At 41.5% G+C, this 144,179-nt stretch overlaps 2 protein-coding genes and 2 pseudogenes across 27 annotated transcripts in view; 1 reads left to right on the plus strand and 3 right to left on the minus strand.

Annotated features, from left to right (window-relative positions):
* The first annotated feature begins 698 nt into the window (after window positions 1-698).
* Window positions 699-36,587, plus strand: LOC100975388 (large ribosomal subunit protein mL45-like; annotated as a pseudogene).
* On the minus strand, window positions 5,325-92,598 carry EFCAB13 (EF-hand calcium binding domain 13). Of its 25 annotated transcripts, XM_055100928.2 has the most exons (18): window positions 91,970-92,598; window positions 91,317-91,386; window positions 89,468-89,629; window positions 87,476-87,590; window positions 80,512-80,672; window positions 73,808-73,919; window positions 71,548-71,678; window positions 70,742-70,824; window positions 67,893-68,036; window positions 66,052-66,126; window positions 54,720-54,863; window positions 45,739-45,810; window positions 41,306-41,800; window positions 38,370-38,507; window positions 37,020-37,091; window positions 24,670-24,813; window positions 22,166-22,240; window positions 14,793-15,602 (listed from the first exon to the last, which is right to left on the minus strand). In XM_055100928.2, coding segments are annotated over exons 4-18 (1,878 nt in total). In that variant the 5' UTR covers window positions 87,506-87,590; window positions 89,468-89,629; window positions 91,317-91,386; window positions 91,970-92,598; the 3' UTR covers window positions 14,793-15,600. The 25 variants fall into 25 exon arrangements, 24 of the variants coding, with proteins under 24 accessions (XP_054956903.1, XP_054956894.1, XP_054956893.1 ...); XM_055100919.2 differs by lacking the exon at window positions 14,793-15,602 and having other exon boundaries at window positions 21,940-22,240; XM_055100920.2 differs by lacking the exon at window positions 14,793-15,602 and having other exon boundaries at window positions 22,010-22,240; window positions 91,772-92,598.
* LOC100974823 (UDP-N-acetylhexosamine pyrophosphorylase-like) lies at window positions 47,136-48,649 on the minus strand (annotated as a pseudogene).
* A 6,477-nt stretch (window positions 92,599-99,075) lies between the features above and the next one.
* Window positions 99,076-144,179, minus strand: part of ITGB3 (integrin subunit beta 3) — a 62,883-nt gene continuing 17,779 nt past the window's right edge. The window contains exons 2-15 of one of the 2 annotated variants that reach the window (XM_034941547.4): window positions 141,252-141,337; window positions 132,214-132,409; window positions 131,068-131,320; window positions 129,341-129,503; window positions 128,532-128,693; window positions 126,000-126,095; window positions 125,502-125,591; window positions 124,688-124,822; window positions 123,208-123,637; window positions 116,255-116,477; window positions 115,191-115,291; window positions 112,930-113,049; window positions 108,118-108,284; window positions 99,076-105,631 (exon numbers count right to left, since the gene is read on the minus strand). In XM_034941547.4, the coding sequence (XP_034797438.1) occupies window positions 105,566-105,631; window positions 108,118-108,284; window positions 112,930-113,049; window positions 115,191-115,291; window positions 116,255-116,477; window positions 123,208-123,637; window positions 124,688-124,822; window positions 125,502-125,591; window positions 126,000-126,095; window positions 128,532-128,693; window positions 129,341-129,503; window positions 131,068-131,320; window positions 132,214-132,409; window positions 141,252-141,337 (2,288 nt within the window). In that variant the 3' untranslated portion in view covers window positions 99,076-105,565. Of the gene's footprint in view, window positions 105,632-108,117; window positions 108,285-112,929; window positions 113,050-115,190; window positions 115,292-116,254; window positions 116,478-123,207; window positions 123,638-124,682; window positions 124,823-125,501; window positions 125,592-125,999; window positions 126,096-128,531; window positions 128,694-129,340; window positions 129,504-131,067; window positions 131,321-132,213; window positions 132,410-141,251; window positions 141,338-144,179 lie in introns of both variants that reach the window. The other variant, XM_063598969.1, reaches the window with a different exon arrangement.

Below are 144,179 nucleotides of genomic sequence, written 5' to 3' on the forward strand. Positions count from 1 at the left end.
GTCTCGAACTCCTGGGCTCAAGGGATCTAACCCACTTCCGCCTCTCCAAGTGCTGGGATTACAAGTGTGAGCCACCCCACACGACCCCACATACTCTTCAACACATACATACAGCACTAATTTCATGACACTATTAATGTGTCGTGCTATAGGTTCAATACTGTGGCTGGAACTTTTAGGGAAATACCACAGAAGAATGTACGATATAGCTGCGAAGTCAAGCTTTAAAAAACGCCTGTAATCCTTGCACTTTGGGGGGCCGAGGTGGGCGGATTGCCGGAGCTCAGGAGTTGGAGACCAGCCTGGGCAACACGGTGAAACCTCGTCTCTACTAAACTAGAAAAAATTAGCCGGGCATGGCAGCGTGCACCTGTAATCCCAGTTACTCTGGAGGCTGAGGCAGGAGAATCGCTTGAACCTGGGAGGCAGAGGTTGCAGTGAGCCGAGATTGTGCCACCGCACTCCAGCCTGGGTGACAGAGTGAGACTCCGTCTCCAAAAACAACAACAACAACACGTGATCTCCAAACCCAAAAGTAATCTTTCAGTTCCTCTGATAGTCCCCAGCACTTTGCTTCGACCTTTGTAGCAATTCCACTTCAGCCTGAAATTTCTTGTATGTACAGCCTGTAGCTCCTAACTTATTGCAAAATATTGTAGATAAGAACTCTGTAAGCTGTAATTGGCAGAATAATAACCAACGGCTAAGTGTGGAAAGTGTCTGCCTTTCAGCAACGTTTACACTACTGAATTTACCAGGGTGATCCCAACATCACGAATCCTTTAACAACTCAACATGAAGCAGCACGTAGCAGTTACCTGCATGGGTTCTGGAATTAGGCTGCTTAGATTCGAATCTCGGTTCTGCCAGTTATCACCTATCTAACCTTAAGTAAATTACGTAATTGCTCTGTGACTCTTTTCCGAAATGACAAATCACAAATGTTTTTGTCAATTCACGTGTCTTCTGCTTTAGTAAACATAGTAGAAGATAGTAGTCAATCTCTTTTTTTTTTTTTGAGACAAAGTCTTTCTCTGTCACCGAGGCTGGAGTGCAGTGGCGGGATCTCGGATCACTGCAGCCTCCGCCTCCTGTGTTCGAGGGATTCTCCTGCCTTAGCCTCCCAAGTAGCTCAGACTACAGCCGCCTGCCACCAAGCCCGGCGCTCTCTTGCTGGCGCATGACAACCGTGCGTTCCACCCTACGACTAATTTTTTTTTTTTTAGACGGAGTCTAGCTCTGGCTGGAGTCAGTGGCGCGATCTCGGCTCACTGCAACCTCTGCCTCCTGGGTTCAAGCGATTCTCCTGCCTCAGCCTTACAAGCAGCTGGGACTACAGGCGCGTGCCACCACGCCCAGCTAATTTTTGTATTTTCGTCATTTTGGCCAGGCTGGTCTCGAACTCCTGACTTCAGGTGATCCACCAGTCTCGGCCTCCCAAAGTGCTGGGATTACAGGCGTGAGCCACCGTGCCCGGCCTCCTTTTCCTTTTTTAACTAATGGAATAAACGGCAATGTGCCAAGCATACAGCAATGCCCATTCCCCGGCCTTCAGAAAGCCTCGGGCGCAGGCGCAGCTCGCGTTCAAGCGCTCTCTCGCTGGCGCGTGACAACAGTTGGTTCCACCCTACGCCCAACGTTGTCTCCCTGCGCACGCGCGGCCGTACTCCGCCCTCCTTACTCCACCCTCCCCCACTCCCGCGAGCACGTGCGCGTCCTCGCTGCTCACATTTCGGCGGAGGGCGCGCTCCCTGGAAAATTCCACTCCTGTGCTAGCTCCACCCTATGCGGCTTTTCTCCTACCCGACGCTCTTCACTCTCAGCTCCCTTCCCGGCGGCCTTTGCGGGAACAAGATGGCAGCCCCCATACCTCAAGGGTTCTCGTTTATCGAGGGTTTTGGGCCGGTGGTCTCGGCAGGTGGGTAGGGACGGGGCCGATAGGACCCTAGGGGCTACAGGAGGAGGACAGAGTCGAGGGAAATACTCTCTGTGCAATTGTCCTTGGTGAGCTGGGACAATACGAGTCATACCTAGGCCGGGGAAGAGGCTTAGGTGGACAGGACCTAGCTGCGGAGCTCAGTGGTCGAATGGGGATAGCCTAGACAGGGCCATGAGAGCGAGTGAATTAACGGGTATTAAGTTTTTCCGGATTGGTTTGGGTCTGTCTGGCGAGGAGATATTAAAGGAGAGACAAATAATGGGTTGGAAGGTGGACTCCCTAATCTTCGATTCTTATAAGTGAACTACGTTGAAGAGTAGCCGAAAATGAGGGCGTCCCATATTGTCACTGCCCCGTCTGAGCAAACCTCATGATCAGAGAGAAAAGGTCTCCTGGTCTTTCGAGGGTTTATTGGTCAGTTGGGTGCTAAAACGACAGAATAAAGTTTACAGCGAGACTCCCGATAGGATGAGCAAAATATCACAAGTACATATGGAGCAGATGCCTACAAGAGGACTTTGCTTATGCTTTAAGAATAGCATTCAGGGCCAGGCGCGGTGGTTCACACTTGTAATCCCAACACTTTGAAAGTCCGAGGCGGAAGGATGGCTTGAGCCCAGGAGTTCGAAATGAGCCTGGGCAACATATAAGACCTGGTCTTTACAAAAAAATTTTAAAATTAGCCGGATGCGATGGCGCACTCCTTAGTCCCAGCTACTTGGGAGGCTGCGGTGGGAGGATAGCTAGAGCCCAGGAGGTCAAGGCTGCAGTGAACCGTAATCGTGCCACTGCACTCCAGGCTAGCGATCTGCCTCAAAAAATAATAAAGAATAGTATTCTGCCCATTTCAGTATTGAGTTGGTGTTTCCCCATCACCATCAGTTTTTGAAACTTGCTTTGGTCAACTCAGTATCCGTAGGAGTTAGCATAGTCCTGTACTGTGGGAAGTTCTAAAGGAAAGCCTTTAGTAAATGTGATGTTAATAAAGGTTGATAACTGTCTTCTATTTAGAGACACCCATAAGTATTAAGGTCCTAATGCATTTTTTCCCTGTGATATTGTTTTATAATTGTTCCTGAAGCATTCTTTGGATATTCCCTCTCTATAGTGCTTTGCTTAGAGTTTGTAAAAGATAGTAGATCTTTTTTCTAGGTTCCTAACCTTTCCTTTACCTTCCAGCCAGTTCTGGTGACTCAGTCCACAGCTATAGTTCCAGTAAGAACTAAAAAACGTTTCACACCTCCTATTTATCAACCTAAATTTAAAACAGAAAAGGAGTTTATGCAACATGCCCGGAAAGCAGGATTGGTTATTCCTCCAGAAAAATCGGACCGTTCCATACATCTGGCCTGTACAGGTGAGGTATTTCTGGGACCCTGACCTGGGATCCTTCTGTCAGAGATCTTCTGGAACTTGGGATGACTTGGACTATGATTGATAATATTTAATTAAGCACGAAGTCAGTTCAACCTCAATAATGATTAACCTTATATACACTATATATCATGAAGTTGTTCTTTGAACTTACTTTCACACTGTCCCTAGAAGGCAAGAGTGAAATTTCTCCATTTTGTGGAAGTAGAAACTGAGGCTCTGAGAGACTTAAATCTTTCTGGCTTTTTTTGTTTTGTTTTGTTTTGTTTTTTGAGACAGAGTCTCGTTCTGTCGCCCAGTGGCACAATCTGGGCTCACTGCAACCTCTGCCCTCCTGGGTTCAAGCGATTCTTCTACCTCAGCCTTCCAAGTAGCTGGGATTACAGGCACCTGCCACCATGCCCGGCTAATTTTTGTATTTTTAGTAGAGATGGGGTTTCACCATCTTGGCCAGGCCGGTCTTGAATTCCTGACTTTGTGATCCGCCCGCCTCGGCCTCCCAAAGTGCTGGGATTACAGGTGTGAGCCACTGTGCCCGGCCTTGTTTTGTTTTTTTCTGGTGTAACATAGTTCTCTCTACATGGAAGTCTGTTTCATTAGTCTACTTCATATCCACAATCCTTCCCAATTTTACATTACTTCAATTTTATGAGTTTTTCTCAATCTTTCAACACTTTCTTAATGTTTTTTCTTCCCTTATTACAGCTGGTATATTTGATGCCTATGTTCCTCCTGAGGGTGATGCACGCATATCATCTCTTTCAAAGGAGGGACTGATAGAACTGAACGAATGAAGAAGACTATGGCATCACAAGTGTCGTAGGTGTCTGAGACAATTGGGTATTGGTATTAGAATAACAATTTTTTGTTGCTACTTTATCCCAAAGAGACCTTTTTGGGTTAATTGGGTTGGGTGTCATTCTCTTAATAACATGATGGTATTTTCTCCTTTGTACTAGAGTCTGTATTTAATGCAGAATAATGTGGGCTTCCTGATTCTCAGCATCCCTGCCTTTATTGGTAATTTTTGTTATATCAGTTAGGGAGTTGACTTTGGAGTGTATAGGATCCTTTTTTAATCATATATTTAATTTTTTTTTTTTTTTTGAGATGGAGTTTTGCTCTTGTTGCCCAGACTAGAATGCAATGGCACAATCTTGGCTCACCGCAACCTCCGCCTCCCGGGTTCAAATGATTCTCCTGCCTCAGCCTCCTGAGTAGCTGGGATTACAGGCATGTGCCACCATGCCCGGCTAATTTTGTATTTTTAGTAGAGATGTGGTTTCTCCATGTTAGTCTCTTGGTCAGGCTGGTCTTGAACTCCTGACCTCAGGAGGCCCGCCTTGGCCTCCCAAAGTGCTGGGATTACAGGCGAGAGCCACCACGCCCAGCCCTTTATTTATTTATTTATTTATTTATTTTGAGACGGAGTTTCACTCTTAACTCACCGCAACCTCTGCCTCCCGGGTTCAAGAGATTCTCCTGCCTCAGCCTCCCGAGTAGCTGGACTACAGACGCATGCCACCACGCCCAGCTAATTTTTGTATTTTTAGTAAAGACGGGGTTTCACCATGTTGGCCAAGATGGTCTCGATCTCTTGACCTCGTGATCCACCCACCTCGGCCTCCTGAAGTGCTGGGATTACAGGCTTGAGCCACTGCGCCCAGCCGACCTGGCTAATTTTTAAAAGAAATTTTTGTAGAGACGGGGTATCACTATGTTGCCCAGGCTGGTCTCGAACTCCTGGGCTCAAGCAGTCCTCCCACCTCAGCCTCCCAAAATTCTGGGATTACAGGTGTGACCCGTCACACCCAGCCAGTCTAGCTCTGACTGTATCTATCTTTTTTTTTAAATTTGTACTGTTCATTGCAGAGCAGGGCTACCCCATAGGCCAGTGTGCCCAGAGTAGCCGCTGTCACTATATGTAAATCATGTATAGGTTTATGTGCATAAGTATATTGAGTCAGTATGAATTCTTCACATGGCCATGACTTATTTCTCTACATATAGATTTTATTGGCTGGGTGCGGTGGCTCACGTCTGTAATCCTAGCACTTTGGGAGGCTGAGGTGGGCAGATCACCTGAGGTCAGGAATCGAAAACCAGCCTGACCAACATGGAGAAACCTCGTCTCTACTAAAAATGCAAAATTAGCCGGGCGTGGTGGCACATGCCTGTAATCCCAGCTACTCAGGAGGCTGAGGCAGGAGAATCGCTTGAACCTGGGAGGCGGAGGTTGCGGTGAGCTGAGATCGTGCCATTGCACTCCAGCCTGGGCAACAAGGGCGAAACTCTGTCTCAAAAAATAATAATAATAAAAAAGATTTTATCATATCACCTCCCTGCTTAGAACTCTTTTATGGCTTCCTGTTAACCAAAGAATAAAATCCAGATATCTTCAGTGGTATACAAAGCTTTTATAATCTGGTCCTTGCCTTTTTCTCCACCATCATTCTTTGTCCTTATTCCATTTTTCTCATCCTAAATTTTAGCATTTCCAAATTGCCAATTCCTTGCCAGTACTGTACCATTCCTCTTTGTCTTTGCACATCCTTTCCTTTGCCTGAAATGTCTTTTTCCCCTCCTACTTTTTTTTTTCTTCTTTTTTTGAGATGGAGTTTTACTCTTGTTGCCCAGGCTGGAGTGCAATGGTGCAATCTCGGCTCACCACAACCTCTGCCTTCTGGGTTCAAGCGATTCTCCTGTCTCAGCTCCCGAGTAGCTGGGATTACAGGCATGTGCCACCACGCCTGGCTAATTTTGTATTTTTAATAGAGACGGGGTTTCTCCATGTTGGTCAGGCTGGTCTTGAACTCCCGACCTCAGGTGAGCCGCCAGCCTCAGGCCTCCCAAAGTGCTGGGATTACAGGCGTGAGCCACCACGCCGGGCTATCATGTTTGTTTCTAAGGCCTCCATGACTATTTTTGGTGCTGCCTTTGCTGTGATTATAATTGCACACTTGTATTTATTTCTCCTAATACTCTGTACTGCAATGTTTCCTCTCATGTATTTCTCTCCTGGACTGTGAGCAGGGTCCATGGTGATGATGAACAAAGCACATACGGTTTTACCATGCAGTTCTCTTCTAGGGGAGGAAAACAGTCATTAAATACTGATCGCACACAAATAATTATAGGTGTAGTGAAGTAGGAGTGCCGTGGGAGCATATGACAGGGAAAGATAATGGCTGGGCGCGGTGGCTCACGCCTGTAATCCCAGCGCTTTGGGATGACGAGGCGGGTGGATCACGAGGTCAGGAGATCGAGACCATCCTGGCTAACACAGGGAAACCCCGTCTCTACTAAAAATACAAAAAATTAGCCAGGCGCGGTGGCGGGCGCCTGTAGTCCCAGCTACTCAGGAGGCTGAGGCCGGAGAATGGTGTGAACTCAGGAGGCAGAGCTTGCAGTGAGCCAAGATTGCACCACTGCACTCCAGCCTGGGCGACAGAGCAAGACTCCGTCTCAAAAAAAAAAAAAAAGATAACTTGGTCTGGGAGATCAGAGAAGACTTGCCTGAGGAAATGATATTTAAAGTTGGGATTGTGGCTGGATGCGGTGGCTCACAACTGTAATCCCAGCACTTTGGGAAGCCAAGGCTGGCGGATCACCTGAGGTCGGGAGTTCGAGACCAGCCTGGCCAACATGGTGAGATCCCATCTCTACTAAAGGTACAAAATTTAGCCAAGCATGGTGGCACATACCTGTAATCTCAGCTACTCGGAAGGCGGAGGCAGGAGAATCGCTTGAACCCAGGAGGTGGAGGTTGCAGTGAGCCCAGATTGCACCACTGCATTCCAGCCTGGGCAACAGAGTGAGACTCCATCTCAAAAAAAAAAAAAAAAAAAGTTTTTTTTTTTTTTTTTTTTTTAAGAGTTAGCCAGGTGGAGAAGTGTGGTGAGGAATAGATAGCATTCTAGGGAAACAGAACAGTACAAGCAAGGCTTTGAGGTTAAAAGAGTATAAAGGGGTGTCAGATTTTGTCAAATGCTTTTTTGTGTCTATTGAGATGATCATGTGATATTTGTTCTTTATTCTGTTGAAATGATGACATAATAATTGATTTTCTTTTCTTTTCTTCTTTTTTTTTGAGATGGAGTCTTGCTCTGTTACCCAGGCTGGAGTGCAGTGGCTCCATCTCGGCCCACTGCAGCCTCTGCCTCCCAGGTTCAAGTGATTCTCCTGCCTCAGCCTCCAGAGTAGCTGAGACTACAGGTGTGCACCACCATGCCCCACTGATTTTTGTATTTTTAGTAGAGACAGGGTTTCACCATGTTAGCCAGCCTGGACTCCTGACCTCAGGTGATCCACCTTCCTGACCTCCCAAAGTGCTGGCATTACAGGCGTGAGGCACCGTGCCCAGCCTTATTAATTGATTTTCAAATATTAAACCAACCTCACATCCCTGGGATAAATTCCTTTAACACACTTAAATTAATACTTTGATTAAATCAAATTCTCTATATTGTTATAACTTGGAAAATGCTGTTGACAGCTGAGTTATATAGTACATTATGAACACTTTTTCTTTCCTGCATAATATATATTTTTTTTCTGAAGTGTAGTGTCTTAATTTGCTCATTTGCTTATGGAACTATGGGTTATGTAATTTCCTCTCTGTGCATTCAAAACATTAAATTTTTTTTTTTTTTTTTTTTTTTTTTTTGAGAGGGAGTCTCACTCTGTTGCCCAGGCTGGAGTGCAATGGTGTGATCTTGGCTCACTGCAACCTCTGCCTCCCGGGTTCAAGCAATTCTTCTGCGTTAGCCTCCCCAGTAGGTGGGACTACAGGTGTGTGCCACCACACCTGGCTGTTTTGTATTTTTAGTACAGACGGGGTTTCACCAATATTGGCCAGGCTGGTCTCGAACTCCTGACCTCATTATCTACCTGCCTCAGCCTCCCAAAGTGCTAGGATTACAGGTGTGAGCCACCATGCCCTGCAACATTAAACATTTTATTAATTTCATCTTTTTCAAGAAATCCCTCCTGGAGTCTTCTTACCTGTTTTAATCTGGACTAGTTGCTCTTAAGGCCAACTGTACGTCTTAGGATCTAAGATTCCTCTTGCCTCCGTTTTCTTTTCTTTTTTTTTTGAGACTGAGTCTTGCTCTGTTGCCCAGGCTGGAGTGCAGTGGCGCGATCTCAGCTCACCGCAACCTCCGCCTCCCAGGTTCAAGCGATTCTCCTGCCTCAGCCTCCTGAGTAGCTGGGATTACAGGCGTGCGCCACCACGCCCAGCTAATTTTTGTATTTTTAGTAGAAATGGGGTTTCACCATGTTGGTCAGGCTGATTGCCTCCCTCTTGCGTTGTATTCTCTGTTGCTTGGATCCTATGTCTTTATGTTTTCATAGTCTATTTCATTACTTTGGTGGAGCACATTTTCTAGCAGCTGCCTGAGAAAGGCTGCATGGTGGATAAATAAGATCTTGCAAGTCTAAAAAGAAATCTTTCTTTTATTCTCCCACTTCATTTATAATTTGCCCAGGTATTTAATTCTGTGATAGAAATAATTTTTTCCTCAATTAAAAGTACTGCTCAAAGTCTGGGCGTGGTGGGTCATGCCTGTAATCTCAACACTTTGGGAGGCTGAGGCAGGAGGATCACTTGAGCAGGAGTTGAATACCAGCTGGGCAACACAGTGAGACCTTCTCTCTACAAAAACTAAAAAAAAGTGAAAATTAGCCAAGCGTGGTAGTGCACACCTGCAGTTCCAGTTACTTGGGAGTCTGAAGTGGGAGAATTGCATGAGTCCCAGAGGTCAAGGCTGCAGTGAGCCCTGATGGCGTCACTGTACTCTAGCCTGGGTGACAGAGTGAGACCCTGTCTCAGTGAATGAATGAATGAATGAATGAGTGAATGAATAATAAAAGCACTGCTCTGTTGTCTTTGTAATTACTTTTTATTTTATTTTTTTTTTGAGACGGAGTCTCACTCTTTCGCCCAGGCTGGATTGCAGTGGCGCGATCTTGACTCACTACAACCTCTGCCTCTTGGGTTCAAACAATTCCCCTGCCTCAGTCTCCTGAGTAGCTGGGACTACGGGCGCCCGTCACCACACCCAGCTAATTTTTGTATTTTTAGTAAAGACAGGGTTTCACCATATTGGCCAGGCCGGTCTCGAACTCCTGACCTTGTGATCTGCCCACCTTGGCCTCCCAAAGTGCTGGGATTACAGACCTGAGTCACTGCGCCCGGCCGTAACTTCTTTTTTTTTTTGAGACGAAGTCTCGCTCTGTCACCCAGGCTGGAGTGCAGTGGCAGGATCTCAGCTCACTGCAACCTCTGCCTCCTGGGTTCAAGTGATTCTTCTGCCCCAGTCTCCCGAGTAGCTGGAACTACAGGCACGTGCCATCACGCTTGGCTAATTTTTTGTATTGTAGTGGAGACGGGGTTTCACCATGTTGGCCAGGATGGTCTCGAGCTCCTGACCTCATGATCTGTCTGCTTCGGCCTCCCAAAGTGCTGGGATTACAGGCGTGAGCCACTGCACCCAGCCTGTCTTTGTAACTTCTAATGTTGCTGTTAGGAAGCCCAGTGTTGCCAGGTGCCATGGCTCAGGCCTGTAATCCCAGCACTTTGGGAGGCCGAGGCAGGCAGATCACAAGGTCAGGAGTTCGAGACCAGCCTGGTCAGCATGGTGAAACCCCATCTCTACTAAAAATACAAAAATTAGGCGGGCGGGGTGATGTGTGCCTGTAATCCCAGCTACTCGGGAGGCTGAGGCAGGAGAATTGCTTGAACCCAGGAGGCAGAGGTTGCAGTGAGCCGAGATTGCGCCACTGTACTCCAGCCTGTGTGACGGAGTGCGAGACTCTGTCTCAAAAAAAAAAAAAAAAAAAAAAAAGAAGCCCAGTGTTATTCTGACTCTTTTTTTTGAGATGGAGTCTCGCTCTGTTTCCCAGGCTGGAGTGCAGTGGCGCGATCACTACCTCTGCCTCCTAAGTTCAAGTATTCTCCTGCCTCAGCCTCCCAAGTAGCTGGGATTACAGACAGCACCACCATGCCCAGCTTTTTTTTTTTTGAGATGGAGTCTCGCTCTGTGACCCAGGCTGGAATGCGGTGGTGCGATCTCTGCTCACTGCAACCTCCGCCTCCTGGGTTCAAGCGATTCTTGTGCCTCAGCCTCCGGAGTAGCTGGGATTACAGGTGCGCACCACCATGCCCAGCTTATTTTTGGATTTTTAGTAGAGATGGGGTTTCACCCTGTTGGCTAGGCTGGTCTCAAACTCCTGACCTCAAGTGATCTACCTGCCTCGGCCTCCCAAAGTGCTGGGATTACAGACGTGAGCCACCGCGCCTGGCCTATTTTGACTCTTGAGCATTTGTATGAAACCCGTTTTTTCTGTTTTTAGTGCATATAAGATGTTATCTTTGATTCTAGAATTCTGAAATTTCACTTTGAGAAGTCTTAGTCTTTCTTTAGAGTGCTTAATTTAAGAGGGAGAAGGTTGAATTTCCAGGACTTGACACATTAAAAAATCAATTATTGGCCGGGCATGGTAGCTCACGCCTGTAATCCCAGGACTTTGGGAGGCCGAGGCGGGTGGATCCTGAGGTCAGGAGATCGAGACCATCCTGGCTAACACGGTGAAACCCCGTCTCTACTAAAAATACAAAAATTTAGCCGCGTGTGGCCGCGGGCGCCTGTAGTACCAGCTACTCAGGAGGCTGAGGCAGGAGAATGGCGTGAACCTGGGAGGCAGAGCTTGCAGTGAGCCGAGATCATGCCACTGCACTCCAGCCTGGGTGACAGAGCGAGACTCAAAAAAAGAAAAAAAAAAAGCTAAACAATTATTGAGTAAGTGGATGGACATGAATGGAGGTCAGTGTAGGCTGTGAATTATGGAATTGTAAGACCTTTAGAAGTAATACTCAGGCTTAATTTTACAGAATCCGGAGGATAAAAGACTATGATGCCAACTTTAAAATAAAGGACTTCCCTGAAAAAGCTAAGGATATCTTTATTGAAGCTCACCTTTGTCTAAATAAGTAAGTGAACTCCCTATCTTTACCCATTCTGTTCTCAGCAGTTAGCTATTATTTTAGGCACAGTTTTTTGTTTGTTTGTTTTTGTTTTGCACAAATTTGTTTTCTGCCTTCAGGTAAGAGATCTAGAGTGAGAGAACTTCCTATATTGTAAGTAATTAGTGACTGACGCTGTCTTTCACTCCCCTCTCTGCTTCTGGGAATTTCTACCATTTGGTCTGTCTCAGTTCCACCTGCAAGTGTTGGGACCTTGTGCCAGAATAGCTGCCTTTTTCACCCCATCTGATCCCTGAATTCATCCTGATCTTTTTTGTGTGTTTGTCTTATGTATCTTCATTTCCCTTTCCTTGGTTATTTTGAATATATTTCTTGTGAAAATTTCCAGCTCTCCCTCCACTTTTATTTTTTATTTTTATTTTTTATTTTGAGATGGAGTCTCGCTCTGTCACCCAGGCTGGAGTGCAATGGCGCAATCTTGGCTCTCCGCAACCTCCACCTCCCTGGTTCAAGCAACTCCCCTGCCTCAGCCTCCCAAGTAGCTGGGATTACAGGCGCACGCCACCACATCCAGCTAATTTTTTTGTATTTTTAGTAGAGACGGGGTTTCATCATGTTGGCCAGACTGGTCCCGAACTCCTGACCTCAGGCAATCTGCGCGCCTCGGCCTCCCAAAGTGCTAGGATTACAGGCATGAGCCACCACGCCCGGCCCCCTTTTTTTTTTTGAGATGGAGTCTCACTGTTGCACAGTCTGGAATGCAGTGGCATGATCATGGCTCACTGCAGCCTTGACCTCCTGGACCCAAGTGGTTCTCTCAAGGGATCTACTTAGTCCGTCAAGTAGAGCTGGGACCACCAGCATCTGCCACCACACCCAGCTAATTAAAATAAACTTTTTTTTGTAGAGACAAGGTTTTGCTGTGTTGCCTAGACTGGTCTCAAATTCCTGGGCTCAAGCAATCCTCCTGTCTTGGCCTCCCAAAGTGAAGAAATTATAGGCATGAGCCACCATACCTGGCCACCCAGCTTTTTCTTGATTCATCCAAGTTAGGGCTGCTAGGAAGATGAAGAATCAACATTAGGAGGCTGGAATATCTTAAGTACTAGCCGTGGACTGTTGCTGGCATTCTTTGATCTGTGGCTGCTGTGGCTAGGCTTCAGGTGGGACCCAAAACCTGTAGTCTAAAATCCATTATTTAATTTTATTTTTATTTCTTTAAAAAAATTTTATTTATTTTGAATAGAGATGGGATGTCGCAATGTTGCCCAGGCTGTTCTTGTTTTTGTTTTTTGTTTTGAGACGGTCTTGTTCTGTTGCCCAGGCTGGAGGGCAGTGGTGCAATCACAGCTCATTGCAGCCTCAGCTCCGGGGCTCAAGCGATCCTCCCATCTCAGCCCCCTGAGTAGCTGGAACCTCTAGGGGTATACCACCACACCCTGCTAGTTTTCATATTTTTTGTAGAGATGGGATTTCACCATGTTGCCCAGGCTATGCAAGCCAGTCATTTTTTTTTTCCCCTTTTTGAGACGGAGTCTAGCTCTGTCATCCAGGCTGGAGTGCAGTGGTGCAGCCTGTGCCTCCTGGGTTCAAGCAATTCTCCTGCCTTAGCCTCCCAAGTAACTGCATGCCACCACACCCAGCTAATTTTTGTATGTTTAGTACAGATGGGTTTTTACCATGTTGGCCAGGTAGTCTAAAACTCCTGACCTCAGGTGATCTGCCTACCTCAGCCTCCCAAAGTGCTGGGATTACAGATGTGAGCCACTATGCTCAGCCTTGTTTTATTTCTCAAAACATTGTTTTTTTGTTTGTTTGTTTGTTTGTTTTGAGATAGACTCTTGCTCTGTTGCCCAGGCTGGAGTGCAGTGACGTGATCTTGGCTCACTGCAACCTCTGCCTCCCAGATTCAAGCAATTCTCCTGCCTTAACCTCCCAAGTAACTGGGATTACAGGCACGCACCACCACACCTGACGATTTTCTGTATTTTTAATAGAGACGGATTTCACCATGTTGGCCAGGCTGGTCTTGAACTCCTGACCTCAAGTGATCCGCCCACCTCAGCCTCCCAAAGTGCTGGGATTACAGGCGTGAGCCAACGCGCCCGGCCTAATTTTTGTATTTTTAGTAGAGATGGGGTTTTGCCATGTTGGCTAGGCTGGTCTCAAACTCCTGACCTCAGGTGATCCGCCCTCCTCAGCGTTACTGTTGTTTCTGTTGAGAAATTAACTTTTTTTTTTTCATTTTGTTAAAGTTTATTTTTACTTTGTGTGCTTTTATTTATCTTTTTTTTTTTGAGACAGAGTCTCACTCTGTTGCCAGGCTGGAGTGCAGTAGCGCAATCTCGACTCACTGCAACCTCCACCTCCCAGTTTGAAACGATTCTGCTGCCTCAGCCTCTTGAGTAGCTGGAACTACAGGTGCCTGCCACCACGCCCAGCTAATTTTTGTATTTTTAGTAGAGACAGGGTTTCACCATATTGGCCAGGCTGGTCTCGAACTGCTGACCTTGTGATCTGCCCACCTTGGCCTCCCAAAGTGCTGGGATTACAGGTGTGAGCCACCGTGCCCAGCTGACTTTGTGTGCTTTGAAGATTTTCTCTCAGGCTGGGTGTGGTGGCTCTCGCTTGTAATCTCAGCGCTTTGGGAGGCCAAGACCGGTGGATCACAAGGTCAGGAGTTCGAAACCAGCCTGGCCAATGTGGTGAAACCCTGTCTCTACTAAAAATACAAAAAAAAAATTAGCCACGTGTGGTGGTGCATGCGTGTAATCTCAGCTACTTGGGAGGGGCTGAGGCAGGAGAATCGCTTGAACCCAGGAGTCAGAGGTTGCTTTGAGCTGAGATCGTGCAGCTGCACTCAAGCCACGACAACAGAGCAAAACTCCGTCTCAGGAAAAAAAAAAAAAAAAGATTTTTTTTCTTTCTTTTTAGTATTCAGCAATTTACTATGATTTATCTATGGGTATCTGTCTTCTTAAATTTTTATTTTTTTTTTAGTTTTTTTTGTAGAGACAGGGTCTGGCCTTGTTGCCCAGGCTGGTCTTGAATCCCTGGCTTCAAGCAATCCTTCCACCTCAGACTCCCAAAATGCTGGGATTATAGGCATGTGCCACCACACTGGGCCATGTGTGTGTCTTTTATCCTGCTCTGGGTTCATATTGCTTCTTAAATCTTTAGGTGCTTTTTTTGTCAGTGTTGGAAAATTCTCAGTCAGAACTCATCTCTTCAGATGTTGCTTCTGCTCCACTTTCTCGTCTCCTTGTGTAGTTCTGAATACACATATGTTAGATCTTTCACTGTGTGCCAAATGTGTCTTCAGCTCTTTTCTATATTTTTCCAACCTTTTTCTTACCCCTCCAGCTTTAGTCTGGGTATTCTATGATCTATCTTCCTGTCCTCTTTTCAGTTGTAGCTAATCTGCTGTTAACCTACCTATCGAGTTCTTAATTTTATATTTATTTATTTATTTTCTGTTTTTTGCTTTTAGAATTTTCATTTTTTGTTTTTTTTTTTTTTTTTTTTTTTTTTAGCGTGTCCAGATCTCTGGTAAAATTCTCCATTCTGTCATCTAATTTCTTGAACATACTAATCACAGTTATTTTAAAACCTGTGTCTGATAACTTCAAAATCTGTGTCTTCAATAGGTCCATTTTCTCTTGTCTTATTTGTTTCTTTTGGGTTTTGGTTAGTTCTTGTCATTTTTGTTTTTGTTTTTGTTTTTTTTTTTGAGATGGAGTCTTGCTCTGTCACCCTGGCTAGAGTGCAGTGGTGTGATCTCTGCTCACTGCATACTCCACCTCCCGGATTCAAGGAATTCTCCCTTCTCAGTCCCTGGAGTAGCTGAGACTACAGGTGCACGCCATGACGCCCAGCTAATTTTTGTATTTTTAGTAGAGATGGCATTTCACCATATTGGTCAGGCTGGTCTCGAACTCCTGACTTCAGGTGATTCACCTGCCTCAGCCTCCCAAAGTGCTGGGATTACAGGCATGAGCCACTGCACCTGGCCTTGTTTTTGGTTTTTGAGACAGGCTCTTGCGCTGTCACTCAGGCTAGAGTACAGTGGCTCGATCACGGCTCACTGCTGCCTTGACCTCCCAGGCTCAAGTGATCCTCCCACTTCAGCCTCCAAAGTAGCTGGGACTTAGTACATGCCACCATACCTGGCTAATTTTTAAATTTTTTGTAGAGACAGGGTCTTGCTATGTTGCCCAGGCTGGTCTCAAACTCTGGCCTCAAGCAGTCCTCTCACCTCAGCCTCCCAAAGTGTTGGTACAGTTTTCTTGCCATTTTGTATTCCTGCATTTTTTTTTAAACAAATAGATATTTTAGAAAAATCTAAGACAATCATTTATTTTAAAAATCGTAAGATTAATAATAGCTTTTATATATTTATGGTAAAATACACATAATATACAATTTACCATTTTAATCATTTTGAAGTATATAATTCAGTGGAATTAAGTACATTCACAGTGTTGTACAATTCTTACCACTATCCATTTCCAGATTTTGTTCATCTCAGACAGGAATTTTATACCCATTAAGCAGTAATTCCCCATTGCCCTCTTCCCTTATCACCTGGTAACCTCCATTCTACTTTATTTCTCTATGAATTTACCCATCCTGATGCTATGGTCTGAATGTTAGTGTCTCCTGAAAATTCATTTGTCGAAATCCTAACCCCCAAGGTGATGGTATAGGCTGTGGGGGGACCCCTGGGAGGTGATGAGGTCATGAGAGTGGAGCCCTCATGAATGGGAATAGTGCCCTTATAAAAGAGACCCGGGGATCCAGGTGTGGTGGTTCACGCCTATAATCCCAGCACTTTGGGAGGCTGAGGCAGGCAGATCACGAGGTCAAGAGATCGAGACCATCCTGGCCAACATGGTGAAACCCCGTCTCTACTAAAAATACAAAAATTAGCTAGGCGTGGTGGCATGCACCTGTAGTCCCAGTTACTTGGGAGGCTGAGGCAAGAGAATTGCTTGAACCCAGGAGGTGGAGGTTGCAGTGAGCCGAGATCGCGCCACTGCACTCCAGCCTGGTGACAGAGCGAGACTCCGTCTCAAAAAAAAAAAAAAAAAGAGAGAGACCTGAGGGAGCTTGTGCACCCCTTCCACCCACTGACGACACAGCAAGAAGTCAACATCTATGAGGAACGGGCTCTCACCAGACACCAAATTTGCCAGTGTCTTGATCTTGGACTTCCCAGCCTCTAGAACTGTGAGAAATAAATGTTGTTTATAAGCCACCTGATTTATGATATTTTTGTTATAGCATCCTGAACAGATGAAGGCATCTAGGTACCTCACATAAGTGGAATCTTACAGTTTTTGACCTTTTGTGATTGGCTTAGTTCACTTAGCATGATGTCTTCAATGTTCATATATATTGTAGCATGTGTCTCCTTAATTTTATTTTTATTTTTTTATCTTTTTTTTTTTTTGAGATGGAGTTTCACTCTTGTCACCCAGGCTGGAGTGTAATGGCTCGATCTCCAGTCACTGCAACCTTTGCCTCCTGGGTTCAAGCGATTCTCCAGCCTCAGCCTCCCAAGTAGCTGGGATTACAGACGCCCACCATCACACCTGGCAAATTTTTGTATTTTTAGTAGAGACGGGGTTCACCATGTTGGCCAGGCTGGTCTCGAACTCCTGACCTCAGGTGATCGCCTGCCTCGGCCTCCGTAAGTACGGGGATTACAGGTGTGAGCCACCGTGCCCAGCCACATATGTCTCCTTATTAAGGCTGAATAATATTTCATTGTATGTATATACAACACATTTTGTTTATCCATTCATCTAGTGATGGACATTCAGGTTGTTTCCACCTTTTATTGTGGCATAATGCTCCTGTGATTGTTGGTGTACAAGTATCTGTTTGAGCTCATGCTTTCAATTCATTTGGGCATATACTCAGAACTGAAGTTGTTGGATCACATAACTCTATGTTTAACTTTTTGAGGGGCCGGGTGGTGGCTCATACCCATAATCCAGCACTTTTGGAGGCCGAAGTGGGAGGATTGTTTCTGGGCAGCAGAGTAAGATCCCATCTCTATAAAAAATTTAAAAAATCATCCGGGCATGGTGGTGCATGCCTGTAGTCCCAGCTATTTGAGGTGCTAAGGCAGAAGGATTGCTTGAGCTCAGGGATTTTTGAGGCTGTGGTGAGCTATGATTGTGTCACTACACTCCAGCCTCAATGACAGAGTGAGACTGTCTTGAAAAAAAAACCCTAACTTTTTGAGGAACCACCATATGGTTTTCCTTAGCAGCTACACTGTTTTACATTCCTACGACCAATGTACAAGGATTCCAGTTTCTCTACATCCTCACTGATACCTATTACTTTCCTTTTTATTGTTTTTTTTTTTTTTGAGATGGAGTCTCGCTCTGTTGCCCAGGCTGGAGTGCAGTGGCACAATCTCGGCTCACTGCAAGCTCCGCCTGCCGGGTTCAAGCCATTCTCCTGCCTCAGCCTCCCAGGTAGCTGGAACTACAGGCACCTGCCACTACGCCCGGCTAATTTTTTGTATTTTTAGTAGAGATGGGGTTTCATGTGTTAGCCAGGATGGTCTCAATCTCCTGACCTCATGATCCACCCACCTTGGCCTCCCAAAGTGCTGGGATTACAGGCGTGAGCTATCACGCCCAGCCACTTTCCTTTTTATTAAAAAAAAAAAAAAAAATATATATATATATATATATATATATATATATATATATATATATATATATATATGAGAGATGGGGTCTCACTGTATTGCCCAAGCTGGTCTCAAACTCCTGGGCTTAAGCAATCCTCTTGCCTTGGCCTCCCAAAATGCTAGGACTACAGGTGTGAGCCACCACGCCCAGCCTTTTTCTTTTTATAATAGGCATCCTCATGGGTGTGAAGTGTAGTATCTCATTATGGTTTTGCTTTGTATTTCCCTAATAGCTAGTGACATTGAGCATCTTTTCATGTGCTATTGGCCTTTTGTACATCTTCTCTGAAGAAAGGTCTTTTTTTTTTTTTTTTGAGTTGAAGTCTTGCTCTGTCGCCCAGACAGGACTGCAGTGGCACGATCTCGGCTCCTAGCAACCTCCACCTCCTGGGTTCAAGCGATTCTCCTGCCTCAGCCTCCTGAGTAGCTGGGATTACAGGCATGCACCACCATGCCCAGCTAATTTTTGTATTTTTAGTAGAGATGGGGTTTCACCATGTTGGCCAGGCTGGTCTCGAACTCCTGACCTCAGATGATCCACCCACCTCAGCCTTCCAAAGTGGTGGGATTACAGGCGTGAGCCACTGCACCCAGCCCAGAAAGGTCTATTTTTAAATTAGGCGGTTATTTTGTTGTTGAGTTATAGGAGTTCTTTATATATTTTGGATATTAATCCTTTATCAGATATATGGTGTGCTAATATTTCCCCCCATTTTATGGTTTGTCTTTTCACTCTTTTATTATTATTATTTTTTGTGATGGAGTTTTGCTCTTGAAGCCCAGGCTGGAGTGCAATGGCACGATCTCGGCTCACCACAACCTCTGCCTCCTGGGTTCAAGCAATTCTCCTGCCTCAGCCTCCTGAGTAGCTCAGATTACAGGCATGTGCCACCATGCCTGGCTAATTTTGTATTTTTAGTAGAGACAGGGTTTCACCATGTTGTCCAGGCTGGTCTTGAACTCCCGACCTCGGGTGATCCACCTGCCTCGGCCTCCCAAAGTACTGGGATTACAGGCGTGAGCCACTGCACCTGCCGTCTTTTCACTCTTGATAGTATCCTTTGATGCAAAAAAGTTTTAAATTTTGATGAAATCCAGTTTTTCAAGTTTTTTTCTTTTGTTACCATATCGAGTTTTTTCTTTTGGTGTCATATTCAAGAAATCATTGCCAAATCCAGTGTCATGAAGTATTTCCCCTTCCTTTTTCTCTAAGATTTTTATAGTTTTAGCTCTCACATTTAGGTCTTTGCTCCATTTTGAGTTAGTTTTTGTATATAGTGAAAACTATGTGATGTTTTTGCTTTTTTTTTGCATGAGAATATTCATTTTTCTAGCACCATTTATTGAAGAGACTGTCCTTTCCCATTAAGTGGCCAGGCTGGTCTCAAACTCCTGACCTCAGATGATCCACCCGCCTCGACCTCCCAAAGCATTGGGATTACAGGCATGAGCCACCGCCTGTCCTCAACAGTGGTTTTTGCAGAAATAGAGAAACACAGCCAGGCGCGGTAGCTAGTTCAACCTAGTTTGAATAATATCAACTTAGTTTCAATAATATACAAACGCTCTGCTCCTATATGTCTCTCCCTCCCACTTCATTATGGCATGAGCCACCGCATCCAACCTTATGATGCATAATTTTAGAGATTGCTTTTTTAGACAAATATTGAACTCATGTATTAAACAGTTTAATGAAAACTCAGACTCTATCTGAATATGATCTCTTTTTTTTTACTTTTATTCTTAAGTTATACGTGTTTATTATAAAAATATTCAAATTAGTAGGGAATTTTTAAAAATGTAAAATTATCTTGTTCATCCTAAATCCTATTTTTCAGTAGTAACTACTGTGAACACTTTTTGGGAGGGGGGAGGGGACAGGGTCTCACTCTGTCACCCAAGCTAGAATGCAGTGGCACGGTCTTGGTTCACTGCAGCCTCCGCCTCCTGGGTTCAAGAGGTTCTTGTACTTCAGCCTCCCAAGTAGCTGGGACTATAGGCGTGTGCTACCATGCCCGGCTGATTTTTTTTTTTTTTTTGTATTTTTTTGTAGAGACAGGATTTCGCAGTGTTGGCTAGGCTGGTCTCAAACTCCTGACCTCAAGCAATCCACCCACCTTGCCTCCCAAAGTGCTGGGATTATAGGCGTGAGCCACTGTGCCTGGCCTGTTAACAGTTATGTTGTTACCTTCCATATCTTTATCTATGTGTATACAAACTGTCCTCTGTAACCCATTTTGTACATATTTTTTATTATATAATTTATTTTTTAAAAAATTCTTTTATAGAATACTTTTTCACACTAAAGATTCTCACAGTAGGAAAATAACAATTTATTACTTATAGTTTTATATTTGTGGACAGATTGTTTTAGAACAAGTAAAACACATTTGAGAATTAAGTCTCAGTTTGGAATTTGTAATATTTTGATGCATCTACAAGGAGGACCTAGTCCTTAAATGGAACTTCTGTATATTCAGAAGCTCTTTAAGCTTTTCTTCACAGGATTTAGAAATTCATAATGTGAGAAATCAGCATTTCCTAATTTTAAACTTTCCCTAGTATATGTAGTCATCAGTAGCTGGTATCTACTGAACAGAGGGAAGTTTTGGAAAATTAAACACTGGCTAATTTTCTGCAAAGTTTTTATTCATCAATTAACAGTATTTCCCTTTGTCCATTTTTCCCAGGGCAAATATAGAAGCAGTTTGGTCATGTACTGGCAGTAATAAAGCTGGATTCTCTTTAAGAGATTGATCAGGTCGGGCACGGTGGCTCACGCCTGTAATCCCAGCACTTTGGGAGGCCAAGGCAGGCAGATCACTTGAGGCCAGGAGTTAAGAGACCAGCCTGGCCAACATGGTGGAATCTCGTCTACTAAAAATACATAAATTAGCCGGGTGTGGTGGCAGTTGCCTGTAATCCCAGCTACTCGGGAGGCTGAGGCAGGAGAATTGCTTGAAGGTGGGAGGAAGATGTTACAGTGAGCCGAGATCGCGCCACTGCACTCCAGCCTGGGTGACAGAGCGAGACTCAGTCTCAAAAAAAAAAAAAAAAAAAAAAAAAGGACGGGGGGGAAATCATACGTTTGCATCTGTAATGTTGATGTATCATGGACCCTAGACAGTTTAGGGTATTAGGTATATATAGATAAGATAATTTAAACTAAATAAGGAAGAAAAGTGAAAACAGGAGACTGATGGATTAGGAGAAAGCGGAGGGGTAAAGGGATATAAGGTCCCAATGAGGTATATGGAACCAATAAAGAAGACATGCTTTGAGCAGTCTAATGAAGAAAAAAGAAAAAGAAGTAAACATAAACATGCAATATTAACAATGAGATATAAAATACAATGACAGAGACAGATTAGGTAATATACTATATAACTCTGTGCTAATAAAATTTTAAACTCCATAAAAGTGAATTTCCTAGGAAAAATGAAGTAACTGACAATCTCTTTCTCTGTATGATATACCCCTGTATAGGAGACAAATTAAATCTTATATTGTAAGGTAAAAAGAGCTGCTACTTAAAATCTACTGTTACCTAACATGTAAGAACAAAATAATACGATGTTACTTTCAGCCCCAATTTTTAGAATGCATACTAACTTCACTCCATTAAAAATATACATATGTGACCTTACACTTCTTTATGGTGAACTTCTGAGTGGCAAAACTATCTTTTCCATATTACCACACTTACAGCTTAACATAAAGCCTAGTACATATTAATGGTTCATAAATGTTACTGAATACATTGGAAGATAGAAAGAAATGGGGACAGATGTAACCAGAAATTCTCATATTAGTACTCAGGCACTAGAAGGCATCATTTTTCCTAAGTTGAAAGACATTTTAAATCTGTTCCCCAAAACGAATGCTATACATGGTTCTAGCCCTCTATAAGTGCGCTAATGAAAAATAAAATTATGATAGCTTTTAATTCACTTGCATGTAGAAGACATTCTAGAATTAGGGGTCATTAGAGGAGATTAAAGCCAAATATAGCAGCAGGAAGCCAGGCATTTATTTGTCGGAGGACCTGCAGGATAACCAGCTCTATAAGAGACTAAAAGAGTGTTTACGCTCTTCTAAAATCTGTCAAACTATTTGGTCCACAAAAAGCAGAAGACATGATATTCTTACATACATAATTTTTCAGAGAAGCATTCCGTGTTGCTCATCATAGTATCAATGAATTCTTTAAAATTCACTTTTTTTGTTTCTACAGGAAAAAGAAACACTTTTTTTGGCATCTTTTAAGTGTTAAATTATTATGAAAAATATTGAATTATATAAAATAAGTTATATATTCAGAAATATATAATTATATCCATCAGGTAATACTAACCAATAAAAATATATGGGTATAAAGGGGAAAAGCAAATCAATTTACAGTAGAGAAGTAAAGGCTGAAAAACACCAAGAAAACGGGTCAAAATTCTTCCAGTCCCTCTCAAGCATACATAATATTTTTAACTTTTATTTATTTTTATTTTTATTTATTTATTTATTTATTTCTGAGACAGAGTCTCACTCTGTCGCCCACGCTAGAGTGCAGTGGTGCAATCTCAGCTCACTGCAACCTCCACCTCCCAGGTTCAAGCGATTCTCCCACCTCAGCCTCCCAAGCAGCTGGGATTACAGGCACGTCACCATGCCCAGTTAATTTTCGTATTTTTAGGAGAGACGGGGTTTCCATTATATGAATACACAATGGTGTATACCACAATTTATGAATACATTCTGTGGATGAATATCATGCTGCTTTCTTTCTCCTTTTTTGCCATTAAGATCAGTGCTGCCATGTACATTCTTGAACATGCTTCCTGGTACCTAAGTCCAAGAGATTTTCCAGGATTTATAGCTAAGAATAGTATTTCTAAACCATGGGATATGCAAACTTTACAAGATACTACGTATTATTTTCCAAAGTGGTTTTACCACTTTCACCATATTTACCAATACTTAGAATAACATATTTCTTACTTTTTCCCAATTTTAGTGGATATAAAAATGTATGTCATGAGCCAGGCATGGTGGCTTGTGCCTTTAGTCCCAGCTACTCAGGAAGATGAGGTGGGAGGATTGCTTGAGCCCAGGAGTTTCAGGCCAACAGGTCCCTCTTTTTTTTAAGTATCTCATTATGACCTAAACTTTGCACTTCCCTAATTACTAAGGATGTTGAGAACCTTTTCATGTGATTATTAGCAACTTGTGTCTTCATGTGGAAAACTTTTATAATTTCTGTTGAGTTGTTAGTTTGTAAAAGTTGCCTATATATTCTCTACGATAATCATCACTGTTGTAAGTGTTGCAGATAACCAGTGTGTGGCTTGTATTTCATTCTCTTTGTTGTATCTTTTAACAAAGAGAAGTTCTTAATGTATGCAAATTTATCAATCTTTTCTAGTTTCTTATTTCATATCTTAAAAAATCCTACGTCAGAAAATTTTTCTTCCATTTGTTTTTTCTAAACCTTAGTTCTCACACCTGGAAATTATTGAATACGGAGTGAGACAGGGATCTAACTATTCTTTCCATTTGAATAAGTACTTTTTTCAGTACCATTTATTAAATGGTCCTTCTTTCCCCAGTTATCCACCACTTTATCATATATGTTGCCATGTATGTTTGTGGATATGTTTGGAAGTTCCTTATCTTGTCCTATTGGTAAATTTCTCTATCCCTTTGCCATTCTCACACTCTTTTAGTCACTACGGCTTTATAAGGAGATTTGATATCCAGGAGAGCAAGTTCCTCCCAACCCCCACCCCCCAACACACACGTATCTCCACAAATGTTCTTCTTCAAGAGTGCTTTAGCTATTCTTAGCCTTTAGTCATTCATATAAATATTAGAATTAGCTTACAAAAAAGTCAGGGTTTTATTAGAATTGCTTTGAATAAATAAGTTAATTAGAGAATTGACAGTCTTGGGTCTCTGAATCTACAGACATGGGATACATTCTTATTTATCTAGATTTTAACGTCTTCACATAGTCTTATTTTCTCTATACACGTATCATACAACTTAGACATATTCCTTTTTTTACTTTTTATTATGGAAAATGTTAAATATACACAAAATAGAATAGTGTAATATGTTCATATACTATCTCTAGCGTCAACAATTATCAACTCATAGACAATATTATTTCACCTATAACCCCAGTCTCCTGTCGAGCCACTCTCACCCTTTCCTTTAGAAGAGCTGCTGCTAGGTTATATGGGCACAGATACTCAAAAATGGTATAACTTTATTGTGAATTGTAGGTTTTGACATAATAATGAATCCCTATTTGCCCCAATTTAATGCCTTTTGTCCTGACTTCTACCTTGCCAGACAGCAATACCACAAATTCTGCTTTCTTTTTGTTTGCATTTTTGCCTAGGAAAAAAAATCTTGAAAAGACTATTTAAAGAATAAATAAATAAAAATTTTTTTTAATTAAAAAGACTATTAATACTGGTTATTCCTAAATAACAGGCTTTTGAGTGTTTTCTTGTACTTTTGAGTATTTCCATACTTTTTGTATTAGTTTAATTTTAACTTTTTATAATAAAAAATTAGTCATTTTTCTAAGAAAAAAATAACAAATTGACCCTCCTTCCAGATGTGTCAATGCAGTTTGCCTGAAAATGTATCACTCACCACCAGCTTCAGTCAGTTCTGTGATCTTCTTAAATTCTGGCTTAGAAAGGTAAATACAAAAATTTTGAAGACAAGTATTTAGATCCTCATAATCCACATTTTTATCTTTAATTTTATCAATGGCTTTAATGACACCAGGCAACGCTAAAAATAAAGGAGTATGCTAATAAGTATTAAATATAAGTCAAAAATAAAACACCACTAATAAGATGAATTTTAGTTCTAACACTAAATTAACAAAAATATAAATCACTTCAGCAGTGTTATATACTAAAAGCATATCTAGAATCTTTAATAAAAAAAGTATCAAAATCAAAGTCAAGAATATATTATTCTAGGCCACACACAGTAGCTCACACCTGTAATTCAAACACTTTGAGAGGCCAGGCGGAAGAATCACTTGAGGCCAGGGATTTGAAAGCAGCTTGGGCAACAAAGCAAGACCCCTGTCTCCACAAAAAAATAAAAAATTAGCTGGGCATAGTGGTGTGCACCTGTATTCCTAGCTACTGGGGAGGCTGAGGTAGGAGAATTGCTTGAGCCCAGAAGATGAAGGCTGAGGTGAGCTATGATAGTACCACTGTGCTTCAACCTAGGCAACAGAGCAAGACCATCTCAAAAAATATATGATAGATAGATAGATAGACAGACACACATACACATATATATTATTCTACTATACTATAGTCTCTGAACCTAAGGAAGCACCAATTTAATTGCACTGATAGTACCATAACTAAAATACATAGGAACAAAATATTATATAATTTCTCCATTTAATTCAACAATTTAAAATTCTTTGTACTCTGCTTCTCAGTAGCAGAAATACAAGCAGAAAATTTTCAATCCAAAATGATAAACTTGGATAATTTTGTGGCAATACATGGCTCAGTCTTTGGTAAATTCACCTTAGTTTATCTTTCTAAATATACATATTATTACTTAGGAATAACTATTCTACATCTCTTCTTATAATAAGTTGGAATTTACTCTTCATAAATTTGGTCAGTATTTTCTCCATAAAATTTAAACTGATAAATTTTTACTGCAATTAAAGCATTCTTAAAGGAAATTACTTACAAATATACTGAACTCTTAAGAAGGTTGGCTAACTGGAATTCATCTGGTTTAATCAGAAAATTTCAAAGTAGAGGTGGCACCTTAAATCACTTGAAGAAAAAGATGAAAAAACAGAGAGAGAGAGAAAGTATGTGTGTGTGTGTATGAAAAAAAGAGGTTGTGTATGTGTGTATATTGTGTGTGAATATTGTTTGTGTATATTGTGTTTGTATATTCTACCCCTCTCAATAAGTTTTATAATATACAAACACACACAATATACACACATACACACATATACACACACAAACTCTAGAACAAATTAAATAGGTTTTCTCTAATTGATTAAGATAGGTAAAGTAGGAAGCTGGGCAGCAGAGGGCATTAAAGCCATTACCAGGTATAAACTTTAAGTAGTCACTGGAAATCATTATGGCTTTCTAAACAAACATGTGATGATCAAACTGATGTCTGAACTTGATGATTCTTAAAATGATTATTTAAAAGATGATTCTTTTAAAGAAGATGTGTAAATAGTACAGCAAGATACATGTCCCTATCTTGTGAAAGAAATTTTTAAGTGAACAAAATTCCCATTTAAAAATTAAAAGCTCTTTTTTAATTTTACAGGTAGAAACAGCAAGTCACCTTAAGCAAATTTGAGATAAAATGGAAAATCATTTGCAGCCACTGTAGGGGTAGAATAACAGAAACATTTTTCTTTCATCAGCTTCTATACATCCAATACCACATGGAATGCAGAAATCTGGGGAAAGGGTGGACCATTTATACAAAAAGCCCAGGTAAAAGAAGAGAATGAGTTTCCAACTATTATTCTTGAGATTCAAAGTTAGCATAATCTGTCAGAGAGGGATAGGGTAAAAAAAAAAAAAAAAAAAAAAAAGATGAAATGAGGGGCCTGGTCACTGTATTGAGTCGGCAAGGGGAAAGATGGTTCTAAATTCATGAGGTGGCTGATAAGAACTCTATTCTTACCTAACCCTCTAAGACTTGGGATTGTAAAGTGGCTGCTGAGTGAATATAAAGAGCTGTACCTTTGAGAATCTTGTTTAGTTTGTCATGGGGCTTTCTTGCTTGAACTCACACAATGCTTCCTTGATGCAGGTCCATATAAAGAGCTATACGCTTGGGAGTACAGTGGCTCACACCTGCCATCTCAGCATTTTCAGAGGCCAAGCGGGGAATTGCTTGATACCAGGAGTTCAAGACCAGCCTGAGCAACACAGGGAGACCACATCTCTACAAAAGATTATTTTTAAAAATTAGCTGGGCTGAGTGGCATGTGCCTGTGATCCCAGCTACTTGGGAAGCTGAGGTGGAAGGATTATTTGAGCCCAGGAGGTCTAGGCTGCAGTGTGCAATGATTCAGCCATTGCACTCCAGCCTAGATGACAGAGCAAGACCCAGTCTCAAAAAAAAGATTATGAATGGCTAGTAAGCATGTGAAAATATGCTTGACATCATTACTCATTAAGGAAATGCAAAACTAAAACCACAGTGAAATACCATTTCACACCTATTATAATAGTTATAATAAAAAAATATCAAGTGTTGAGAAGATGTGAAGAAACTAGAATCCTCATACATTGTTGGTGAAAAATGAAAATGTTATAAACACTTTGGAAAACAGTTTTGACAGTTTAAGAGTTAAACATAAATTCACCATACAGACTAAAATTCTTCTCTTAGGAATCTCCCCAAGAGAAATAAAAGTGTATGTCCAGAGGAAGACATGTATACAAATGTTAATTTCAGTATTATTCATAACAGCCCCAAACTGGAAATAATCAAATGTCCATGAGCCAATGGGCCACCAACAAAGTAAAGAATATCCATACAATATAATATAGATTTATTTAGCCTTAAAAGGGGATGAACTACCAATACATACTACATAAATTAACCTTAGAAACCAGAAGTGTTATGTCACCAAAATGGCAGAACAGAAGCAATCTGGCTTCATTCTCCCCTACTGAAAACCAAAAACAAATATCCAGTGCCAAGATTAACACCAGTAATATCCCAGAACTCACATCTGAAGCTGAAATGACTCCTGGGGACACAGAGAAGTGAAAATCTCCAAGCAGATGGTAAGAAAAAAGGACTTCTATATCCACAACACCCCTCCCCCAAACTGCCAGGTACCATGAGGAAAAGTCCCCCTGAAATCTTCATTTCTACAGTGGAAAAAGTGAGACCATGGCAGTCAGCCAGCTTCCCCACCATCTTGGGTTCCTTTACAGGAAAACCATTCCTGAATCAACCCAAAGGAAGTATTATGAGTGCCTATAGGCAATAAACCCCCTGAGGGCAGCTAGAAACTAAAAGAGAGGTGGGACCAGCAACCCCAGGCCACAAAATTCTGCTCTTTATCTCAGCCAAAGGAGACACCAAATCAGAGTGGCTGTTCAGCAGTACCACACTGTAGGAAGGCACATGCCATGGCTCCACTCAGCATGAACCTATAGACAGCCTTCCCACACAGCTAGAGTATCGCTTTTGAGACCTCCCCATTTGAGACATGCAGGACTCTGAACAGTTGTGAAGCCAAGGCAAATCTGGGTTTAAAATACAATCTAGTAACAAAAAGATGCAGTGATCTAGGGTTAAGGTGACTCAACAGGCAAAGTGCAAAAATCCTCTAAGCATATATACCCTGGGAAGACCAAAACAAGCTAGACAGCAAAGACTGGAATAAATAATTAATGGTTCAATGACAAGATATAGACATATGTCCACAAGGAAGAACAGCAAACTACGAACCATGACCTCCTCAGATGGACAGAGTAAAGAACTAGTAACTGACCTTAATAAGACAGCAATGTGTGAGCGAGAGTCTCAGATAAAGAATCCAAAATAGTGGTTTTAAGGAAATCTCATCAAAGACTGTAGAGACAAAGAAGGTCACCAAGTAATAATAAAGGGGCTGATCCAGTAAGAGGATATAACAATTATAAATATATATGTACACATCAACAGAGGACCCAAATATATAAAGCAAACATTAATAGACCTACAGGGAGAGAGAGACTGCAATGCAATCCTAGTAGAGGACTTCAACACACCATTCTCAGTAATGGACAGATGATCCAGAAAGAAAATCAACAAAGAAACATCAAAGTTTCTTTGATCATTCTAGATCAAATGAACCTGACATTTGCAGAACATTTCATCCAACTGCTGCAAATACACATTATTCTCATCAGCACATCGAACATTCTCCAGGATAGGCCACACGTCAGGCCACAAAAGAAGTCTCAACAAATTTTAAAAAGTCAAAATCATATAAAGTACTTTTCTGATCCCGATATAATAAAACTAAAAATCAATAACTAAGGAATTTTGGAAACTATGCAAACACTGAGACTGCTGGCAAGATGGCTGAACAGGAACAGCTCCGGTCTGCAGCTCCCAGCAAGACCAACACAGAAGGCCGGTGATTTCTGCATTTCCAACTGACGTACCCTGCTCATCTCATTGGGACTGGTTGGGCAGTGGGTGCAGCCCACGGAGGGCGAGCAGAAGCAGGGTTGGGCATCGCCTCACCCAGGAAGTGCAAGGAGCAGACAGCGGCGGGGAGGGGGTGGGAGGGCTCCCTCCCCCAGCCAAGGGAAGCCTTGAGAGACTGTGCTATCTGGGCCAGATACTATGCTTTCCCCACGGTTTTTGCAATCCACAGACCAGGAGATTCCTTCGCGTGCCTACACCACCAGGGCCCTGGGTTTCAAGCATAAAACTGGGCGGCTGTTTGGGCTGACACCAAGCTAGCTGCAGGATTTTTTTTTTGTACCCCAGAGGCACCTGGAATCCCAGCAAGACAGAACTGTTCACTCCCCTGGAAAGGGGCTGAAGCCAGGGAGCCAAGTGGTCTCGCTCAGCGGGACCCACTCCCATGGAGCCCAGCAAGCTAAGAACCACTGGGTTAAAATTCTCGCTACCAGCACAGCAGTCTGAAGTCGAACTAGGAGGATCAAGCTTGGTGTGGGGAAGGGCGTCCGCCATTACTGAGGCTTGTTTTCCCCTGACAGCGCTAAAAAGGCCTGAAGTTCGGACTGGGTGGAGCTCAACACAGTGTGGCAAAGTGGCTGCAGCCAGACTGCCTCTCTAGATTCCTCTTCACTGGGAAGGGCATCTCTGAAAGAAAGGCACCAGCCCCAGTCAAGGGGTTATAGATAAAACTCCCATCTCACTGGAACAGCGTACCTGGGGGAAGGGGCGGCTGTGGGCACAACTTCAGCGGACTTTAAACGTTCCTGCCTGCTGACTCTGAAGAGAGCAGCGGATCCTGACAAGGAGGGCTCTCTCAGCACAGCGCTTGAGCTCTGCTAAGGGACAGACTGCCTCCTCAACTGGGTCCCTGACCTCCATACCTCCTGACGGGGAGAGACCTCCCAACAGCGATTGTCAGACACCTCATGCAGGAGAGCTCCGGCTGGCATCAGCCTGGTGCCCCTCTGGGACAAAGCTTCCAGAAGAAGGAGCAACAGCAATCTTTGCTGTTCTGCAGCCTACACTAGTAATACCCAGGCACATAAGGTCTGGAATGGACCTCCAGCAAACTGCAGCAGACCTGCAGAAGACGGGCATGACTGTTAGAAGAAAAAGTAACAAACAGAAAGCAGTAACATCATCAACATAAGGAACCCCCATACAGAAACACCATCCAAAGATCAAAGGTAGGTAAATCCATAAAGATGAGGACAAACCAGCACAAAAACGCTGAAAATTCCAAAAACCAGAATGCCTCTTCTCCTCCAAATGATTGCAACTCCTCTCTAGCAAGGGCACAAAACTAGACAGAGAATGAGTTTGACAATTTGACAGACATAGGCTTCAGAAGGTGGGTAATAATAAACTCCTCTGAGCTAAAGGAGCATGTTCTAACCCAATGCAAAGAAGCTAAGAACCCTGACAAAAGGTTACAGGAACTGCTAATAGAACAACCAATTTAGAGAAGAACATAAATGACCTGATGGGGCTGAAAAACACGGCACAAGAACTTCATGAAGCATACACAAGTATCAATAGCTGAATCAATCAAGCAGAAGAAAGGATATCAGAGATTGAAGTTCAACTTACTGAAATAAGACGTGAAGACAGGATTAGAGACAAAAGATTGAAAAGGAATGAACGAAGCCTCCAAGACATATGGGACTATGTGAAAAGACCAAACCTACGATTGGTTAGGGTCCCTGAAAGTGACAGGGGAGAATGGAACCAAATTGGAAAACACACTTCAGGATATTATCTGGGAGAACTTCCCCAATCTAGCAAGACAGGGCAACATTCAAATTCAGGAAATACAGAGAATACCACTAAGATACTCCTTGAGAAGAGCAACCCTAAGGCACAAAATCATCAGACTCTCCACGGTTGAAATGGAGGAATAAAAGTTGGCCGAGCGTGGTGGCTCACGCCTGTAATTCCAGCACTTTGGGAGCCCGAGGCGGGCGGATCATGAGGTCAGGAGATCGAGACCATCCTGGCTAACACGGTGAAACCCCATCTCTACTAAAAAAATACAAAAAATTGGCCAGGCGTGGTGGTGGATGCCTGTAGTCCCAGCTATGTGGGAGGCTGAGGCAGGAGAATGGCATGAACCCGGGAGGCGGAGCTTGCAGTGAGCGGAGATGTGCCACTGCACTCCAGCCTAGGCAACAGAGCGAGACTCCTTCTCAATAAAAAAAAAAAAAGTTAAGGGCAGCCAGAGAGAGAGGTCAGGTTACCTACAAAGGGAAGCCGATCAGACTAACAGCAGATCTCTCTGCAGAAAACCTACAAGCCAAAAGAGAGTGGGGGCCAATATTCAACATTCTTAAAGAAAAGAATTTTCTAACTGGAATTTCATATCCAGCCAAACTAAGTTTTATAAGTGAAGGAGAAATAAAATCCTTACATACAAGCAAACGCTGAGGGATTTTGTCAACACCAGGCCTGCCTTGCAAGAGCTCCTGAAGGAAGCACTAAATATTAAGAAAGGAAAAACTTTCTTAATACCAGCCACTGCAAAAAAAAAAAAAAACACTCGTATATAAAGACCAATCACACTATGAAGAAACTGCATCAACTAATGTTCAAAATAACCAGCTAGCATCATGATGACAGGATGAAATTAACATAGAACAATATTAACCTTAAATGTGAAGGGGCTAAATGCCCCAATTAAAAGACACAGACTGGCAAATTAAATGTATTCAGGAGACCCATCTCACATGCAAAGACACACACAGGCTCAAAATAAAGGGATGGGGAACTATTCACCAAGCAAATGGAAAGCAAAAAAAAAAAACAAAAAAAAACAAAAAAAAAAAAACCGGGGGTTGCAATCCTAGTCTGTGATAAAACAGCCCTTAAACCAACAAAGATCAAAAAAGACAAAGAAGGGATTAATGCAACAAGAAGAGCTAACTATCCTAAATATATATGCACCCAATGCAGGAGCACCCCGATTCATAAAACAAGTTCTTTGAGACGTACAAAGATACTTAGACTCCCACACAATGAAAGTGAGAGACTTTAACACCCCACTATCAATAGTAGACAGCTCAAGGAGACAAAAAGTTAATAAGGATTTTCAGGACTTGAACTCAGCTCTACATTAAGCAGACCTAATAGACACCTACAGAACTCTCCACCCCCAATCAACAATATACATTCTTCTCAGCACTTCATCGCACTTATTCTAAAATTGACCACCCCCAATCAACAGAATATGCACTCTTCTCAGCACTACATCGCAGTTATTCTAAAATTGATCACCCCCAATCAACAGAATATGCACTCTTCTCAGCACTACATCGCACTTATTCTAAAATTGACCACATAATTGGAAGCAAAATACTCCTCAGCAAATGCAAAAGAATGGAAATCACAACAGTCTCTCAGACCACAGTGCAATCAAATTAGAACTCAGGATTAAGAAACTCACTCAAAACCAAACAGCTACATGGAAACTGAACAATCTGCTCCTGAATGACTACTGGGTAAATAATGAAATGAAGGCAGAAATAAATAAGTTACTTGAAACCAATGAGAACAAAGACACAATGTACCAGAATCTCTGGGATGCAGCTAAAGCAGTGTTTAGAGGGAAATTTATAGCACTAAATGCCCACAGGAGAAGGCAGGAAAGATCTAAAATCGACACCCTAACATCACAATTAAAAGAACTAGAGAAGCAAGAGCAAACAAATTCAAATGCTATCAGAAGACAAGAAATAACTAAGATCAGAGAAAAAAGGAAAGAGATAGAGACATGAAGAGTACTTCAAAAAATCAATGAATCCGGAAGCTGGTTTTTTGAAATGATTAACAAAATAGACTGCTAGCAAGACTAATAAAGAAGAAAAGAGAAAAGAATCAAATAGACACAATAAAAAAGGATAAAGGGGATATCAGCACTGATGCCATAGAAATACAAACTACCATCAGAGAATACTAAAAGCACCTCTACACAAATAAACTAGAAAATCTAGAAGAAATGGATAAATTCCTGGACACATACACCCTCCCAAGGCTAAACCAGGAAGAAGTCAAATCCCTGAATAGACCAATAACAGGTTCTGAAATTGAGACAGTAATTAATAACCTACCAACCAAAAAAAGCCCAGGACCAGATGGATTCAGAGTTAAATTCTACCAGAGGTACAAGGAGGGGCTGGTAGCATTCCTTCTGAAACTATTCCAAACGACAGAAAAAGGGGGACTCCACTCTAACTCATTTTATGAGGCCAGCATCACCCTGATACCAAAACCAGGCAGAAACACAACAAAAAAAGAAAATTTGGGGCCAATATTTCTTATGAACATTGATGTGAAAATCCTCAATAAAATACTGGCAAATTGAATCCAGCCACACATCAAAAAGCTTATCATCACATAAACAGAACCAATGACAAAAACCACATGATTATCTCAATAGATGCAGAAAAAGCCTTCAATAAAATTAAGCACCCCTTCATGCTAAAAACTCTCAATAAACTAGGTATTGATGGAACACATATCAAAATAATAAGAGCTATTTATGACAAACCCATAGCCAATATCATACTGAATGGGCACAAGCTGGAAGGATTCCTTTTGACAACCGGCACAAGACAAGGATGCCCTCTCTCACCACTCCTATTCAACATAGTATTGGAAGTTCTCCCCACAGCAATCAGGCAAGAGAAAGAAATAAAGCGTATTCACATAGGAAGAGAGGAAGTCCAATTGCCTCTGTTTGCAGATGACATGATTGTATATCTAGAAAACCCCATCGTCTCAGCCCAAAATCTCCTTAAGCTGATAAACAACTTCAGCAAGGTCTCAGAATACAAAATCAATGTGCAAAAATCACAAGCATTCCTACACATCAAAAACGGGCAGGCAGAGAGTCAAATCATGAGTGAACTCCCATTTACAGTTGCTACAAAGAGGATAAAATACCTAGGAATACAACTTACAAGGGATGTGAAGGACCTCTTCAAGGAGAACTGCAAACCACTGCTCAAGAAAATAAGAGAGGACACAAACAAATGGAAAAAAATTCCATGCTCATGGATAGGAATGATCAATATCATGAAAATGGCCATCTTGCCCAAAGTAATTTATAGATTCAGTGCTATCCCCATCAAGCTACCATTGACTTTCTTCACAGAATTAAAAAACTACTTTAAATTTCATATGGAACCAAAAAAGAGCCTGTATAGCCAAGACAATCCTAAGCAAAAAGAAGAAAGCTAGAGGTATCACGCTACCTGACTTAAAACTATACTAAAAGGCTACAGTAATCAAAACAGCAAACAGCATGGTACTGGTACCAGAACAGATATATAGACCCATGGAACAGAACAGAGGTCTCAAATAGCACCACACAGCTACAACCATCTGATCTCTGGCAAACCTGACAGAAACAAGCAATGGGGAAATGATTCCCTATTTAATAAATGGTGTTGGGAAAACTGGCTACCCATATGCAGAAAACTGAAATTGGAACCCTTCCTTACACCTAATAGAAAATATAACTCAAGATGGATTAAATACTTAAATGTAAGATCTAAAACCATAAAAACCCTAGAAGAAAACCTAGGCAATACCATTCAGGACATAGGCATGGGCAAAGACTTTATGACTAAAACACCAAAAGCAATGGCAACAAAAGCCAAAATTGACAAATGGGATCTAATTAAACTAAAGAACTTCTGCACGCAAAAGAAACTATCATCAGAGTGAACAGGAAACCTACAGAATGGGAGAAAATTTTTGCAACCTATCCATCTGACAAAGGGCTGATATTCAGAATCTACAAAGCACTTAAACAAATTTACAAGAAAAAAAAACCCATCAAAAAGTGGGTGAAGGATATGAACAGACGCTTCTCAAAAGAAGACATTTAACTTTGGGAGGCTGATGTGGGCAGATCACAAGGTCAGGAGATCAAGACTATCCTGGCAAACATGGTGAAAACCTGTCTCTACTAAAAATACAAAAAATTAGCCAGGCATGGTGGTACGTACCTGTAGTCCCAGCTACTCAAGAGGCTGAGGCAGGAAAATCACTTGAACCCAGGAGGCAAAGGTTGCAGTGAGCCAAGACCGTGCCACTGCACTCCAGCCTAGGTGACAGAGTGAGACTTTGTCTCAAAAAAAAAAAAAAAAAGAAGAAGAAATTTATGCGGCCAACAAAGATGAAAAAGAAAGCTCATCATCACTGGTCATTAGAGAAATGCAAATCAAAACCACAATGAGATACCATCTCATGCCAGTTAGAATGGCGATCATTAAAAAGTCAGGAAACAACAGATGCTGAAGAGGATGTGGAGAAATAGGAACGCTTTTACACTGTTGGTGGGAATGTAAATTAATTCAACCATTGTGGAAGAAGTGTGGCGATTCCTCAAGGATTTAGAACCAGAAATACCATTTGACCCAACAATCCCATTACTGGGTATATACCCAAAGGATTATAAATCATTCTACTATAAAGACACATGCACACGTATGTTTATTGCAGTGCTGTTCACAATAGCAAAGACTTGGAACCAACCCAAATGCCCATCAATGATAGACTGGATAAAGAAAATGTGGCACATATACACCATGGAATACTATGCAGCCATAACAAAGAATGAGTTCCTGTCCTTTGCAGGGACATGGATGAAGCTGGAAACCATCATCCTCAGCAAACTAACGCAGGAACAGAAAACCAAACACCACATGTTCTCACTCATAAGTGGGAGTTGAACAATGAGAACACATGGACACAGGGAGGGGAACATCACACACTGGGGCCTGTCAGGAGGTGGGGGGCTAGTAGGGAGATAGCATTAGGAGAAATACCTAATGTAGATGATGGGTTGAAGGGTGCAGCAAACCACCATAGCATGTGTATACCTATGTAACAAACCTGCACGTTCTGCACATGTATCCTAGAACTTAAAGTATAATAAAATAGTCTATTTGCTTACAAACTGAACATAAAGGAACACTTTTTAAAAGAAATCGACTTGCTAATATTGTCTTCAATAAATCCAGACACTTCACCACTTACATCCATCAGAAATGACAAATGATAATGTAGCTTTTAACATAAGTCTCTTCATGTAAGTATAAAAGGCAATCTCTTGCTTTGGACTAATCTTTCCTTATCTGGGGAATTTTTTGGAAAGAGACAAAAAGCTTATCTTTCTTTTTTAGCATATGTATAAACAGAACAAAATAAAAACAGCAAGCCTTAATATCTTTCATTTCTCATTTTAATCTTGCTAAAAAATATTTAATCATTTGTATAAAAATATTGCAAGCAAAAAAGCGTATTGTGGTAATAGTTCTGCAACTCAATAAATTTAATAAAAATCAGTGGATGAGTGAATTTTATATACATAAATTGTACCTTGATAAAGCTGTTTTTAAAAGTTCTAAATCAAAGGTGAACCAAACCAGTATTTCATTCAAACAAGTCCATGGGGAAAAAAAAAAAAAAAACCATATCACCCATCAATTCCTAATCAATGTTGCTAATTACCTATTTGATCTCCACATTATCATTATTACCATACATTTATGGCTCACTTTTCAGTTTGCAAAATTCACGTGACAACTCTGTGAGGTAAACAAGTTAGCTATTATTACTCTGATATAGCAAGTTTTTAAAAACTGGCAACTGACTTGCCTAAGAGTCACAGGACTATTAAGTATCCATCCAAAAGCAAGCCCAGTTCTGTTGAACCTAATTCTTCTCAACACACTGCTCTTCCCTCTAAATCATTTTAAAACAAATTTCCTACCTACCATTGCATTCAGGAAAACTTCGCTCCTTGGAGAGAGCACTTATAAAGTCATCTAACTCCACCATTCCATTCTCTGTTTTTAAAAAGAGTTTAGATTATACATTCTGGTGTATTTTTGCATAAAGGCAAATTTACATTTTAACACAACTATTTTTAAAATTTACTTGATCCTTCATTTCATCATCCTATTTCTCCTTCATATCATGTCTCATAATTCTTTCTAGATTAAGTCAGTTCATTTGAACAATTATTGAGAGCATATTAGTGCCAAGAACCATGCTAGGCACCGAGAATACAAAAATAAGAAAGACACAGTCCTTGCTTTCTCAATATCTATTACATGCAAAGGACTGAGTTAGATACTAATTTCTTAACAGATCTAGGAAAAAAGAAAGATGTCCATATAGATAGACCATGAGAGAGTTAAGGAGTCTATTTCATACCATCTTGAAAACCCACTCAATATACTATCCATTAAGACATCTTAACAATACTAACCAGCCCTGATAAAACCAAGGATCCCCATCTCTATCTCCCTAGTATCCATGTGGTCCAATGTTTTACCTATTTTTAGATATAAACCCTCACAGTGATCATGTCAATCCTGATAAGCAGCAAAAAGGGCTCAATAATTTTAGTGCCACCCACTCTTTATATAATTTTTAATTGAATCTTCTTTCAGATTTGCCTTAGCTAAAAAATTGTGCCCAGATTCTGAGGATTCACTTCTAATGTTATTCTCCAATCAGTCTTTCCCCAAAATGTCACCTCTTTCCTCTCCTCAATTGAACTTCTGTTGTGGAAAATGCTTAGTTACTGATAAAAATAACTTCCCTAGTATAAAAACCCTTCCTAGAAACTTAAACTCTGCCTTTAACTTAGGCTAGTGACTGGGATATGCCACTCAACATCTAAATGTTAACTGCTAAGCATACCTGGCTCTAAATTCCCCCGTATTTTGTAATCTCCAATTATTAATCTTTGGATCCTTGGGCTATTTGTGCAGATATATCCATACCCCTTAGATATTGTGGTCTTACCGTCTGAACCTCGCTACAACTGGATCAGTCTCCCCAGCACCACCCTACTATTAATAGGCACAGATAGGGATAGTGATGAAGAGCTTTACTGAAATGATCTGGAAATATGAAAGGCTCCAAACCAATCCATTTGGTCAGAACTTAAAGGAATTTTTTTTTACTATTTTCCATTTTTATATCTGAATTTTCTTTAGAATGACCCATTCTGTCCCATTCCTAATTTCTAATTGAGAGGAATTCCTCCAATATTTAATACTATCCGATAAAAATATCTAACTTTCTCAGAAACTTCAGTGTTATCAGTCTCTCACCATTTCTACTAGTGTCTGTCACAATCTTCTGGAATTCTTCATCTAATAAATTAATTCCTGTTGAAGGCAAAATAGACTGAAGTTCTTCTGCTGCAATGTAATTTTCTTGAAGTTTACTGATAGCTTCACAGAAGTTTTCTAAATACACAAAATGTAGAGAACTATTAGGCAACAGAATTTATGTGTCAAAAGCAATAATACTCAAAATCTTTAGAAATTAGAGAACAAGTTTTATCTATTTTATATTACCTTATAGATTTTATAAGACTGCTTTTCTCTCCATATCTGTTTATATTACATTATATTTAATCTTTCTCTTACAGGTCAAACACAGAACTGTCCTAACATTCTATAAACATTTATAATCTACTTGTTTGGGGGAACAGCCTGTTCCAGTGGCCCAGCCAATGCTGCTTGCTTCTGATTAAAATAAAATTAATGGGGCCAGGTATGGTGGCTCCTGCCTATAATCACAGCACTTCGGGAAGCCAAGGCAGGTGGGTCATTGGAGGTCAAGAGTTTGAGACCGGCCTGGCCAACATGGTGAAACCCTCTCTCTACTAAAAATACAAAAATTAGCTGGGTGTGATGGTGCATGTGTGTAGTCCCAGCTACTCAACAGGCTGAGGCAGAAGGATCACTTGAACCCGGGAGGCAGAGGTCGCAGTGCACTGAGATCGCACCACTGCACTCCAGCCTGAGTGTGTGTGTGTGTGTTTGTATGTGTGTGTGTAAAATTAATGAGTCCAAGAAATAAAAACACCGAAGTGTTTTGTTTAAATTGAAGAATTCCAAGCAAAAATGTAGAGTTCTTCACCCTCCCATTAATTTACTCTACCATGTTTTTAGTTCATAACCTTCAAAAAATAAAATCTTAGAAGCAAATACACATAGACATCATGTGCTTCTTACTGATGCACTGAGATGGGTACAATATCACTTCTGAGGTAATCTGACCAAAAATGCATAACCTGAATTTATTTGTGAAGGAATAAAAGAAAAATCCAAAATGAAGAGTATTATACAAGACAACTAGTCAATAGTCTTCAAAGTGTCAAGGTCATGAAAAATTGAGGAAGCATCCCAGACTGAAGGGGACTAAAGAAAAGTGACAACTAAATGTAATGGGTGATTCTGGATTAGATCCTGGAATTGAAAAAGAACATTCATGGAACAACTGACAAAATTTGAATAAGGTCTGTAGATCAGTAACAGTATTGCATCAGTGTTAATTTCCTGGTTTAGATCATGTCCTAATGGAAATGTTTGTACTATTTTTGTGACTCTTAAGAATGTGAAATTATTTAAAAATGAAAAGTTAGAATTTTTTAATGTAAATCATACAGGCAGTCATATTCCATAAAAGTCCAATTACCATTAATTTGTTTTGGGAAGTTATGCCAGATAAACTATTTCATACTTCTCTATATTCAGAACATTAAGTATGGCTGTGGTAGGTGACATCATTTTATTTTAGTGACACGAGAAAGGTAGATATCACTTTCTTCTGACAGCCTCTTCTACCCATGTCTGTCTGCTGTTTCATTATTCCTTTAACCCAAGGTTTTAATTCTTTTGAAATAAAAATAACTCTCAGAAATTCAAATGAGGCACAAAGTAGCAGCAGTGCATTGGTAAAGGAATCAGAATCAGGATGATAATCACTGTGCCTCCTTAATAGATCACATTCCTTTTTTCCATTGAGTTATTTGAATTATGCACTAATGTATGAATCACAAAATTTTCACTAAACAATCATTTTATCTATTACATTAAATACTAAATGTGATATGACAGTCAGTAAGTTTTTAAAAGAGAATAAATATGACTTAAGTAACTTCAGCAGAGGACTACAGGAAGAAATCTTTAACTGGGTTCCACACACACTGCTTCTATGATGCAAGTAATACAAGGAGAGAAAATATATTGGTTGGGAAACCATTGCTCATCTTTGAGAAAAATCATAAAGACTTGGAGACCTAGATATATAGTATTATTTTTTCCTGATATTCTCCTTCCATAAGAGATAATACCTGAAGTACTATGAATATTATATATTTAAATTACAGCACTCTAAGCAAAAATTTCACACAGATTTCCTACTTGTTTAAATGTTTAATAAATTACAAAATAAACATTTCCAAAAGAAACCAGGCCTTCTACTTTCTAGGAAATATTAATGATTGCAATTAATCACTGAATAAGTTTCTCAGGAAAAGTTAAGCTCCTCCCTAAAGAGGGCATCTGGAAAGGAATTATCATCAAAATCACAATATTATATCCATTAGTCTATGTGTCAGAAGTGGCAGGCCGGACGTGGTGGCTCATGCCTGTAATTGCAGATCCTTGGGAGGCCAAGACAGGAGCACTACTTGGGGCCAGGGGTTCAAGACCAGCCTTGGGAACATTATGGGACCCCGTCTCTATGAAAAAAAAAAAAAGTTAGCTGGGTGTGGTGGCATGTTCCTATGCTCCCAGCTACATGAGAGGCTGAGGAGGTGGGAGGATCACTTGAACACAAAAGGTCGAGGCTGCAGTGAGCTAGGATCACACCACTACACTCCAGCCTGGTTGACAGAGTGAGATTCTGACTCAAAAAATAAAAAATAAACATACAATTCAGTGGCATTAATCACATTTACAAAGTTGTACCACCATCACTACTGTACATTTCCAGAATTTTTGCATAGGCATGGTGGTTCACGCCTGTAATCCCAGCACTTTGGGAGGCTAATGCAGGAGGATTGCTTGAGGCCAGGGGTTTGAGACCAGCCTGGGTAACCCTGTCTCTATAAATAATTTAAAAATTAAAAAAAAAAGAAGTGGTGGTTACCCAGGGTGTTAACAATTGAAATGCTTACAACTATCTAATAATTGATTCATTCTGTTCATTTCTGTGATGACTGAAGAACTCAAGAACCTAGATTTTTACTTACCCAGAGTACTAATTGCAGTTTTTTCCGTAGACGAAACCTGTTTTTGGAGACTGGAATGCTTTCTTACAGCTGGCTTCTGAAGTTTTGGGATACTAGAAATATCACTTTTATCCAGAGACTTACTGAGGCTTGTACTACTCTTCAAGCTTTGTGGTTTAGACTTTGAGTCATGAATTTCACCCTTCTCTGAATGTTTTTTAAAGTTTATGCCATTCTTTGAATATGGTTCTTGGACTCCTACATTACTGCTGCCAACCCCACCCAGAAATTTTCTTATTTGCCAAGTATTTTTTGGTCTTTTAGATTCAAGGTCATCATTCTCCATAATTTTGCTATAATATTGGTTGCTTTTTTTATTTAACTTTTTGGATATTGAAGGTTCAGGGAGTTTGGAAGACAAACTATTTTTCTTCTTATATTTTAGATAGCATCCTGCTATACTTGATAACTTTCTGTCTGAAGTAATTTCATTCAAAGGTGATCCTTCTGTAATTGCTAAATAAGAGAAATATACAATTATTTCATTTACCTGTATAATTTGCAATACATTTCAAAAATAACAACTAAGTCCTCATGAAAACTATTCAAGAAATTATCAGTTGCTTAAACATATAAAACAAACCAAAAAAATTAAAGAACTGACAGTCAAAAGATTGGACTATTAACTAGGTCAAATGTAATGTGCTGCTTTAATATATTTACATATTCCCATCCAAAGCTATTTAAAGTTACAGTAAAACTAAAATGATAGCCTAATGAAGTATATGGTTCTCATTCCCCACTCCTTCCCAATTGACAAAGATAACAGATTAATAAGCTAATACAGATAGAAATTCCTTACTTATAAAAGGCAGAACTATGAGGAAAAGGGAGATTTTATTTATAAAATTAGAACTTAAGTAATTACTCTCCTAAATATTCTTGGTATTTGTGGAGGAAAAAATAACTTCATATATAAAACAACATCTTTAGAAAATTATTAACACAATGCCCCAAACTGAGACTTCATTTACAAAATTTATCTGATGTTTCAGAATCCTATCTTACATTTTAATAACACATTTTAAAGTATTTCAAATGTTATAATATTTGATCCTCAAAACAACTCTATGAGACTGTCACGCAGCAGCAATATAATCTCAACTATGAATAAATTTTGCCTAGAGGAAATAAAAAAGTTTCTTATCTTAGACTCTATGAGAATTAACAATTGAAAATAATTAAATGAAAATATTTTAATATTAAAGTCTGAAAATACTTAAAGATGGTGCTATATATGTATCTCTAAGTGCACTATGTATCAGATAAATAGGTTAGTGAGCAGGTAAAAATATAATCTTTGACACTTCTGATTTAGGCTTTTGGACCACACCAAACAGCCTGCCCAGAATCTCTGATTCTCACTGATTAAGGGCTTTCCCAGTCCTTCAAATGCAGAGACATCAACATAAGGCAACAAGAAACATGAAAAATCAAGGAGACATAATACTACCAAAAGAGCACAATAATCTCCTGATAGCTGACCCCAAAGAAATGAAGATACAGAAACTTCCTGATAGAATTCAAACTAATTGTCTAGAGAAAGTTCAGGGAATAAAATTAATGACATACAGAGAAAAAAATTCAGTGAAATCAGGAAAACAATAAATGACCAAAACCAGAATTTTACAGAGACACTGAAATTACACAAAAGAAAATAAACAAAAATCAAGAGCTGAAAAGTGTAATGAAAGAAATGGAAAATATAATAGAGAACATCAACAACATAACTGATCAAGCACAAGAATGAATCTGTGAACCTGACGACAAGTTATTTGAAAATATATAGTCTGCGGTGAATAAAATAAAAAGAATGAAAAATAATGGGGAAAGCTTACAGGATTTATGGGACAGCATCCAAAGAGAAAATAGTCAAGTTATAAGAGTTTATGAAGGAGAAGAGAAAGACAAAAGAGTAGAAAACTTACATAAAGAAGAACAGAAAACGATCCAAATTTGGGCAAATATATAAATATCCAGGTACAGGAAGGCCAAATGCCTCCAATCAGATGAATTCAAACAAGACTACACCAAGACATAATATAATCAAACTGTCAAATATCAAGAACAAGAGGGAGATTCTGAAAATAGCAAAAGTAAATAACATACACGTTCCAATAAGGACAGCAAATTTCTCAGCAGACACCTTATGGGTCCATAGAGAATGGACTATATATTCAGAGTACTGAAGGAAATAAACTGCCAACCAATAATACTGTACCTAGAAAAACTGTCCTTCAGAAATGAAGATAAAGACTTTCCCAGACAAAAGTTGAAAGAGTTCATCCCCTATATTTGTCTTACATGAAATGTCAAAAAGAGTTCTTCAAGCCAAAAGAAAAGGATGCTGTTTAGTAACACAAAAAATAAATGTGTAAAACTCACTGGTAAAAATAAGTACACAGTCAAAGTCAGAATACACTAATACTATAATGGTGGTGTGCACTTCACTTACATAGTATGAAGGTTAAAAATAATAAAAGCTACAATGATTTGTTAAGGGAAACAATATAAAAATCTGTAAATTGTGACATCAAAAATTATAAATGCAGAAGGAGAGATGAGGTAAAAGCATAGTTTGTTTATGCAAGCAAAGCTAACTTGCTATCAGCTTAAAATTGCCTGTCATAACTACAAGATATTTTGTAAGCTTCAGAGTAGCCACAAATCAAAAACCTACAGTAAATACACAAGATAAAAAAGTTAAAAAAAATCAACAGAGAAAAATCAGTCACAAAAGAAGAGAAAAATAAGGAAACAAAGGATCTATGAAACAAGCAGAAAACAATTAACAAAATGGCAGTAGTAAAATCCTTCCATATCAATAACTACCTTGAATGTAAATGAATTAAAATCTCCAAAGAAAAGACATAAAGTGCCATGTGGAACTGTGAATCAATTAAATGTCTTTCCTTTATAAATTACCCAGTCTCGGGTATGTCTTTATTAGCAGCATGAGAAAAGACTAATACAGCAACCAAAACAGTATGTATAAAAATAGACACAGAGGCCGGGCACAGGAGCTCACACCTGTAATCCCAGCACTTTGGGAGGCTGAGGCAGGTGGATCACCTGAGGTCAGAAGTTCAAGACCAGCCTGACCAATATGTTGAAACCCCATCCCTACTAAAAATACAAATATTAGCTGGGCATGGTCATGCATGCCTGTAATCCCAGCTACTCAAGAGGCTGAGGCAGGAGAATCGCTTGAACCCAGGACGCAGAGGTTGCAGTGAGCTGAGATCACGCCACTGCACTCCAGCCTGGGTGACAGAGCGTGACTCTGTCTCAAAAAAAATGGACACAGAGAGCAATGGAACAGAATAAAGAACCCAGAAATAAAGTCACATATTTACACCCAACTGATCAACTGTTGGTTTACACCCAACAAAGCAACAAAGCCAACAAAGCAGTCAAGAATATACACTGAGGAAAGGATACCCTCTTCAATAAATGGTGCTGGGAAAAGTGGATAACCATATGCAGAAGAATGAAACTAAACCCCTATCTCTCATCATATACAAAAAACAACTCAAGCTGGATTAAAGACTTAAACATAAGACCTGAAACTAAAAAACTGTTTGATGATAACATAGGGAGAAGTCTACAGGACATTGGTCTAGGCAAAGATTTTATGACTAAGATCTCAAAAGCACCAGCAACAAAAACAAAAATAGACAAATGAGACTATATTAAACTAAAAAGCTTCTGCACAGCCAAAGAAATAACAGATTGAAGAGACAATATCTTGAATGGGAGAAAATATTTGCAAACTATTCATCTGAGAAGGGATTAATATCCAGAATTTATAAGGAATTCAAGGAATTCAAACAACAGTAAAAAAAAAAAAAAAAAAAAACCATTAAAAACTGGGCAAAGAGCCAGACGCGGTGGCTCACGCTTGTAATCTCAGCACTTTGGGAGGCTGAGGCAGGTGGATCACCTGAGGTCAGGAGTTCAAGACCAGCCTGACCAACATGGTGAATCCTCTCTCTACTAAAAATACAAAACTAGCTGGGCGTGGTGGCATATGCCTGTAATCCCAGCTACTTGGGAGGCTGAGGCAGGAGAATCACTTGAGCCCAGGAGGCAGAGGTTGCAGTGAGCCAAGATCGCGCCACTGCACTCCAGCCTGGGCAACAAGAGCAAAACTCCGCCTCAAAAAACAAACAAACGACAACAACAACAAAAAACTGGGCAAAGAATATGCATAAACATTTCTAAAAAGAGGACATGTAAATAGCATTTTGAGTATTATATTTTATCTCCCTGATTTAAGAGGGTAAATTATTCAGAGAAGGTTTTCAAAACCCTTTATAAATAAAACTTATAAATTAAGATTTAAAGACTTTAATTATAAACAAAACTTGTCATAGCAACAAGAGCTCACTTACAAACATCCTCATACTGTTCCTGTAGCTCATTCAAAGTAAATATAATATCCCCAATATCCACCATGTGGTTACCTGTAATAGAATAAGTTCAAATACTGTATTTATTTTTGAACATAGATATATCTGCCATCCTATTCTAATATGAAAACAACACAGAATGTGTGGCAAGTAGGAACAAAGAGCCAACTATTACAAGTCCTGAATAAAATCTGAAATCATGAATTAATAACTCAGTACACACCCAACATAAGAGTAAGACCATGGTCTTTTCTCCTTAATAAAAGAGTTTTTCATCAAAAGAAATAGTCATGTTTTAAGCTCTTATGCTAATCAGGATATTTTTTCATTTTACATGTTTTTTAGAGTTTATTACAGGTATTTATTTACTCTTTTGACTTCATTTCTAGATTGTGAACTCCTCAAGAATAGAGGATGTGTTTTTCCTTTGTTTCCCCAATGCCTCGCAAAGTACCTACTTCTTATCACTAAAAATTATTTTTGGCTGAACAAAATATACAGAAGGTGATTTAAAAAACAATGTAATGTCTACATAGTGAATAGCAAACAACGATTTACTTTGTACCTTCTCTGTGTCCAGCACTCTTATAACTTCCCACTATTCCTGCCCCTGCCCGCCTAAGACCATTTTACTTCTTGGATAATGCATGATTGAGGATGTGTTCAGATGCAGTCACCTTGAATAATGTCATTTCAATTGTGCACAGAGGTAGAAAATGCTTTGCCCAATAGTTCTTGCCTCCATATATTTGATTTTGCTTGCCATCCAAGATGAAAAAGACTGAAAATTTACTTATCTATAATAGTGATGGTTTTTTTCTTCAGTCTATTCATAAGAAATCAACTGTTCAATAATATGCATAAGTGAAAACTGAGAGGAAGAAGCAAATTTTTATTGTTTTCCAGAAACAGGAAGATATGTTTATTTTACTGTCCAATTATTTCATTTAAAAAGTTGAATGTTTGATAAAATAAACTTTTGGTACCATAGAAACATTTCAACAGCTACAATGACATATTATTACTATGCACAACTTCAAAAACAAATGCCTCCAGCTCCAAGTAAAGTGATGTTGAACATCCTGACTATAGTTCGGCTGTAGGAAATTTCTTGTATTGCCAATGGTTTCCTCGCCTTGGAAAAAAATACACAATTGAAAAATATAAATAAGACCTTCAATGAGTTGGGAATAATAAAAATGGTATCTGAAGTTCAGTCATCTAGATCTTGGGAAGTTTGCAGTAGCTCTAAGGGTTCAACAAGCAAAATAAAACCCTGTGAATATTTAAACTTCAGTCATCCAGGAGGTCCTGTAGGTTCACAGTCGGTCTATCAAAAACAAAAGCTATTCCTGTTGTGGTAGAACTTGGTATCAGGTTCATATACCATTTTTCACCAGCTCATGAACTCCATTCTCATCGATGATTAAAGGTGCATGGAATTCTATATCTGCCACATAACTTTCTATTCCTTCCTCAGCATTAGAGATAAGAGGAGAGATTTCACACTGGATTGGTACATCATTGGCATCCTTTAAGTGGGAAATTGCTGGAAGATGATAGCCATTTTCATCTATAAAGTGACCCCTGCATTGAGAACCCAGCAATAATGAAAGTGTGCCTTGCAGTAGTAGAGTTGTCTTTCCCATTCTGACTGTCAGCATTCTTTAGTGTGGAAAAGTCATCTTCCCATAATATTTCATAAACCACAGACTTCTTTGTGAACTAGAAGATTTTTCTATACTTATTATGGAAAAGACAAATTTTTCCATACTTATTCCACTGGGTTTATCTGGCTTAATTAAGTGCTGTTGGGTATCCACATAAGGAATCTTCTTTTGAGCCACATGGTGCTACAACTGAGGTTCATAAACATTGACAACATCTCTCAGAAATGGTACAGTGAATAAATGGTTGGCAATATTCCCCACATTGAACAGCAGTCATCCATCTGAGCTTCATTTCTGAGCTGTTGCCAGGGAAATATCACTATATTCTACCACCTGGTAAAATCCATCCATTCGGCAAACCACTCCAACCAGTTCTGTAGGGTTTGTTTTCTCTACCACCTTTGCTCCACAGTCTGCTCCTTTCTGAATGCAAAATCCAATGAACCGTGGGTCTGCCACTTTTACTAATACGCTGTCAACACAATAGACACGAATGTTCCAAATGCCTCTTTGCTCCATATCCTCCACAATATGCCAGGGGGCAAGAGCCTGACAAAGACCACCATTCTCATCTGGAGCCATAGAAACTTTGTTCTTCTCTTCCAAAATAATTTGCCCATCAAAACTCATGGCAGGGAGCATTCCTTACTGAAAAAAAGATTATATTTTCTATTTTTTTTAAACCAAAGTACTTGTGCTTGGTGAAGAACTCCTTTGTAGATTCTGCTGTTCTGCCACTGATCATTATATGGAATAATGCATTTGTTGCCATAATATTTTTCAGCTAACTGTTGTAGCTTCAGGATATGCTCTGCTTGAATCTGAAAAAGTGTCTTATGGGATGGCAAACCAACATCATACATCCCCTCTGGATATGCAACGAGTCTAGTCCCCTGCCCACCAGCTAGAACAACTGTGACTTTGTTCTCAGAAATCTGGAAAACTTTGCTTTCCCAGGCCTGGAGCTGATCTAGCTTCCCTGCAGCACTGCCCAGTACTTCTCGAGGGACAGGTTCCATTCACGCATCCACCTTTTCTTGATGAGAGGACTGGTTAAATCCTTCAATGGCCTTTTGGAAAAAGAAGTTCAGTTCCTGAAAGTCGATGGCCTGGAGCTCTGCATAAAGTTCTACCTGTCGGGCTTCTTCAAGCTCATTCCAGAAACGTAGTGGGTGTTCTTGCTCAGCTTTGGACAACCTGAGTTTAAGGTCATTAGTGTTCATAATGCTCTGATAGCCAAGCTTTGTGAAAATAGGGGTGCAATGCATGTATCTACAAAGCTTCCTCAGCGGGACCACAGCTCCACCTGGCTCCTTCTGTGCTGGCGTCCTATGTCCCCTCCAAATATATACCCTCATCCTGGGCCATGGCGGCGGGGCGGGGCAAGCCAGGACCAGGGCCAAGGGGAGTGGCCCAGCCATCCTGCCCCTCTTGCCGCCATGAGAAGCAAATATGTAAATTAAAGAATAGTATCATTTTGGTGTTGGGTCCACCTGATTCACTCTGATTCTCTGAAAATTGGTAAACTATGTATTTCAGGTGCAGGCCTTTAAATCACTGCAAAGCAAGTACTATGTGTTTGAACCAATCAAAGAAATGCTAGACAAAATTGGTGCTAAACTGCCTTCTGATTAGAGATTGCTTCCTACATTCTGGTTTCTTATTTCCTTGGTATTTATCCTCATTCTGGTTTTGATTATAGTTCTAACACTTCCCATAACCTCCCCAGTAACTGGCACTTATGGTAGATTGATTCCATGTCCCATGTTCTTAGATCATGGCTTAAGTCCTAAGACAACTCAAAGCTTCAACCCTCAAGCTCTTGAATCTGATCACTGAAAAGTTAGACCATACATGTATTAATCCAGTGGAAAAGGCCATCTTGCTTTTACCTGCTCTTCATTTAGAAAACTCCTTTCTCTGAACAGAAGTCCAATGTCAACTAATAAGAGTATGGTAGTCAACCATGTTCACAGATTCATTAGCTCTTGCTCAAATTTATTCCTTGCATCTATGCAATAATAAACACCTATTATGAAACTCCCAAACAAATATTACCTACTTAAATAGTCCCTAGTGGCCAAAGACGCGTTCGAGAATCTGAAATGACTATCTTGGTCCCTGTCTAACTTAGCAAAACCTTAAAGAATGATTCCTGGTTGAAACTAAGGCAATCAATATGGTCATAGGTATCACTTATTTCCTAAAGGGAGCTCAAAACAGCCTCCTACTCTAAGGTATATAATTCTGGAGGAAATTCATCCTGGAAAATGCAGCTACCTACTGTGAGAGGAAAAAAATGATCCTAATTATTAAGGTCATATATGCAAGGCAACGTTACTCTGAAGGTGCTAAGTGACCATTAACACTACATTTCTGTAATCTTCAGGTAGCTCCACAATATCGAAAGCCTCCTCTAGCAAAAACTGCACTAGTCACAACTTCCCACCCAGTTCAATTTCCAGATCTCTAACCTCCATGAGAGAGAGAAAAAAAAAAACCGCTATACCAATACACTATTTCAGAAACCAAAATACCTGACCCTCTAAGAACTGCCATCAGCTGATTTTCCATATGGCACTTCTTGCCATATCTTAATAAAGCAAATCCTCCTTGGACTTTCCTGAAAATTTCAGGGGGCTAATTCCTTCTCCCTCATTGCAAACATCTATAAAGATGAACATATTATCTACCTATCATCTCCAACAATATACCAAATGCAAAAATAAGATGCTGGAACAGTACCTGCAGTGCTATGTCTTCTTTTAGCAGGACTGTGTTATATTATTCCTTACTGCAAAATTCTGCTACAGAAAAATTAACATCTCCTACCTGGGTGACCCAAAATTTTTGGCATCCTGGGGTTGTTTCCTTTAATATTAAAATAGCTCAGACCCCAGAGCATATACTAACATAAATCAATACCTTGACCAAAATTTGAGGATTCCTGAGTCACTTGTGCTCTTTTTATTTTTGCTTTGTTTCTCTATTCCCATGGACTCTTGATCTCACTCACATTATTACCTTCTACAGGTACAATCCTCTTTCTGCCCCAAGCAGATCGAACATAGAACCTATAGGTCTTTATCCTTGAACTCTCCCCACCAACAATACTAATACAAGTCTATTGTATATAACCAACTTTTACTGGTAATTTGCAATTGATGGGAGTAAGGGAGTTCTTAAGAAGCACAGCAAGCAACTACATACTATAGTCCTAAAGTTCTATGGGTACTCTATCCTCACTCACTCTTAGGTTCTATCCATCTTCTTCCTCCACTGCTGAGCCACTACTATATTTCAAATTCCTGTTGCTTTCTTATGTACAGTACTTTATCTTATCTTTTTGCTCAATCTAGGTGTTTCTCAGTATGTTTTAACTCTCATAATCTAACATATCTATTAAGATTATTTTCCTGGTCAAAAGATAAGGACCTTCCTTATGAGGAATTTTGTCTCAAACTACAGCCAGCTTATTCATATGATAAAATGAGGAACATTTTGTTCTTTCTGATTGGAAGATGTGGCATGAGGAATCAGAATTATTCATTCATTCAACAAATATTTGTTGAGCGGTTAATATGTGCTATAAGCACCATGCTAGGTACTGAAGATACAATATTAAGCTAAAGCAGACATGATATCTGCTCACCTGATGCTCAGTCTTATTTGAAATATCAACGTCAATCAAACAAAAATACAAATTTCAATTGCGAATAGTGCTATAAGAGTGTATAACATGAGAATCTGACCTACTCAGAGAGGTCTGGGAAAACATCCCTGAGGAAAAGACAGTTGAGTTTGGATCTAAAGTATAAGTAGGAATTACCTAAGGGGAGAAAAAGGTTCAAGGAAGAGAAATGAACACATGCAACAGCTATTTGGCAAGAAGGGGCATGGTATATAGTTGAAACTCTAAGAAGGCACAGAGAGCAAGGAAGAATATGGTCTCAGATAAAGCTGAAGATCTGGGCAAAAGCCAGAACCCACAAGGCCCTGTAAACCACACTAAAAGAGTTATTTATCCCAAGAGGTATTATTAGATTTTATGTGAGGAGAATAACATGATCAGACCCGTATTTGAATGAAGATCATTATGGCTGCAGTATAAAGGAACATAAGAGTGGATAGGGGTATACTTGTTAGGATGAACTGCAATGGTCCTGAGGAAAGGTTATGTGAACTTGGACTAAGATAGGGAGATAAAGAGAAATAGATCACGTCTGTAATCCCAGCACTTTGGGAGGCCAAGGCAGGTGGATCAGAAGGTCAGGAGATCGAGACCATCCTGGCCAACATGGTGAAACCCTGTCTCTACTAAAAATACAAAAATTAGCTGGGCGTGGTGGCACGTGCCTGTAATCCCAGCTACTCGGAGGCTGAGGCAGGAGAACCACTTGAACCAGGGAGTCGGAGGTTGCAGTGAGCCGAGATCACACCACTGCACTACAGTCTGGCGACAGAGTGGAGTTAAAAAAGAGAGAGAGAAATAGAAAGACTTAAGAGATATCTATCTTATATATAGAAAAAAGGAGAAAAGTTTTTAAAAAGATGTATCTAAGACTTTAAATAAGGGAACTATTGCATGAGGAATAGAGAAGTAGAGTTGCCAAGGATGACTCTCAGGTTTCTGCCTCACCCTTCTGTCTGTTCTAGGTGCCAAGCAGTGTGATAAATGTTTATATTTAATTCCTATAACAATTCTATAAAATTAGTATCATTTGTCCAATATACCTCCCCAAATAAAGCAGGAGACCTGGAGACCCAGGCCAGAACTCCATAAGCCAAAAAGCAAGGTACTGCAGCTGTTTCATATATGATTTCTGTTGTTCCTGGTAGGGCATGCCCTAAAGGCTTAAGAATAGTCTTTAAAATCCCCATTTTACATTTTCATACCCCATCATATCCTTCCACTCATGCCTCACCCCAGAGCACACCATACCTGACTTCCTAAGAGAACTCCATGTGGCCTGATTCTATCTCCAGACCACATATCAGCAATCAAAAGCCCACTACAAAACCACCATTAATAAATGACAAAAACTAGTGGAAGCCCACTCAAAAAGATGTCATGTCTGATTATTTTTCTGCCATATTTACACAAACTGTTCCTTTGGCTTAAGATGTTTTTCTCACTCTTTGCTACCACCTTCAACTACTTAATTCATACTGATCCTTCAAGATTTAGCTCAGACATCAGCCCCTCTGATAATCTTTCCCTAAGGCTTCCAGTATGAATTAGCAGCCTATGTACACTCTATTATAGTATTTGCCATGGAGCATTTTAATTTTCGGTTTACTTGACTCTTTCCACACTTGAATGTGAGCTCCCTCAAAAAAAAAAAAAAAAAAGAAGTGTGTTTTATTCATCTTTGCATCACCTAGCACAGTTCCAGGCATAGTAGATATTAAATGACTGACTATCTGATTCATTAAGTGAATGAATCAGGCTGGGCCCAGTGGCTCATGCCTGTAATTCCAGCTACTCAGCAGGCTGAGGCAGGAGGATCACTTGCTTCCAGAAGTTTGAGACCAGCCTAGGAAACATAGCAAGACCTCATCTCTACAAAATAAAAATTAGTGTGGCATGATGGTGCACACCTATAGTCCTAGCTATTCAGGAAGATGAGGTGGGAGGATTATTGAGCCTAGGAGGTCAATATTACAGCAAGCTATGATCACAACACTGCACTACAGCCTGGGCAACAGAGTGAGACACTGTCTCTAAAAATAATAAAATAATTGTAGGGTCCAGCCCCACAGGGTCAGTGGGTTTTCTCCCTGTGTGTGGAGACGAGAGAGTGTAGAAATAAAGACACAAGACAAAGAGATAAAAGAAAAGACAGCTGGGCCCGGGGTACCACTACCACCAAGATGCGGAGACCGGTAGTGGCCCCGAATGCCAGGCTGCGCTGATATTTATTGGATACAAAACAAAGGGGCAGGGTAAGGAGTGTGAGCCATCTCCATTGATAGGTAAGGTCACATGGGTCACGTGTCCACTGGACAGGGGGCCCTTCCCTGCCTGGCAGCCAAGGCAGAGAGAGAGAGACAGACAGACAGACAGCTTACGCCATTATTTCTGCTTTTAGTACTTTCACTAATTTGCTACTGCTATCTAAAAGGCAGAGCCAGGTGTACAGGATGGAACATGAAGGCGGACTAGGAGTGTGACCACTGAAGCACAACACCACAGGGAGACGGTTAGGCCTCCGGATAACTGCGGGCAGGCCTGACATCAGTCAGGCCCTCCGTCAGGCCCTCCACAAGAGGTGGAGGAGTAGAGTCTTCTCTAAACTCCCCCGGGGAAAGGGAGACTGCCTTTCCCAGTCTGCTAAGTAGCGGGTGTTTTTCATTGACACTGACGCTACCGCTAGACCACGGTCCGCTTGGCAACAGGCATCTTCCCAGACGTTGGCATTACCGGTAGACCAAGGAGCCCTCTGGTGGCCCTGTCCAGGCATAACAGAAGGCTCACACTCCTGTCTTCTGGTCATTTCTCACTATGTCCCCTCAGCTCCTATCTCTGTATGGCCTGGTTTTTCCTAGGTTATGATTGTAGAGCGAGGATTATTATAATATTGAAATAAAGAGTAATTGCTACAAACTAATGATTAATGATATTCATATATAATCATATCAAAGACCTATATCTAGTATAACTATACTTATTTTACATATTTTATTATACTGGAACAGCTCGTGCCCTCAGTCTCTTGCCTCGGCACCTGGTTGGCTTGCTGCCCACAATAATAAAACAAATGAATCAATCAATTAATCACTAATTATGATAGGACATCCTCTGGTTACAAGTAAATATGTAATACAAAACACCTGCTAAATATTTTTATCATGTTTAAAGCAATCCACATTGTGCAGAGAGCAACTGAAGGGCATAGCAAAATTGTTTAATCAAAGCTACATAATAAAATTGAGAATTCAAGAAATTTAGGTCTTCTAACTTGTGGAGTCAATGCTCTTGATACTACAAGAAACTACTTCTCCACAAAGACCAGAAATGACTTGGAAAAGAGACGTAAGGCTGAATTTTTTAAAATTCATTTTATTATTTAACCAAACATACCAAACTATAACAATTTTAGAAACCTCTCATTTAATTTTTCTAGACTATTTCTTACTATAGACACCAGTAAACAGTGTCAATGGCAAAAGGTAAGAATCAGGAGAAAAAAAGAGAAGCAAAGGACAGATAACAAAATTGATATCCGGAAAAAAATGTATAAATATATGCACATATATATGGACATATATATCTCAATGCAAATAACTCACTGTCAATATAGGTATGTTTTGTCACTTCTTCTAAAATTTCACGGTTTATAGGGATACCCATGCTATCCAAAACAGCAAACACGTCATCAGTTGAAACTCGACCACCTTTTATCCTACAGAAAATCTTCAAGGCATCCTGGAATGCTGCAAAAAAGAAATTATTATACCATGAGAATCAACAGCTTTTCTTGGAAAAGGAGTTGATTTTGTGTCAATAGCCTACTAAGGGAAAATAACTTTGTATAAGCACAGGGTTTTATAAATATTTATCTACAAGTAAACCACTGATATAAAATAACTTTATAATAGTGGTTAAAACATTGGTCTTTTATTTCTCCATAGGAATTTCATATTCTTATGTTAACAAGCCTTAGCACATAAAATGAATTGAAAAGAACCTAGTCAGAAGGAAATATTCAGCATGGCCCTGACTAGCGAACCAAATCTGGGGGTCCCCAAGACATCTACTTCTGAATGTCAGAGTCTATAATTTTAAAACAATTTAACTAAAATAAACACCAAATCACTTTATCATTTTCTAAAAATTTTAGAGTCACATCAGAGAGCTCAGTATATTTTTAATTTTAAAAAGAAAATATTCAGATAAATTATAATTTTCCACAAAAAAAACTTCCTTAAAAATGAAACAGATTGCTGGGAAAACTGGCTAGCCATTTGTAGAAAGCTGAAACTGGATCCCTTCCTTACACCTTATATAAAAATTAATTCAAGATGGATTAAAGACTTAAACGTTAGACCTAAAACCATAAAAACCCTAGAAGAAAACCTAGGCATTACCATTCAAGACATAGGCATGGGCAAGGACTTCATGTCTAAATCACCAAAAGCAATGGCAACAAAAGCCACAATTGACAAATAGGATCTAATTAAACTAAAGAGCTTCTGCACAGCAAAAGAAACTACCATCAGAGTGAACAGGCAACTACAAAATGGGAGAAAATTTTCGCAACCTATTCATCTGACAAAGGGCTAATATCCAGAATCTACAATGAACTCAAACAAGTTTACAAGAAAAAAATAAACAACCCCATCAAAAAGTGGGCAAAGGATATGAACAGACACTTCTCAAAAGAAGACATTTATGCAGCCAAGAAACACATGAAAAAACGCTCATCATCACTGGCCATCAGAGAAATGCAAATCAAAACCACAATGAGATACCATCTCACACCAGTTAGAATGGCAATCATTAAAAAGGTCAGGAAACAACAGGTGCTGGAGAGGATGTGGAGAAATAGGAACACTTTTACACTGTTGGTGGGACTGTAAACTAGTTCAATCATTGTGGAAGTCAGTGTGGCTATTCCTTAGGGATCTAGAACTAGAAATACCATTTGACCCAGCCATCCCATTTCTGGGTATATACCCAAAGGACTATAAATCATGCTGCTATAAAGACACATGCACATGTTTGTTTATTGCGGCACTATTCACAATAGCAAAGACTTGGAACCAACCCAAATGTCCAACAATGATAGACTGGATTAAGAAAATGTGGCACATATACACCCTGGAATACTATGCAGCCATAAAAAATGATGAGTTCATGTCCTTTGTAGGGACATGGATGAAATTGGAAATCATCATTCTCAGTAAACTATCGCAAGGACAAAAAACCAAACACCGCATGTTCTCACTCATAGATGGGAACTGAACAATGAGAACACATGGACACAGGAAGGGGAACATCACACTCTGGGGACTGTTGTGGGGTGGGGGGAGGGGGGAGGGATAGCATTAGGAGATATACCTAATGCTAAATGACGAGTTAATGGGTGCAGCACACCAGCATGGCACATGTATACATATGTAACTAACCTGCACATTGTGCACATGTACCCTAAAACTTAAAGTATAATAATAATTTAAAAAATTGAAAAAAAAAATTAAACAGATTGAAAGCCGTGTCCAACTGCTAAATTTATATCCTCCCTGACCACTACAACCCTTAATTAGCCTTGACAAAAAAAAAAAAAACACAATTCCCATTATCAATTTCGGACGGAAAATCATTTATAGTCAGACTAGATTTTCTTGAAATTCATCATATAATAAACTAATGATTACTAAGTTCTTTGATAAGCACAGTCAAGGAGGAAAAACTGGGCATTATTTGTTCATTCGATTAGTCTTTTTTTTAATTAATTAATTTTCTTTTTTAAAGACAGGGTATCTCTCTGTAGCCCAGGCTGGAATGCAATCACACAATCTCGGCTTACTGCAACCTCTGCCTCCCCAGCTCAAGCGATTCTCCCACCTCAGCCCGTTGAGTAGCTGGGACTACAGACACGTACCACTATGCCCCGCTAATTTCTTTGTATTTTTGTAGAGATGGATTTTTGCCATGTTGCCCAGGCTGGTCTCGAACTCCTGGGCTTAAGTGATCCACCCGCCTTGGCCTCCCAAAGTGCTGGCACTACAGGCATGAGCCACCATGCCTGGTCTCAACTAGTCATTATTGATCAAGTGAACAAAAATAGCAGAGGAAGGGACCTCCAGAAACCCTCTGCTCCATAAAAGCAATGAGAACTCTGGCAAAAATTATCAGAACCAACTTGTTTCAAAACTCTGAAAATAAGCCAAAGGCTTGCAGCTATCCGAGGAATTTCTTCAAGAAAAATGACTGAGTCTCAATAAGAACAGTGAGGTTTGTGGCATTTAAACTTGCCCTATTCCCATCTACCCATCTTCAGGTTCCCTGGAGCATTGAAAACCAGTACTCCACAATCATGATGAAAATGTATGTGTGTACTATTGAGGTGAGAAAGGCCTCTTTAAGCACAACTCAAAACTCAGAAGACATAAACAAAAAATAATAAATTTTGTGATAAAATGTAACAGTCCCATTCCAAAAACCAAAGACACCATTTCAAAATTAAAAGAGAAACAACAGACTAGAAGAAAACATTTGTAACATACATAACAAAGGATTAATAGCCAGAATATGAAAACTCCTACAAATCAATGAGATGAACAACCCAGTTTTTTAAATGAAAAGTATATGTGAAAAGGCAATTCATAGAAAAAATATATAAATGACCAGTAATTATATTAAAAGATTACTAATTTCATAATTGAGAAATATAATTAAACAAGATAGTTCCTGCAAAACAAGGTGGCAAAATTTCTTTTTCTCTTAAGAAAAAGATATTTGCATTTTTCCCTTTTATTTTTCTCTAGGGAGTCTCTTGATTTCTAACTGTATGCTTGATCTTTTTACTAGTTTCTATGAGACCTAGGTCCTTTGCTTCCACTCTGCCTAGTAATTGATAACTCATTTTGCCTTGACAAAACATAAATTATATGTATGTATGTGCATATAAAAAGAATTCTCAGGTCAGTATTAAACTGTAGCAATCTTGGGTTAAAGAAGGTCTTTCACATCTTTATACACATATATTGCTTGGCTATTTTATTAAAACAATATATTCAAGAATTATGTGTGTTCTTTTAAAAGGAACAAAAGAAACCTGAGAGTTCTTGATTAGTCTCAGAACACTGTCCACAAACACAAAATAAGGTCAAAATAGGAAACCAGGACTTGAAAAATCAAGGAATATAGGGAAGTAAATAAGCTATTCTAAGTTGTGATTCAAAAAGTGGTCTCTACACACTGCTCTGTCTGTCCGAGTGAAAGTTGCAAGTTAGTCCTGCCTCCTATCCATCATTTTTCCCTACTGTCTGGAACTCAACTTACATTTTTTTCTGACTATAGATTTATATGTGTGTTTGGACTCCTAAGTACTGACCACAGATACATACATATAATTTATGTTTTGTAGCAGGGCACAGTGGCTCACACCTGTAATCCCAGAACTTTGGGAGGCCGAGGCAGGTGGATCACCTGAGGTTAGGAGTTCGAGACCAGCCTGGCCAACATGGTGAAATCCCACTTCTATGAAAAATACAAAAATTAGCTGGGCGTGGTGGTGTGCGCTTGTAATCCCAGCTACTCAGGAGGCTGAGGCAGGAGAATTGCTTGAACCAGGGAGGCAGAGGTTGCAGTGAGCGAGATCGCGCCATTGCACTCCAGCCTGGAGTATAAAATAGTAATTTATGCTTTGTCAAGGCAAAATGAATTATCAAAACGTCAAAATAGGAAACCAGGACTTGAAAAATCAAGAAATACAGGAAAGTAAATAAGCTATTCTAAGTTGTGATTTAAAAAGTAGTCAGTTAGTAGACACTCACATCGTGAACTTTTGCTCCAAGAACTACTGCAGGAACATATCAGGAAAGCCAAGAGAATCCAAAGACCCCTTCAAGGAGGTGGATGCCCTTGCAGGCTCTGTGGGATGGGCAAGTAACTGTGAGTCGGCTTGCTTTCTCAGTGGGGAGGCTTGTAGGCTGGGACAAGTTCTCATCCCTGCTCACCGCCTGCCTGGAAATAAACTCGGTGCTATAGGTGAAGCGCAGTGGGAGTGAAACCAGTCTTTCAGACTGTGGGCTGCGTGGAAGCTGGGTGAGGCCTATCGCTGCTGGCTTTCCCCCACTTCCCTGGCGACCTGTCAGGCAGCAGAGGCAGCCATAATCCTCCCAGGAACATAACTCCATTGGCCTGGGAACCACACCTTCACCCCGACAGCAGCTGCAGCAAGGCCCACCCAAACAGAGTTTGAGCTCAGACATGCCTAACCTGCCCCACCTGATGGTCTTTCGCTACCAATCCTGGTAGCAGAAGACAAAGAACATAATCTCTTAAGAGCTCTATGGCCCTGCCCACCACCTGACCCTAGGGCAAGCTTGTAATCTCCCTATACTACTGCAGCTGATGTGCTCTTGAAAGTGCCACCTCCTGGCTGGAGGCCAACCAGCACACTAAACAAAAATACAACCAAGGACCCTAATAGAGTCCACTTCACTCCCCTGCTACCTCCATTGGTGCAGGTGCTGGTATTCACGGCTGAGAGACCTGAAGATGGAATACATCACAGGACTCTTTGCAGACACTCTCCAGTACCAGCCTGGAGCCTGGTAGCTCCACTGGGTGGCTAGATCCAAAAGAGAAATAACAATTACTGCAGTTTGGCTCTCAGGAAGCCCCTTGTCCAGGAAGCCCTATGTCTCAGGAAGCCCCTAGGGGAAGGAGAAAAGCACCAAATCAAGGGAGCACCCTGAGGAACAAAAGAATCTGAACAGCAGCCCTTGAGTCCCAGAGCTTCCCTCTGATATAGTCTACCCAAATGAGAAGGAACCAGAAAAACAATTCTGGTAATATGACAAAACAACGTTCTTTTACATCTCCAGAAGATCACACTCAAAAGCTTAGCAGCAATGGATGCAAATCAAGATGAAATCTCTGAATTGCCAGAAAAATAATTCAGAAGGTCAATTATTAGGCTAATCAAGGAGGCACCACAGAAAGGTGAAGTCTAACTTAAAAAAAAAAAAAAAGATACAGGATATGTATGGGAAAATCTCCAGTGAAATAACATAAATAAAAAACAATCATAACTTCTGGAAATGAAGGACACACTTAGAGAAACGCAAAATGTGCTGCAAAGTCTCAGTAATAGAATCAAATAAGTAGAAGAAAAAACTTCAGAGCATGAAGACAAGGCTTTCTAATTAACCCGAGGCAACAAAAACAAAGAAGAAAGCATTTTTTAAAATGAATGCACCCAGCACTGCTGGGTGCAGTGGCTCATGCCTGTAATCCCAGCACTTTGGGAGGCCAAGGCAGGCGGATCATGAGGTCAAGCAATCGAGGCCATCCTGGCCAACCTGGTGAAACCCCGTCTCTACTAAAAATACAAAAATTAGCTGGGTTTGGTGGCGCGCAACTGTAGTCCCAGCTATTCGGGAGGCTGAGGTAGAAGAATCACTTGAACCTGGGAGGCAGAGGTTGCAGTAAGCCGAGATCGCATCACTGCACTCCAGCCTGGTGACAGAGCGAGACTCTGTCTCAAAAAAAAAAAAAAAAAAAAAAAAAAAAAAAAGAACAAAGCCTCCAGGAAGTTTGGGATTACGTTAAATGACCAAGCCTAAGAATAATTGGTGTTTCCAAAGCAGAAGAGAAATCTGAAAGTTTGTTAAAACATATTTGAGGGAATAATCAAGAGAAACTTCCCCGGCCTTGTCAGAGATCTAGACATCCAAATACAAAAAGCTCAAAGAACACCTGAGAAATTCATCGCAAAAAGATCATTGCCTTGGCACATAGTCATCAGGTTATCTAAAGTCAAGATGAAGGAAAGAATCTTAAGAGCTGTGTGGCAAAAGCATCAGGTAACCTATAAAGGAAAACCTATCAGATTAACAGCAGATTTCTCAGCAGAAACCCTACAAGCTAGAAAGGATTGGGTCCTATCTTTAGCCTCCTTAAACAAAACAATTATCAGTCAAGAATTTTGTATCCAGTGAAACTGAGCTTCACAAATGAAGGAAAAATACAGTCTTTTTCAAACAAATGCTGAGAGAATTTGCCATTACCAAACCAGCACTACTGACTGCTAAAAGAACTGCTAAAAGGAGCTCTAAATCTTGAAACAAATCCTCAAAATACACCAAAATAGAATCTCCTTAAAGCATAAATTTCACAGGACCTATAAAACAATAACACAAGAAAAAAACCCAAGATATTCTGTCAACAAATAGCACAATGAATAGAATAGTACCTCACATCTCAACGCTAACATTGAATGTAAATGATTTAAATGCTCCACTTAAAAGACAGAGAATGGCAGAATGGATAAGAATTCACCAACCAAGTATCTGCTGTCTTCAAGAGACTCACTTGACACTTAAGGACTCACTCACATAAACCTAAGGTAAAGGGGTGGAAAAAGATACACCATGCAAATGGACACCAAAAGCAAGCAGGAGTAGCTATTCTTGTATCAGACAAAACAAACTTAAAGCAAGAGCAGTTTAAAAAGGCAAAGAGGGACATTATATAATAATAGGACTAGTCCAACAGGAAAATATCATAATCCTAAATATATATGCACCTAACACTGGAGCTCCCAAATTTATAAAACAGTTACTACTAGACCTAAGAAATGAGACAGACAGCAACAGTAGTAGGGGGCTTCAATACTCAACTGACAGCATTAGACAGGTCATCAAGACAGAAAGTCAACAAAGAAACAATGGACTTAAACTATACTCTAAAAAAAATTGACCTAACAGAAATTTACAGAACATTCTACCCAATAAATGCAGACTATGAATTCTATTCATCAGCACATGGTACATCCTCCAAGATAGACCATATGGTAGGCCACAAAACAAGCCTCAACAAATTTAAGAAAATTAAAATTACAGCAAGTACTCTTGCTACAGTGAAATAAACTGGAAATCAACTCCAAAAGGAACCCTCAAAACCATGCAAATACAGGGAAATTAAATAATCTGCTCCTGAATAATCACTGGGTCAACAATGAAATCAAGATGGAAATTTAAAAAATCTTTGAACTGAACAATAATAGTGACACAACCTATCAAAACCTCTGGGATACAGCAAAAGCAGTATTAAGAGGAAAGTTAATAGCATAAAATGACTACATCAAAAAGTCTGAAAGAGCACAAATTGGCAATCTAAGGTCACACCTCAAGGTACTAGAGAAACAAGAACAAACCAAACCCAAACCCAGCAGAAGAAAAGAAATAACCAAGATCAGAGAAGAACTACATGAAACTGAAACAAGAAAAAAAATGTAAGTCAAAAACCAAGTAGATAAAAGAGAACCAGGAAAATCCTAATGCCATGGAGTCTATCAAAATGCCAAAAAGAAAAAGCAAGCCAAGCATCATATCTATATTGTTCACTGCTGCATATATAGGCATATTAATGTTTATTACATAAATGAGTAAATAAGTATTGAAGAGTTTTTATTGCCCTTTACTTGCTAATCCAGTTCTATAAAGACTATCACATTCACATATCCTTGATTCTAACAAAATAAAATCTGGGCTGGGTGCAGTGGCTCATACCTGTAATTCCAACACTTTGGGAGACCAAGGCAGGCGGATCACTTGAGGTCAGGAGTTCGACATCAGCCTGGCCAACATGGTAAAACCCCATCTCTACTAAAAATACAAAAATTTAGCCAGGCATGGTGGTGCACGCCTGTAGTACCAGTTACTTGGGAGGCTGAGACAGGAGAATCCCTTGAACCCGGGAGGCAGAGGTTGCAGTGAGCCAAGATTGTGCCACTGCACTCCAGCCTGCATGACACAGCAAGACACCATCTCAAAAAATAAAAAAATAAATAATAAATAAATAAATATACAATCTGATTCACTATAAAAGGAACATACCTCAAAATAATAAAGGCCATATATGACAAACCCACAGCCAACATCCTACTGAATGGGGAAATGTTTAAAGCATTCCCCCTAAGAACCAAAACAAAACAAGGATGCCTACTTTCACCACTCCTATTGAATATATTACTGGAAGCCCTAGCCAGAGCAATCAGGCAAGAGAAAAAAAAGTAACAGGCATCCAAGTTGGAAAAGAGAAAGTCAAATTATGTCTGTTTGCTGATGATATAATCTTATACTGAGAAAACCCTAAAGACTCCTCCCAAAAAACCCTGAGATTTGATAAACAAATTTGGTAATGTTTAAGTAGATAAAATCAACATACAAAAATCGGTGGCATTTCTATACACTAGTATCAAGCTGAGAACCAATCAAGAAGGCAATGCCATTTAGCTTAGCTACAAAAAACAAAGTACCTAGGAATACATTTAACCAAAGAGGTGAAAGATCTCTACAAGGAAAACTACAAAACAGTGATGAAATAAACTATAGAGAACACAAACAAATGGAAAAACATCCCATGCTCATGGATCAAACACTTAATATCATTAAAATGACCATACTGCCCAAAGCAATCTACAGATTCAGTGCAATCTCCATCAAAATACCAATGTCATTTTTCACAGAAATAGAAAAAATAACCTTAAAATTTACATGGAACTAAAGGAGCCCAAATAGCCAATGTAATCCTAAACAAAAGAACAAAGCTGGAGACATCACATTACCTGACATCAAATTATACTATAATAGTAACCAAAACAGCATGGTACTGCTATAAAAGTAGAAACATAAATCAGTGGAACAGAAAACAGAACCCAGAAATGAAGCTTCATATCTATAGCCACCTGATCTTTGACAAAGTTGACAAAAACATACACTGGTGAAAGGACACTCTTTTCAATAAATGGTAAAGGGAAAATTGGATTGCCATTCACAGAAGAATGAAACTGGACCCCTATCTCCCACCATATACAAAATCAACTCAAGATGGATCTAAACTTAAATGTAATACTTGAAGCTTTAAGAATACTAGATGAGGCTGGGCGTGGTGGCTCACGCCTGTAATCCCAGCACTTTGGGAGGCCGGGGTGGGAGGATCATGAGGTCAGGAGATCGAGACCATCCTGGCTAACACGGTGAAACCCCGTCTCTACTAAAAATACAAAAAAATTAGCTAGGCGTGGTGGCGGGCACCTGTAGTCCCAGCTACATGGGAGGCTGAGGCAGGAGAATGGTGTGAACCCAGGAGGCAGAGCTTGCAGTGAGCCAAGATCGCACCACTGCACTCCAGCCTGGACAACAGAGCGAGACTCCATCTAAAAAAAAAAAAAAAAACTACATGAAAACCCAAGGAAAACTCTTACTGACATTGGTCTAGGCAAAGAATTCATGACTAAGAACTCGAAAGCACAAGCAACAACAACAAAAAAAGACAAATGAGACAACTAAACTAAAAAGCTTCTGCACAGCAAAAGAAATAATCAACAGAATGAACAGACAACTTGAAGAATAGGAGAAAATATTTGCAAACTATGCATCCAACAAGGACTGATATCCAGAATGTACCAAGAACTCAAACAGATCAAAGACAACAAAAGCAACAAATAATCCTGTTAAAAAGTGGGCAAATGACATGAATAGACATTTTTCAAAAGAAGATATATAAATGGCCAAACGAGCATTATGAAAAAATGGAAAGCAGTGTGGAGATTTCTCAAAGAACTAAAAATAGAACTACTGTATGATCCAACAATTCCACTACTAGGTATATATGCCCAAAGGAAAAGAAACCATTATCTCAAAAAGATACCTACACTCATATGTTTATCACAGCACAATCCACAATAGCAAAGACATAAAATCAACCTAAGTGTCCATCAATGGATGACTGGATAAAGAAAACGTGGCACACACACACACACACACACACACACACACACACACACACAGTGGAATACTAGTCAGCCACAGAAAAGAATGAAATAACATATTTTACAGCAACATGGATGAAACTATTAACTATCTGACTTTCTGTTTCTGACTTGTTTCACTTAAGATAATGAAAGCCATTTATAGGTAGGAGCCAAATTTATAGGTGGGAGCCAAATGTGTACACATGGACATAGAGCATGAAATAATAGTTACTGGAGACTTGGAAGTGTGGGAAGGGGGTGAAGGATGAAAAATTACTTAATAAGTAAAATATATAACTATTCGAATAATGGTTACACTAAAAGCCAGACTTTACCAGGATGCAATATATCTTGTAACAAAACTGCATTTGCACCCCTTAAATTTATACAAATAAAAAATAAAATTATATAATTCCAAGGACCGAGCATAAGAACTTGATATCGCCTAATGGAGGAAGAGAAGAATTGCTAACATCAGGTCATGAACACCACAGATTTCATGTTTTTGGAGGTACTGTTTCTACCATTAATACGAATACCCTTTCCAACCACTTTCAAGACTCCTGGCAAAAGGAAGAAAGTACTGTTAAGGATGAAGAAGAAAACAGATGAGAGATTTCAACAGAAAAAAAAACACACACACACACACAAACAAAGGCGTGGGAGTAATAATTATATTGGCATGTATGGAGATTTATGACTAACGAGTATGTGGTTCTTGCCTGGGAAAGGTTCTGTGATAAAGGGAAGAGTGGTGAACAAAATTATGAAGGGGTGAGGAGGCTAAGCATGAGAGTTTGGCCTCTATAGACTCATTTGATAATAGGAAGAGCATCTAAATTCTTGAGCAGGAAAATGACATGGTGAAAATAGTATTTTAAGAGAATTAGTCTAGCAGTTAATGTGCAGGAAAACTAGAGATTAGAGATAGAATGTTTGAATATTGGGGCAGTATAATCCAGGTTTTGTAATGCCTTTTATGACAAAATTCACTCCTCATTTTTCTCAGCCTACACTAGTGGGAGATTTGTAAAATATAAATTAATTCATATATAAAATACCACCCCTCCCAACCCCAAAATCAGTTACAAAAGTATTATCTTCTATACTTTTGAAGAAGTCTTTTTTACCTGGATTCTGAGAGACCAAATAAGAAACATCAGCCACAGCTTTAAGGAAATTTGAAAAATCCAGCATTCCATTAACTATAAAAATGGTTCCAAAACAGAAGTGAAAAAAACTCCATCAGCAAACATTATTAGCAAACTCACTAAGAACATAAGATAAAAGTGGCAACTAAAAATGTAAATAGAATTAACTAATGACATTAGAATACTATTATCTATACACAGAGCAGTCGACATTATATATAGAATGTAAAAAGAATATTTACCAGAAAAAAATTTACATATTGTAATTAGGTAGTAAATAGTGTTCCAGCAGTAATAAGAATGCTATGGGACTAGTACTATAGATACTGCAGTGCTCTTTGCTCAAGACTAATTTTTATATTTGTAGTTCTTCAAGATTCTTCAAGTTAAATAACTATGAATTCATCTTCTCCTGTCATTAAATAAACGAGCCCAACTTTGACAGGGTTTATTTACATCAGTGATGTTATCTATGTCACGAAGAAAACAAGTATAAATCTATATTTCAATTTAATGTCATCTGAGCAGAAATAGCCTACAGAGGAATACTTCAGTGCTTCCAATTGTCTGCAGAGGAAATGACAAGGCTTGGTTGTTCTCACTTCCATACCACAGAAGCACTTTCTCCAATACTGAAAAGTCTATCAAGTTGTCTGTCTCCACTTCTTCAGTGTAACAACTTGAGAGTGGGTTCTGGTTCTCCTTTCTTTCAAAAACAGTGAAACATCTGTCCAAATTTTAATGAACTACTTTGACTTGTTTTCTGATATTGTTGTGACTTTGGGTTGGCAAAGATCTTTTAGATAAGATATCAAAAGCAATTCATGAAAGAAAAAAATTGCAGACTGGACTTCATCAAAAGTATGAATTTTTCCTTTTCTAAAAACATTCTTAAGAGAATAAAAAGACAAGCAACAGAATGGAATAAAATATCTACGAATCACATATCCAATAAAGGACTTATATTCAGAATATATAAAGAATCTCAAAATACAATAATAAGAACACAATTTTTCAATGGGCAAAAAATATACAAATGGCAAACAAGCACATGAAAAGATATTCAACATTATTTAATCATTCAGGAAATGCAAATTAAAACCACAATCAGATAATAACTGTGTATCTATTAGAACAACCATAATTTTTAAAGGCTGATCAATTCAAGGGTGGCAAGAGCAAGAGCATACAAAAAAAGCAGTATACAACAATATGAATAAATCTTAGTCATATAATATTAAGGGGAAAAACAAAAGATTATATACATCATGAAAAACTGTTTACTAAAGTTTTTTGAACAACTAAAATTTTTGAACTATTTTACAAAAATACCTATCCATAACAATAATACTATTTAAACAGAAAAATAAGAGAATAATGAATATAGGATTCAAGATAATTCTTACCTCAGGTTGGGGAAAACAGAATAATAGGTTGCTTAGGAAAGTTTACAGTTGGATGTAAATTATTGACAAGGTCCTACTTTTTATTTTGGGTGGTTGGGTCAAGTATTTATTACATTATTTAAATTACGTAACTAAATAAGATTAGACCATGCGTGGAACAATAATGAGAATACGCCATAATCCAGTCTAGTAATTAATCAATCCAATTACATAAACCTGAGGCCAATTTTCAATATCATTATTGTAAGTAATGTTCTTGTAACATGTAAAAATGTTTTGTAACATACAATATGACCAAAAATGATGTTTTTACAATATATTTTAAGGTTTAGCTTTCCTATCATTTGTAATTAATCTGACAAACATATTTATGATTGCAGACCCTTAAACTAATACTGAAAAGATAAAACTTACCATCAATATCAACAGTCTTTAGTGCCTGTCGCATTTCTAAATCACTTATAGAAATTCTCAAGATGCAAAGGATCACTGGAAGATCATTCACATAAATCTTACCACTTCGAATTTTACTAAAAATTTTACAGGCTTTATGAAGTGCTGCACACACATAACAAAACATTTAGTTAATTAATCAAAAAGAATAATTATCCTTATTCCCCCCACTCTCAAAAAAATAATAATCACTAAAAAGGGAGCCAATCTGTGTTTTCAGCCTTTCAAACTTGTTTCTTTTTTACCCCACCCTCTTCAATCTTTTAATATTCAAATCTTTCAACCTGTTTCCTAAAGAACTTTCAGAAACTGTCAGACAAGTCACACAAGGGCACATAGGCAAAGGCTTCCACAACTTGCCCTAGGAATGGTAAATTTTTCCTCTGTGTTCCCATAGCACTTACTATGTATCTCAGTGAAAGCCCTTGGTATTATGATTGCTTGCATGTCAATATCCCTCACTAAACTGTCAGCTTCTATGGAGCAAGATTTTTCATTCTTCTGTTTCTAGTGCCTAATTAAGAAATTCTCAAAAAAATGTCTATTGAACTGAATTTTTTGGTTCAGTGGATACTACACTTTATTTTCAGAAAAGAGGCAATTGATGATAGTGCTGTTTTTGTTTGTCTTTTTAGAGCCAGAGTTTCTCTGTTGCCCAGGCTGGAATGCAGTAGTGCGATCATGGCTCACTGCAGTCTCAAACTCCTGTCGCGAAATCCTGGGCTTAAACAATCCTCCTACCTCAGCCTCTCCAGTAGCTAGGACTACCGCTGTGTGCCAACATGCCCAACTAATTTTTTGTTTTTGTTATTTTTTGTAGACATGGGATCTCACTATATTGCCCAGGCTGGTCTTGAACTCCTGGTCTCAAATGATCCTCCCACATTGGCCTTCCGCAGTGCTGGGAATACAGGCATGAGCCACCTCACCTAGCCCTAACAGTGATAAATACAAAATAATGACTAAAGAGTTGATAATAATGGCTTTAATAAAATAAGTTTTAGTAGAATTTTGGAGGTGGAAGCCAGATTTCCATGAAATGGGAAGTGAGAAAATTCAGCAACTAATGAAAACAACTCCTTCAAAAGGCTTCTCTGAAAAAATATTGAGTATAAAATTAGCAAAGCATAGGCCTTGAGAAAGCAGAAGAAAATCAAGAAATGAAAGGATTATCTGGTGAAAGGGCACCTTTTCCAATGAGACAAGATGAAAGGATATGAATGTTGTTTGTAGGTAAGAATATCAAGGAGTTTAGGAAGCTTCCCAACAGCCCTTACTAACTCTCCATGAAAAAGCAAAGCCACATGATCCAGTAATCCCACTTCTGGGTATTTATCCAAAAGAATTAAAACCAGGATTTTGAAGAGACAGTAGTACTCCCCTGTTCACTGCAGTACTATTCACAATAGCCAACCTATGGAAAACAATCTAAATATCTGTGGAAACAACCTAAATGTCAGATAAATAGGGGGGGGTGAAGTACGTTATATACATATGACAGAATATCAATCAGCCTTTAAAAAGAAGAAAATCCTGTAATATGTAATAACATGAATGAATATGAAGGACGTTATGCTAAGTGAAATAAGCCAGTTACACAAGGACAAATACTACAGAATTCCAATTATATAAAGCATCTAAAATAGTCAAACTTATGGAACAAAGAATAGAATTGTAGTTGCCTGGAGCAGGGGGTATGAGGAAATAGTGAGTTGCTAATCAGTGAGTATAAAATTTCAGTTACACAAGATGAATAAGTTCTATAGAAATACTGTACAATATTGTGCCTATAGATAAGAATAACTTACATTTTTAAAATCTGTTAAGAGGGTAGATCTCATGTTAAATATTTTTACCACAATAAAATTTTTTTCAAAAGAAATAGGGGAGAAAAGATTCAGTTTCATAGATTTCAGACTAGCAAGTTTTAATTTTATTTTAATTAAGTAAAACATTTTTAAATGTTTAAAGTTGGATAGGTGACATAATTGAGTATTTGAGGAGAGTAGTGAAGGTTTGGAATAGATACCAAAGGAAACAGGAGAGATCACACCAAAACTTAAAGGGAATACCAACTGGTGCTAAGGGCAGCTGAGGTTGGAAATCATACAATCATAGTGGCATCAAATGGAGAGGTCAAGGAAATAAAATTCTAAATAAAAAGAGCTGGAAGTATAAGAGATTGTGAGTGAAGAATAAGACATTGAAGTCTGAGATTTTCACATAATGACAATGTGTAATTTGTGGCCATCAGTGTTGGTCAGGGGAATCAAGGTAAAATTATTGGTTTTGAACGTGTGAAGCTCCAGAAGTATGAATCACCCATTTGGACACTAAGATACACAATATGACAACCAGAGTTAAGGTAAAAGGAAAACTAAGTGAAATTATTCCATAAGTATAAAGGAGAAACCCAAGATACGGGAGAGGTCAGTGTCATGAAGGAGTGAAGGGTAGTATAAGCCTTAATATTAAGATACCAAAGACTAAATTCCAGTGATATCAGTGACTCCAGCACTTACTAATTTATCCATGGGATGTAATATGCAGACATTTTTCCAAAAAATACATTTGAACTAGTATAAGCTCCATATTATATTTTCCCTATCTTACCAATACAACCAAAGATATTTATGGATTAAACTATCTACTTTTGCTTCCTCACAGCCCGCAGCATTTGCCATATCATGTATTGTCAGTTGATACCATAAGCCATTAGGAGTAGATGAAGAGGCACTAACTGCTGAAACAATTCCTAAAAAGCACATAACCAGGAAATGTATTCAAGAAATTTAAGAACCTCTTATTACCACTTAATTCTTTTGAGTGTAAATATCCATGGGTTACTTCATCATATAATGTCATGTAGAGGTTAGACAGCATTTCCTTTTCCCTGTCAAAGAAACAGCCATATTAGAAAGTGGCAATGAAAATATGCAAATTCCATTTTAAAATATTAGCAAACTTACCAATAGTCTGAGATTCATAAGAACCTTTCTTGAAGACTGTCCAAGTTATGGAAAATTCCATATTCTTCACTTCAGAAGTCTCACCTTATTTCTTTTCGAGATATTTTTCTATAAAGCAGAATTCACCCTAGTCTGCAAATAGTGCCCATGACCTACTATCCTTCGACTGTGGTCCAATTTTTCCTATTCTTAATCCAAGTCACAGCAAATTTTTAAGAAAGTTATTATAATAAAGCAAACAAGAACATCTTTAAACAGCCAAAGAATCTCAGATTCCATCACCTATCAGGAAAAATGTCTGGAAAAGATGATTTATCTAATACTATAACATGTAAATTGCTGAAATCATATAATGTTAGTGTTGGAAGACATCTTAAGAGTTCATTTAGTACAAGATCCTTATACAGATGTGGAAAGTGATGCCCAGAGATGTAAATTTTACAAAAGTCTAAGCATGTTAGGTCAATCAGGACTCAAATCTAAGTCTTCCAATTCCATATACAGTGCTCTTATCTCTACACAATCCTAACAGCATAATTAGCATAAACTACTTCATATTCTTTATGTGGAAGGGATAAATGATTCTGGAGGGAAACACCCAAGTCTGAACCCAACATTTAAAAAATAGAGTACAAGGATTTAAATACCGAGTAATTGCAGAAGATGTACAAAGAGGTGATGAAGTCTTGTGAACGCTGTACTGATTCGGCAACTTGCATAAAGAGTTTTCTTTCCTTGTCACCTTCTCCTTTGACAGCTTCAGAAAAGGAGGGATAATCTAGAGCCAAATGCAAGTATGTTGGTGCCTGAGGTGAGTGACACTGGTAATTCAGCATTCTTGGATGATACAACTCTTGAAAGATAATTAATCATACCTTGGCTCCTCATTAATTATGCTTCTGGTGTAAAATTGCCTTTTGTAATTAAATTACATTTAATATAAACTAAAATTTTAATAAACTATGCAATGTTCTTTTGCAAAGCCATGGTTTTCTTAAGTATGCAGTTAATCATGTCATTAATACTTGGTAAATATATAGTAATGGGTTTTACAAAGCAGGGAAAACCTATGGTATAGAGAGAACAAAAAGACTCAGCCACCAGACTCTAGGCTACATATAAAGGCTTTGACTTAAGTGCAATGTGGAGAATCAACACAGTTATTCAAATGATACAGGTAATTTTGTTTTCGATTATCCCTATCATTGAGTAGATTATCCACTTAAGATTGCATGTATAAACATGATTCCAAAAAGGCAAGTACTAGGTGGATAGGAAAGTAGCACTTCAGAAAAATAAGAATTCTAATTACAGGTGTCTTCACTTTTACATGGAACCCTGAGCATTGAGTTTTAATGACCATGCAAGATGTGGAAAAAAGACTCTCACGTTACACAAGATTGACAGGAATTGGTACTGAGATGCCACACGGAACCAAAATCTTCAAAAGACAATGTTTTCAGCAAGAGTGGGGAAGGAAAAAACTTATTCCCCAGAGAAAAAGTATGATTAAAACATGTCTCTATCCCAGCTCCAGGTTAGAAAAAAAGAAAGACTATTCCTCCTGATTAGTCATAATCATAACTCTACATACATGAGTTTGGAACTCAAATCTACACTAAATATATGGGCCAGGGAAACAGAAACCAAAAAATTCATTTAAAATGACCTCAGATTTGTAACACTTCTGAAGTGCATGGCAAAGACAAAAGCAAATTTTCTTTTTAAAAATTCTCTTGAAGAAGGGCAAACTGAAGATTCCCACAGATTTAGATCAACTATATATGAAAGAATGTACAAAATATATATAACACCCAAAGAACAAGTTAACATGAGTGAGAATCAGACAAAACAACAAACACAACATTTAGATCCCCCAAGAATTTCATACAGTGAATTGATCAGATACCAATCTTGAAATAACTATAGAATATGAGCAAAAAACATGACACAGGGCATATTTTAAGAACCATCAAATAAAATTTCTGGAGGTAAAAAATAGAATCACTGAAATTAAAATCTCAGAGGAAAGGTTAAACTATAGATTAGATTCAGCTAGATAAAGAATAAGTGAACTAGAAAGTAGATGGGGAGAAATTACCAAGAACAAAATAGAGAGACAGAATAGACAAAAAATATGAAGCAATATTAAAGAATATAGAAAACAGGATGACAAAATCTAATACACATCTAATAGAAGATACAAAGGGACAGTAAAGAGATTGAAAGAGGGGAAATACTCTAAAAGATAACATATTAGAATTTTCCAGAATTGAAGAAAGGCATGCATTCTCAGATTTAAGAAGCACAGCAAATACTAAGACAGAGGGGAAAAAAGGATATATACCTCTAAGTATACCATAGTGAGTGACTACACAAAAAGATATTCTATGTTCTAATATCTGAAACCTGTGAATGTCACCTTATTTGGAGAAAATGTATTTGCAGATGTAATCAAGTTAAGATCTTGAAATGAAATATACAATGACAGACGTGCTTGTAAGAGAAAGGAAGGAGATGAGATACAGACACAGGAAAAGAGGCCATGTGAAGACTCATGGGAAGATGGAGGCAGAGATTGGAGTTATGCTGCCACAAACCAAAGAACACCTAGGGTTCCTGTTAAAAAAGCAAAAATGTTAGCAGAGAGCACAGTAAAAAAGACAAAAAATAAGTTTAATAGGGAAAAAACGCAAATTTTTCATAAATTCCTGAAAAGATTCCTTGTTCTATTTTTTTTTAAGGAGAAGAAAAAGGAGAATTAAGAACAGAAGAGGAGGAGCAAGACCAGGTAGTGATATTTAAGACTGTGACATTTCAACACTTGGACTAAAAAATATAAGGGAATGTTTGAGGGCTAAGGAAAATACTTGAAGGTAAAAGAAAAATTTCCAAATCTTTATTTACCTCAGTTCTTTTGCTGTGCTGTTGTACTTGTAAACTCTTTCTCCCAACTTTTTTTTCTCCTGAAAAATCAGAGGACTTTTCTTCTCCACAAAGGATTATTGATGTTTCCAATCTAAATGACACAGAAATTGGAATCATTCTTGAATTTCTTTTTGCTTTTTCTTATTCTTTTCAACTTTTAATTATGGAAATTTTCTAACATATACAAAAGTATACAGAATCCCATTACCCAGTTTCAACAGTGGTCAATCCTATTCCATCTATATCCCATCCCTGTTCCCATCCCTTATTATTTTTGAAATAAATCACAGTATATTATTTCCATCTGTAAAGATTTTAATAGAAATCTCTACAAGGTGTCTTTTTTTGTAGAGATTGGGCTGGGTACGGAGGTGCACACCTGTAATCCCAGAACTTTGAGAGGCTAAGGTGGGCAGATTGCTTGAGGTCAGAAGTTCAAGACCAGCCTGGCAAACATGGTGAAACCCCATCTCTACTAAAAATACCAAAAAAATAGACAGACGTTGTGACACATGCCTGTAATCCCAGCTACTCAGGAGGCTGAGGCATAAGAATCGCTTGAACCTGGGAAGTGAGCTGAGATTGAGCCACTGCACTCCAGCCTGGGTGACACAGCAAGACTCCATCTCAAAAACAAAACAAAACAAAACAAAAAACACCATATGACAGCTAAAAATTAACAATTTCTTAATATCATCAAATATACAGGCACCATTCACATTTCCAGTTGTCTTGTAAATGTCATAAAATTTTTTAACATTTTGCATCAGGACTCAATAAAATCCCAGCATCATAATTGACTGAAATGTCTTTTTAACTTCTTTTCATCTATAAGTTCTCCTTCTATACCTTTTATTATCATTATAATTATTATTACTAGGTCATTCATCCTGTAGATTTTCCACAGTCAGGATTTTCCTGATTGTATCACCATGGTTGTAGGATTCTAGAGGCTTGAACATATTAACATTCAATAGTTGAGGGAGATGCAAAACCACTCTCTAGGTGGTGACGTTATTCCATCAGGAAGCACATAATGTCCAATTGGCTATTTGTGGTATTAGCAGCTACTTATACATAATAGATCCAGTAAATCATGAGAGACTGGCTGGGTATGGTAGCTCATGCCTGTAATCACAGCACTTTGGGAAGCCAAGGTGGGCAAATCACCTGAGGTTGGGAGTTCGGGACTAGCCTGGACAATATGATGAAACCCCGTCTCTACTAAAAAAAAAAAAAAAAAAAAAAATTAGCCAGGTGTGGTGGTGCACGCCTGTAGTTCCAGCTACTCAGGAGGCTGAGGCAGGAGAATTGCTTGAACCTGGGAGGCCGAGGTTGCGAGCCAAGATCGCATCACTGCACTCCAGCCTGGGTGACAGGGCAAGACTCTGTCTCAAAAATAAATAAATAAAAATAAAAATAATAAATCACGAGAGACTGAAAAGTGGTTATATTATAAATCTATCATTCCTTCAATCATTAGCTAGAATATTTCTTTTTTGTATGTGTAGAGATGGGATCTTGCTAAGTTGCCCAGACTGGAGTACAGTGACTATTCACAGGTGTGATTATAATAGACACTACAGTTTCAAACTCCCAGGCTCAAGTGATTGCCCCACCTCAGCCTCCTGAGTACTGAATTATAGGCACACACCACAATGCCTGGCTGCTAGAATATTTCTACAAATAGAAACTTTCTCTCATGTACTATTGGGTTGCCTAGTGGTACCAGTTCATATAGAAAGGCAAGATATAGACAGATTCAACTGACTTTAAAAAAAAAAAAGAACAAGAAAGAAAGAAAGGTAAGATAATTGCTCTATTGTTTTCCTTTATTTACCACTTTTCATAACAAAGACTTGGCTCACTTGTAACCTCTAAAAATGACAAAATAATTTTATACCATTTTGAACGCATAGACTTAAATATATTTGATGCAGTTTAATTCCCTGAAATTATTATACTTATTGATGCTCTAATTTTCTCATCTTTTATAGGAAAAGGTGGGAGACTCTTCCAGTAGGCTCTTGAGTCCTTCTGATGAATCCCTGATAGCAGTCTTTTTTATTAATAGTTTCCTTATCTCCGGAAGACAAGATGTTCCAGGCTTACTTTACATTTCCTTTCACAGACATGCAATCAGCATTTCTCTAAAGAGCCTTTTAATAAGAAATGGTATTTCAAGACTAAAGTTTGGGCACTAGAAGCTGAACTTCTTTTTAATCAACATTCTTCTTTCTTATTGTTTGGTTTTCTTTTATTTCTCCTTTTTCCTCTTCTTATTGGACTGTCAAAAACCTTTTTTTTTTTTTTTTTTGAGATGGAGTCTCACTCTGTTGCCCAGGCTAAAAGCACAGTGGTACGATCTCAAGACCTTTCATAACACAAACATTCCACAAACCAGGGGTCCCCAAACTCTGGCCCATGAACCAAAACTCGTCTGCACAGTAGGAGGTAAGTGGCTGGCGAGTAAGCATTACCACCTGAGCTCCACCTCCTGTCAGATCAGCAGCGGCATTAGATTCTCATAGGGACACAAACCCTATTGTGAACTGTGCATGCAAGGGATCTAGGTTTTGCCTCCTTATGAGAGACTAATGCCTGATGATCTTCTGAGGTGGAACAGTTTCATCCAGAAACCACCCCTGCCTCCTCCCCATCCCCTCGTCCATGGAAAAATTATCTCCCATTAAACTGGTCCCTAGTGCCAAAAAGTCTGGAGACCACTGCCATAAACTACACAACAATAAGATAAAATGTAATTATGAATTACATTTGAATTAAATTTTAGAAGAGAAGACACATACTCTTAGAAAGTGCTTCAAGTAATCTAGTGTAGACTTAAATTTCAAGAACAACCCATCAGGACAGTGACTAACTAGATTATATCTACAACAGCTTCAGGTGAACTCAGCCCTAAGCAAAACTGTGACATAAAAAAATATATTATAATTCATGCCACTCCCTTTCTTTAGCAAGTACCTTGGCCTTTTTTTCCAATTTTATTTATTTATTTTATTTTAAATTGATAGACAAAATTATATATATTTATTGTTTCTTAAATTTATTTTTAATTGACAAATAAAATTGTATGTATTTATGGTGCACCCTGCTCTTTTTTTACTGACTTATTTCTCCAAGAAAAAGTATCTTGCTTTTTTGACACACTATCCCTTTAAATCCAATCTCCCAAATTCATACCCTGTGAACCCCCATACTTTGCTCTTCACTTCCCTGAAGCTGCCATATGATTAGATCCCTCTGCAGTCCTCTAGTCGCAAAGCAAGGACTTTCAACTATTTTGCCTATGACCCACAGTCAAAAGTAAATTTTCTACTGAGGTACAATATACATATACAGAGATAAGAGGTGCAATAGAAAGCAAGAGAGAGAGAGGAGGAGGAAAAAGCACTCTAATGTTTTCAATTCTATTCTAACTTATTTATTTAAAAAAAAAAAAAAAACTAGTAGTAAACCAGCTGCAGTGGCTCTCACCTGTAATCCCAGCACTTTGGGAGGCCAAAGTGGCAGGACTGCTTCAGGCCAGGAGTTCAAGACCAGCCTGGGCAATATAGTGAGACCTCACCTCTCCAAAAAATTTAAAAATTAGCCAGGCGTGGTGGTGCACACCTGCAATCCTAGCTACTCAGGAGTCTGAGGTAGGAGAATCCCTTAAGCCCAGGAGTTCCAGGCTGTGATGAGCTACGATCATGCCACTGCACTCCAGCGAGGGTGGTAGAGTAAACTCCTGCCTCAAGAAAGAAAGAAAAAAAAAAAACTAGTAGTGACCTCCTAACCTGATTTCATGACCCATTACCCATTAATGAGTCACAACCTGCAGTTTACTGGTGCTTTATATCCCCCATATATCCTTATTGAAGTTGAGCCTTCTTATTTCTAATATAATCATGACTTCCACTCCATTACATGACTTTTGATCTTTCATCTTTTTTCAAAAAATGATAAAGAAAATAAATTTTTAATCTGATGAATGCAAGACCTCTTTAAATTATCAGGCCCAAAGAGGCATTAAAATGAGATAGGAGTCACTGTCTCACATCCCCTTGAGCTAAGCAATTATTTCAAAGTTGCCTGCTATGTGGACTCTAGACTGTCACCAAGTAGCCACAAATTAACCTAACAATGCCATACACTGGATACTATAACTCATACGCTACAGTTCAGCAATATATAGCCAATCACTAATCAATGTTATTTCTGTAAGCCAGTAAGAATTCCTGAAAAACAACTTTTGTAATCAACCCATCTCCTGATTGGTTCCTTTTTTCTTTAAAATACTGAACCTCTCCTTTGTTCTTCAGAGTACCTCCCAGTGTTTCCCAGGCTGCAGTCCTCAACCTGGGCCTAAACAAACTCTCTACTTATATTAATTTTGCCTCAGTTTCCTTATTTAGGTAAACAAAAGTGTATTTTTTAATTATGAGCTACTTCACACATTTCATAGAATAAGGATGATTTGGTATAAATAATGAATAAGTAAAAACATTTGTCCTGTACCCCATTTTTAAATTTTTTTTATTTTTATATATTTAGAGGGTACAAGTGCAGATTTCTTACATGCACATAGGCATTGTGGTGAGTTTAGGCTTTCAGTGTACCCATCACCAAATTCAACCCTCACCCCTCCTCCTACATTTGTAGTCCCAATGTCTATTATTCTACTCTGTATGTCCATGTGTACGAATTGTTTAGCTCCCACTTACAAGGGAAAACATGCACTGTACCCCATTCTTTTAAGGCATGTGCTTCCCACAGTGCTAACCTATCTTGAAGAAAGCTAATGGAAGAAGGTAAAGGGATGCTCCCACGACCTTCCTTTTCTTCCTAACCTCCCACGACCTTCCTTTTCTTCCTAACCTCCCACGACCTTCCTTTTCTTCCTAGGTAACAAGTTTTATTGTAGTCTTCTAGAAATAATTGCTTCATCTTTTGCCATCTAACAAACAGGAGTAGTGGTGAAAATGTTAGATTAAATAAAAGTGAAATACAGATTTCTGGAAGGTAGAGGAGATTTTTATTTAGGTGCCTCTCCAATCACAATGTGTAGGTAATTTCCAGTTTCACCAACAGGTAAGATGAGCATTTAGTTAAAGATAAAGTGACATAAGCTCTGAATGTTTTCCCAGAGGCTTTTAGATTTTTTTTTATTTTTTAGTCATTTTATAAATAATAAATACAGATTGAGTATTTCTTCTACATGCATTTAAAATGCTAGAACTTCTATGACTAACAAAAGGCAACCAGGCAATGCAGTATACAAGAAAGAACTGCTAAAAGATTCAAATAGCTTGGCCGGGTGCAGTGGCTCACGCTTGTAATCCCAGCACTTTGGGAGGCTCAGGCGGGCAGATCATGAGGTCAGGAGTTCAAGACCAGCCTAGCCAATATGGTGAAATCCCGTCTCTACTAAAAATACAAAAAAAAAAAAAAAAAATTGGCCAGGTGCGGTGGCTCACGCCTATAATCCCAGCACTTTGGGAGGCAGAAGCAGGCGGATCATGAGGTCAGGAGATCGAGACCATCATGGCTAACATGGTGAAACCCCGTCTCTACTAAAAATACAAAAAATTAGCCATGCATGGTGGTGGTCGCCTATAATCCCAGCTACTCGGGAGGCTGAGGCAGGAGAATGGCTTGAACCCAGGAGGCGCAGCTTGCAGTGAGCCAAGATCGTGCCACTACACTCCAGCCTGGGCAACACAGCGAGACTCCATTTCAAAAAAAAAATAGCCGAGTGTGACGGCACACGCCTGTAGTCCCAGCTACTCGGGAGGCTGAGGCAGAAGAATCACTTGAACCCAGGAGGTGGAGGTTGCAGTGAGCCATGGCTGCGCCACTGCACTCCAGCCTGGGTGACAGAGTGAGGCTCCATCTCAAAAAAAAAAAAAACTATTCAAATATCTTAATTTCATGGAAGACACAAAGCCAAGCCTAGAGGAAAGAACCTTCTGTTTCCTTCTTAAATTCTCTTTAAGACAAACTTAACAGACATATGGATAATTGTTCTCCTCTAACTAGAATCCTATGATTCCAGTTAGCTTATAGCTTACTTATAGGCTTCCACATGTGATATAGTTTGACTCTGTGTCCCTACCTAAATCTCATGTTGAATTGTAATCCCCAATATTGGGGGAGAGACCTGGTAGGAAGTGATTGGATCATGGGGGCAGATTTCCCACTTGTTGTTCTCATGATACTGAGTGAGTTCTCATGAGATCTGTTTGTTTAAAAGTATGTGGCACTTCCCTCTTCACTCTCCCTCCTGCTGGCCTTGTGAAGATATGCTTGCTCCCCCTTCCCCTTCCACCATGATTCTAAGTTTCGTGAGGCTTCCCCAGCCTCGCTTCCTGTAAAGTCTGCAGAACCATGAGCAATTAAACCTCTTTTATTTATAAATTACGTAGTCTCAAGTAGTTCTTTATAACAATGTGAGAACCAACTTAGACAACATGGAAGCCTATAGATGGCTGTAAGAGAAGTCAGAAAAAATGTAAGAACAGCTATTTAGGAGTTAAAATTATGCTACTGAAAGAATGACCACAAATATGCATGATCCTATACACATGGCACATTATGAGAACGCATAAGCCACAGCTACATTTTGGCATTCTTAACTTGCAAAAGTATAATTCAATAAAGTAAGTTCAGAGTTTTTAACTTACATTTTTTTATATTCTGGGCTCAAACTCCTAATTTCCGGTGAAATTTTCTTCTCTATTGTTTTAGAAAACTTGATGTATTTCTTGTGGTTAATAGTTCCTGATGACAAGTCAGTTGCAAAAGAATTAGAGCCATCATCTAATAAGTCAATATTTTCCTCTGCCTGGGGAATATAAGAGCCACAATCAAGCATGTCCTCTTTGCACATACATATTAAATATGACATTCTGGGTCAATCATTCATTTTAGATCGATATTCTTTCTCAAATAGTGCTACCGAAGAGAATTTTGTTGAAAAAGGTTTTACTCACTAATGTATTATTTTTCCAGATTCAGTACATACTCTAAATAACTCCAATTATCCTTAGTGCATTATACAGCTATAAAAGAACATCATTTATGAATATGTCTAACAGTTATTGCATCTAGCACTTTTTCTTTTTTTGAGACAGGGTCTCTTTTTGTTGCCTAGGGTGGAGTCTGGTGGTGCAATCATGGCTCACTGCAGCCTTGACCTCCCAGGCTCAAGCAATTCTCCCACCTCAGCCTCCTGAGAAGCTGAGACCACAGACATGCACCATCACGCCTGGCTAATTTTTTATTATTCGTAGAGATGAGGTCTCCCTACATTGCCAAGGCTGGTCTCGAACTTCTGAGCTCAAGCAGTCCTCCCACCTCAGCCTCCCAAAGTGCTAGAATTACAGGCATGAGCTACCTCTCCCAGCCTGGATCTAGCTATTAAGGCATCAAGGTACAAAAGTTTATCATACTCTTTGCCAAGCAAGATACAAAAGTTTATCATACTCTTTGCAAAGCAGTATTTTTATTATAAACATTAACTCGATTTTAGATACAAACTAAAGCCATGATCCATGAAAGAAATAATCGATAAGTTAAACTTCATTTAAAGCTTCTGCTCTGTGAAAGACACCATATCAAGACAATGAAAGGACAAGTCACAGACTGGGAGAAAATGTTTTCAAAAGACATATTTCATAAAGAATTGTCATCCAAAATATACAAAGAACTCTTAAAACATAATAAAAAAGAACTCAATTTTAAAATGAGCTAAAGACTTGAACAGACACCTCACCAAAGAAGATACACAGAAACATGGTAAATAATGATATGAAAAGAGGCTCAACATTATAATGGGATTAGGGAACTGCAAATTAAAAGGAAATACCATTACATACCTGTAAGAATGATGAAATTTTAACAAAAAAAAAAAAACTATAAAACTCTGATAAAGGAAACTGAAGAAGACACAAATAAATGAGAAAATGGCCCAAGTTCATGGATTCAAAACATTAATATTGTTTAAATGTCCATACTTTCCAATGATATCTACAGATTCAATGCAATTCCTCTCAAAATTCTGATGTCATTTTTCACAGAAATAAAAAAATCCTAACATTCATATGGAAACAGTAAACACCCCATATAGCCAAAGCAATCTTAAGCAAAAAGAACAAAGTTGGAGGCATCACACTTCCTAATTTCAAAACAGATGATAAAGCTATAGTAATCAAAACAGAATGTTACTGGCATAAAAACAGACACATCAATCAATAGGACAGGATAGAAAGCCTAGAAATTTTCCAAATATTTACAGTCAGCTGATTTTCAACAAAGGTGCCAAGTACACACAATGGGGAAAGAACAGTCTCTTCAATAAATGGCATTGGGAAAACTGGATATCCTTCTGCAGAAAAATGAAATTGGGACATTATCTCACACCATATACAAATATCAATTTAAAATGCATTAAAGATTTAAACACAAGACCTAAAACTGTAAAGTTACAAGAAGATAGGGGAAAAGCTCTACCACATTGGTCTGGGGAATGATTTGTTGGATAAGACTCTATAAGCACAGGCAACAAAAGCAAAAATGGAAAATGGGATTATATGAAACTAAAAAGCTTCTGTACAGCAAGGGAAACAATCAACAGGGGAGAAACAACCCACAGAAAGGGAGAAAATATTTGCAAACCTTACATCTGTTAAGGCGATAAAGGATTTATACCCAAATTACATAAGGAACTCAACTCAAGCAAGAAAACAAACTATCCAATCAAAAAATGTGTGAAGGATCTGAACAGACATTCTCAAAAGAAGACATACGAATGGCCTATCGGTTTGTGAAAAAATGCTCAATATCACTAATTATTAGGGAAATGCAAAATAAAATTGCAATGAGATATCATCTCACACTATTCTGTTAGATATTCTGTTAGCTATTCTGTTAGAATAGCTATTATCAAAAAGACAAAGGATAACAAGTGTTGGCAAGGATGTGGAGAAAAGGGAACATCTGCACACTGTTGGTATGAATGTTAGTACAGCCATTCTAGAAAACAGTATGGAGGTTCCTCAAAAACTAAAAACAGAATTACCATGTGATCCAGCAATCCCACTTCTGGGTATATATCCAAAGGAATTGAAATTAATATGTTGAAGAGATATCTGCACTCCCATATTCATTTCAGCATTATTCACAATAGCCAAGATATAAAAGTAACCTAAGTGTCCATCAACAGATGAATACATAAAGAAAATGTGGTGAATATATACAAATGAATACCATACAGCTTTTAAAAAGAAGGAAACTGTCATTCACCATAACATGGATAGAACTGGAAGACACTATGCTAAGTAAAATAAGCCAGGCACAGAAAGACAAACACTGTATGATCTCAATTACATGTGAAATCTAAAAATGTTGTTCTCATAGAAACAGGGAGTAGAAAGATGGTTATCAGAGGCTGGGGGGTGGAGAGGTTTGGGGGAGGAAGAGGGATGGGGAATGGGAAGACATTGATCAAAGGGCACAGAGTTTCAGTGAGACTGGAGGAACAAGTTTTAGTGATCTAATGCATTGGTGAACATGGTTAGTAAATAATATATACTTCAAAATCACTAAAATATTTTTTATGTTCTTACCACAAAAAAAAGTTGGTAATGATTATGCTAATAGCTAGATTAAATATTTCTATAATGTATACATAGATCAAAATACTACATTATGCCCCAAAATACACACAATTATTATTTGTCAATCTAAAATAATAATAAAAAACTCAATTAAGAAAAAAGAATGGCAATAACCCAAAACACTGACAACAACAAATGCTGGCAAGGATGTGAAGCAAGAACTCTCATCATTGCTGATGGGAATGCAAAATGGTACAACCACTTTGGAATACAGTTTGGCAGTTTCTTACAAAACTAAACATACTTTTACCATACAATCCAACTATTGCACTTGTTAGTATTTACTCAAACAAGTTGAAACTTTATTTCCACATAAAAACCTACAATTGGATGTTTATAGCAGCTGTATTCATAATTGCCAAAACTTGAAAGCAATCAAGATGTCCTTCAGTAATTAATAAATAAACTGTGTTAAATGTAGAGAATGGGATATTATTTACTGCTAAAAAGAAGTGAGCTATCAAGCCTTGAAAATACATTTAAAAACTTTAAATGCACATTAAGTGAAAAAAGCCCGACCTGAATGGTTCCATATTGTATAATTCCAACTATATGACATTCTGGAAAAGGCAAAACTATGGAGACAGTAAAAAATCAGTGTTTGCCAGGGGATGGGGGAAGGAGAAGTAAATAGCTAGAGCACAGAAGATTTTAGGGCAATGTGATTATTCTGTATGATACTATAATGTTGACTATATGTCATAATACATTTGTTCAAACCCATAGAATGTACAACAAAAGTGAACTCTAATGTAAACTATGGACTTTGAGTGATAATGATGTGCCAATGTTGGTTCACCAATTACAACAAATGTACCACTCTGGTACAGGATGTTGATAGCAGGGTAAGCTGTGCATGTATAGGGGCAGTAGGTATATGGTAACTCTGTATTTTCTGCTCATTTTTTTTAAGAACCTAAAACTGCTCTAAAAAAAAGTCTACATATTTAAGACCTGAAACCATAAAAATTCTAGAAGACTACCTAGGAAAAACTCTTCTGGACACTGGCTTAGGCAAAGAATTTATGACTATGACCCCAAGAACAAATGCAACAAAAACAAAAATAAATAAATGAGACCTAATTAAATTCAGAAGCTCTTACACAGCAAAAATAATAATCAACACAGTAAACAGACAACCAACAGAATGAGAGAAAATATTTGCAAACTATACATCCAACAAAGGACTAATATCCAGAATTTACAAGGAATTCAAACAAATCAGCAGCAAAAAAACAAGTACTCCCATTAAAAAGTGGGAAAATAACATGAACAGATATTTCTCAAAAGAAGATATACAAATGGCCAACAAATACATGAAAAATGCTCAACATCACCAATCACCAGGGAAATACAAATTAAAACCACAATAAGATATCACTTTACCCCAGCCAGAATGGCCATTATTAAAAAGTCAAAAAACAATAAATGTTGGTGCAGATGGGATGATGTAAATTAGTATAATTTCCACAGAAAACAGCATGGAGATTTCTCAAAGAAATAAAGGTAGATCTATCATTCAATCCAGCAAACCCACTACTGGGTATCTACCCAAAGGGAAAAAAAAGTTATTGTATCAAAAAAAAACCTACACATATATGTTTATCTCAGCACAATTCACAATACCAAAGGTATGGAACCAACCTAAGTACCCATCAACTGATGAGAGGTTAAAGAAAATGTGGTATATATACTACGGAATACTACTCACCCATAAAAAAGAACATAATAATGTCTTTTGCAGCAACTTGGATGAAACTGGAGGCCATTATCCTAAGTGAAGTAACTCAGGAACAAAAAAACCAAATACCGCATATTCTCATTTATAAATGGGAGCTAAGCTATGGATCCAAAAAGGCATATAGAGTGGTAGAGATTCAGAAGTGGAGAGGGGACAGGGAAGTGAAGGATGAAAAACTACCTGTTGGGTACAATGTATACTATTCAGGTAACAGGTACACTAAAAGCCCAGACTTCACCACTGTATAATTCAGCCATGTAACCAAAAACCACTTGTATCCCTGAAGCTACTGAAATAAAAAATATTAAATAAATAAATATCTTTCTCTACAAAAAATAAAATAACAAAAAACAAAGCCTATATTTTTAAAAAAAGAAGCTATATTGCTTCTAAATAGACACCACTCCCCACCCCCCCAAAAAGAAATAGAGTTTAGTGACAATAAACGTTTAGAAAAAGAAGAATGCAGTTGGAAATATTCTCTCCTGAAATCTGGCTGTTTGCTTAAGACAACTGGCGGCATCCAGTCGATCAAAGGTGCATTAGTCCTGAGTCTTTGAACCCAAAGGTGACCATGAAGATTACACAGACAATTTATAAAGATTACCAAGGAAGTTTAGAGAGAATCTCTATTTCCACAGGATGGAAATTAACAGAACTATTTCAGTGACTTTTAGAATCTGCATCATTTGTCTTATAACAAAGGCATACCTTTAAGTTGTTTCAAAAAGGCAATTTGATTTGCTGCCTTGATGAGATGTGTATTACAAATGATGAAAGGATTCCTAAAGAGATTGAAAAAAATGACCCAAAATAGAAAGCTGAGGGGGAAAAGGGGTAGGAAATCTAAAAAGACAGAAAAACCTGTTACCAAAGGCCAAGTGAATGAAAACAAAGAGTAGAAGCTTTTGACACAGAAGAAGAAAAGAATCTCAGAAACATTGTAGTAAAAGGTGAGCCATCTGTGAAGTATAAATTATACAGTCTAAGGAAAACAAACTGGTATGATACTTTAATATTAATTTTTAAGAATTCATCTTCAAAATCAGTTTATAAGGGCAAAATCAACAAAGTAGTAGGTATAAAAAGGTAAATTTTAAATGTATATATGTGTATATATATGATATAAAGTACATATCTCAGCACTTTTCAAGAGTCTCTGAGATTATTTTTCAGACTATAGTATAGGTACATGTTTTACACAGTAGCGTCAGATCTTTAACAAGGATAAATTTAAAAGATTAGGACTCTCAATTGACAATGCTGAATTTCACTTGAGCCCTAAACTCCCAGAAAACAGTGAGGGTTAAAGGAATCCCCCCACCCTTTTGTGTTCTGGAAAATGGCTTACTGCAAACCACTCCTCCCCATATGACTTAGGTAAGACTCTGGAATGCCCCCCTTGTTTACTTATGACAATGCCAGACACACCCCCTCAAAATTCCCTTTCTTTGTGTCATAAATTATTAGCTGTTTTATCCCCACTGATAATCAGAATATAATAGACTGACTTCATGATAAAATACTCTCCAATCTACTTATCTAATCATTCTACTATTTCATCCAATTTCCCCACACCTGGTTCTTTCCAGCGTCTCTCTATAAAAGAAAACTTCTGCCCAACCGTTGAGACACCTGCAGATCTTACGGTCACAGCATTCTTTCCATTGCAATAGTCCTCCTCCTCTTCCAATTTCAATAGTCCCTTTTTTCCCTTGCAATAATTATTTTGAATAAAGTCTCTGCTTACTAAGTCCAGATTTGTTTTTATTTGAAAAAATTTGTCTTATTTGACACAATACTAGCAAATAAAGGCGGAGGCATCTAAAAAGACAGAAGGGCATAAAACTCTGAAGTACAGATAAGAGGGCTAAAGAAATTTGATGTCCTCTACATTATTTTTTGGTTATACTCTCACATCATTAATTACATTATCTACAACCTCTCATGTAAGTTTAACCCTTTTGATCGCCACAAAAATTATCCAGGTGTACCCCACCAAAATACTCTCATCATACACCACAGAAGATCTCTCAGTATTATATGGGTTGTTGGAATGGGAGTTCAATACATGTTCACTAAAATGACTCAAACATCATCTCAGTTACTTGGCCAGGTTCCTTATAACTATTACTCTATGAATTTGCTTACTGATTATGAATGAGGTAATGTAAACTAATTTTAAAAAGAAGAAAGAAGAAATCTTTAGAAACTGTTTTAAATAAATACCTGGCAGAATAAATGTACTTTAGTTTCCATCTTTCTGTTTAGAGGTAAATTCTGTCCTTAAGGACTCCAGGGTTTGATGAACAAGTATGAATGAGCAATAGTACAAAAGGATTTCCTGCCAAAAAAAGAGAAAGAAGAAATCATATGCTTGTTTAGAACACTCAAGCAATTATATTTACCTACCTGAAGTTATCTCTTCAATGTAACACTGACTTGGGGTATGATACACAACATTTCACCAACACAGATATGTGGGCAAACACTAGAAAAAGCAGTTAGTAGACTATAAATCACAGATCATCCAATTCCTTAACTTTACCTTTTGTGGTTTGAGAAATCCAGTTTCAAATGGCATACAAAGCTGAGAAATCCAATTACATCTGTTTATTTAAATAAACCCTGAGAAGCAGAACTGCTAAGACAGTAGTAATCACTCATGTTACTGAATGCTTACTGTGTGCTAAATATCATGATAAAGACTTGAAGAGGTCAAGTTTCCCAAGATCACACAGCCAGCAAATAGTAGAGACAGAATTTGAATTCAGACAATTTAACTCCAAGCCTGTGGTCTTCAGTCCCATAGAACATTGCCTTTCAAAACAATGCTACTGCAAACAAAAGACGGTGTAGGCCGGGCGCAGTGGTTCACGTCTGTAATCCCAGCACTATGGGAGGCCGAGGTGGGCGGATCACAAGGTCAAGAGATTGAGACCATCCTGGTCAATATGGTGAAACCCCGTATCTACTAAAAATACAAATCAATTAGTTGGATGTGGTGGCATGCGCCTATAATCCCAGATACTCAGGAGGCTGGGGCAGAATCGCTTGAATCTGGGAGGCGGAGATTGCAGTGAGCCAAGATCGCACCACTGCACTCCAGCCTGGGATATACAGTGAGACTGTCTCAAAAATAAAAAAAAAGGCCAGGTATGGTGACTCACACCTGTAATCCCAGCACTTTGAGAGGCCAAGGCAGGTGGATCACGAGGTCAGGAGTTCAAGACCAGCCTGGCCAAGATGATGAAACCCCGTCTCTACTGAAAATACAAAAATTAGCCGAGTGTGGTGGCACGCACCTATAATCCCAGCTACTCAGGAGGCTGAGGCAAAGAACTGCTTGAACCCAGGAGGCAGAGGTTGCAGTGGGCCAAGACCACGCCACTGCACTCCAACCTGGGTGCAAGACTCTGTATCAAAAAAAACAAAACAAAAGAAAACAAAACAAAAGAAAGAAAAGATGGTGTAGCCTCACTTCAAACTAAAGACTTTCACGTTATGCAAATGTGATAACCAACACTTAGAAATTCCTCAAATTTTCACATTTTCAACTCACATCTGAGTTACATTTTATGAGCTATTTATCACAGTGCTAGCTATATTACATTATATTACATTGCTAGTTATAATCATCAGTCTTTTTCTTGTAAAGTTTAACTGCAAGTATTAATATTCTAATGAAGACAGAGTACTTAAAATCATTTTTATTTATTTCTGACATATGTTTATAGTCATTATTTTTCAATGTGATATGTCCAACATTCCTGGAATTCAAAATATGTTAAAATAAAATAGAACCACATTGAAAATACTCATCTCAGAAAATACTGGAAATCTATGCAGGTCTCCCCAGTAACCCATCCTACGTAATCTCTTCTAGATCTTCTCCAACCAGTTCAATATTTACCTCTAAACTACTGTGCATAGCACTTACTGCCTTCACTATTCTTGTCTTCACTATTTAACTGACATTAATCATTTGCCTTGTATTTGTATTTTTCATATGTATAGCTCCTATACCAACTATAGCCTAAATTTATAAAGAACTGGGACTGGTAACTTATCATTCTTAAAATTATTTCTCACAGTATCAAATACAATGGTATATATATAATGAAGGAAAGAGTAGAGGAAAGGAGGAATGGTATGGAGGGAGGGGAAAAGAGAGGGAGAGAGGGATGAATGAACAAATTCCCTTCCTACTAAGCTACTCACCAAGATTTCTTAAATCATCAAAGTGCTTAATTAAGCAGAGTTGACACGTTTTGAATAAATCTTGAAAGGAACAATTGTTCTGTAATTTATTGACGAGATTATCAAAAAGTTGGCAGGTCTTAATTTGCTGGATGAATCAGGTACCGCATAAGCCTCTCCAAACTTAAAAGAAAAAATTAACTTAGAAAGTCTATTCCCTGTAACTCTGACAATATAATTTTTCTCAACTATTTCAATCCTGTCTTCTATCGGTGAACTTGCAGGAACAAATCAAGAGAAATGGAGGGAGTCGTATCCCTTTTCTCCAGTCATCTATCCATTCACCTTTCTATCCATGAATTCAACGTATATGTCTGCATGCTTAGTGTGCACTAGGTTCTCTCCCAGGCTCTAGGGATATACCGAAGAACAAAATATATATATGCTATATATATATGTATTTTTTTTGTTTATATATATATATAATCTGCCCTCATGAAGCTTACGTTCTAGTCAGGGAGTGAAATAATAAAATAGAAAAATAAAACATATTGTATGTTATCTGCAATAAGTACAAAAAAAAAAGTAAAGCAGGGAGGGGAATATGAAATGTAGTATAGGGGAAGAGATGCAGGGAACAGAATGGGTGGCCAAGGAAGACCTTACTGAGAGGGAGACTTTTGAGTACAGACCTGCAGGAACTGAAGTAGGGAGCTGATTAATGTCTTAGGGAAGAGCATTTCAGCCAGAAAGAAAAGTAAGTACAAAAGCCCCGAGGCAAGAAGAATGTTCAAGGAATAATGGGAAGGCCCCAGGAGGCTGAAGCAGGAGAGATCAGAGAGGCTAAGTGAAAGTGGCATATCATGGAGGACCCCTAGATGACAGTAAGAACTGTGGCTTGTACTCTGAAGGAGTGACAAGCATTGAAAGAGTTCTGAGGAGAAGGATTACATAATCTGAAGTTCTTTCTGAAAGGATCACTCTGGTTACTGTGAGGAGGGAAATCAGGTAGGTCTGGGTTCCTGAATGCCAAGTGAAGAAAGTACTTCAAGAGTGAGCAATCAGGCTGTGCATGGTGGCTTATGCAGGTAATCCCAACACTTTGATGCGGGGGTGGGGGTCTAAGCAGGAGGGCTGCTTAAGGCCAGGAGTTCGAGACCAGCCTGGGCAACAGTGAAACTCCCACCTCTACAGAATTTTTTTTTTAATCAGCTGGACATGGCGACCTTAGTCCCAGCTACTCCAAAGACTGAGCCAGGAAGATCTTTTGAGCCCAGGAGTTTGAAGCTGCAGTGGGCTATGATTGCACCACTGCACTCCAGCCTGGACGACAGAGACCTTGTCTCAAAAAAAAAAAAAAAAGGGGGGGTGGGGTGGGCGGTTAAGATCAGTACTGAATGGTTCGCTAGGTTTCACAACACGGAGGACACTGACAACCTTGAAAGGAGCCATCTGGGTGGGGTGGTAAGGAGACAATGTCCTCAGAGTGAGTACAAGAGAGAACGGGGTAAAGAAATTGAACCCAGCCAGTAGGGTAGGCTCTTTCAAGGAGTTACGTTGTTAAGAGAAATAAGGCAGTAGCTGAGAGGAAAATGGGGCTGTGAGGCTTTAAGATGAGAAAAACAAAGGCGTCTTCACTGAAGCATGACTCTGTATGACATCCTTTCACAAAATACCTTCCTCTTTCCTCTCATGCCACATTTCCCTCACAAGCCGCCCGACTCGCTCGCTTTTCTCTCGCCAGAGGGACTGAAAACGTCATTAATACCAACTGCATACACAACTCCATTGCAGCTACTGCCATTCATGAACGTTCAAACTTTCGTCACCCTGTTTTCATATTTGTGTAACAAACGTCGAGTGAACGAACCTCCACCTCTTCCAAGAACCCACGCTGAGGCGGCTTCCCACAGATCCTGCTCTTACGAAGCCAACGACTTCTACAGGAAGAAAGAGGACCTGTAAGCTAGCGAGTGAACGACCCGCAAGATGGAAATGAGTGCGCTAATAGAGGTCTCCGCCTCCCGCTGAAGGAGCAGGGAAGTGACCCCACCCCCGGGACCTTCTACAACAACCTTCTACAACAACCACCATTTCTGAGGAACCACCTGATCAGTCTCAGTCACCCTTCAATCTGCCCCTTTGTCCCACTCGGTCCCCTCACTGTTCCTTTCTGGAACCTTCCTTCACCCAGCCCCACCACTGTTCTCCTTCCTCCCTCGCACCCTACTGCATTCTCCACCCTCCACCTCGAAGGCTCCCCTCCCAACTCCTCAGCGGGTCTCGCCTCCCCTCCCCACCTCTGTCCCCCAAGGGTCCCACTACCGGCCCGAGCTGCCCTCCCTTCCTCTTGGCTGGAGGCCCCCGCGCTCTCTGTGGTCAGCCCCTGCGGCCCCTCGGGCGGCGCTGCTCTAGCTCTGCAGCCTTCCCAGGCTCCCGCGCCGCGCGGCCCCGCCCCCGCGGTCACCTGACCGAGCCCGACGCTCCGCCCACCGACCACCCCGAGCGGAGCGGGCCCAGGACCTTATCGGCTGTCGAGCCGGTGCTGCCACGGCCACGGCCACCGCCACCGCCCAGGGGCTCCGGGGCTGTGGGGAGCGGCTGAACTCAATACCGCCTCCGCGCTGACTGGAAGGCACTGCGGCCGCGCCTGCCTGCCCCACCTCATAAGGGCCCGTGACCTCACGAGGCCAGCCGCCGGGCGCTGCATTCGAGCAGTGGGGCTCCTGTCCGTGCGCTTTCCTCCCGCAGCCCCGGCCGGGATTCCGCCCTCCGTCCTTGCCACCCGCTCGCCACTCTTCCCTAATCGCTGTTCATTCTCCGGTGCGCTGTCCCGCCATGGTCTGACCCCACTTCAATCTTATCTTCGGTCAGTCCTTTGAACACCCCGACCCCCGACCCCTTTCTTCCAAAACATTCCATCCTTCTTGGCTTCTGCTACTCAATAATGGACAGCAGCTCGAAGGCCATGTGTCCCACGGCTTTGCTGAAATTTGTCTCGGGTTGCCTTTAAGGAGACTGTCGTTTCCTTTTGAAAGAGATACTTTGGTTGGTTTGGTTTTCTTCTGTGTGTTTGTTTTTCCTATGTATTTATCGTATGCAGTTGGGCAAAATACTTACGCTCCCTGAGTCTCGATTTTCTCATTCTTCCAGGGTTGTGGGAATTCAAAAATATATACGTAGTGCTCAATAAATGTTACAATATTTAATCCCTTCCGTGATACTACTGTGTTCATTTACATCTTAAACCTTGCTTTGTAGGCATTCTTTAATATTTTATTTAGATTTTTATTATTATTAAATATATATACAAATCATAATTGTAAATATTTAATGGGGTACAATGTGATATTTTAATATATGTATACAATATGGAACGACTAAGTCAAGCTTAACATATCCATCACCTTGTTTAACGTTTTTTATGGTGAGACATTTGAAATTTACTCTTAGCAGTTTTGAGCTATACGATATATTATTATTAGCTATAGTCACCACACTATGCAATAGATCTCAGAAACTTGCTGCTTTTGTCTGACTGAACCTTGTACCCTTTGAACAGCATCTCCCCATCCTGCATCTCCTACCCGCCCCGTCCCTTTCCAGCCTCTAACAACTATTCTACTGTCTACTTCTATGAGTTTGACTTTTTAAGATTCCACATATAAGTGAGATCATGTGGTATGTGTCTTTCTGTGCCTGGCTTTTTTCACTTAGTATGTCCTCCAAGTTCATTCATGTTGTCACAAATGACAGAAATTCTTTTTTAAGGCTGAATAGTATCCATTGCATATGTTTACTACATTTTCTTTATCCATTCATCCATCGATGGACACAGGTTGATTCCATTATCTCAGCGATTGTGCATAATGCTGAAATGAACATGGAAGTGCAAATAAGTCTTTGATATACTGATTTCAGTTACTCAATATATGCCCAGAAATAGCATCGCTGGATCATATGGTAGTTCTATTTTTAATTTTTTGGGAAACCTCCATATAGTTTTCCATAATGGCTGTAATAACACTAACAGTGTAAAAGGTTTCTCCACATCCTCAGCAACACATTTTTTTCATCATTTTCATAATAGCAATTCTTTTTTTTTTTTTTTTTTGAGATTGAGTCACTCTGTTGCCCAGGCTGGAGTGCAGTGGCACAATCTCAAATCACTGCAACCTCCATTCCTGGGTTCAAGCAATCTTCCTGCCTCAGCCTCCCAAGTAGCTGGGATTACAAGCATGTGCCACCACACTTGGCTAATTTCTGTATTTTTAGTAGAGATGGCGTTTCACCATGTTGGCCAGGCTGGTCTCAAACGCCTGACCCTCAAGTAATCTGCCCACCTCAGCCTCCCAAAGTACTGAGATTACAGGTGTGAGCCACCACACCCAGCTTAATAGCCATGCTAACAGGTGTGAGGTGATATTGTAATTTTATTTTGCATTTCCCTAATAATAGTGATTTTTTTTCTTTGCAAACCTATTGGCCATTTGTATGTCTTCTTTTAAGAATGGCTGTGTCAGGCTGGGCATGGTGGCTCACACCCATAATCTCAGCACTTTGGGAGGCCAAGGTGGGAGGACCGCTTGAGCCCAAGAATCTGAGACCAGCCTGGGCAACATAGTGAGGCCTCATCTCTACAAAAAAAATTTTTTTTAAAAAGTCTATTCAGATTATTTGCCTATTTTTAAAATCAGGTTATTTGCTTTCTTGCTACTGAGTTTCTTGTATATCTTGGATATTAACCTCTTGTCAGATGTATAATTAGTAAATATTTTCTCCCATTCAGCAGGTTGTCTCTTCACTCTGTTAACTGTTTCCTTTGATGCAAAAGTTTTTAGTTTCATGTAATCCCATGTGTTTATTTTTTGTTTTCTCGCCTGTGTTCTTGAGGTCATGTCCAAAAAAATGCCCAGAACAATGTAGTGGAGCTTTCCGCCTGTTTTCTTCTAGTGGCTTTCTTCTATTTTTTCTTCTAGTAGCTTTCCCCCTATGTTTTCTTCTAGTAGTTCCAGTCTTACATGTAAGTCTTTAATCCATTTTGACTTTTGTATACGGTGTGAGATAAGGGTCCAATTTCATTTTTCTACACATGGATATATGGTTTCCCAACAGTTTTTATCAAAGAGATTCCTTTCCCCATTGAGTGTTCTTGGCTCCTTATCAAAATTCAATTGTCTGTAAATTCTGGACTCTCTAGTATGTTCTATTGGCCAATGCATCTGTTTTTATGGAATACCATGCTGTTTTGATTACTGTAACTTTGTTGTTTATTTTAAAGTCAGGGACTGTGATGCCTTCAACTTTGTTTTTTTTTTGCTTTGTTTTTTTTTTTTTTTTGAGATGGATTCTGGCTCTGTCTCTCAGGCTGGAGTGCAGTGGCACAATCTCGGCTCACTGCAACCTCCACCTCCTGGGTTCAAGTGATTTTCCTGCCTTAGCCTCCTAAGTAGCTGGGACTAGAGGCGCGCACCACCACGCCTGGCTAATTTTTTTGTATTATTAGTAGAGACGGGGTTTTTTTTACCATGTTGGCCAGGCTGGTCTTGAACTCCTGATCTCATGATCTGCCCGCCTTGGCCTCCCAAAGTACTGGGATTACAGGCGTGAGCCACCGCACCTGGCCCAACTTTGTTCTTTTTGCTCAAGATTGCTTTGGTTATTTGGGATCTTTTACGGTTCCATATGAATTTTAGGATTTTTTTATTTCCATGAAAAATAACTCTGGAATTTTGATAGGAATTGCATTGAATCTATAGATCACTTTGAGTAGCATGGGCATTTTAATTATATTAATTATTCCACTCCAAGAACATGGGATGTCTTTTCGTTTATTTGTGTTTTTTCCAATTTCTTTCATCAGTGTTTTTTAGTTTTTAGTATAAAGATCTTTCACTTTCTTGGTTAAATTTACACCTTTTTTGTTTCAGTTTTGGTTTTTGCTAATATAAGTAGAATTATTTTCTTAATTTCTTTTTTGGATTTGTTGTTGGCCTCTAGAAATGCTGCTGATTTTTGTGTGTTGACTGTGTACAGCAATTTTACTGACTTTATTAGTTCTAACAGTTTTTTGGTGGAGTCTTTTGGGTTTTCTATATATAAGATCATATTGTCAACAAAGAGAAAATTCCAACGCTTCCTTTCCTATTAAGATGCCTTTTATTTCTCTTGCTTAATTATTCTGACTAGAACTTCCAGTGCTATGTTGAAAAAAAAAAAGCAGTAAGAGTGGGCATCCTTTTCTTGTTCCTGATCTTAAAGGAAATGCCTTCAACTTTTCACTGTTGAGAATGTTAGCTGTAGGCTTATCATATATGACCTTTATTGTGTTGAGGTACGTTCCTTCTATACCTAATTTGTTGAGAATTTTCATCATGAAAGGATGTTTAATTTCATCAAATGCTTTTTATGTATCTATTGAAATGATCATATGATTTTTGTTTATGTGGTGTATCACATTTATAGATTCCCATATGTTGAACCATACTTGCATCCCAGGGATAAATCCCACTAGATCATGGTGAATTATTCTTTGAATGTATTGTTGAAGTCAGTATGCTAGTATTTTGTTGAGGATTTTTGTATCTATACTCATTAGGGATATGACCTGTAATTCTTTAGTGCTTTTTAAATGTATATAGTTTATCTCCCCAAAGATTCTGAAATATCTGAGTGCTGAGACCATGTCTTTTATTTTTGTAAATACCCCTCAATCCACCCTCCATCACCCGCTTTCCCACTCCCCACGCCTGTTGTGTTTAAGGATGGTACCTCGGAGTACTGTTCAATCAGGCAAAGACTCTCTAAAGATTTTAAGAGTGGCTGGGTGCAGTGGCTCACGCCTGTAATCCCAACACTTTGAGAGGCCGAGGTGGGTGGATCACCCGAGGTCAGGAGTTGGAGACCAGCCTGGCCAACATGGTGAAACCTCATCTCTACAAAAATACAAAAAAATTAGCCGAGCGTGGTGGCGGGTGCCTGTAATCCCAGCTACTCAGGAGGCTGAGGCTGGAGAATTGCTTGAACCCGGGAGGCGGAGATTGCAGTGACCCAAGATCTCGCCACTGCACTCCAGCCTGGGTGACAGAGTAAGACTCCGTCTCAGAAAAAAGATTTTAAGAGTATGGCTCACAGGTCCTCTCATTCAAACAATAGGGCTTCTAAGAAACTTAAGATCTTTGTCCTTCAGCAGAAGCCCAAGGTAGAAAAAGACATATCTCAAAGGTATTTGCTGCCATGGCTTTTGTCTCCTGGACTAAAACCCAGTAAGATTCACAGTAGATTCAAAAATTGTTTTAAGAGAATTGTATTGTCAGAAATACTGTCAGCTTGAGCTGAAAAAGAGTACAAAAAGGAAAGGGGCCTTTGGACCCTTTCTACAAACGCATTTCTACAAACAGGAAGCAGGCTAAGAAAACTATTTAGGTCCAAACACATCTCCCTTTCACACAAAAAAGGATGACTTAGAGGATAAAACCAAGAGCCCAGAAGGTGGAACCAAAAGCCATAGGGAGTTATTCCCAGGCTTTGAGTGTAGAACTGCAAACCTGTACTCAAATGGATTTCAGAATTGCTATGAACCAGTGACTTCTGTGCACCTTGTTTTCCACCTGTTGGAACAGAAGTGTCTATAGCAGTTATCTCCCTGCCCCTGCTGTTTTACATTGGTTGCTGTGGGGAAAGGAGCATATGACCTTTTTCTTTTTGTTCGCAGAACTTCAGATTGAAAAGCATGTACTCGAGTAGCTGTATTTAAGGAATTGCACCCAAGAAGTCTCATCTTCCCTGGACTTACGTAGAGGATAAGATTCTGAACTTTGAATTGATGCTATAATGGGATAAGACTTTGGGGCCTTAGAAGGGGTAAGTTTATTTTGCATGTGGGAGAACTATAAATAATTTGTGACCAGAGGGTTGCCTGAGGTAGTCTTAAAATATGTCCACAAACACTTTGATATTTGTATTCATTTCCTATGCTGTGGTAACAAATTACCACAAACTTAGTGGCTTAAATAGCACAAATTTATCATCCCAAGTTTCTGGAGGCCAGAAGTACAAAATGAGCCTTACAGTGTTAAAATCAAAGGCTGCATTTCTTATTGAGGCCGTGGAAGAGAATCCATTCTTTGCCTTTTCCAACTTCTACGGGCTGTATACGTTCCTTGACTTACGGCCATATCAGTCTGACCCACTTCCATTCACTCTCACTCTGGCCCTCCTAACTCCCTCTCTTTTTTTTTTGAGACAGAGTATTACTCTGTCATCCAGGCTGGAGTGCTGTGGCACAATCTCGGCTCACTGTAACCTTTGCCTCCTGGGTTCAAGCGATTCTTATGCCTTGGCCTCACAAGTAGTTGGGATTACAGGTGCATGCCACCATGCCCAACTAATTTTTTTGTATTTTTAGTAGAGACAGGGTTTCGCCATGTTGGCCAGGCTGGTCTCAAACTCATGGCCTCAAGTGATCCAACCACCTCAGCCTCCCAAAGTCCTGGGATTACAGGCATGAGCCACTAAGCCCAGCCCTGACCCCCTCTTGTAAGGACACTTGTGATTACATTGAGCCTCCCCAGATAATCCAGGATGATTGCCTCATCTAAAGATCATTAATTATGTCAACAAAGTTGTTTGTTCCACGTAAGGTAACATATTCACAGGTTCTGGAGATGGGGATGTGGCTGTCTTTGAGGGGCAATGATTCTGTACACAATGCTCCTCCCTTCAAGAGGTGGCATCTATTTCCCTCCTCTTGAATGTTGGCTGGATTTAGTGGGCTACTTCTAATGAATAGTGTATGGCAGAAATTATGGTGTAACACTTACAAAACTAAGTCATAAAAAAAATTGTGGCTTCCTCCCTGTTCTCTCTTGGATTACTCCCTCTGGGAGAAACTAGCTGACATGTCATGCAGACACTCAAGCAGTCCTATAGAGATGTCCAAGTGGTGAGGAACTAAGGTCTATTGCCAATAGCCAGCATGGAATTGATGCCTCCTGCCAACAGCCATGTGAGTAAGCCATCTTAGAAAAGGATTCTCCAGCCCTTTTTAGCCTTCAACCGACTACAGCCCTGGCCAACAGTTTGACTCCAACCTCATGAGAGTCTCTGAGCCAGAACCACCCAGCTAAGCCATTCCTAAATTCCTGACCACAGAAACAGCAAGATAATGTTTGTTGTTTTAAGCTACTAAATTGTGGAGTAATTTCTTATGCAGCAACAGATAACTAATACAATCCCCACTGGGTGCGGTGGCATGCACCTGTAGTCCCAGCTACGTGGGGAGGTTGAGGTGGGAGGATTGCTTGAACCCAGGAGTTCGAGTCCAACCTGGGCAACAAAGCAAGACCTTACCTCCTTAAAAAAATTTTAAAAATAAATAAAATAATACAATCCCCAAGGTCACATATTGAGCTATGAGGGCTACTTAACTTCTAGGTATTAACTCTGCATTCCCACCTGCAAGATGAAGGAAATGGAGAAAAGTATGTTCCTTCCCTTAAACAGCATTTACTGGAAGTTGCATACACCTCTTTCATTTACATCTCATTGTCTATGAGATGGACATGGCACATGTAGCTACAAGATTTTTGCATGCTCTTTGTATCTAGCAACTTTACTAAATTTGCTTATGAGTAATAAAAGAATATTTATTCTGGGCAACCATGTGCCCAACTAAACAGCAGAAGTTCTAATATTATGTGAGAAGGAGAAAACATACTGGGCACAATCAGCAATCTCTGTCACAATGGTGAGTGTAAGGGTCAGGAAACGCAAAGTCCAGCACACACCCATCAACATTTTTTTCCAATTTCTTAACGAAGTATTTCCATTGGCCACCAAAGCGATATTTACACATCATCACTGTGATCTCTCCAAAGAATCAAGCCAATTCTGTATGAGTCACTGGAAAATCCAATTACTATACTAAAATGAAATCAATTGTGAAACTTTTTCCTTACAAGTTCTTATTGGGGACACTGCTAAAGAATAATTTAAAATGGACATTTTGTTTAAAGGCTCCTAAATTTTCTAAATGGTGCTTTCTGTGAGCAATCTTTGATGTGTCAGAAAATATACAGCCGATGAAAGTGTTTCCTTTATGCAAGGAGTTGGAGGGGCTTCATTATAACATTAGCAGCCTCAAGGAAGGCAGTCATGTTCCTGACCTCTTCATTTTCTTTTCACATACAAACCATTCTTAGGTAGCCACATTAAGTGGATTTTTAAATTTTTATGTAATGATATACTTAACCCTAATCACAAGCTTCTAAGACTGCCTCCTTGCATGTTTTAACCAAACTAAAACAAATTAGGAATATATACTTCCATAAATATATTGTATTATAAAACCAATTAGAAATGATTTTTAAATGGCTTATTTGCAGAGCATACGTTGTGGTTCCATTATACTGTGAAAACTGAGTAATTCCCAGGCAATCTGCTTGTAATTGGTCCCAGTGGTCATTAGATGGCTCTGTTACTGTAGAGTTTGGACTACCGAAGCCAAGCGTTAAAGGATTACAAATGTGGCTTGACATATAGCTTTTCATCTCATTTTACATAAGATCCTCTATTTTCATCCAGACATTTAGTCAGCAGTTACCAAGACGTAAATAAAACATAGTGAATCTCACAAGATTTCACCATAAAAGGTCTCAGTCTATGTTCACGTAATCTCTTAATGATGTCATGTATTGTATTATGCTCAAAAAATGTACATTATGTTAGGAATTTAAGACTCAGGCCAGGCACCGTAGCTCACACTTGTAATTCCAGTACTTTGGGAGGTAAAGGTGGAAGGATTGCTTGAGCCCAGGAGTTTGAGACCAGCCGGGGCAATATAGTGAGACCTCATCTCTACAAAAAAATATGTATTTAATTAGCCGAGTATGGTGGCATGTGTCTGTAGTCCCAACGCTTTGGAAGGCCAAGGCAGGAGAATCCCTTGAGCTTGGGAGGTCAAGGCTGCAGTGGCCATGATGATGCCACTGCATTCTGGCAACAAAATGAGATCCTGTCTGAAAAAAAAAAAAGGACTTAAAGACAAAGATTATGTTATCAGTGTGCTGTAAGGTACTTCAGTCCCACACTGTTGGTGTTCAATAAATTTTAAACAGCCTTTTGGCTGTAAAGTAAAAAATTCTAAGTATTATTCTAGCATCCTATAGGATGATAATGTTAATAATTAAGATTTTGATCCCATCTCCTGTGAATAAATTCTGTAAGAATATTTCCTTGCTTGTGTCTTAGTACACATAAAAAGTATCCTGTTAGTTTTTCCCCAGGATTCTATTCTTCCAGTTTTTCATGGGAATTTGTGGTCATGAGTGAAAGCAAGATACCCAAGATCATTTAAACTGGAAAATAGGTCAAAGTAGATTTTCATTTTGTGTGGGTGGATATTTCATCTTCTGAGTATGTCAGGCAAGGTTTGCTATTAACTGTATATAGTAACTAAGCTGCCTTACTATAAAGTTCTTTCTAGGCAAGAAGACTAAATATGTGACTCCTTAAATCAGTTGTTCTTAAACTTGAGCATGAATTAGAATCACCAGGGAGGCTTCTTAAAACAGATCATGGGTCCCCACTCCCAGATTTTCTGATTCAGCAGCTGTGGGGTGGGGCCTGTCAATTTTCATTTCTAACAAGTTTCCAGCTGATATTGATGTTGCTGGTCTTGGGACCACACTTTGACACCCACTGCCTTAAATAAAATTTAGGCATTTAAATGGTCCTGTAAATAATTTGCCATTAAGCTATTATTTTATCCATTTATGCTTCCTACAAACAAAATCTAGGCTACACTGGCAGTCTGTTCTTTTGAGGTTGCACAAGTTCCTAAATAATACCCAATTAAAAAAAAAACCCGCAAACTCTTAGAACAGTAATAACCTACTCATTTAAAAAATACTAAGTCTAAAGAGGGCCGGGCCTGGTGGCTCACACCTGTAATTCCAGCATTTTGGGAAGCCGAGGCCGGCGGATCAGTTGAGGTCAGGAGTTTGTGACCAGCCTGGCCAACATGGTGAAACCCTGTCTCTACTAAAAATACACAAATTAGCCGGATGTGAAGATGCACACCTGTAATCCCAGCTACTCAGGAGGCTGAGGCAGGAGAATTGCTTGAGCCCCGGAGGCAGATGTTGTAGTGAGCAGGGATCACACCACTGCACTCCAGCCTGGGCAACAGAGCGAGACTCCATCTCAAAAATAAATAAATAAAAATACAAAAATTTGCCAGGTATGGTGGTGGGCGCCTGTAATCCCAGCCACTCGGGAGGCTGAGGCAGGAGAATCTCTTGAGCCCAGGAAGCAGAGGTTGCAATGAGCCGAGATCGCGCTCACTTCACTCCAGCCTGGGCAACAAAGCGAAACTCCATCTCAACAACAACAACAAAAAAATCTAAAGAGAAGCTCTGGATTCTGAAGCTAGCTTCAGTACCCATAGTAGTCATCATTCTGTTACATTTGGAAACATGCTTGTTCTAAAATAATCATTTCTGAGTCAATGACACCTATTCTTTTCATCCAAAGGAAACAGAAATAACAACACAGGAAGCACTGAGCAGCCTTAGGCCAATTCTTTTTGGAAAGTACATTTAATTTACTGTTGCACAAACCCAAACAGAGAAGGTGGTTAGGAAGTGAGGAAGGCACTTAAGAAATTTCAACCACAGCCGGGGGCAGTGGCTCACGCCTGCAATCCCAGCACTTTGGGAGGCCGAGGTGGGAGGATCACGAGGTCAGGAGATCGAGACCTTCCTGGCTAACACCGTGAAACCCCGTCTCTACTAAAAATACACAAAGAAATTAGCCGGGCGTGGTGGCAGGTGCCTGTAATCCCAGCTACTCGGGAGGCTGAGGCAGGAGAATGGCGTGAACCCGGGAGGCGAAGCTTGCAGTGAGCAGAGATCGTGCCACTGCACTCCAGCCTGGGTGATAGAGCAAGACTCTGTCTCAAAAAAAAAAAAAAAAAGAAAAGAAATTTCAACCAGGAATACTTAACAAAGAAAAAGAGGCCTTTGGACCCCATTAAAATCATGGATGACTGGCTGGGCACAGTGGCTCACACTTGTAATCCCAGCACTGTGGGAGGCCAAGGAAGGTGGATCGCCTAAGGTCAGGAGTTCGAGACCAGCCTGGCCAACATGGTGAAACCCCCGTCTCTACTAAAAATACAAAAATTAGCCGGGTGTGGTGGCAGGTGCCTGTAATCCCAGCTACTGGGGAGGCGAGGCAGGAGAATGGCTTGAACCTGAGAGGCAGAGATTGCAGTGAACTGAGATCTTGCCATTGCATTCCAGCTTGGGCAACAAGAGTGAGGCTTTGTCTCAAATTAAAAAAAAAATCATGGATGACCTGGGAATCTCAGAGAAGTAAAGAACTGACTCCTAATATGGCAACTTGTCAGGAATATTCAAAGTTTTCCATTATTGTCCACAGATCCTGAGACTGGACATAAATTTTCTCCAAAAGAGCTAGACACAATCCCTTTGTGCCGTGTTATCTGATGCCAGAACACTGTTTAGCTGTTCACCCCACAGGCCAAAACTGCTATTTGCTACCTCATGAATGCAGCTACAGGTTATCCCCACATATTGACAAATAATATTGGTCTTCAAGACCTGTGAACTTCATTCCAGTAGCTCAGACAAGATTCCTGATTTGATTCACCTGTTAAATACATTTTCTTCCCCCTTTGATACAGTTTCTTCAAATAAAACATCTTATCTAAAGAAAATGTCCCATTAACACTCTCATGGACTCTGTCTTAGTAACTGAAGATTATAATCACAGGTGTGAGCCACCACACCTGTCTTAGTAGCTGAAGGTTATAATTACAGGCATGAGCTGCCACACCTGTTCCCTGCCACTATTTCTAAGGACTTCTTGGATCCATGACTATCCCTCCCCGTCCCCTATTTATCCCTCTACCATATTGCCATTCCCTACAGTAAGGAGTAATCCATGGGTGAGACAGGGCTCAGTCATTGCCCCATATCTAATTCCAAGGCTTATTCTCAATGTTAACACAATAATACAGAATAGATATTTCTGCTACTTATGGATTCCTCTTCCCTAATATGTGGATGCAAATGTGTGCAAAGTGAAGAAAGAAATAATAACTAAATGAAGCTTAAGTGCTACATCAGGAGAGATGTAACTATTAACAAATGTTGGAAAACGGGTTTGGAGAGAGGATAGAATGAGACTTTCATTGAGAAAGGTGATATGGAATGACATCTGCTCTTGCCAAAGCCAGGTCTCTCAGATCTCCCAACTAAAAACACAAACAGTATCAATATCCCAGAGAATCTTAACCGCACATTTGATGCCACAGTAAGTCCCAGCATCTTAGAATGTTGATACTGAAAGAGACCTTCAAGACTGGCTGCTAAAATCCCATCATTTCTCAAACTAGAAAACAGCTTTAAGAAGAAGAAAGTGACTTGCCTTAATTAAAGATTATTTAGCTGTAACACTGAGGCCAGAGCTCCAGTTTTCTGCTCATGGAACAAATGTTGATAAGTCTTTCTTTTTCTCTTGGGCATTTGGGGGTGGCTTTTAATGTTGGATGTATGTCAACACCAATGGAGCCACTGCTTTTCTGGGACAAAAGAACAGTCCCTCTTCCTCAGGAAAGGTCCAGTGTGTCCACACATCTATCCCCATAGCCTTCTATCATGAGAGAGCCCCTCACAGATCCAGCCACTGGCCAGTGACTTGCTGTGAATGATGCCAAGTGGGAGTGTCTGTACCCTGCCCAAGTCTGTGTGGTTTCCTATGCTCTCCTTCTTTGCCATCACATAAATTTACAAATATAATGCAAGCATGTTTATATACATGTTCTTTTAAGTTAAGAAAACCTCATCATGAGAAAAATAAAATAAAATTGCACTGTGGCCTCTCAGATTAAAGACTGAGTTAAAATGAGGTTGTCCAACCCATAGAAGAACAGGCCACACATGCTGATACAACTGACCCATCATTCCATCCTGGCACTTATTCCCAGCCAACTCATGGGAATAATTCCTTCACAAGGCAGCCAAGAGGTAGAAGGTAAATACAATCAGCCCCATGGATGGATACAGCACACCAAGGCACAGGGCCGGGTATGTGGAGGTGCTATGGATGAGGGACAGGAGGCCGGAAGCATAGGGCCAGACCTCTGGCTCTACAATAGCACTCTCTCCCTTTGAGGAAAAGCATTTGGTCATGAGAGACATCCCCAGCTCATAGCAAATGTCTACAGCAGTGAGGGTGTGGAATTAGGAGGTAAAGAGATGGTGCTGGCCTAAGGGTGACACACTTCTTCTAAACAAACCTCCAGAGTAGAGCTGCCAATAAGGCAAATCTGAAGGGTTGTGATTATGAACTGGGAGATGCTGGTACATCCCCCAGGCCATGAATGACCCCTGAGTGGCCCATACATCCTCACTCCCAACAGGTCAAAGAATTAGCTTGCAAGGACTTCCCTTGCGAGAGAACCATAGCTGGGTTGAGGGGATGGCAAAAGGCACAGGCAGCTCTAATAGTTCAGCTCTCCCTGACTCCTCCTTCGGCCTGAGGGAGGGGAAAGGAGGCAGAGGTACAGATGACCTGGGCTGCCAAGCCCAGCAGTTCCTACCATAGCTGCTGAGAGTCAGGCCTGAGAACCATAAATTTATGAACTCAGGGTAGAGCCAAGGCTTGGTGTCCCTTCCTCTGGAATGAGAGGCCTCAGCCCTGCCCTTCTCTTCAGGGACAATGGCCTGATGAGGAAAGCTGGCTTCTCACTGAGGTAATGAAGAACACCTGCTCAGCTCCATAGTCACCCTCAAGCTAAGCAGGAAGAATCCCTGCAGGAGGCATTCTGGGACAAAGGCTAAGGAGCTCAGCTTATCAGGACACATCACAATTTTAAATTACACACTCCCACACACAACACACACACATAAACACACAGACCCCCACATACACACACACAGACCCACACTTCCACATACTGACATTCTCCCAACCTACCCCACTCTGAGCCCCAAATCCCTCCCCACAAATACTGTCCTCTGTAAACATGATGGCAGGGACTCCTGCAATCGTGGCACAGGCTGATAATGATCTGAGGATGACTGCTTATCATTAAGTGCCCCGGTACGTGATATTGGTGAAGGTAGACGTGGCCTCTTTATACAGTGGGTTGTTGGCCTGTGGAGGAAACAGAATAGCATCTTACAGTGACTTCCTCAGTCCTTCCCTACCCTGAATGTTTAAAATTCATCTCAGAAGTTTTCCCAAGGCACCGTTCTCTGGAATACACCATCAATGAAACAGAATAATGTTCATTTTGCTCACACTTTAGTTCTTGGCATGGGAATTGATAGGAAATAACGGGAGGAGATGAGGTAGAATGCCATCCTGCCACCGTTTCTTTTTTTTTTTTTTACAGACAGGGTCTCATTTTGTTGCCCAGGCTGGAGTGCAGTGGCACAAGCTTGGCTTACTGAAACCTCCACCTCCCCTGACTCAAGACATCCTCCCACCTCAGCCTCCCAAGTAGCTGGGACTACAGGCACACACCACCATGTCTGGCTAATTTTTGCATTTTTTTTGTAGAGATGGGGTTTCTTCATGTTGCCCAGGCTGGTCTCAAACTCCTGAGCTCAAGCGATTCACCTGCCTCAGCCTCCCAAAGTGCTGGAATTACAGGCATGAGCCACCACACCTGTTCCCTGCCACTATTTCTAAGGAGCTATATTCAGCCTATCACTCTTCAGTGATTCCACAGCATTCGGGGATAGAACCTCTCCTATTTCACCCCTGTGTCCCCGTCCCTTTTGCCCTTCTCCTATTTTCCATTCCCTGTGACAGTGATAGGAGATGTGGACAAGGGACAGAAATGTATCAGGTGGAATTCAGAACACAGAGGAAAGCTTTTGCTCAAATAATTATTAATTTGTTTTCATCTAATCTGGCCAAGCACTAACCATGGCCAGGCATGGTGGTTTATGCCTATAATCCCAGCACTTTTAGGGGCCAAGGTAGGAAGATCACTTGAGCCCAGGAGTTCTAGACCAGCCTGGGTAACAGAGTGAGACCCTGTCTCTACAAGGGAAAAAAATACAAAAATTAGCTGGCTCGGTGATGTGTGCCTGTAGTCCTGGCTACTTGGGAGGGTGAGGTGGGAGGATCACTTGAGCCCAGGAGATCGAGGCTGCATTGAGCCATGATGGCACCACTGCACTCCAGCATGGGTGACAGAGCGAGACCCTGTCTCAAAAAAAGAAGGAAGGAGGGAAGGGAAGGGAAAGAAAAGGAGAGGAGGGGAGGAAGGGAAGGGGAGGGGAGGAAGCGTAAAAGGAAGGGGAGGGGAGGAGAGGGGAGGGGAGGGGAGGGAATGGGAGAGGAGGGGAGAGAAAGAGAAAGCACTATCCACAAACTGTCATGTTATCAGGAAAAAGTAAGACCCTCACTAGGTTTCCCAAACTATTTTCCAACAGAAAGTAACAAATCCTATAATGGTAGCTTCAAGAAACACATTCTTGGCCAGGCGCAGTGGCTCACGCCTGGAATCCTAGCACTTTGGGAGGCCGAGGCGGGTGATCACGAGGTCATCAGGAGTTCGAGACCAGCCTGGCCAACATGGTGAAACCCCGTCTCTACTAAAAATACAAAAAATAGCTGGGCGCAGTGGCTGGCGCCTGTAATCCAGTTACTCGGGAGGCTGAGGCAGGAGAATCACTTGAACCTGAGAGGCCAAGGTTGCAGTGAGCCAAGATCGCTACACTCAAGCCTGGGTGACAGAGCAAGACTCTGTCTCCAAAAAAAAAAGAGAAAGAAACACATTCCTGTGGGCCTCATAGGTACAGGATGTTCCACACTGTTCTAACAGAAACATCTCAGTTTCTTGGGACCCTTGAGTATAAAGCTCTGGGGTCAACATCAAATGGGAACAAACTTGCAGCCTAACTCTGGACATTTGGGGAGTCAAATAGCCATTTGGAGGGTCGAGGAAAAAAGTTGAAATGTGAAAGAAGAGCCAAAAGAGAATAGAGTAAGATTAAGTATATAGAAAGTTCTCAGTAAATGCTTATTTAATTGGAATAAATCAGGATAAAAGAGTAGAGTCTGATTTGGAAGTAACCTTTTATTTTATTTTATTATTATTATTTTTGAGACCGAGTCCTGCTCTGTCACCCAGAGCAGGGTGCAATCTCAGCTCACTACAACCTCTACCTACTGGGTTCAAGCAATCCTCCTGCTTCAGCCTCCCGAATAGCTGGGATTACAGGCATGCACCACCACACCCGGCTAATTTTTATATTATTAATAGAGACGGGGTTTCACCATGTTGCCCAGGCTGGTCTCGAACTCTTGAGCTCAAGTGATCTGCCCACCTTGGCCTCTCAAAGTGCTGGGATTACAGGCACGAGCCACCAGGCCCGGCCTGGAAGTAACCATTTATTTGAGGAGAAAGAAGAGAATGAGATGGAATGACATCCTGCCACTATTTCTAAGAGGCTGAAGGAAGCTGAAGGACAAGGGGATAGTGAGACCATCTCTCCCAGTTTCCAGAACAGAGGATAATGGAAAGACGATGGTACTGGCTGAACATGACCACCCAAAGCATCTGCTGCTTCCACTTAAGAGTCTCAGACCAATGACTTTAGAAAACGCCCAGCCCCGTCTCTTACTGTGTCCCATTTTGCTCTGGCGCGTTCTTCCTCAAATTTAGCGAACTCTTTTCGGTCGTGGATGGTGATGAGGAGCTTCCAGATGAGCAGGGCGGCAAGGCCAATGAGCAGAATGGCCCCCATCACTGAGAGCAGGACCACCAGGATGTCAGGGCCCTTGGGACACTCTGTGAGGAAGAAGCACAGAGCAGGGCGGTTGTGAATGAAGCAGGAGTCACTTGAACTGGCTATGAAAAAGGTGTTCTTGACAAAGTAACTAAGGTCCTTGAAGGAAATAGGACAGTTTTCAAAAATTAATTTTTTTAAGGAGACAATCATTAGGACAGCAATAATCTGCACTGAGTGGCTCAAATCAGAAGTCTAGACCTGGTAACCCCTAGACAGAACCCAGCCACACCTTTGTGTGGGGGTTCACCCAAGTGTTTATTTTAAAAATTAAACACAAAGAAGAGAACACCAGACACTGGGACCTACTTGAGGGTGGAGACGGGGAGGAGGTGGGGATCGAAAAACTACCTATGAGTCACTATGCTTATTACCTGGGTGATGAAATAATAGGTACACCAGACCCCCATGACTCACAATTTATCTACAGAACAAACCCACACATGTACCCCTAAAGCAAAAATAAAAGTTTTTTTAAAAATTAAAAATAAAAAGCCGAGTGTGGTGGCTCACACCTGTAATCCCAGCACTTTGGGAGGCCAAGGTGGGCAGAGCACCTGAGGTCAGGAGTTTGAGACCAGCCTGGCCAACATGGTGAAACCCCATCTCTACTAAAACTACAAAAATTAGCCTAGCATGGTGGCGAGCACCTGTAATCCCAGCTACTTGGGAGGCTGAAGCACAGAATCACTTGAACCTGGGAGGTAGAGGTTGCAGTGAACCGAGATCACACCATTGCACTCCAGCCTGGGTAACAGAGCAAAACTCCATCTCAAAATAAATAAATAAATAAATAAATAAATAAACAAGAAATAAAAAATTGACTTTATTGGCAATATTGAATAATCAGGAGATTCTCCCCCTAAAATTTCATATTAGTCTCTTTAAAAAGAAAATCCAGGCCAGGCCCAGTGGCTCATGCCTATAATGCCAGCACTTGGGAGGCCGAGGCAGGAGGATAGCTTGAGTCCAGAAGTTCAAGACCAGCCTGGGCAACATAGTGAGGCTCTGCCTCTACAAAATTGTTTTTTTTAATTAGCCAGGCATTGTGGCATATGCCTGTAGTCCCAGCTACTCAGGATGCTGAGGTGGGAGGATCGTTTGAGCCTGGGAGGTCAAGGTCATAGTGAGCCATGATCGTGCCACTGCTCTCCAGCCTGGATGACAGAGGGAGAGACTATCTCAAAAGAAAGAAAGAGAGAAATACAGAAAGAGAGAGATTCCTATATTCCTGCAGAGCAGCAGTTAGCTAGAGCTGAGGAGGAGCTGCTCCTTTTAGTTGGAACTCATGTTTTCTAGTTTACCAGAATCCCCACCACTCTCCCTTCTCTCTCCTAGAGGAAGGCAGTGTGACTTGTTGGTGTGTCTGCGCTCCTGTGGATGTTACAGCCAGACTCCCTGGGTTTGAATCCTGACTTATCACTTAATTTTTATACATGATCTTTGGAAAATTACTTAACCTTTCTGAATGTCTGTTTCCTGTTTCTCCATCTTTAAAATGAAGATAGTAATAGCACTGACTTTAAAAGAAACTTGTTATGAGGAATAATTAAATTAAATATATCTTAAAAACTCAGAACAATGCCTGGCACAGAGTAAGTGCCAGTAAATATCAGCTACCGTTGTAACGGATCTTCTTACACCCAGCTGTTTTCACTAACTTATTTGCTTCCTTAGCCACTGTAAGTATTTGTGTCTGTTATCCTGGTTCAGATATTTACATTCCTGAGGGCTGTGAACCTAATGACATTTTTTGCATTCTTAGAGACCAGGACCTGCCAGCCAAGACAATATTTTGGGTTCTTTCCCAAAATACTTAGTCATCTAAAATCATAACCCTATTGAAAGCTGACTTCCTGTTCAACCCCAGTCAACAACTAAAACAGAGGCATGTCACCCCTCTGGGGGTCCGGCTGAGTATACTCTGCAGAGCTCTGCTTCCCACAAATGTCAGGTATCTAATAGGTGATCTTATTCCAGTAACCTCAAGTGTTATGAAACCAGGTGTTTATATATGAGGGTGCTAATGAGCCTGGAAAGGAAGTCACACCCACTTTCCACACTGTCTCCCACCTTCTTTGCCAAACATATACCCAATGCTCACCACACACACCACAAAAACAACCACCACCATAACTCAAGCTGGCTATCTCCCAACCCGCCAAATTACAACCTGTCTATAATTAAATGAGTGCCTGGAGAGAGGCTGTGAGGTTCCAGTGTTCAAGTTCCCAAGAGTGAAGGGCCCCAGTTCTGGGAAAAACAATTATGGATTCTCTGGAAGATTTGGGTAGGGCTGACCCTCAATTATCAAAGTAAAATCTCTTTAATTCTGCACATTAGTATGGGCAGGGCAGGTAGGGTGCCAGGAGGTCTTTAGGGGAAAACAATCTGTTAACCATGTGTCCTGAAAGGAGTTTGGGGTGGGTTTCCTGGAAGCAGAAGGCAAGATCAGGTGACCTCTGGAGGGCCCTTCCAGCCACAGTGGTGGACCAATGGCAAATGACCCAAGGTCAGAGAAGTCTGGGTAGTGTTGGCAGATTCAGCAAACAAAAACACAGGATGCTTGGCCAGGTGCAGTGGCTCACACCTGGAATCCCAGCACTTCAGGAGGCCAAGGCAGCCAGATCACTTGAAGTCAGGAGTTCAAGACCAGCCTGGCCAACATGGTGAAACCCTGTCTCTACTAAAAATACAAAAGTTAGTCAGGTGTGGTGGTGGGCGCCTGTAATCCCAGCTACTCGGGAGGCTGAGGCAGGAGAATTGCTTGAACCTGGGAGGCAGAGATTGCAGTGAGCCAAGATCACGCCACTGTACTCCACCCTGGGCAACAGAGCAAGACTCTGTCTCAAAACAAAAACAAAAACAAAAACAAAAACAAAACAAACAAACAAAAAAAGCAGGAAGCCAAGACAAATTTGAATTTCAGATAAATGATTATTTTTTACTATCATTGTGTACCAAATACTGCATGGGACCTAGTGTATTTTATTTGGTAACCCCATCTGGGAGTGATAAGAGCCCAGCTCAAGAGCCCATTCCATGTGGTTAAATTCCATTTGGCCAATGCCAAAACTTTTGGCAGTGTTGTCTTTACTGCCCTATAGTGGCTTAGCCCTTCAAAGAGAGCATCTGCAAGAGCATGAGTTGGGGAAGAGAAAGAGAATCATCTCCCCCACTGTCTGAGGCCCCAGCTGCAACATTCTACTCAAAGCCAGGAAATGATTGGAGTTGGGAGATGAGCAGGGAGGCGGAGCCTAGAATTCCAGAGCAACAACATAGGAAATGTTGGCCCTGTGTGTTGGCTCACACCTGTAATCCCAACACTTTGTGGGGGGCTGAGGCGGGGGGATCACTTGAGTCCCAGAGTTTGAGACTAGCCAGGGCAACATAGTGAGACTTCATCTCTACAAAAAAATAAAAATTAAAAAGTAGCCAGGTGTGGTAGTGTACGCCTGTAGTCCCAGGGAGGCTGGGATGGGAGGATTGTGTGAGCCGAAGAGGTTGAGACTGCAGTGAGCCAAGGTCGCACCACTGCACCCCAACCTGGGCAACAAAATGAGACCCTATCTCAAAAAAAAAGATAGGAAACGTGGGTCTATGGATCTGGGGTCTGTTCTCCTAATGTGGGGGAAGGGGTCTACTGGCAGTGAATACTCAAAAATGTTTTCATATAATTCATCTTAATCTGTTGTTTAAGGAGAACAAAGGCCATAAAGGTGTTAAAGGGAAGCAAGCGATCGACAGCATTGGTTGGTGACAAACCTGTGGCTGGTCTGTGTATGATGGGATGGATTCCTCCTGCTCCCAGAAGGCACTGTACTTTCAGTGTTCAGGGCAGCCTTGCCTTAGTGCCTCAAACGCATCCCTACATCCTGCAGTAAACTTGGAAAGGTAACACCTCTAACCATCAGGCCTTCCTCTGAAGCACAGTCAAGTTGCTCTTGGCAACCATCTCAATTTTAATAGTGCAGATGCCATGTGCTGTAAAGTCCTAAAATTTAAATTCTTTATTTCTTGACATCATTGCCTCAAAAAAATGCGTGATATATTTTGTCCATTAATGAGATCCATATCTATCTTCTTCTCCTTACCTGCTTTCTGATTTTCCTGTCTCCTCAATTAACAAGTCACTTTCTTGATAATATTTGTGTTTATAAATGCCCTTCACCCAGATGACGGTCCCTAACTTATCGGTTTTTTTGTTGTTGTTGTTGTTGTTGTTTGTTTGTTTTTTTGAGACAGAGTCTCACTCTGTTGCCCAAGCTGGAGTGCAGTGGCGCGATCTCAGCTCACTGCAACCTGTGCCTCCCGGGTTCAAGTGAGTCTCCTGCCTCAGCCTCCCAAGGAGCTGGAATTACAGGCATGCACCACCATGCCTGGCTAATGTTTTTGTATTTTTAGTAGAGACAGGGTTTCACCATGTTGGCCAGGCTGGTATTGAACTCCTGACCTCAGATGATCCACCCACCACGGCCTTCCAAACTGCTGGGATTACAGGTGTTAACCACCACACCTGGCCCCTAACTTATCACTTGCAGGCTTAACCTGTTTTGCTTAACAGCTTCGATGAGTAGAGATTCCTGCCTAACATGGTTCTCCCTCTCCCTCCTGGGGCAGGGCTGGGAGCCGTCAGGGTTCACTCACCTGGCTCTTCTACCACATACAGGATGGACTTTCCACTAGAATCTTCATAGTACTGGAATCTGACGACACAGTCATCCTCATTCTTATAGGTACAATTCACTGCATCCTTGCCAGTGTCCTCTGGGAGTAGGGAAAATGGAGGAATAAAAAGTGAGACAACTACTGGAAGATGGGACCACTCCAAACCCCTATCACAGGACTTCCGGGGAAGTATGTGACAGGAAACCCTGTGCCTCATGTGCACGATGCCTAGATTCAAGGTGGCTGTTGTGTCTGGCAGTTACCACTCACTGACACTCACTGATGTATTTTGTACTGCACAGGCCCTTTTTGGTTCCTAATCCTTCCTCTGAAAGGGACATGATATAACAGTATTACACAATTTAATTCAAATCCTGGCTTCACTACCTACCCGTTGTGTGATCTTGGGTAAGTTACCTGACCTCATCAAGTCTTTCTTCATCTATAAAAAGAAAATGATAACCCCACCTCACAAGGTCGGTGAACTAAACAGCATAAAGTGAACAGTGCCTAACATATAGTAGGTGTACTCTTCCCTCTCTTTCCTTCCTCTGCTTGCTTAGTGATTCTTAATAGTTTGCTTATGCAGCTGTTCTATTTCTTCCATTTCTGTTTCTGATCCAGTATACCTCCCCAGAGCTATCCTCTCTTCTCTGACTCCCACCGTGTTTTGTAGACTTCATCTCTTCTAATTCTAAAGTTTGTTATTCTGCAAAGATACTAGGGGTTACCCTCCACTAGCTGCACTATGCCCCATACTGATGAAACCAGATGAGTAAAACTGACAAATGATGAAATTAAGCAAATGTACCCAGGTCACACAGCAAATGAGTGATGAAGCAGAACAAGAACAGGAGTCTCAAAGCACATCCTGCAGACTTGAACTCAACAACCCTTCAGAAAACCAGTGGTATTATAATACAGGGAAAAGAGTACGGATTTCAGGATCTAGTTCTCATCTTAATTTGCCATTCCCTTGCTTGGGCCAGTTACTTAACTTTCCTGAGACTCAAAATGAAGATGAGAATAGTACTGTAGTTCTACTTCACTAGGCTATTGACAGAAAAATAAGATAATGTATATGAAAGATACTTTATAACTTTTACAAGCTATAAAATTCCCTATAAATAAGCATTTATTTTAATATGCTTATTTCTATACTCTTTTCCCTGTACTATAATACCACAGGTAGAGGGGAGGTGGAGGTACAGAACTGCTTATCAATTAGCCTGTAATACCCACCTAGTGTAGATGGTAAAAATAACATCTCAGCAGCCTCTCCTCTCTGAACTAATCATAGCAAGCCTAATCTCCTCCAGAGGAAAAACTGTTTCTTCAAACTCAATCCCCAAATCGCTAACCTCACCCCAGCCCTACTTCTGATATTAGCCAAAAGGCCCAGAGAGCTGACTCTTTTCTATAACACGCCCACCAGGAAGCTGACTGGCTGGCTGTGTCTTACTGTGGCTCTCTCTGAAATGTGTTTCTGCCTTCATGGGAGATTGCTATCTATGGAGAGATTGCCATCTCTCTAGTACTAGAGTACCATCTTAATGCCTCGCTGGCCCACATAACTATATCAGATGTGATGACAGCAGCAAAGATCATCTCCTTTTAAGTTAAGATGAAGTACAGAGAATACTTCAAGAATAATTGCAGGCAAGATTTTTTTTCTCCCTATTGTTTGTATTTCTGTCTGTCTTATTTCAAAAGGGGCTCCAGAGAGGCAGAAGGACTTCAGATAAAGCTTTTGGTTGCCTATCCATAAGGTTGAAGGTTTCCCTCCAAACTGCAAAGCTTTAACAAATTCTTGGGCACTGCATAACACTTTTAGTTAAGTAAACTTGGTAAACGCTTACTAGCCTACTGAGCTAAGATGATGACTATCACAGGCAACCACTTCCCAGCTCTGTGCCTCAGTTTTTTCATCTGTAAAATGGGATACATTCTCTTCCCTTCCTTAGGGAGGCACTTGCTCCCTTTGCTTTGCAGGCTCTTGCTGAGTCTGTGGGCTCTGGGAAGCAGAAGTGGTGGATGGCTGCACACACTAGTAAGAGAGGAGGACAACTCTCAGAGACACCAGCTCACATCAAGTGTCCATTGTTCCTCAAGCCTGCACAACATTCCCTGAGGTAGAAGTCACGCTTCCATTTTACAGGTGGGAGTTGGATAGGTTCTGGGATTGAATTAGAAACATTTAGAACCTGGGTGTGTGCAACTCTAAGATGTGCTGAACTTACTAAGCTCTTTCACTGACTCAATCTCGTCACGGCAGTAACGGTTGCAGGTATTTTCGTCATGTAGGGCTCCCCGGTCAAACTTCTTACACTCCACACATTCTCTGAAGGAGAGAGGACACGGTGATTAAGGCAAAGAAGGAGCAAGCCTAAGCGTATCCCAGTCCAGCTCTGATCTCCATGCATTCAGAAAGCTGCTCCACCTCCATTAAAACACACACACACACACACACACACACACACACACACACACACACACACGCCTGTAAGACAATCCTGGGGACCTGAATGGCAAGTGTGGAGTTCAGGGGTGGGAGTGTCCCCCTCACCTGTAGGCAGCACCTGGCAGCCAGAAGCCTCCCAGGTCCTTCATTAAACTTCCCGTCCCATCCAGGGCTGTGCCAGGATGGTGAACCCTATGCCATTTCTGAGAACTATAAAGTCAGAACCAGTCATGTCATTTGGGGGCCCAGTGCAAAATGAAAATGTCAGCTCCCTTGTTCAAAGATTACTAAGAATGTCAAGACAGTGATGGCAGAGCATTAAAACAAGCATGAGGCCCTTGTAGGCACAGGGCCCTATACAGCTGCATAGGTTGCACACTCGTAAATCTGGCCCTGCTTAAAGTGGTAAGCAGAATGGCAGTGCCATGGACTCAGGCTGATGGGGCTTCCTCTGGCCCCTAAAGTGGGAGGTTTGTAGTAGTTTCACAGAGTGTCCTCCATAATTCCAGCCCTCACATCTCCCACTGAATCAGAACATTAGTACTGGATCGTTCCTCAGACTGGTTTAGCCTTCCTCCCAGCTCAGAGGGAGTCAGGATGTCACCCTAGGAGAGGACATTCTCAATCGAAGTCCAGCTCGTTCAACTTTGGCTCCTTCACAGTTGGCTCTATTCCAACTTGCCCAAAGCCTTTGGCAAAAGGAGAGACAGCCATCTGGCTGGAGTGGACTCCTCTCCCTAAGGCTCTGGTGAGCAAGAAACACACCTGGAGAGCTGGGGATTCTAGTCAGGGGATCCTCTCCTACCTCCCAGCCTCCCGGCTCTCTCCAGACTCCACACTCACTTCTTAAAGGTGCAGGCATCTGGGCAGGTGGGGCACTTCTCACAGGTGTCCCCATAGGAGCCCGGCTGGATACAGACACAGCTGCCACATTCACACTTGCCGCGGCCGCTGCACAGCAGCCCATTGCTGGACATGCAGGTGTCAGTACGCGTGGTACAGTTGCAGTAGTAGCCGGTCCAGTCGGAGTCACACAGGCAGTCCCCACAGCTGCACTGGCCATGGCCTGAAAACACACAGCCCAGGAAGGTGGACCAGCTGGCGAGAGCTCCACTCCCATGGCAGCAGGCTACACACAACCATCCTGCTCTCCCAACCACACAGATAATGATCCTCCAGGTTGGCAGGGAATTGGCTCACCACCCAGGGGAGTCCTACCCAGCAGGGACAAACTCAGTTTTCTAGGGGTCCCAAGGTATGGCAGGACTTGCTCGGAGCCACTGTAGAGCAAAAGATTCTCAGGAACTAAGTCTCCTGGGCCTCTTGCCCTCTCTCTTGCCCTTTTCTGAATACCTCTGCCTTCTGAGAAAGGCAAGAGAAAGGGTAGGAGGCTTAGAAGACTTAGTTCCTTCTAGTCTAAGAACTAGAAGCAAGCTCTTTAGCCCTTCTAGTTTGGCTGACACAGCACAAAGCCACAGCCCTGAACCTACACAGGGCACTCAGTAGTCTTGACGGTGTGACTTGATGATGGCAAAAGGCCTCACAGGCCCCAAAACTCTCTCCCTCTGACCTGACACAGCGCTGCTCGCCTCTCCTACCTGATCTGAGAGGCCTACTACCATTGTCGTCATCGTGGCCACCCAGTTGGGTTAGACAACAACATAGGGTCCAGTTTGGAAGAGCTGGTCCCGTCCCACTAACAAAGCAGCCACCACTTCCATTTCTCAAATCAGCTAGGTGTTACCTTGCAGGATGAGAAGCAGGGCTCTGAGGGCACATGCACAAGACAGGAAAATTGTAGCATAGGGAAAGAAGGAAAGGAGAGATCCAGGGCATGGGGTTATTCCAAATGCAGAGAGGGAAAGTGCACACAGAGCACCCTGAATGTATGGGTAGATGGGGTGGGGCATCCAAGGGGCAGAGGGACGGCACTGAGAACCCATGGAGTTGGCCAACGGAGCCAAGTAAGCAGAGAGAACAAATATCCCCTACCTCCCAGACTGCCGAGGGCCAGTGCAGTTAAACAAATCCCATGAATGCCATAGAGACAAGAAGTCAGAAAATAAGAGAAATTAAATGAAAAAAAGAGAGATTTTCCTAAGGTGAACAGCAGTAGAGACAATCACTAGTAATGACCTCACGTAGCCCGATGGCCTCCCCCATGCCCCTGTTGACTCATCCTGGTTCCTGCCTCTGCACTCAACAGGTGGAGAAATGTTTGCCACAATTCAACATTTTTTAAATTAATTAATTATTTAAAGTTACAGGCGCAGTTCAAGTTCACCAACACAACCTGTCTTTCTTGACCTGGTTCCCTTCTCAATCTGACCTCATCATATCATATCTGGGAGTGCAGTGGAACAGACTTGGAAAGCATTTAGAGAAGAGAACTTGTATCTACTTTCCAAACCAACCAAGGAGGCATTTAATATGTGTCAAGTACTGTGCCAAGTTCTTTTTCTTTTTATTTATTTGCTTTTTTTTTTTTTTTGAGACAGAGTCTCACCCTATCACCCAGGCTACAGTGCAGTGGTGCAATCATTGCTCACTGTAACTTCAAACTCCTGGGCTCAAGTGATCTTCCCACCTTAGCCTCCTGAGTAGCTGGGACTACAGGCATGTGCCACTGCAGCTGGCTAATTATTTTTGTTTTCGTACAGATGGGAGTCTTGTTATATTGCCTAGGCTTGTGGGCTTGTGCCAAGTTCTTTCTTTTTTTTTGAGAGTCTCACTGTCACCCAGGCTGGAGTGCAGTGGCGCCATCTTGACTCACTGTAAAACCCCACCTCCCGTGTTCAAGCGATTCTCCTGCCTCAGCCTCCCAAGTAGCCAGGACTACAGGCATGCACCACCATGCCCGGCTAATGTTTGTATTTTTAGTAGAGATGGGGTCTCACCATGTTGGCCAGCCTGGCCTTGAACTCCTGACCTCAGGTGATCCATGTGCCTTGCCCTCCGAAAGAGCTGTGATTTCAGGCCCGGCCAGCTGGTACACCATGCCCAGCCGCAAGTTCTTTAGTATGTTATCCTTTTCATGTGTTATAACAACCCTTTGAGGTCAGAGAGGTTAAGTAACTTTCCCAAGGCCATATGCCTTGTAAATGGCAGGGTCAGGACTCAAACTGAAGTCACTGTGACTTCAGATCCCAAGTGCTTAGCCTCTATGCAGTGTCATAAGCAATGCTTTTCCCTATTTATACTAATATGGTCTTTCCAGAAGATGTCTCTAACTTACAGAGAAAATGGCCTTAACCAACAGAAGATGGAGCCAGTTTTAATGGAATATTCTTCAAATTGACCAGTGGAGGAAGAAAAGAGACCAAAGTAGTAAGAAAGAAGTTATGGAAAGTCCAGTAACTAGGCTTGATCTCAATGAGAAATTTCAAGGAGGGAACATTTTAGGAGTCAAATGTTCTGAACTATTTAAGCAAAGGGTGGATGGGCCTCACTGTAGATATTTCCATGCCCTGTCCTCAGCCTGGTCCTGTCTCTAGACAATTAAGTCATCTCCCCTTCTCCAGTTGATTGTCAATTCCTCTGTGGCCAGGATTCTCTTTGTAAAATGTGATTTCTCAACCTTGGTACTTTTCAATATTTGGGTCCAGATAATTTTTTGTTGTGGAGGACTGTCCTGTACATTAGGATGTTTAGCAGCATCCTTGAGCTCCACCCTCTAGACATCAGTAGCACCTTTCCAGTTATAACAATCAAAAATATCACCAGACATTGCCAAATGTGCCCTGGGAGACAAAATAGCTCCTTCCTCCCAGTTGAGAACCACCGTTTTAAAGTATCAGTCAACTTGATCATGTAACTCACCTGCTTAAAAACCTTCAAAGGCCAAGCGTGGTGGCTCATGCCTGTAATCTCAACACTCTGGGAGGCCGAGGCAGGTTGATCACTTGAGCCCAGGAGTTCAAGACTAGCCTGGGCAACATAGCGAGATCCCGTCTCTACAAATTTTTAAAAAATTATCCGGGCATGATGGCAAGAGCCTGTAGTCCTAGCTACTTGGGAGACTAAGGCAGAAGGATCACTTGAGCCCAGGAGTTCAAGGCTGCAGTGAGCCATGATCATGCCACTGCACTATGGGCTGGGCATGGAAAGAAATGTCTGCTTCCCAGGAAGGATGGGGGACATAACCCAAGCTGCCCCAGCTGCCAAGTATATCTGGAAAGTAGAGATGTTGGGCTGCCAGAAGGGTGGGGAAAGCAGAAAGGCTGTGTCCCGAGGCTAGGTTCCCTAGAAGTACAGCTTGGATGAGGATCTTATTTAAGGGACTCGCTGAGGAAGTAGAGAGGAGGGAGGGAAACAGGACATGGCAAGAGGCAGAGCTGGCAGGAATGTGGTCTCAGCCAGATGCCCTCCAGCCTGATCCTACGTGAATGGCACCACAAAGCCAGGCCCACCCTGAGGCGAAGAGTCTAGCCTTGAGTAACCCCTTCTCCGTCAGTCATTGGCCAACATCTAGGGGCAAGACAGCTCCTGTCAGCCGAGGGCAGTTCTCCACAGAAGGGGCAGCTGTGAGCTGCTATCGGCCAACCTCACAGCAGCTGGGGGAGGAGTGCGCCAGCCAGCAGAGCTGCCCCCCAACCCGCCCCCCGGCCTTTCACTACACCCTGCATTTGGCCACGGCTCCTGGATGGGAAAGACTGACACCACAGGGGCCTGGCAGCACTCAGAGGCCTCCGCCTCCTCAGAAACTCTTGTCCCATAGTGTTTCCTTTGTGAGGCTGAACAAAGTGATCTTTGACAAGATGGGCCAGCCAGGGAGTGAGGTTGGGAGTGGAAGTGACAGGTCAGAGCCAGCAGGCTGACCCCAAGCCTTGGTAGGGTTAGCCCTTAAAAGGTAGCCACAGTGTGGTAATGTCACAGGACTGGCACCCTTCCAGCAAAAGGGAGGCTGAGTCCGGGTTCATCGGAAAGTCAGAGGAGTAAAGTAAGAAATGAAGAGTGGAAGAGGAGAAAGGGAGGGGAGCCAGAAAAGGGAGGGAGGAACAGGTGCTTAAGGTCATTGGGAACACGAGCCCCACAGCTAGACCTTCTGGGCTGATGCTCGCTCCATTCCTGTCCGTCCTGAGCCTGCCCCTCCTCTGAGATCCGTCAGACATCCCACCTCCTCCATGAAGCCACCCAGGCCTACCCTGTCCCCAGTCAAGTCTCGCTCCAGTGGACTCCTATAACATTCCCTGAGCACTCCACACTTCCTGGATCTGTCAGATTCAACCTCATGTTGGGAATTATCCTTGGTTAACTGTCTTATTCACGCCTCTCTATCCTACTCCACAACAGCACAGAATCTGGCTCACAGAGGCTGCCTGACTGATCTGTGGCTGTGGCAAGTGGAAAACTCCCTTGAGGATGATGCACTTCTTGATGTTTGAGGCAGGAATGTTGATCATGAGCAACCATGAAGACCAGGCCCAAAGTAGGGAGGGGACAACGGGGATGGCCAGGGAACCAGCCGCCATGCTTACAGGCCATGGGCTAGGGAAATGGCCGAGTCACAGCACACCTGCCTCCTGAGCCCCTGCTTATAGCAAAGAATGAAGCATAGAGCCAGCAGCTCTGGCAAGGGGCAATGGTGAGTGGGGCTTTAAGCTTGGAGAGGTCAGGGATCATGCATGACCCCTTGTTCACTCATATGGACCAAATGATGGCACAGAGCAAGTGCTCAATGATGTGCGCCCCTGAGTATCTGTCACTGGAGGATGTGATGATGGCACCACAGGGTCTAGACCTGAGGCTGGGTGGGCACCTGACACCCTAGCAAGACATGGTAGAGGGAGGCGGCAATGGCTGCCCTGGTTCCCTCATGGATTAGACTGGAATGCACTGAGGAGGAGCTGTTCTTGCACTGGTGAGAGGCAGGAACTGGGGCTTCTGACCCAGTCAGCTTTGTTTTGTGGCTTTAGTGGGGCAGCAGCCAAAAGAAACATGCTCTGGCTGGGATCCTGCCGCAGTGCCTCACACCAGACCAGGAACCATCAGGCCATGGAGGAGGACTGGGGGTGCCCCCGTGGTCCAGCTGTACTCCTCTCCTGGGACCACCCTCTCTCCCTCAGTCCCCAACCTTCTTCCCAGGGGTCTCCCACTTCAAATTTACCCATTTCCTTTGGTACTTTGAATTAGATGTAAATACTTTAAATAGTAAAATGAAGTGAAACTCCTGCCTCACCCCCTAATTCAAATGGTTGCTGTTTGTGTGCTTTCATCTGTGTGTATCTGATCTCTTGCTCTCCCCTAATCATTCTGATAACACTTCCTTCCAAACTCTCTCTAAAATTTTGACAGCATGAGTAAAGGAAACAATGTCGTAGATAATAAAAAAACCAGTCATTTTTATGTTACTGGCATGCTTTAGAATGACACAGATCGACCTTTCTAAGTGAGCTTTTTTAAAGGTTAATATCAGTATCGAAGTGAGTATCTGCATGGATTAGCTCAACTGATTAGAGCCCCAGTGCTGGCTGGGCGCAGTGGCTCATGCCTGTAATCCCAGCACTTTGGGAGGCCGAGGTGGGAGGATCACGAGGTCAAGAGATCGAGACCATCCTGGCCAATGTGGTGAAACTCCATCTCTACTAAAAATACCAAAATTAGCTGGGCATCGTGGCGCATGCCTATAGTCCCAACTACTCAGGAGGCTGAGGCAGGAGAATTGCTTGAACTGGGAGGCAGAGGTTGCAGTGAGCCAATATCGCACCACTGCACTCCAGCCTGGCGATAGAGCAAGACTCCGTCTCAAAAAAAAAAAAAAGAACCCCAATGCCAAAGAAGCCAATCTGAGTCAAGGGTCATCCCCAGAAAACAATTATAATCTCTCTGTTTGGCCACACAATACACCTGTAACCCAGTCCCAACCAACTTGTGTCTGTCACAAGAGGGATTAAGCCACAGTGATTATGGCCCAGTAAAAACCCATCCTCAGTGCCCCAGGAACAACTCAAGACTATTTGCCCTCTGAGAGTGTTGTCAACATGTCTGCGGATAAAGACTACATTAACATTAGTTCAACTTCTAGCTGGGGAAGTACCCCAGGAGTGGTTCTTGGGGCAAGGAGAAACTAGTTTGAGATGATCAGTGGGCCTCAAGATTTTACTGAATTTTGCAATGAGAAGGACAACTCAGCACCCTGCTGAGTAGAAGGACTTAAAATCGTAATCCCCAATCTGTCAGCAGGGACTCTCTGTGGCAGTGCTATCCAAGAGAACTTTCTATCACGTTGAAATGTTCTAGATCTGTGCTGTCCAATATAGCAGCCACTAGCTACATGTGGCCACTGATGAGCTGAAGAACTGAATTTTTAATTTTTCAATTTTGGTTAATTTAAATAGCCACATGTGGCTAAAGGCTACCATATTGGATAGCAAAGATCTAGAATCCAAAAAATAACAGTAGCACCAATAGTAGTAACAGTGATTAACAAAATAGTGCTAACATTAACAAGAGCATTACACCATTTTCCAGACATTGTTCAAGCACACTCCAATGTCTTGCATATATACTACTCTTTTCCCGGTCTCTTGTGATGTAAAATTATTACTAACCTTACTACATATTCTGACATGTGTTTTCTAAGTCTATAAATGCTAAAAATTTAATTGCCATCTATCAGTAACTTTTTTTTTTAACCTGAAAAGGGGATTGGTCCTTATACTCAAAAAGATTAGGAACCACTGACTTACACCTCTGCCTGCAAAGACCCATCTCAGGCCTTCACCTATGTTTCCAGTGGTTGCAGGTATGTGAGGGGGTGTGGGTTCCAGGACAGGCGGCCCTGCAGTTCTCCTCACCTGAGCACATCTCCCCCTTGTAGCGGACACAGGAGAAGTCGTCACACTCGCAGTACTTGCCCGTGATCTTGCCAAAGTCACTGCTGTGGCAGACACATTGACCACAGAGGCACTCGCCCCGCTGGCTGCAGACGGGCTGACCCTCCCGGGGGCTGCACTCGTCCTGCTGGGAAGGGCGATAGTCCTCCTCTGAGCACTCACACTGGGATCCCAGCCAGCCAGGCCCACAACGGCATATCCCACACTCAAAGGTCCCATTGCCATTGTTGCAGCGATGGCTATTAGGTTCAGCTTGGGCCTGGCAGGCACAGTCACAATCAAAGGTGACCTGGACGATCAGGCTGTCCTTGAAGCCCACAGGCTTTATGGTAAAGGACTTCTCCTTCTCCTGGGGACAGCCTCGCACCTTGGCCTCAATGCTGAAGCTCACCTGGATGGAAAGAAAGATTGTATTTAGACACAGTTGGGCCCAGTTAACACTCCAGCTCTGGAGGAAAAAAAAAGTTGTTCCCTGCCCTGCCAAGGAATACCCAAATTGGGTGTCTTATGCTTTTGCAATCTGGAGTTCCTCAGCCTTCCCTATATGAAGGTCTGCAAAGCAAAAACACAAGCACGGGAATAGTATCTTTGTGACATATCTAGCTGGATGCAGAGACATGGTTTACAGTCAATAAATAATAAAAGGCTGTTTTTTCACTCCACATATGAAATAGACCAGCTCAAACTGAACAGAACCTGTGATCATATAAACACCCTGCTTTGGCCTGGTTATAATTATCAGCAAGATGCACAAAGCACTATTTTGCACCACACAATCCCACATGGTGGTCAATCATAAGCTCAGGATCTACTTCAGTTCCCACACATTTCATAGCTTATGCAATACAGCATGTTTCAGGACAATATTTCTAACATGGGATGTTTGCACAAGTGCCTGAGAGACAGATAGGTCAATAGAAAGGATCAGCGCATCCAAAGATCTATTTTCTTCCCCTCCTTCCTCCCCTCCCACCAACCCCTCTCCCCTTAGGCAGAAGCGGAGGAGAAACGACCAATAAGGAAAGTCGTGGAGAGACTGGAGTGTTTTACATTTTAGATTTTACTTTCTTGTGTCATTTTACAAAAGAAAGGTATTAATTACCTTGGAAAGGCTGGAGACTGGTGAGGGACTGAAGGTAAAGAAATATTTTCCTTTGCAATCAACTGTGCATACACAAACAAAGGTAACCAAATTGTAAGTTTTTCAAATTCCTGAGAGTGAAGTTCACGTAACAGAAATGGCTTACGCAACAGAAGCCTCAGAGGAAAAGATTGGTGGATCCATTACATCTAACTTAGAATGACTTTCAGGAAACGTATTTTTCTTGCCCATATTTTTTTTCTGGTGGAAGGGGGCCATTTTTAGTCACTACAAAAGGAAGAAAGGGGGTTGGGTGCCCACAGATGCTCCAGGACAAAGGCCCTGCCCAGCCCACCTCACCGTGTCTCCAATCTTGAGTCCCATACAAGACTTGAGGCCAGGGATGACCTCATTGTTGAGGCAGGTGGCATTGAAGGATAGAGACAACTCTTCAGGGAGGTCACGCACTTCCAGCTCGACTTTAGAGCGGATTTTCTGAGCAGAAAGGGGCACAAGAAGACAAGAAATTGAACTGAAAGGAAACGGGAAATGGCAAGAGCCAGTTCCATCCCAAGCCAAATCTGGCAAGTAGCTCTGGACTCACCCCAGCAGTGCCAGAGGCCAAGGTTTGACCTGGAAGCTGCCGGAGCACCCCTAGGACTCTGTTTCCTGCGCAGGAACCTGCTCCCTCTTTCCATCTCCACTTGCGTCTAGGTGAGTCTGGGTAAAATGTACCAGCTACACCCTCCTGCAGGCCTCATAGATGTTGCAAAAGGGGAGTGCCAATACTGGTCACCTTGGAAAGTGGCATTTTCTACCTAATGTTTCATCAACCTCACCTTCCCCATGTCTCAGCTCTCTCTTTTCCCTGTTATTGGAGCCCAGTTTTCCCTCACTCTGCCCCCACAATTCCAGGGCTCTGCTCCTTCTCCATCTAATCACCATCCCCATCCCCATCTTCTTTCTTTCTTTCTCTCTTCCTTCCTTCCTTCCTTCCTTCTCAGAAGGCTGCATCCCTTCTAGAGCGGGCCATTGCCTGGGCTCTGGGAGCACACGGAGAAGGCAGTAAGACCGTGTGGTAGACTGGCAACTGGGACTCACAAATCTGAGCCCTGCTGTGTAAGCCAAATGAGGTGGACTCTCCGCAGGACTATTCCCAGCACAAGACACTTACCCCATAAGCATCAACAATGAGCTGGAGGACATTGCTGGAATCCATGGACAGAACCCCAACTGTGGTCCCTGGGATGAGCTCACTATAGTTCTAGAAAGGAAAACAAAGATGTCCAGAGCTTACCAAAGGAAGCTGGTGGTCTCCAAAAGCCCTCCCCAAATCCCACTGAGAGTCCTGAGATGAAGATTGGAGGAAGGTACGGGATATTTCCATTGTCACTGCCAGGAATATATCTAGCAGTTTTTCAGCCCTGAGCAAAAGTAGAGGAAACCTCTCACACCCCTCACCACCTCCCCTCCACCACCACAAACACCAACACATACCTAGTAAGTTCAAGATTGCAGGGAAAAGGCCCAGAGTGCAATCTTTAGCTCCTGGGGAGTGGATTAGGGGAGAGTCTTTCCTGATTGGGGACTGTATCCAATGCTAGCACAGGCTGGCTACCTGGGGCACCCACCATCACAGGGCCCACTCCAGGAAGCCCGAAGGCACAGTCACCTGATAGAGATTGACTACATTTTCAGTCACTGCAAAGATCAAATTGATGTTTTTCTGGGATAGCTTCTCAGTCATCAGCCCCAAAGAGGGATAATCCTAGGAAAATGAAGGATGTAGAGGTTAATGAAGTCTCATGTACATCTCTATGGTCTAAACCTTAGAACTTATCTTGCTTGGGCTGTGGCTCAGAGTGTGGTGGTGCTTAAACCATTTCACTTCATGCTGAAAGTGAGACAAGAGCCTGGGCAACATAGCAAGACCCCATCTCTACAAAAAAATTTTTTTTATTTGCCAGATGTGGTGGTAAGTGCCTATAGTCCTAGCTACTGGGGAGGCTGAGGCAGGATCACTTCAGCCCAGGAGTTGGAGGTTACAGTGAGCTATGATTGCACCACTGCACTCCAGCCTGGGCAGCAGAGCAAGACTCTGTCTCTTAAAAAAAAAGGGGGGGTGACAGTGAGATAAGAAGGGTAAGTAGCACAGAAGTCTACTTGTGAACTCCAGGGATAGACGAAGAGGTACAGGCCAGTGGTGTCAAAACTAAGCACCTCTTTCTTCCTGCTTGAATTTAATGCACTAATACTATGGAGCTGCTTCCGCGCACAAGGCACTGGGTTAGGCCTCTGTTTTGGAACTACTGACAAATGCCTTGGCCTGGCCCTCGTGATCCTCCACCGTGTGGTCTCAGTCTTTCTTTCCAAATATCGCTCACCTCTCTCCCTCTTCCACTCAGCAGTGATCTGGCCCACTGTCTCCCACCTGGAGTGGCCTTCTTGTTGGTAATCCTCCTACTTTCTTAGGGCCTAGCTTAGCCCCCACCTTCTTCAGGAGACTTCCTTGGCCATCCCAGCTCATGATGACCTTTCCTCCCTTGGACACGTATAGCCACATTGGCTGTGCCACACCCATTTGGCACTAATCATGCATCTTGTGTTATTGTAAATATATATATCCTTTCTCCTCAAGTAGACCAAAAACTCCCCAAGGATAGAACCATACATAGTCTTGTTACCTCCCTCAGCCCCTGGCCCAGTGCCTTGCATAGATTAGGGGTCAAATGTTGCTGACTCATTGTCTGGTAGTGCTTGACTTGGATATGGCTGACACCAAGGAACTCAAGGACACTGTGGGGGTGGGGTGGTGAATCGTGAACATGTCCATGGGATCCTAGACCTTGCAGGGAGCTCATTAGATCCTCAGCTCAGTCTCCTGCCTTTACACAGGTATACCTTTAAGTCACCTAGATGAGGAAGTTGCTATATTGTCCTTAGGAGACGAAGAGTTCACACCTGCCCCAGATACCTAGAGCATTACAGCACATTTCTCTTATGGCTTATAGTAATTTCTCCTGATTCAATTTAAATATTTTCCTCTTGTTTAACCTTCTATGGCCATATAAAACAACTTATAAGAAGTTTTCTCATGTATAAGCTAAATCATCCTTTAGCCTTCTTTCTTTCAAGCTAAATGACTCTGGCCCTTTAATCTTTCCTCGTAGGACCTGTTCACCATGCCTTTTATGTTCTTTCCCCTCTTTCTCTCTCTCTCTCTCTCTCTCTCTCTTTCTAAGAGAAGGGGTCTCTACTAGGAGAAATGGCTCACACCTGTAATCCCAGCACTTTGGGAGGCTTAAGAGGGCAGATTGCTTAAGCCAAGAAGTTTGAGACCAGCCTGGGCAACATAGAAAGACCCTGTTTTCAAAAATTAGCTGGGCATGGTAGTGCATGCCTGTGGTCCCAGCTATTCAGGAGACTGAGGTGGTGAAGCTTGTGAGCCAAGATTGCACTACTGCACTCCAGCTGGGCAACAAAGCAAGACTCTGTATCAAAAAAAAAAAAAAAAAAAAAAAAAAGCAGGGGTGGTTCTTGCTCTGTCACTCAGGCTGGAGTGTAGTGGCAAGATCACAGCTCACTGCAGCCTCAGACTACTGGGCTCAAGAGATCTTTCTGCCTCAGCCCCACAAGTAGCTGGGACCACAGGCACAAACCACGACACTCAACGAATTTTTGCATTTTCTTGTAGAGGCAGGGTCTCACTATATTTCCCAAGTTGGTTTCAAACTCCTGGACTCACGTGATCCTCCCACCTCAGCCTCCCAAAGTGCTGAGATTACAGGCATGAGCCATCATATGCCTGGCCAATCTTTCTCTTTTTTTTCCTCTATCTTCTTCCAATAACCACAAGTTAGTATGGTATTCCAAGAAAGGGCTAATCAGAGTGGAGAGGAAGACCTGCTTTCCAGCTGGGTTGTAAAAATCCTTTGGGTCCATTCCGGATCCCATGATGCTGCTGCTATGCTGGTGACAGTGAAGGCAGTGATAACACCACAATCAGGGACATCTCTAATGGTTATATAGGTTGTATGCTGGATGACGGTGTCCAGTTGGTAAGGGATAGGGGCAAGCTGAAACCGAGCCCTGCACCCTGCCCAGAAGGAGGGGCTGCCATTTTCATATTCACACAGACTCTGCCTAGGTTAGGGCAACCCTCACAATCATGAATAGAAACCATAGGTGGTGCCAGAGATCTCACCATGGTAGTGGAGGCAGAGTAATGATTGTCACTACCAACATGACACTGCCCGTCATTGGGCTGGACAATGCCTGCCAGCCTTCCGTCCAATGCTATATGAGTCTTGGCATCAGTGGTAAACACCAGCAAGTGGGATGCATCATTCCTCCAGCCAATCTTTTCCTGTTAAAAGAAAACAAAAAACAAAGGCAGAGGAGACAAAACAAATTCAGCCATGTCACTGGTAGAGAACAGAGACCCAAGGTGCTCCCTGGCTAAAGGGCTGGACAGCTTGTTTTTCTTCAAAACAAGGGTCTCAGTCCCAGTCCTTGGAGCCAAAGCTGAAGCTTTCCAGTTCACGAGTTTCATTCTCTTCAGAAAACAGTCTCATAGCTGATTAGTTCAAGCAGCTGAATGAGATCTTCTTAAACTCCAAACTTAACTCTTCTAATGACAGTCACATTGCTCATCTAGAAACTGATGTGCATCCACAGAGCTGATCTGGGCTAGAAGAAATCTCATCTGAACATCTGCCTACTTTGCTGAGGTTAAGTTAACTCAGCCTTAACTCTGAAGTAACTCTGAGGATGGGAAGATGCTCTCCCCTGGGAACATCTGAGACCACTGAGGTTCAAAGAAATGTCAGCTCAGGCCAGGGAGTGGATTTAAGCCAAGGCTGAATATCAGGAGCAACTTACTACTCATAACTGCAGGAAGCCCTGCTTAGTTCTCTTCTCATTTTACACCAGAAATCCCCAGAGTTCAGTCACTTCCTTTCCCATTTTGATCTATGCCAGCCACACCTGGCACTCCAAGTCCTCCAAACTCACATCACAGACTGTAGCCTGCATGATGGCATCAAAGCCACCCTCTGGGGCATCTCGGTTCCGTGACACACTCTGCTTCTTCACTTCCTCATTGAAGCGGGTCACCTGGTCAGTTAGCGTCAGCACGTGTTTGTAGCCAAACATGGGCAAGCAGGTGGTCTTCATACTGGGGAGGGATGGGAGATAATTTAAGCAGACACCTTCATGGAAAAGGCATCATGGGAATTGGGAGGAAAGAGAGGGGACAAATATAGATAGTGGTATGCCAAGGCCAGTTCCATACAACCACAGTTACCCAGACAGTTCAGACTCCAAAATCCTCAAATTATCTGAAGCTCCCCATCAACATTACCCCCATCCAGCTAACCTAGAAGATAAGGGATTGAGCTGGAAACAAGACTCCCTGAGCTTAGATCCCAGGTGCCCTCTGTACTAGTCATGGGACCTTTGGCAAGCCTCTCAATCCAACCTGTGAAAGAGGGGCCAGGATAGCACATATCCCATAAGAGTTGTGAGACTTAAGTAAGTTCATACACACAAAGCACTTAGACCAGAGCGAGGCTCGAGTTGCTATTACTATCACCTTATACTTAACACTTTCCTAAAGTAACAATAAAGCAAAAGTCCATCAGTAAGTTAAGGTCCCTGAACCATCAATAAATTGATAGATCATGCAAGACAGGAGCATTTCTGCCCCCAGTCAAAATAGTGTGTTTAATTAATAGCTGATGTCTTGCCTGGGAACCTTACAACCCAGATAGAAGGTTGAATGCCACATCATATAACTTCAAAACTTTTTCTTTTTTTTTTAGAGACAGTTGTGCTCCATTGTCCAGGTTGGAGTGCAGTGGCACAATCATGGCTCACTGCAGCCTCAACCTCCCAGGCTCAATCAATCCTCCCACCTCAGCCTCCCTGTAGTCCTGGGGACTGCAGGCATGCGCCATCACACACAGCTAATTTTTTGGTAATTTTTGTAGAGATGGGGGTCTCACTATGTTGCCTAGGCTGAACTCAAACTCCTAGGCTCAAGTGATCCTCCCATCTTGGCCTCCCAAAGTGCTGGGATTACAGAAGTGAGTCACCCCACCCGGCCGTAACTTTGAAAACTAAAAAGTAAATTCACACCTTTTCAGGCTCAGCAACCAGCATTGTAAGTTATTCTAATACATGGATTTGCACAGTCTCCACCGATTAAATAAATAAGCCATTCAGTTTTAAGCCAAAGTGTCAAACAGAGGCACAAGTTATCCATTTACAGACTATAAAAGTGTCCAACAAATGTCATTTCCACTCTTTTATATTCCTTAGCACTTCATTTCTTCTGTTTTCACCCTGCAGGATGCACGGCCTTGATGAAGACAATAACGCCAACAATGGAATCGATCCTTCTGTAATCATAATTTCTCGGTTTACTTATCCATAAATTTCTTTCTACTTTTGACATCATTTCCCTCCCATTCTCTCTTGCCTTCTATTTATTTGTTACCAAGACTAAGAAGCTGATGAATTTTCTTTCTAGGTTCTCCAAACAGCCTTAGGCTCCATTGACACAACACTCCAGATCCACAAGCTAGCCCATTTGCCAAACAGGGAGACCAAGGTAGAAAAGAGCTATAGTTTGGCAAGAAGACAGCCAACAAAGTGATCCTAGAGCTAGAAATAGGAACCAGGACTTGGACCTTCCTGGGGCAAAGGATGCTGTCCTGGCATCTGGAGGAGGGACTTACTCATAGCAGGGGTTTTCGAGGGCCTCTGGTGGGGAGATATACATGTATGGTGACACAGGCTTGTCCACAAATGCCCCGAAGCCAATCCGCAGGTTACTGGTGAGCTTTCGCATCTGGGTGGCCAGCTTGGTACCCAGGTTCTGGATGCTCCACAGATCATCCTTCATGGAGTAAGACAGGTCCATCAAGTAGTAGATGTCCACAGGGTAATCCTCCACCTGCCGCACTTGGATGGAGAAATTCTTCGAATCATCTGGAAGGCAGAAAGATGTTAGTTTTTATCTTCTTCTCCCACCAAGATTGAATAAGCAGATTTGGATACAGTTGGGACTAAGAAATTGCATGATCAAAGCAAACCAGAAAGCCCTGGTCCCTTTTCCTCTTCCTTTGCAATTCTATTACTCTTCTAATCTCTTGACCCTCCTATTTTTAACCTCTTCTTTTCCATTCTAAAATTTTCCACTTTCTCTAAATCCCAGGGGATTTCTAATCCTGTGAGTTCCACGGGTCTATCACTGTGAGTCACAGAGATTTTGATAGTTACTATACTTCAGACTCTGTAAAAGACAGAAACTGCACCCTACCCTTCTCTGAATCCCATTGCATCCAACACATGCCTTGATAGTAGGTAAATCCTTCTTGACTTAGTTGGAAAGTCAAAATCAATGCTTCAAAATTTCTGTCTTTAGTCTAACCCTTCCTCCCTCTAAAGGTCTTGTGTACCTATTGTGTCTGCCCCCATTCCCCTGTCCCAATTCCCCATGAAAGGGGGGCTTACAAGTCGCTTTCTTGTTCTATATCTCATTTGCACCTCAACACAAAGCTCTAAGCTAGGTAAAACAGGCACTTGGGTAAAGAAGAAACAAATGTTTTTTGAGCACCTACTGTGTCTGAAGGGTTAAGTAACTTGTCCAAGGTCAAATAGCTAATATATGATACAGTCAAGATTCACCTCAGATCTTCTGACTCAAGTCCTAACGTCTCTTATTTTCTTCCATTCTCTTGCCCACACCTCCCCCCTCATCCTTGTCTTCCCACCCCATTTCCATTCTGAGCTACTTTCCCAAGACTTCCTCCTCAGACCTCCACCTTGTGCTCTATGCCCATCTGCTTCAGGTCTCTCCCCGCAAAGAGTCCCAGCCCTACCTGGCCGGAGCCGGAGTGCAATCCTCTGGGGACTGACTTGAGTGACCTGGGAGCTGTCTCCAGAGCCCTTGTCGCTGAGGGGCCTGTCCTCTAGTACTCGGGCCTCACTCACTGGGAACTCGATGGATTCTGGGGCACAGTTATCCTTCAGCAGATTCTCCTTCAGGTCACAGCGAGGTGAGCCCAGAGGCAGGGCCTGTAAGACAGGAGCCCAAAGAGAAGTCCAGCAATCAGAGCTATGGCGACTCTCTACCTCCTGCAGGCCCTACCACTTCCCAATAGCTAAGAGTTTACCCCATACATTGAAGCATAAACAAATTGTTGTGGTCTTTCCTGGGATAATCCCTTAGGACCGTTGTACAGAAAGGGGAAATTGATACTCTGGGAGGCCAAGGCATGAGGACTGCTTGAGGCCAAGAGTTCAAGACCAGCCTAGGCAACATAGCTAGACCCCGTCTCTACCAAAAAAAAAAAAAAAAGGAAAAAGAAAAGAGAAATTGAGATATCAAGAAGGCCTATTCATGGAGTTGTAGCTAGAAGGAGAGCCTGTACAGTAAGATGTCTGGTAGACCAGCATTTTTTAACTGTGGAATACCACACACTTGTGGGTCCCAAAATCAATTTAGCAGGTGTCAACCATCATTTTGTTAAATAAAATACAATAGAATAGAATAGAAAATATGAAAGTGTACAAATAGTCAAAGGGTTGTTTTGTGAAATTCTTATATTGTTGGAGGAGAGTGGGGAATAACACATATAATAAATAACTATACCCAGTACAATGTGTTTCTTTCTGTAGGTCAGAGTCAAAACAGTTTGGAAGCTACTGTATTTGACACGGGCTAGACTGTGAGATCCATGTAGTCAGGGACTGTGTGTGTCTTGGCCCCTCTCATTTCCCAGCATCCGACCTAGGACTTACCACAAATGTGATAGGGAAAGGCAGTGTAAGGAGGCAGGAGAGAGTCAGGGCTAAGAGCACAGGGGTAAATCTCAGCATTGCACTTACAACTGCTTACTAAGGCAAGTCACCTAATTCCTCCAAGCCTAGTTTCCTCAGCTGTAACACGAACATAATAACAGTCCCTCCTTCAGTACTTAACAGCAATCAAAATCATAGAGTCAAAAAGTAGAATAGTAGTTTCCAGGGACTGGGAGGAATAGAGAATTACTGTTTTGATGGGTACAGAGTTTTAGTTTTACAAGATGAAAAGAGTTAAGGAGATAGATGGTGGTGATGGGTTTCATGACATTATGAATGTACTTCATGCCACTGAACTGTATGCTTAAAAGTGGTTAAGATGGGCCAGGCACAGTTGCTTATGCCTGTAATCCTAGCACTTTGGGAGGCCGAGGTGGGCAGATCACCTGAGGTCAGGAGTTCGATACCAGCCTGGCCAACCTAGTGAAACCCCGTCTCTACTGAAAATACAAAAATTAGCCAGGTGTGGTGGCGTGCACCTGTAGTCCCAGCTACTTGGGAGACGGAGGCAGGAGAATCGCTTAAACCTGGGAGGTGGAGGTTGCAGCAAGCCAAGATCGTGCCACTCCACTCCAGCCTGGGTGACAGAGCAAGACTTGATCTCACAAAACAAAACAAAATGGTTAAGATGGTAAATTCTATGTTATGTATATTTTCCCACAATAAAAGTTACTTAAAATAATAGTAATTATGGTACCTCCCTCACAGGGATGTCACACAGGCTAAATAAGACAATCCACATAAAATGCATTGGACAGCACCTGGCACAGAGGAAGTCCTCAGCAAATGTAAGCTATTACTATGAGATGCTTGACAAGTACTTCCTGGATAAGCTAATTATGAATAAACTCCACAAACTTGGGAACATGGGCCAGGCACCTAACCAGAGCCCATCCTATCACTTCAGTGTCCTCCTTCACCCTGGACAAAGAACAAATTGAGTACCCTTCCAAAAACCCACGGCCCCCTGGGGCTCTGGGTGCTTCAACCTGAGTATTGAAGGGGACCACGCCACCCTGGAAAGAACACTGAAAATCAGGAAAGAAGATCAATCCTAGGCCTGCCACTGACTAGTCATGTGACCTCAGATATATCATTTTGTGTCCTCACCTGTTCAACAAGGCCTTTAGATGACACAGTGTTTTCAGTCCCTTCCGGCTCTGACATTCAGCCAATTTAGCCAACACTGTGTGGGTGCATGTCTATGAGGGCTCCTTACCAAGTTGAGGGGACCAGCGAGGAAGCTGGAAAACCCCTCCCGGGACCTATTTCACAATGTCTAGGCCTTCGGGCTCTCCTCAACCCCACCCCTACCCACATCCCCAACAAGCACTTCCAAATGTCTGCTGGATAACCCACACCAATATCCCAGAACAACTAGTGTTGACATTTATTGAACACTTACTGTATGTCAGGCACTGTGGTGAGCACTTTACATGGATTATTGCAATCTGCCTGACAGTTCCATAATGCTGGAACTATTATAATTTTACAAGGGAGAAACCTAAGGTTTGGAGGCTTCACAAATAAGGAACCCAATCTTACAGGTAAGGAATCTGAGGCTTGGATAAATTAAGGAATTTGCTCAAAGTTGCAGAGCTAGGAAGTGGCAGAACTGAGAGGCCAGCTAGATTGTCTGACTGTAATTATCATCACAAAATAAGCTTTACTACATTCCGTATAGAGTGAGAGTCAAGGCACGGAAAAGGAAAAGTGTGGAAGGAATGGTCCTAGGGAGGAGCCACAACAGAGAATGCCCCAGGTAGGGAACAGGATGCAAGGTGGGCATGTGCGAGGGATGGAGAAGGATGGATGACATCTGCCTCCTCAGCCCCCTCAAGCAACCTGGCAGCCATAATGCCAGAAGAGGGACTGGGCCACAAGGAGCCATTCATACTCAAAAGCCCTGTAACGGCCGGGTGCGATGACTCATGCCTGTAATCCCAGCACTGTGGGAGGCCGACACGGGTGGATAACTTGAGCTCAGGAGTTCCGGACCACCCTGGGCCACAGGGCAAAACCCCGTCTCTACTAAAAATACAAAAATTATCTGGGCATGGTAGTGCACACCTGGAATCTCAGCTACTCAGGAGGCTGAAGTGGGAGGATCACTTGAGCCAGGGAGGCGGAGGTTGCAGTGAGCCAAGATCACACCACTGCACCCCAGTCTGGGTGACAGAGTGAGACCCCACCTCAAAACAAAAACAAAAACAAAAAAACCCTGTAACCCAAAACCCTTCCCAATGCTTAAAGTCTCTCTCCCTCTCCAGTCCGATCCCCCTTTCATGGGCTGAAGCCTTCCCCATGTGGATGGGGACACGAGCAACATCAACAGCATGAGGACTACCCTGGCCCAGGCAAGAAGTAAGTAGAGTTTCTGGAAGCCAGCAGCTTCTCTCTTTCTCTCTCAGCTTCACAGGTATGCAGGCAGGGAACCAGCCTCGGCGATGGAAATCAATGAATAAGACTTAACCTTCCTGGTGGCAAATACTCCAACAGGGACATCACAGACCTTCCACAACTCTGAGGAAGATGAAAGTCTCCCGTGCACCCAGCTCTGGCTGAGGACGGAATGACCTGGGCACTTGGGCACTTCAGGTTTTGTGCCCAGACTCCTCCTGTTGTCCCTGCCCACCTCTCCTACCCCTTCCTCCTCTGGAAGCAGTCTTTTTCTTGCTCAGAAAAGCCCCAATGCTATCTCTGATTCTAGCTGCCCACAAAGCCCCAGGGAGAAAACCTTCCCAAAAAGGCAGTGGATAAATCAGAATGTAGTGAGGAGCGGATCCTTTCCAGGACCAAGACAGATGCTGAAGAAGACAGCAGGGACCGGAGCCCAGCAAACTGGATGAGAGCAGCAAGGCCTTCATGCATCTTCAGGCTCCATCAGCAGAGGGAGAGAATGCATTAGACGGGAGTTTCCTGACTCCTATTTTCTAATGTGGCAGTCCTAATGAGAAGAGGGTTTGAAGCGCTAAGATGTGCTGACAGTCCTAATGGTTTGTTATGAGTTTCCTTAGAAAAATTAAACACTGAAAAACAAAACTGCCTCCCTCCCTCCCTTTGTGGTTGCTGACATCAGAGGTCAGGAATATAACAGGCCTGCTCGTCAGCCAAGCTCTCCACGAGAGCCCTCTGTTCCAGAAGAGCACCAAGGCAATGACCTCAACATACTTGGGCAACATTCCCTTTCTTGGTAACCCAGGCTGAGAAGGTAGAAGGAATGTCTCCAGGTTATGCAGGAAGAAAGCTAGAAGGGGGAGGGGTGGATATTAAAGTTTCAGTTCCCAGGGAAACCGGATGTTACACGAAAAGGGCAAAAATAGCCAAGACCCAGGGGAAGGGCCTGAGCACAGAGGTGGGAGGTTCCAGCCGGCGCCCTGCGAGCTGGCTGAATTACCTCCCTCTCCTGGGAGGGTGACACACGCTCTTGGTACCATTCTCCATTAATCCCATTTTGGAAATTGGGAAAGTACAACATGAATAGTTGTCATTATCCTGCCTATTTCACAGGGTTGGTCAGGAAGTAAAAGAAGACTGTGAATGTGAAATGCTTTCAAAATATAAAAATCTCAACATAAGTTAACTATACTGAAATCCATTAGGACAGAGGTTCCCAACCTTTTAGGCACCAGGGACTGGTTTCAGGGAAGACAATTTTTCCATGGACAGGGAGGTGGGGATGGTTTCAGAATGAAACTGTTCCACCCCAGATCATCAGGTATTAATTTGATCCTCATAAGGAGTGAACAACCTAGATCCCTCCCATGCCCAGTTCACAGTAGGGTTTGAGCTCCTGTGAGAATCTAAGGCCACCACGGATCTGACAGAAGGTGGAGCTCAGGCGGTAATGCTCACTCACCTGCTGCTGACCTCCTGCTGTGCGGCCCGGTTCCTAACAGGCCATGGACTAGGAATTGGAGCCCCTGCTTTAGGACACAGTATAAGCAAATAAATGCAAATATAAGTGACTTTTTTTTTTTTCAGATGGAGTTTCGCTCTTGTTGCCCAGGCTGGAGTAGTGCAATGGCACGATCTTGGCTCACTGCAACCTCCACCTCCCGGATTCAAGCAATTCTCCTGCCTCAGCCTCCCTAGTAGCTGGGGTTACAGGCCTGCGCCACCACGCCCAGCTAATTTTGTATTTTTAGTAGAGACGGGGTTTCGCCATGTTGGTCAGGCTGGTTTCAAACTCCTGACCTCAAGTGATCTGCCCACCTTGGCCCTGCTGGGATTACAGGAGTGAGCCACCATACCCGGCAGGTGACTCTTTTTTACAGTTACCACAATAACTACTATTATTTCATACTCTTCTTGGAGAGCGAGAGTCAATATGCCCCAGTACTTTTTTTACCCCAGAGCACCACCAAAACATCTCCCATCCATTGCTGTCTTGATTAACTCATCTGGTGAGGACAAGAAATCACTTGAACACGCAAAGAGAAAAGAATGAAGAGGGCAGAAAGGAGGAGGGGAGGAACATGAAGCATTTTTGTTTATAGTTGTTGGTATTCACATTTCATTGTTTAGAAGAAGAGGAGCACTCTTAATATTATACTTCCTTTTACAATAATAAATTGGAGCAAAACTCTCAAGATGAACATTTGTCCTCCAGATTAAAAATAAATAGAAAGAAGACAAGTCAGAATAAAATTATGTTTATGATTATACAGAAATGTAAATCATGGCCTATATCTTGCTCCTGCAGTTGCAGAGAAGAAAATGAGAAGGAAATCCTATTAGAGTCTTCCTCTACTTTGCTAGACTCAAACTCCTTCTTCCTCTGTCACCCTTGGTTGTCAGGCTAAAAGTGGGAAGCTGGCCCACCTTCCAGGGTGTACTCAGGCTTATATAAGAATTCCTAGTATTTCCCTCCACTGTAGGGTTGCCAAATTTAGCAAATATTTGGGACAAATTTATACTAAAAATTATTTTTTAATTCAAATTTAAGTGGATGTTCTGTAATCTAGATTTATTTTTTAGAGACAGGATCTCCCTGTGTTACCCAGGCTGGAGTGCAGTGGCTATTAGACATGATCATGGTGCACTATTGCCTCAAACTCCTGGGCTCAGAGGATTCTCCCACTCCAGCCTCCTGAGTAGCTGGGACTACAGGCACCAGGCTGGATGTTCTGTATTTATCTGGCAACCTTAACTCCACCTCCATCCACCTTGACCCCAACCCCAATGGCCCTTCAATTAGCAATGTTTGCCAAACTTGCTATCATAAAAACCCATTCTGATGTAACAGACCCAGGGTCCATCCTGGGAAGCTTTATTTTTAACAAGCACCTCAGGCAATTCTCAACACCAAATGAGTTTGGGAGGTTCTAGACTCCAGCATGTCACTGCTGAGACTAAGACTACGCGTTGAGTCTCTGTATAAAGCCGGCCTCTTTGCTAGATTTATGGACCAGAGAGAGCACAGCAACCCAACCCGTGTCGGTATCCAACCCTCCAAGAACACACCCTATGCAGATGGGCCCAAAACTCCGTGCTCATCCACGTTGGCTATGTTTTCCTCTTACCCAGCCAAGCTCTCACTATACACACCCAAGAGCTCCGGTCCTCTAGGACCAAGGGGAAAGCCGAGCCCAACCAGTTGTTTTTCCAGGCACTGCCAGCTTGCTTGGAACAGCCAACTCAGGGGAGGAAGAACAGAGGGCTCTCCAAGGTTTGATTATTCAAAAAATTACCTAAAAAATGGACCAGCCAGTTCACCTTTGGTTTTTTGAAGTCAATGTCCAAGGCATTTTCAGCAGTTAAACTTGGCCTATCCAGGGGAAGCCCTGCTCCTCTCAATAACAAAATAGCATTTATGTTCAGGTTACAGTCCAGGATTCCCACCTCCCATCCCTCCCCGGTCACCACATTCTGTCCCATACTGGGCTCCTCCACCCTTCCTTCTCTCCCTCCTCCCTCTTGCTGAAGGATAGTTGTAGTCCTTCACTAACCTTGGCCCCGCCTCCTTTCATGTTTATATGCCATTCTCCCAGGGAATATCTTACTGGACTTTCTACCTCCTTCCATTTGTTTTCTTTGGTCCTAGCTGCGCCCATTTCCTCACTGACTGCACCCCTAATTCCTAGGCTGGTCCTATGTCATGCTCTGATCTACCCTGCACCTTTCCCTCTGCCCTCCCCAGGCCTGCCCCACGGGACAAGGAGCACAACAGTCACCCATACATATTCTACATTTGCATCTTTGAAATCTGGTTATGTGACCTAACGGCTTTGTCTGGTCAGGCCCCAGCCCACCTCAGCTGCATGGCTAGTCCCTATACAGATCAAGAGGGATGAAAAATGGGGGATAGGGAGCAGGACAGACCCTCCAAGAAGGTTTTCTTTTTCCCCAGATTCTCTGGGCCAGAGATACCTGCATTTTCTCTTGCTTTGGGTTGGAAAGGAGGGAAGGAGGAAAAGGGGGAAGCACCCTTTGAGTGACACTAGGGCTTCTGTCCTGACCCTCCTCTGCTCCTGAAGGCTTTCGGCTACCCAAGGCCCCCCTCCCCATTCAGCTGTCCCTTCTTCCAGCATTCAGTTGCAGAATTGCAACTTCCTGGTAAAAGAAGCTTTAGTAATATCACGATGGGAGGAAGGAGGACATAGTGAATAAGGAGGGAGGAGGCTACATCACACTGAGCAGCCCGCTCAGCCCAGAGGGGAGGAGAACCTGCGGGGGTGGAGGAGAAGGTCTCATCCATGCCCCCCTTACACCCCTTCCCTAGCCCCAGGGAATGTTTCATTTGCTAAATGAAGTCAATGTGGCCCAGATGTTGGGCAGCTGCCTCTGGAAGCAGTTCCCGTGCTGAACGGCAAAGAGGCCAAAGCAACGTGCGGAGCTGGCCTCTGCTGCTCTGGCAGCCCTCCTGGCCGGTGATAAACACAGCCTCCCAGCTCCCGCCCCTCCCCCCAGGCGGCCAGGGAGGTTGCCTTTTTAGGAAACTCAGCAGATCTGAAAAAGAAGCAGACAGAGAGACTGAGGGCTGGATTGGAGCGGTCATAAAACTGGAGAGGGCTGGGACTTGTGGGACAGAGGAAGCCTCAGGTAGCTGAGCCGCAGCCAGGCCAGGAACTCAGGTAACCACCTGCTGGCCAGGCCAGTGACTCAGCCTCAGACTCTATAATCACCGAATCTCTTCAACCACATTCATCTTCCACCCCCACCCCATCAGCTCTTGCCAGCTCCAAATTTCCATCCCAGCCACAAACATAGCCATTCCCTCAGACACACTCATTCCCTAGGGCCCCAGACACAACAAACCCTCTGCCTAGACACAACTAACCCTTTCCTGTCCCCCTTCCGTCCTCACCAAGTGGGCCCAGCTCCTTTCCTCAACACCTGTGAGAAGGAAGGAAGGAAAGAAGAAGAGAAAGAAAAATGTAAAGCCGTGGGGCCCAATCATCAAAGAGAAGGGAAGAGAAAAGATCTTCTGACTAAACATCACCACACACAAGCACAAGATTTCTCTTCTATTTGCCTTTTTTAACCTCTAGGAAAAAGAAGTAAGCCAGCACCCCCTCCCAACCCCATCCGTACCTATACCCCTTGCTGCTTCTCCTTTTGAGACCTGACGCCCTGCCTCCCTGGGATATTCCACCCCAAGAAATGCAAGCAAAGGGCTGGGCATGGTGGCTCACACATGAAATCCCAGCACATTGGGAGGCCAAGGTGGGAGGATCTCTTATGTCTAGTTCGAGACCAGCCTGGGCAACATAGTGAGACCCTGTCTCTACCAAAAAATTTAAAATAAACTGTTTTTCTTAGGAAAAAAAGCAAGCAAAGTGTGAGAAAGGGCAGCAGTGGTTACAGAGAGGACAGGAGGTCGAGCCAAACTGGCAAGGGCCAGGGGCTATATGGTAGACTCGGGTTAGTATTCCCAGCAACATCCCCATGACAGCTCCTCACCATGCATCAATGGGAAAAATTCATCCAAGTTTTGCTTAGAAGGGATAAGGGGCATGTGTATTCAAGATGGAGGTGATAACTTCATGGGTCTGTTTCTGCACAAAAGCAGCTTAGTCTGGAGAAGAAACAAGGTCTGGTATCTGCTCCTTACCTCATCAGAGCACCAGGCACACATGGGGCTCACAGCCAGGCACTGCTGGCAGGAGCTCACACCTCGCGTGGTACAGATGTTGGGCCCTGCAACAGACAGACAAAGGCATTAGCACCAGATTTGGCTCAGTGAAGGTACTTGCCTGCCTCATCCTTCCCAACTTTCCCAATGTCCAGGTTTACAGCTCTCAGGTGCACACAAACACACCCTAACCATACCACAGACGTCTACCAAACACAGGTTATTGGTTAGGAAGAAGGAGGAGGAAGAAAATCAGGAGAAACTCATCACGGCTCTCAACTGATGAGGCCACAGTGGTAACAAGTGACAGGGCAAGGCTGAGCCATGGACCCAAGTCTCAGATCGTAACTGATGGAAAGGCTTTAATTAACAACTGGTTTGACACCTACATTGTGCAAATGAAAATATCTGCGGGGCCCAGAAAAATGGCAATGTATCCCCTCTTCAGTCATTCTAGTGATATTCACAGTCACTACACAGGGGATCCAAGGCCCAGATGCACTAACATTAACACATAGCCTAAATACAGTGGGGGCGTGGAGGGTGAGGTGACTTTGGTGGCAGTGTCCCACTGACTGGCAAAAGAAAAGCAAATCTGAAATCTTCTCAAGCTTCTCAATGCATATATCTTGGAATCCAACCACAAAATGCTCTAGGAGGAAGTGCAGAAATGTTAGAAAAGGCTGACTGATATACACTAAAAGAACATGGAATTTTAGAGTTGGAAGGTTTGTGCTTGAATTCTGAATGTTCTTCCTGCTAACTACTTCATGACCTTGGGCAACTCAACTAGCCTCTATGGGATGACAATATCTGTCTCTCAGGATTTGTACAAGAATTCAGTGAGGTAAGGGGAAGCACTTGGTACACTATAAGGTGCTATTCAAATGTGAACAGTCCTCATACTGTCAAAGGACAGAGCAAAGGCTAGGAGGAGGAGCAGAAACAACCAGGAGAACCAAAATCACCTTGAGAAGCTCAGCCAGGAAGCCAAACCCAGGCATCTGCTTAGACAGAAGCCACTGTCCTCTCTAATTGCCTAGCTCAGCATTCCTGCTCCAGCCAGGTGAACCCTTCTTCCTGCAGTGCCTTAAGGAGGTCTTTTCCAATATAAGGAGCAGAATGTGAGGGATCTGTTCCTCTCCATGACCCAGTTACCCTGACAGCTCCTTCATGCAGTTTTCCAAAGGGACCTCTTTGACCCCAGCTGGTAAGACCAGCGAACCTATTTTGGAGAAATCAGCCTGACCATTGCGATGTTTTCCCAGTGTCCCCAAAACTTCTCATTTAGCTGTCTCCATTCATTTTATTACAGTGTGACTGAATTCCCTCCTTCCCAACACCTGGACAAAAACACACTCAGAAAATGAGGGTGTATACACACACACAATATTGTAAAGAAAAATTATGGCCGGGCGTGGTGGCTCATGCCTGTAATCTCCCCACTTTGGGAGGACGAGGCAGGCGGATCACTTGAGTTCAGGAGTTTGAGACCAGCCTGGCCAACATGGTGAAACTCCATCTCTGCTAAAAAATACAAAAATTAGCCGGGCATGGTGGTGCACGCCTGTAATCCCAGCTACTCAGGAGGCTGAGGCAGGAGAATCACTTGAACCAAGGAGGCAGAGGTTGCAGTTAGCTGAGATCATGCCACTGCACTCCAGCCTGGGTGACACAGTGAGACTCCATCTCAGAAAAGAAAAAAAAGAAAGAAAGAAAGGAAGGAAGGAGAGAGAAAGAAAGAAAAGAAAGAATGAAAGAAAGAAAGAAGGAAAGAAAGAAAGAAAGAAAAACAAAGAAAGAAAGAAAGAAAGAAAGAAAGAAAGAAAGAAAGAAAGAAAGATTATATAAAATTTGGAAACAGGCAAAGAAAATACAAATGTCCTTTCAATGTAATGCAGAATGTTGACTAGCTGACCCACCATGCTTAGGGATTATCTGATTTTCTAAGAGTATTTACCTATTACTTGGCTTCTATTAATCAGGATATTTTACAATACTGTAAGAGTAGATGTTGACCTATCGAAAACCATAAAAACGGAAATGATCACCATTGCACTCCAACCCTGGGCAATAGTGCGAGACTCTGTCTCAAAAAAAAGGGAAATGATTCTTGATGAGAACAATGTATATTATTCTTTAAAAAAAAAAAAAAAGGCCAAGCGCAGTGGCTCACACCTGTAATCCCAGCACTTTGGGAGGCCGAGACCGGCGGATCACGAGGTCAGGAGATCAAGACTATCCCGGCTAACACAGTGAAACCCTGTCTCTACTAAAATACAAAAAATTAGCCGGGTGTGGTGGCAGGCCCCTGTGGTCCCAGCTACTTGGGAGGCTGAGGCAGGAGAATGGCATGAACTCAGGAGGCGGAGCTTGCAGTGAGCCAAGATAGTGTCACTGCACTCCAGCCTGAGCCAGAGCAAGACTCCATCTCAAAAAAAAAAAAAAAAAAAAAAAAATAGCCCCGGTGAGGTGGCTCATGCCTGTAATCCCAGCACTTTGGGAGGCCGAGGCAGGTAGATCACCTGAGGTCAGGAGTTCAAGACCAGCCTGACCAACATGGTGAAACCCCATCTCTATTAAAAATACAAAAAATTAGCTGGGCATTGGGGTGGGCGCCTGTGATCCCAGCTACTTGGGAGGCTGCTCAGGAGGGGCAGGAGAATCACTTAAACCCAGGAGGCAGAGGTTACAGTGAGCCGATATCATGCCACTGCACTCCACCTGGGCAACAAGAGCAAGACTCTGTCTCAAAATAAATAAATAAATAAATGTTTGCTGTTTAAGCCACCCAGTTTATGGCATTTTGTTATAGCTGCTAGAACTGGCTAAGACAACGTTTTAATCTAATCATGATCATATTGTGGTGTGCAAGGTAAATTATTTAGATAAGAGAACAATGTATAT

Source organism: Pan paniscus, chromosome 19 (genome assembly GCF_029289425.2).
Source record: "Pan paniscus chromosome 19, NHGRI_mPanPan1-v2.0_pri, whole genome shotgun sequence".
In the NCBI taxonomy this organism is placed as follows: Eukaryota; Metazoa; Chordata; class Mammalia; order Primates; family Hominidae; genus Pan; species Pan paniscus.

Excerpts from the sequence above, each read along its gene's own strand:
- EFCAB13 (XM_055100917.2), bottom strand. The coding sequence starts at position 74,595 with ATGCAAAATGTTAAAAAATTTTATGACATTTACAAGACAACTGGAAAT. Across the intron at positions 70,825-71,547 it reads ACATCTTCTGCAATTACTCG|GGAAAAGGAAATGCTGTCTA; the intron begins GTATTTAAATCC and ends TTTCTTTGACAG. Across the intron at positions 54,864-66,051 it reads TTTGGTCTCTCAGAATCCAG|CATTCCAGGATGCCTTGAAG; the intron begins GTAAAAAAGACT and ends TCTTTTTTGCAG.